At 34.5% G+C, this 144179-nt stretch overlaps 2 protein-coding genes across 8 annotated transcripts; one reads left to right on the forward strand and one right to left on the reverse strand.

Annotated features, from left to right (window-relative positions):
- Window positions 1-5249: 5249 nt before the first annotated feature.
- Window positions 5250-44305, reverse strand: FASTKD2 (FAST kinase domains 2). Of its 5 annotated transcripts, none has more exons than XM_012546411.2 (12): window positions 44217-44305; window positions 36585-37425; window positions 34091-34194; window positions 33318-33426; window positions 32572-32695; window positions 32209-32348; window positions 21193-21365; window positions 18234-18397; window positions 11386-11604; window positions 10301-10388; window positions 7075-7189; window positions 5250-5509 (listed from the first exon to the last, which is right to left on the reverse strand). In XM_012546411.2, exons 2-12 carry the CDS (start codon window positions 37338-37340, stop codon window positions 5399-5401), a joined length of 2103 nt encoding a protein of 700 aa, XP_012401865.1. In that variant the 5' UTR covers window positions 37341-37425; window positions 44217-44305; the 3' UTR covers window positions 5250-5398. The 5 variants fall into 5 exon arrangements, with proteins under 5 accessions (XP_012401865.1, XP_012401866.1, XP_003766039.1 ...); XM_012546412.2 differs by having other exon boundaries at window positions 7075-7144; window positions 44143-44231; XM_003765991.3 differs by having other exon boundaries at window positions 44143-44231.
- Window positions 44306-44762: 457 nt separating this feature from the next.
- MDH1B (malate dehydrogenase 1B) lies at window positions 44763-81035 on the forward strand. Of its 3 annotated transcripts, XM_003765980.4 has the most exons (12): window positions 44763-44991; window positions 51042-51154; window positions 56961-57095; window positions 57992-58134; window positions 59058-59557; window positions 64937-65078; window positions 66306-66469; window positions 69258-69397; window positions 74177-74228; window positions 75436-75516; window positions 79084-79146; window positions 80737-81035. In XM_003765980.4, exons 1-12 carry the CDS (start codon window positions 44970-44972, stop codon window positions 80763-80765), a joined length of 1584 nt encoding a protein of 527 aa, XP_003766028.2. In that variant the 5' UTR covers window positions 44763-44969; the 3' UTR covers window positions 80766-81035. The 3 variants fall into 3 exon arrangements, with proteins under 3 accessions (XP_003766028.2, XP_031814070.1, XP_031814068.1); XM_031958208.1 differs by lacking the exons at window positions 44763-44991; window positions 51042-51154 and having other exon boundaries at window positions 56980-57095; window positions 57992-58186; XM_031958210.1 differs by lacking the exons at window positions 44763-44991; window positions 51042-51154; window positions 57992-58134 and having other exon boundaries at window positions 56977-57095.
- The last annotated feature ends 63144 nt before the right edge of the window (window positions 81036-144179 follow it).

A 144179-nucleotide genomic window follows, 5' to 3' on the forward strand; every position in this document is an offset into this window, starting at 1 on the left:
TTCAAAACCTGGCCCTTTCCCACTTTTCAATCTTATTATTCACCTCGATGTACCCTTACCTTCCAGCCATTCTGGTCTGTGTTGCTGTTCTTTCCACACAATATCCCATCTCTTGTTTTTTGTGCCTTCATGTCTTCTTCAGCCTAAACATATCCAGTTGCTCCAAATGATATTCATATGACCCTGAACCTCAAATCCTCGAGAATCCAGCAGTACCTCTAGAGCCCTGGTCATCTTTTCAGCTTATGCCCTGCAACCATCACAGAGATGAGAATTCACCATGGAGGAGTCCACCTTTCTCGACCCCAACTGCTACCAATAGGCAGGTAATCCCAAAAGCCCTGGGACTGGCACCATTCCTCAAACTACTGGTTCCATTTTCAGCCCAGTGCTCCAGTCATCAGATGTGACCATCAATTGCTTCTGTGGCTGCCGGAGCCAATTATTGAAGTCCTAGAAGAGAGGTTTTACCACTGAGTCCTTGAGACTGTCAAATGGTTCAAAATCAGAAACTGATTTTGGCATTTGCTTTGCCACTGCGTCTAAGAATCATGAGATCTTTTCATATAAGTTGCAGCTGAAAAGTTTCATGGTTTTTCCCCTCTATTTGAATGAGAACTCTTCAAAAGTAGAGAGTGTTTCTTGGGTCACCCTGCAAGATTCTGGTGAGTTCAGGCCCCCAAGTCCCAGAGCATTTTCTTCATAGCTGACTGTTACCATAGTTTTGGGGTATTATATTGTGATGTGTGGGGAATGGGGAGTTCCCGAGTCCTCATTTTGTGATGTTTGTGAAGCCCTAGGTAAGGTGCAACACCAGAAAATTCCATAAATCAGGTGCCAACCTGCCTAGGATGTTCCCTAGGATACTAATCCACCAGCCACATGTCAAACATTTGCTTACAGTTCCTTTATTTTTTGCATGAAATGTAGTTATAAATGATCAATTTTTCTGACAGACATGCCAAAATTTACACAACTAAATGAATGTTATCCTTCAAGATACCTTGAAAGAATAAATGTTTGTTCTGAATGTTTTCATTGCTCAATCTATTTTTGATTCTCCTGTACTGAATTATCTTGTTGGCAATTTTTCAAGCCACTTAAGAAATTCAGCCCCAATTATACTTTGTTTTTGACCAAAAATAGTATTCTACAGCTTAATTATCCACCTTATTCCCTAGACTCAACTCTAAATGATTTCTGGCTCTTCTATAAATAAAAACCACCCTCAAAAAACAGACTAATCACCATTATGGATACTCAGAATGTACCATAGGCTCTGAAGGCAATTTTAAAATAAATTTAGGGGCCGTCCCTCCCAGAAGTTTGGAATCTATGTGGGTATTTTCTATGAGAAAATGAGCAGACTATAAGTGACAAGATTTTTATGCAAACATACTTGAAAAGAGATATTTTAAAATCAGAATTCTTAATCTCTTAGAGCTCCATATATAGAATCAGGTCTGTAAACCTGGATGGGAAAAAAAATTACATCTTTATTTTCATTAAGCTTTAGCTGAAATTTAGCATTTCCTTTAATTATTTAAAATTATTAAGTTTTACCAGACTGCCAAAGTGGGCCCATGATACAAAATAAGATTAACCCCTGACTCAAATGATTTTCTCTCCCCATTCAAACTGTCATCAAACTACAGCTAGTTCAGTTTTGCTTCCATTGCTTAAAAAATTTTAAGGCCCCTCCCTTTCAAAGCTTGTGACATTTTCTTTTAAATATCCTCAGGTAAAACAAATCTTTATCACTAAAGGATGGACCTGATTAACTAGATTATAAAATTATTTTTCTTTGTATCAATTACAATACCTAACATGGTATTGTACACACATCTGGCACTTAATCAATGTTTATCGAATTATGTCAGAAGAAACTTCTGTAAATGGATTATCTATCTTCCCAAGGATCAGGTGCACCATACTTTTTCTGAGAACTAAGAAACCATGAGGATGGTGAGTTATTTATAAGTATTTTGAGGTCTTCAAACAAATAATACCATTAGCTAAGTACTGAGCACTTCTTTTGACCAAAACATCACCACAGGCATAGAGAAGCAGTATGTTAAAGTGAATACAGTCCTGGGCTTAGAATCAGGAAAACCGACATTCAAATCTAAACACTTACTAGATGTATAAGCCTAGGTAAATCTCTTAATTTCTGTTAACTTTAAGTTTCTTATATCTGAAATGAAGATAAAAACCATATAGCCTTTATTTTTTACCATGTTGCAGTGAGGATAAAATAATACATGTAAAGTACTTTGGGAACCTTAAAGCATTATGTGGATGTTAGAGTAGTAATATTAATATTATTATTATTCATTTTATTGTTACACATATTCACAGGAAGAGTTATTCCAAAATATCTCTAAAGAAAGTCTCAAAGAAAAACACCTCTTGGGCAAATTTCAACTATAAAGGAAATGAAGAGAGAGCTTTTTTTTTTTTAAAGGGGGAACTTAAAAATTATTAATTTTATTTAAAAAATGAGATCATTGAAGCAAAGAATTAGGAAAAATAACTAAGCCAGAAAAACTTGGGAGTGAATTAAGTTTATCCATGAGGTACATAATTTTAATCTGGCAACAAATACCCTGTCAATTAGAATGTCCAAAATAAGTTTAGTTAGTTATTCCAGAAAAGCACAAAAAATATTTTAAAACAAAATTAAGATTGAACAATGGAAAAAAATGTAAGATTATATATAAAGAAAATAGACCAAGGAGGGATAATTTACAAATCACTCAATTATTTGAAAGCCATGACCAAAAAGAGCTTAGGCACCATATTTCAAGAAATCATTAAAGAAGACTACTCATATTTCTTAGAACTAGAAGGCAAAGTGAAAATAGATTCTATTAGACACTTCTTGAAATAAATCTCACAATGAAAAAATCCCAGGAAAATCACAGCAAAAATCCAGAGATTTCAAGTTAAAGAAAAAATACTGTTAAGCAGCTAGAAAGAAAGATTTTAAGTACTGAGGAGTCACAAGTCAGTATTTAAAAGATTATAGCAGCCACCATCATAAAAGAGTAGAGAATTTAGAACATGACACTTAAAAAAGAAAGAAAGATACTAGCTTATAGGTAAGAATCTCTTACAAAACCGTATAATCTTATAAGGGAAAGATGAATCTTCAACAAAATAAAGAACACTAAGATCCTTGCCAGAGCCGAGGTTAAGAGAAATATAAAAATAAATAAATAAATACTGAGTCAGTAATCTTACTATTACACAACGATGAAGTGCTTACATTGTAATAGAGGGATACTGTAACAGTAGATCCCCAAAATATTAATATCAGAGATCATAGAAGGAAGAAAATAAGAAAGAGGGCCTGGGAAAAGTTATGTTTGTTTCTTAAGAGTAAAAACACACAATGTGTAGGAACACATTGGGGGGGCAGGGGGGAAGAAGGTAAGGAGGATTATTTCACATAATTGCAATGTGCAAGTAGGAGAAAAAAGTGGAAGGGATATTTGAACCTCACTTTCATCTGAACTAGTTATTGAATACACACACACACACACACACACACACACACACACCCCATGGCGAAGTCCTTTTCTACAAGATGGTCAGATAATATTTGATGTAGAAATGTACACCAATAAGAACCATAGCTTTCAATCTGAAGGAAGTAAACGAAAACTTTGAAGGGGAGTTCTGAGCCTTTTCTTAGATACTGGTTTTTTATTGTCTAACAGTGATTTGAAACTTAACAGTTTTACTTTTTTATCCCCTTTCCCCACCATGTTTTACATAATGTTTTTTTTTCTTAGTGATGAAAACTCTAATAGGTAAATTCACAGCTCCAAAAGAGGCACTTCAAAGCTTTATTGATCATATAGCTATATTAAAAAAAAAAAGTTTGATATAGTCTGTAATAGATGTTTACTTGTTTATAAATATATACTATTAAATATACATCATAGTTAGGATTTGCAAGTAACTGGCATGTATTATCTCATTTGATTTTCACAAGCCCCTGTGAAATAAGTGTTAACCCCATTTTACAGAGGAGGAAACTGAGACTGAGAGGTTAGGAGGCCTTGCCTCAGATTACATAGATTAAGATTGTGCAAAACTGGATGATGAGATAATGATGAAGTAAAATTTCATCTTAAATCAGTAAGTCACTGCAATTTACTGAGGGCTAGTGACACAGTCAAACTTGTGATTTAGGAAAACCAGTTTGGTGGCTATGGGTGGAATGGAGAGGGGAGATTTAAGGAAGAACAATTAGAAAACTATCACAATAGTCCAAGCAAAAAGCAATGAGGGCTTGATCCAGGGAACAGTGTTAGGACTTGAAGTCAGAACAAGTTTGGTTTAAATGTTGCTTTAGATCCTTATAATTTCATGACCTGGCAGAGTCACTTAATCTTTTATCTCTTGTTTATCTTAGTGATCTCTTTTTTTTTTAACCCCAAAAACTGGGGCAGGAGTTGGCAACTCCTATTCCATCTACTTAGTAGTCATAAAATTCTTTAAAAAGCAGTCTAAATAAATTTTTATCATTTATTTTCTTTTAAGCTATCCTATGTATATATAAATATAGATCATACTAGACTCAAAAAAGCAGCTCTGGTGTAGACACTTCCTCTATTACAGCAGATCACAATTCTTTTGTGATTTAGTAGGGCAATGTAAGTACTTTATAGGGTTGAAACTCATGTTGGTGGCAGATGATGCAGTAGATAAGCCCCTGTTCACATTGTTGTAATGAGGTTAAGGAAAAAATATTTGTTGTAAAGTGCTTGACCTTTTGCAGGGGCACATAGTAGTTACTATAAATGTTAGCTATTATTTTGACCATCATCATTATTATTACTATTACTTAAAGCAGTTACTGGCAAGCTGAGGAGTAGCTTTCATTAGGAAGTAGACTGGGGGGAAGATCTGTTTCTAATACATTATACTTAGGAAGAATGAGAATCAACTTCTAATAGCAAGCATAGAACAAAATCTGGATTTTTATACTAAAAATGCTATATAATCTTTAGAGCAGGTCCAGTCATGACAAACAATTTAGCATAACTTAGGCAGAGAATAGCATAATTATAACTTGTTATATACATCTGAGCATTTTTATGGCACATTAAATTATCACAAAAGTGTTTTATATTTATCTGCTTTGAAATTTTTATTTAAATTAATTAAAAGAAAATTCCTTAGCTAAAATTCTTCCAGTTTGATATGGTAATTTTTAGCAGTGCATAATTCTAATTACATCATCTGTTTCAATGAGCCACCCAGAAAAACCTCCTTTGGCAGTGGATTTAGGAGCAAAAATCAGGCTTTGGTAAATACTACAATCCATCCATGTGTTCCTTCTCATAATGAATACTCAATTCCCCATGAAGTTATTTGTTTTAACAACTTATGATGCAAATTTGGTAGCAGTAGGGAAAGCTTCTGGTGAGAAGATTTTGGCCTTCAGAAATTTGACTGCAGCTTTCAGATCCAATTTCTTAATCTCTGAGGTACTGACCTTCAAGAGAAATGAAGCCAAAGTTAGTTTTTATCAAAAACAGTAACAAGACAATACAAACCAACTAGTTTAGAGAAAAAGACATACATGTAAGGGTATAACTAGAAATGCAACTATTGCTTTCTAAGAACTTATTTTTGATCATCAAAAATGATGTATTTTTAAAATGACATAAGCTCATTATTCCAAGTTTATGGAGAAAGCAAATTTTAAAAGTCTTTTAGGTAGCAAAAGGGCTCCCCTTGTTTAGTGGAAGAATGTAAGGGATAAATAATATCGAAAGCACAAATACCAAACCATGAACATTTTAATTTTTCCTGGTCATGGCCAAGTCTTAACAGACTTGGGGCTCCTTAAGGCTCTCTCCAAACCTTAACAACGTTCAAGTTTACCACAGTACATAATGTGTGTCATATTTTAAAAGTTCTTGACTATATTTTGAGGGTTAGTTTCATTTTAGTTATGTGACCAACAAAGAGATTGGAATTCAGTTGGGGATCAACATGAAACATAAACTTTCCTTACAGAATTTTTGGCTAATTCAAAGAAATCTAGAGTTACTACAAGATTACTGGGCTCAGAATAAAGCTATTTAAAAAAATACAATGAAGGACCAATTTAATTGTGAATACGCATCCCAAAATATTTTGAGGTTTATGATAGAGAAGGCAAAAACAGGAGGGAACGTGTGTCAGACAAGTGACCTCTTTCTGAGTACCATTTCCTCTCAATTTATAAGCCACTCAGCAGTGACTGGTTCATAGTAGGTGCTTAATAAATGGCTGTTCACTTCTCTTCCTCTCAGACTACCATGGAGACAACCAAGGATCTTGAACACAAAAATTTAGGAAAGGCAGAGCTTTAGCCCTGTGTCCCCAACCTTCATCCTGGATGGAAATGCCACCTGTTAAGTAACCCTGCAGGTACTACAATCATAGCTTCTAAGGATCAAATGACTCAGAGTCAGAAAATGAAATTGGAATTCTCATCTGCTTTGTCTCTGTGACAAAGATTGTGAACCTTTCTTGAAATATTCTGTATGTGATATCTTCTCCAACAGAATGAAAGCTCCTACACAGCAAGGACTGACATTTTTCTACATGTCAACCAAGCACTTTCCATAGGCCTTTGTAAAGATTAGCCACTCAATAAATGCTTCATTCATCCATAGCTATCACACTATCTCTGATTTCCCTTTTGTCTCATTAAATGAAACTTCAATATCAACACTTCCAGTAGTCACAAACTTGTTTACAATATGCATGAAACAAAGTTTAACAAACTAAAAAAGGTATCCAATTGAAGGATAACTTTACTACTATTAAAAATAGTCCAGGGAATCAATCTAATACAGGGGTCCTTAACCTTTTCTGTTTCGTTGAGCTTTCTGATAATCTTGGGTTACAAAAGAATTTAACTGTCCTGAAATAGTGTTATCAAGAAACAAAGTAATTCCAAATGCAATAGTTCCCAAAGAGCCTTCTACAATCCCAGGAACATTTTTTTCTAACTTTTTTGATTGCTGTTATTCTTAGGTGAGGAGCATTTGCATTTTATCTTCTTACCAAGATCACATGAAAACCCAGGGCTTTTAAGTGACGCATCTTCATTTGCAGCCCTCCTCTGGGATGAGTACTGCCAAAACAGAAAGCATTTCTAGGAACACAGACCAAAGCAACTCTGCAAACAAAAAACACAATACAAAAAAAAAAAAAAAAAAAATGAAGATTCCAGAGTCTTTACCTTATATTTCAAAGGGCCATCTAGTCCAAGCTACTCTTTTTAAAGATGAGCAAACTGAGGACCAGGGAAATGGTTTGTCCAGAAACATACAGCTAATAATTATCAAGGGTGGAATTTGAACTCAGGCCCTCTGACTTCCAAGTCATTGGCTATTGCATTGTACTATATTGCCTCCAAAAGACAATGTCCTTAAAAAAGGATTTGTTAACTACATGAGAGATTTGAAGAAAATAGAAATAACTGTCAATTGAAGGTAAATTAGAAATGAAAACAGAGTATCTCTGAATTTAAACTCTGTCATTAGAAAAATAGGATTGGTTAAAAAAAAAACTCCACTTACACACAATTTTGCAAAAACTGTTCAATCAGTAAGAGACAAACTCTCATGGGAAGCTAAAAAAAAAGGGGGTAAGTATGGCTGTGCCAGAGCATAAATGAAATTTGGCCTGAATATCAACTTTGACAGGTGTGGCAAATAAAGGCTAGTAATCCCTGAATAGACCACAACGATCTGTGCCATGAGTGAGAAGTATTTGCATGGATGATACTGAATAGTCCTCCATGTCACCTCCTTTCTCCCCAGAAGGATCATCTCTGTCCCAAATACAAGCGTACAAAATGGCAAAAGCTTTGAGGAAAATCCCAGGGGGATATCTAAATGATCCCCCTTTTAATTCCTTATCATGAGCTAGCAGGCAGCAATGAGGAATTTGGAAAAGACAAATCTGTTTGATTGGCCAAGGAAAAAAAAAAGGTAGGCTGACTTTGCCTTGCTTTTCATCACTAATCTCCATGCTGTAAATTCTGAAGTATGAAGCTCAGTAACAAAATAACTACTCTCAACTGCTAGAACTGAGTTACGGCTAACCTTGAAAACTGTAGGGGCTTGTTTTTTTTTACCCCCAAAGGAAGGTTCAGCTTAATGCCAAATCCTAATGTCAACTGCTGACAACTGATTCTTCCATTAACCCAGAGGTTATCACATCATTATGGCAGTCAGGTGACAAAGTATAGATAGCCCTGGATCTAGAATGAAGGAGACCTGTGTTCAAATTTGACCTCAAAGGTACTCATTTACGATTACAACAGCAACTAGTTCCAAAGGTTACTGTGAAGGTCAAATGAAATATTTATCATGTACTTTGCAAACTTCAAAGCACCATATAAAATGCTAGTTTGTTATTATTATTATCCACAATAATGCAGTAAAGAAAGCCAACAAATCTGTGTGAAAATGTAGGAAGGAAGATTTCCTTAAGAAAATAAAGTCCTTTCAAGAAAAAGAGGTAGCAGTTGGAAAAGACAGCAAAAAAATCTTGCTAAATTTTAATGTCTACATATGCTTTGAAGGGAAAAGTTGACCAACAAGAGAGGATATCTTCTCCCAACACAGTCTATGTTCTCAAAGAATGATATAAATATGAAGGGACAAAGACATAAGTTGTGGTTTCCTAACTTCTAAAATGTGACAAATACTACCTAATTTATAAAACTAAATTCCAACTATCTTTTATCATACTTAATAAAATCAAATACAGACAGCACATTTGACAAAACATTTCTTAAGATGCTTCAATTCTTTATGGTTACTAAGTAATTATGGATGCCATATATTAGGAGGGTAATGACAGATGGGGCACATCCAGGATAGCAAACAAGAGAATGAGGGATCTTGAAATAATATCATCCAAGGAGTTGAAAAAAAAATGGGATGTTTAACAATTATTAAAACAAGGAGACATATTTTAGCTCAAATAGGACAGAGCTTGCTAACCATTAAAGTTATCCAAACCCATGCAGCATAGGTTCCCTCAGAAAGCAAAAGTCTTCCTCATACTTGTCTTAATATGGAGACTTGATGACCACTTGTTAAGAAATATATACAGGAAATTCATTACTCTATTAAGTGATTGACCTCCAAAGGTACCTTTAGTCTGTGAATTAATTATGTCAAAAGTTTTCAGAGCTAGTTTAGATTATTAGTACATTATTGTGTGTATTTACTCCCAAAGCTTTATAAAAGAATATCAACTAATTTGCTGGTTTTTGAAATCCTTTGATACTTGAAATTCAAAAAGCACCTCAAATGCCACCCCCTTGATGATGTTTCCCTTACACTTGGAAGTAAAATGAAAAAGTCTTCCTCTGATGGGAAATGATATATTTGGCTTGGGAAAGAGGATGCAGAGAGGACAAGTTAAATTTCAGAGCAATTTTTAACAGCCCAAAAATTGGTCAGATTAGCTTGAAGAGCAATTTCCTGGCACTAATGCTCTTCAACTAGAGACTAGATGATTTCACCCATTCTAAATGAGATTTTTGTTATGAGCAGAGGCTGGGCTAGAGGATCTCCAAGGTTCCTCTCAATTCTTCCATGGTGATGCAGTACTTCTCTTATGGTACATTCTTATTATATTTTGTGTTATAGTGATTTGTGTATGGTTCATTTATCCCATCTTGCAAAACTGAAAATGCTTCAGAATCCACAGCTCATCAGCACACTTTGTGCCACCTTGACAGGACCTTCTGACTGGAGTATCAGGCTACACTACTTTCAGACCTCTCCACCATCCCCCTGGCCTCCTCCCTTGCTCCTTTTCTTCTATAATACCCCCCTTTTCAAATCTCTTTGTGTGCCATCTTCCACTATGAGACTGTAAGATCCTTGAGGGCAGGTTGTTTTCATTTGTATGTTAAGCACAAAATAGTTACTTAATTTGCAATTTTAGAAGTTCAAAGAGCTCAGAGTGTTTCTCACAGAAGTCAGCATAGTTCTTCTTCATAATAGTCACTTTATGTCTATGTATGGAATGAAGTGGAAAGAGCATCAGACCACTCAGGCAATCTGGGTTCTAGCCCTGGCTCTGCCACAACTATATAACCTCCTGATATTTTAGTTAAATAAGGAAGATGGACTCATTCAGTCTCCTTTCAACTCTAACATTCTACAAACTGATGAATTATCCTTATTATGGCTAGTCAAATGGAACATTCTGGAATTAGACTAAGAACACAGAGTAGAGCAAATAAAGAGCATAATCCAGTCACCTGAGAATATCTGAATCAGCGATGAACGCATCTGCTTCAGAAACTGGAAATACTTGGGTTCTCCTAGAATCCATTTTCAATTCAAAATCTGAAAGAACAGCATTCAGATATTAAATTGTCAAGTATTAACCAAAATAAAGACCTAATCTACTTCAAAAATCAATATTAGAGAAAATCCACACATCTTTTACTTATGATCCATCACAATTCTGAGAAGGAACTAATTGGGGGATGTGTGGCTGAGATGGAGAAAGGAATGTTAAATACAAAAGGAGAAAATGAAGACAGTAAAAACATGGGTAGCTTATTCTAAGAATTATATGAAAATTGAACATGTTGCTCAATGGTAAAAATTAAGCATAAATTTGTTAAATTTGTATTTAACGTTAAGCTCTGGTAAAATAAAATTAAATAAAAAAAGATTTTAAACAACAAATAGATTCCCATTTCACAGACTACTTTTCAGATGTGTTTAAAAAACCACAGGAGACTGACCAATAAATATAGCATTTGATACTTAGTTTCACCTTGCCTCTCAGCATTTTTTCAATAATTGATACTGAAACAAGTACTTTTTCATTATGGAGTACTTTATTTCATAAGAAAATTAAGACATAAACATACAGACTACCATTTCATCTATGTATGCATGTAGATGCCTTCAAGAAATCCATCCACTGCACCTGTCGGTGACAGAAAACAAGAATTCTTTTGTATCAGGAAGGTAGGAAAGCACTCCACAAACTTTAAAGTGCTAATAAGCTTATAAAGATAAGTGACTGTTAGTCTGTCATAAATTTGGCACATGATTATTTTATTTTCTTGCTTTACCAGTATCCCTATTCTTTTAAGCTCTGTTTTATACATATCACATATTAAGTCTAAAGTGAAAGGGCAGGCATAAATATCTTCTCTATTATGTTGTGCCTAGTATAGACAGGAAAAAATAAAATTCACTAAATGAAAAATTAATTAGGAAGATTATAAGATCCCTGATTAACAGAGGCTATTAGTTTTAACAGTGCAAGTTAACGAGCTCCTCTTTAATTGAGAAAATTATTAATACAAGAAAGTAATTCATTTACCAACAAAATAATTATGTGGCAGCTGTACATTTTTTAAAAACAATCCCTTATCTTCCAAAATGTTTAATAAGATGTTTTCAACCAATGTATTTGAATGAAGTGAAGCTGAAGAGCATTCCTTCAACGGTATAGCTGTGGATTTTAGGGCTGAGATATCTTCAAGTTCCAAGCAAGCATTCACCTGATGTAGCATGTATTCAATCTTCTCACTTTCATTATCTAAAAAACACAGGAAAATCATTTGAAAAATTTCAAGGGAAATGTGAGGAGAAAAAAGCAGGAACTAGGGAGAAGAACACTTATAGACATCAAATTACAGTAAATAGCAATAACTATCGAAACTACTTGATAATGGCTAAGAAACAATACAGATCAGTGAAACAAACTGAACAATAAAGAATAAGATATAACCAAACTCTTTCCAAGAACAAATTGCTTGGAAAAGAACTATTGGGAAAATCATTAAGCAGTTGCCTTCCCTTTATGCTCCTAAAAGGACCAGACCAGGCAGAGGAGCAAGCATATACCCACTCTGGCTTATCATCAGCACTTAACAACCTCTCCTCTTTTGGGGTTTACTTCATTCATCTTTATAATCCAGTCCAAATTCTTGCTGCAGTTACTACCACCCTCAAAGTATTCTGTCCTCTTTTTTCAGGATTTTGTACTTAGTTCAGCTTTCCTTTCTACTTATCATTGGGACCTTCAATAAACAGATCAATGTCTTTTCAGACACCCTGGTTTCCTAGTTTATTAATGTTCCCAACTCCCATAACCTCCATCATAATTTCACATCAGCCACAAAAAGGTTTGGTCATAGTCTTGATGTTACCACTACCTAATAACTGACTCATCCCCTTTACCCAGAACTCTGGCATTCCTCTTTTCAGTCACAGCCTCCTACTTTCAATCTTCCTCTGCCTCTGCTCTCCTAAGGTCCTGCTACATAGGTCTGCCTAACTTCTCCTCAGTCCCAACACCAGGCAAGCCGGCAAGTTTTTCCTTAAAACTTTGAACTATTAAATAACTGAAGTTTTGAATTGAATTGAGTAATTCAATTAAATAAATTGAAATATTAAATAAAAACTATGAAACTGATTTCAAGATTTTACTGGTCAAGGGGACTAATGCTTCCAAGTGGACAATATACAAAGTCAGCTCATTAAGAGTGAGGTCCTATTCCCTCAAATTTCTGACTCCAGCATAATTAACAATGAGGCAAGTAAATTGAGTCTAACTGAATCAATGCTGTGTACTTGCTGAATATCTTTTCCAAGCTTTGGTTAAATAAATGTCTCTCTTAACTGTTAGATGCTATATGAACATCACATGTTATTCAAACCAAAACAATCCACTGGATTGGCCTGGGCTATAATAATGGCAATCCTTCTAAATCTATTCTTATGATCTTCATCTTTATCTAATAATCTTTTCTTCCATTCCAACTCCCCTACCTCACAACCACTAGGTTCTGGTCTCATCTCTCTCCCTTCATAATCTTGTCCATATTCAACCCATTCAATTAAATGAATTGAATCCCTTTGCCCCCTTGTTTCTCACCCAGCCACACCCTGCTAGTCACAATTTGAGATATTTTCACTCTCCTTCTCTACTACTCACATGCTACTGAAAGAGGTTGAAAAAAATCATGCAAACATGGCAATGTTTAAAAGAATTACACATATTTAACCTATATTAGAGTACTTGTTGTCTTGGGGAAGGTGGAGAGAGAGGAGAGAGGGAGAAAATTTTGAACACAATGTCTTACCAAAATGAATGTTGAAAACTATTTTTACATGTATTTGGAAAAATAAAACACTATTTAAAAAAAAATCACGCAACTATGCCAATTAGATTCATTAGTAATCTACAATAATTTTTAATAATACTACCCAGGCTTCCAATAGTACATAATAATAATTTAGTTCCTCCCTAACTAACATGACAATCTACATACACATTATTCCAAACCCATTCTTCTTTCTCTTTTCAGCAAAGGGGATAACTTCCTATTTTACTTTTAAAAATTTCACGAAGGGGAACCATTTTAGGCTCCCTTTTCTTTTCTACTCCACATTTAAAAATTCTTGATAATCTCCGATTCTCATCCTCTTTTGCTCAAGTCTATAATGAATAGGTAGCCTTCCTTAGTGAGATTCCTCCACTTATTTTCTTGGTCTTCTATGCTCTCCCTTCTCCTCTAGAAGTCTGCTTGATCTTATCCTCAATGCTTCCTTATCCACTGGTTTCTTTCTTTCTGCCAATAAATATGCCCAGATCTCTGCCACCCTTAAAAAACCTTCACTAAAGTCAGCCACCTTAAATTATTGCTTATTTTTCTTCACTTTTATATACAAACACCTTATAAAGATTCTTAGCAATACTTTTCTATACTTCCTTATCTCGCCCACTTCTTTCAATCTCTTCCAAGCCAACTACTTAACAGAAACTACTCTCTCCAAGGTTACCTACAAATGATCTCAACTTCAAGTCTGAAGGTCTTTCTCATTCCTCATTCTACCTGATCTCAGTATAGCTATTCCTTGATACTCTTCTTCCTTGCCCTCTCGTATTGTTTCACTTCAGTTCTCTTCCTGACTGTTTCTTTTCAGTTTCATTTGATCCTACTAAAAATGGGCATCTCATAAAGCTTGTTCCTGACTATTTTCTCTCAGTATTTCCCTCTCAGTGATCTTAAAAGTTCCTATGCAATGAATTATTATCTCTGTAAATGACATTCAGATTTATATATCTAGAACTAATCTCTCTCCCAAACTCATTTACATTGCTTGATGGATAATGCCACCTGGGATGTCCTATAGATATTTCAAAATCACTATATCCAAAATAGAGTTAATTATCATCTTTTTTCAAAACTCCCTATTTCTAGAGGGAAACATAATTCTTCCAGTCATTCACATTTATCACACTGCTTTCATCTTTGACTCTTTCCTTTCCTCTAAGTCAATTGCTGACATCAATTCCTCCTTCTCTCAGGCATGTTTTTTTCCTTCATTCATACCATTTTTACACTAATTTATATCCCCATCTCCTCATACCCTAAACTACATTATGCCTAATAACCTTCCTTGGTTCCTGTCTCTCCTCCCTCCAAATCTTAGCCAAATGAAGTTCCTTAAACACAGTACTGAACAAATCACCCTCCTACTCAAAAAATGTTCAATACCCCCACTTCCTTTTGACTCTCGGATAAAATACAAAATTCTCAATTTAACCTATTTTTTATTCTGAACTTTAAAATAGCAAAAAAAGAATACTTCTATACACTCAACAAAATATAAAAAGAAGCTGTGAATCTCCAGGTAATTTAGTGGCCTTAAAAAAGTACATAATAAAATTCTACATATTATTTTCAAAATATTACAATGACCTCTTCCACCATCTACCCCTTTTGGCATCACTATTATTAAAACTTCTTCACCCAATTTCTCTCCCCATTTAGAAACTGAGGAAAAGAAAGCATTTTAAGCATAATTTCAGTGGTCATATCCAAAAGTGTATGGCTCTACATACACGCATCATCTGTGAGAAGATGACTTAAATGGTTCATCATGTTTTTATGGAAACATTGTAGATCAATGTATTAATCACTATTATTAAATCTTTCTAAGTTATTATTTGCAATATTGATGTCCTTGTATAATTTTTTTCTTAGTTCTACTCACTTCACTTTTTGTCTGTTCATAGTACCCAGGATTTATTTTTAACTGAACAATAATATCCAACAATATTCATATACTATAATTTATTCAGCCATTCTCCAATTGAAATATTCTAAGATAACCCTTTAGAGTCAAGTTCTTTGCTTCTCTTTCCCCCTTTTTAATCACTACTTCAGGATCAGCAAATCTGTTTTGCTTTTGACTGTTCCTTTTCCAATACTGTCCTCCATCTTATCCACATCTTAACCATTCATCCCTGATTGTTGCTCTGAATCTGATATACTCCTACACCACATTCTGTGTATATATATGTGCTTAACTTTCTTTCTTCCATTTAAGAGAAGAGTGAAGTTCATTTGAGCACAATCCCTCTATCCTATCGTCTTCCATGTTTTAATACTCTTCTTCTCTGTAACTCATGAGGAAAATGAAGTTCTACTTCCTTCTTCTGTTCATCCTGCCCTTTCTCCTCTTCAAATCCTCAGATCAGAATCAACCCACCCTCTTGTGGATTTTTCTTATTTAACTCTCTCAATGTCCTTTGAAGACCTGAAAGTTCTGAAGGGACATTTAATTTCCTTCTTATTAAAATGTTATCTTTCTAGGTTTCACTGGGTGGTTTGTATTTCAAATTTGCTACTTAGCTCCAGTCTTTTCATCAGAAATATTTCAAAGTTCTCTATTCTACTGAACCTCCATTTTCCCATAGCATGATATTCAACTTTGTAGGATAAATTTTCTTGAGTGCAAGTCTCTATCTTCTGCTTTTTGGAATATTACATTTTAAGATATCCTCTCTTGTACAGAACTACCAAGTCTTTTATGATCCAAATTGTAGTACCTTTTGTAATTGAACTTTTTCCTTCTGGATTCTTTTAGTACTTTTCTCTGATGCAAAAACTTTGAATTTTGGTTATGACATCTCTGGGATTTTTCTTTTTGGCAATTCCTTTCAGGATGATTCCATATTTATTTTGCCCTCTGGTTCCAACAGATCTGTATAATTACTATCATTTTTCCTCAGAAAATTCAATGATTTTTATTTATCTTTTGTTGACTTGATTTTCAAGTCAAATGAATTGATATTACTTGGTATTTTTCTACTTTTTAGTCTTTTAATTCTGTTTTAATTATCTCTTGTTTTCTCATTCAGTCACTGATTTTTTTTTTTCTGTTGCTTTTAGTTTTCTGGGATTCCATTTCTTGGGTAAGCTACTTACTTTTCTTCCCCAATTTTTTTTCTCAAGAGCTTTTATTTTATTTTTAATCTTTTGCCTTATTTCTTCTATGTATTCATAAATTTCTTGTAGAAAACCTAATTTTTCCTTTGTCTCTGCCTGAAGTTATGAAGTCACGCTTTTCTTCTTTTAGGGGAACTCTAGATTTACAATAGCTTTTGATATTGGTTGACGTTTTTGATCTTTTGATTGTACTTATCAGCTTTAACTCTTGCCGTGGGGTTTTATTTCAGGGCACTTTTAAGTAGAATGGTTTGGTTGTGTTAGGTTTCACACTGGATCCTCAGGGTTTGGAAGCAGAGCTCTATTTCCTCAGTTCACTCTTGATCTTTAAGGTTCAAATCACTTAAATCTTCAGAGCTCTCTATGAGCTTTCAAGACACAATATTAGGGATTATCAAACCTCTGGGCCTTCTGTTCTGAGGCCTAAAGCACAATGCTGGTCACTGCAAGTTGCTGCTCCCTGACTTTTTCAAGAAAGCACTCTGCTCCTACTGTCTCCAAATACAGAATCCTGTTCCGTTTCTAGATATACTTGTACTTGCTTTATTAGAAGGACTCCCTCTGTTATATCCGTGCATTCATTCCACTTTGCATTTGCTCCCTTGCTTGATTTCAACTCCATGGAACAAGATGCCCCTTTCTAAGATAAGTTCATTGCTTCTAATATCACCACCATGCTGCTAATCTTGATTAACTCCACCTCCCCCACCATTCTCTTCCCTCTGATTGGAGGGTGGAAACCAAACTTACTCAGATACCTTTTTTAAAAGAGAACAGAAACTGGACTCAGTTAACTCTATTCTGCACATACTATCTTGTCTGATTTCAACTCCATAGAACAAGATGCCCCCAGACCCAGGACCTGCTGGCGTTCTGTTCCCAATTAACCCCAGTTTCCTGCTTCCCTTCATGTGCTGTCCCTCCTTCAAATCATAAGCTTCTTGAGGGCAAGGACTTTTTTTTTTTTTTTTTTAAACTTTATCCTCATGGCTTAGTACAACACTTGACATAAAATATACACTTAATAAACGTTTACTGGATAGGACTGGATTGGTTTATGGTTGGTTTTTCATATAGACTTGGGGGAGAAGATATCATTTTCTCATTGAGTTTCTTGATTATTTGGTCTAGTGGAAACTTTCATGATTTTGCTGAGGATAGATTTGTGGGAATTGTGTCATCAGCCTCTTCTTCAGGCAGTCTTCTTGAGAAGAAATCCCTCAGCTTCACTTTTAAGGCCCTTTACACTATGGCTCTTCCTATCTTTCCAGTCTTATATCACATTAGCAAAATCTAAATTCCCAAAGTAGAATTCTAGTCAGTAAAATTCATTGATTTATAAAAGATTAAATGAAATTCCTGAGAGGTATTCAAAATTTTAGATGGATAAATGGAAGAAACAATTTTTAAAAGATTTTTCTCTTCATATATCAATAGGTTTAAAAACCATGTAATTTAACCAATGTCAATTAGTCAATACGAAATTTGTAACTACTCAGTTCATATTTAAGATTAAATTTAGTTTGGTTTATTTTTATAACTGGATATTTTTTAATAGTAGACCATGAGAAGTCATTAATAAAAGAACTTTTCTATTTGTTAAGTCTATAATATGCATTCCAAAATAAAGAGCCTAAGTCAACACTTTGATATAGGAACTTCTTGCACAAAGTATATGAAAATTCATATTTAGCTTTTCTTGTGGTTTAAATATAAATTGCTGCTGAACGGCTTTTTAGCAAATTAGTGGTGGACTTCATTGGTCAGAACTCATGAATTTTAACAGCATCTCTGAATTAAAGTAACTTAATCGTTCTGCAATAAAAAGTGAGAATACTAAGAAAATTATAATTGCTTTGAAGGCATAACCAGATTAATCTACTATCATACTTATATCTTACAGCAACAAACAGCAATTTCATACCTGACATCAGCAACTCATTGATGATGTTTTCTTGGAAAAGTTGATTTAAAAACTCCTCAGGGAAATGTTTCAACACACAAAAGCAGTACACTGCACTCAACAGGTTTAAGGATGAAAGTTTTGGAAGATAACTATTCAAAGCACTTGTCATAACCTCTAAGAACCTTTAAAGAAAGGAAAGACTATAATCAGAAATAAGAAGGAAATAAAATCATCATAAAAAGTCAAAGGAACTCTATCAAGACGCAAGCTCAAAGAAAAGGTAAAATGGAAATCATGAATACAGGTAGGTACAATAAGCGCGCGTGCACATGTATGTGTGTGTGTGTGTGTGTGTGTGTGTGTGTGTGTGTGTTCGTTCCAAAACAACATACCTACCACTTCTGGCTGGTTCCTAATGGTGGACAAGGAATTACAGATATGTTCAAGTCATCCAGAGATGAGAGTTATGTTCCTTCCTATAGGTATTTAAGGAAGCAAAGAAGTGTTGAGCTGGAGGCGGTTGAATAGGGAATGAGAGTAAAAGGGACAGAGATGAAAATTGAGGTTTAGTAAAAATCTGTGGGCAAATAAAACTTTTTTATTTATTTACTAACTTGTGAAACCACATAATTTTTTGATTTTTTTTTCCGTTTTTGGTTTTCAAAAGCAGCAAGGTAGATAGCTGAATCTTTTATGAAGTAAAACACAAAGGAAGTGAAAACCTTTTTGTGTATACACATATGTATGTACATGCATATATATATATATATATATATATATACACACACACACACATACACAGTCATATATATGTTCATAAGTTGAGTCTTACCGCTTCTTCTTCCCTAGCTGTGTCATTTATTAAACACAAATTACAATGTTTACATTCCCTAAAAATATTCTGTACCATATTACCTTAGTATTTTTGACTCAATTCAATTTAATAAACATTTATTAAGCATTTACTATATGCAAGGCCTTACGCCAAGTATGGGGCATAACAGGAAACAAAGACAAAATGAAAAGCAGCCCCAGCCCACTAAAAAAACTTATATTGGACCTAACATTTACATAGATAAATATAAGTTAAGAGAGCATCGAGCACTAACAATGAAAAAGATCAAAAAAAGGTTTTCCATAGGAATAAGTGCCAGAGTTCTGCCTTGAAGTAAGCTAAGAATTCTAAGAAATGAAGGCAAGGAGCAAATGTATACCAAGAAAACAGTACCATCTATGAGAGGCAGAAATAGAATGCAGACTTCCAGAAATTGGGCCAGTTTGTCTAGAAGAGGGATGGGGAATATCCAGCCCGTGGGCCATGAGCCCCACAAAATCATTTAAAATAACCATAGACAAGAATGAGCAGGAAGCTAGGTGTAACAACTTCTCACTGCTTGACTTCTATAAAGTGGTTACTGTGTATGTCCTGTGAATGATGCTGTAAACATACAAATGGTCCTTAGCAGAAAAAAGGTCCCAGCTCCAGTCTAGAATGTAGAATATGTGTAAAGAATATGGAAAAGTAAAGAGGCAAAGAGTTTAGATTTTTGTATGAAGAGCAATAAGGAACTCCTGAGGCTCCTTGAGCAATTACTTGGTTAAGGATAATATATTTAGAGATGGGAAGAACTTAAAAAATTGTTTAGTTCATCCCCTATTATTTTACAGATGGAGAAACTGAGGCCCCAAAAAGGTAAGTGATTTGCCCAAGAATCAAATCCAGGTATTCTGATTCCATTTCTATTAGACAATCCTGTCTTTCCTCAAGTTTAGACCTGAATTTTAAGAAGTTTAGTTTAGCAGCAGTGTAGAGGATAAATTGAAGGGACAAAATGAAACTGAGACTAAAAGGCTCCTGTAATAGTCCAAGTAAGAGGTGTTAAGAGCCTGACATGGTAGCTGAATGAGCAAAGAAAAGGGGATAAACTGTTGAAACTGTTATTCCAGCCCAGAATACTCAATTCTCCCCTTCTTCCTTCTCTAATCTATTAAAATCATTCCATTCCTCAAAGCCTAGTTCAAATCTGAACCTCTATGTGAAGTTTTTCTTATGCTATACTTACTATACATAAAAGATTTATTCCACATATATATTCTTCTAAGTTGTATGGAAGAAAAAAACCAGAATGATCCTTTCAAATCCTCACTCACTACTGCTCTTCCTCCTAGGTGCTTGATTCGGGTATATCGAACCATTATTACCAGATTTGACTACTACCTTAATTCCCTTGTGTCATTATCAAACCAGTTCAATAACTGCACACCTCCCATTTCACCTTCTGCCAAGTTTAATCACATTTGAAGTTAGGTAAGCAGGTGTGACAAATTCAGCATGCTGACTTTACACATGCTGGTAAGCCTCATGGACTCAGGGTACAAGACCAGAATGTAAAAGACAGAGAATCAAAACTATGAACAGGAATGTAGAGGGAAGTCAAGAAGTACAAGCAAAGAGAACTCTTGTAGGGAAGGTTCAATCCACTCTTGGGAGAATTTATAGAATTTGCTAATATCAGCAAATACAGTTAATATTGATCCTTTGGATGGGATGTTAAGGAAATTGGTATGAGCTGAAGAAGTATCATGTGAACAAGAACAAATCGACAGTCTATACTTTACAATTTATAAATCGTTTTACCTTCATTATCTTCTCTGAGCTTCAAAAGAATCCAATGAGGTGTATGATACAATTTGTTTGTTTGTTTGTTTGTTTTTACAGATAAGGAAGACAAAAGAAGTCCATGGTCATGCAGCTAACATCTGGCACACAATTAGAACCCTACTTGTCCTGAATTCAAGCCTAGCAACTTATTCATAATGTCATTTTACTTCTTTTAATTCTGAGGATTTCAGAAAATTAAAACCTGCCTTGAAATTCATAAATATGTTATTGAATACCACAAGTCAAAATAAAGAATCTTAGAGAAATGTGCAGAAATAGCTAAATCATATTAATTTATAAAAACATAGTACTTACTGTTGGTCCTTGCATTCGTGGAAGTGGTTGAGAGAGGAATATATATGAAGAATACATAAAATATCTTTCTGATTCAGAAACTGAGATTCATCCAACACTTTCTTAAGAAACAAGTTCATCAAATCAATATGTCTAAATCTCAAGGCCTCAAAAAGAAATAAAATACCAAGAACCTAAGGAGAGAAATGAGAAACACTGATTAAAAATCTGAAAGGACTTAATCAATAGTTTTTTTGTTGTTGTCACAGAAGGAAGAGATGTCCATCAAGTGGGAAATGGTTGAACTATGATATAACTGTGACTGAATACTATCATGGCCTAAAAAATGATGAAGGAGGTAGGTTCAGAGAAACCTTGAGAAGACCTATATGAAGTGAGCAGAATCAGGAGAACAATTTACACAGTACATAAAGACAACTTATAAAGATTTCAGAACTAATCAGTGCAATGACTATTGATAATCTTAAAGGATAAGTGGCAGAAATTTATCACTTGATTAAAAGGCTATGGACTCAAAATCTAGAATGAAACATACAATTTGGACATAGTCAATTTTGAGTTCCCAACTACCCAAAGGTTTCATTGTTTCTTATTTCAACTGAGGTAAGAAAAGAAGAAAAAAGGTGTAGTTATTAAAGTAGGCGGAAAAAATATCTGGAAAAGGACAGCCAGAAGAAATCACAAGCAAGCAGAACTGTTCTGAAAGTTAGTTTCATGCTCAATATACTAACAAATCACACACAAAAAAATGTTATTTTTCTACTTATAAACCTAAACAATGCTCTGTATTACCTTTGGTCTTGTCTTTTTTTTTTTTTCCATTCTTGTTAAATACTTAAGAGTTACACTTATAGTTTAGCTTTTTCTAATTTTCTTGATAGTTTTTAATATCTCCTTCTACATTTTATAATCTTTTATTTTCAGGACTGTAATATTTCATTATATTAAAATTATGAACATCTCATTGTCATATGATACTGCCAATAAAGCCCAATATCAAGAGACAGAAAGTGAAATTCCATTTGAAGTCGGGGGTGGGGGCAAGATGGTGAAGTAGACATGTAACTATTTGAGTTCCTCCTAATGTCCCTCAGATCAACATCAGATAAAAGTCTCTGGTTTTGGAGTGACAAAACGCACAAATATTTGTGGGTTTCCAGAAGAAGATCTTTTGGAAGAACTTCAGAAATGGTCTTTTTCAATCAGGCAGAGGCAGGGGAAGCAGTAAGATGCAGTGCAAGGGGCCTGGGCAGAGAGCCGGGGCATTGCCCCATGCACCAGCGAATCTGCTGCATGGCTCTTAGAAAACTTTGTCCTGGTTACAAGCCAGTGATTCAGCAAATTATCTGTGAGACACCCAAAGTAAATACAAAAGACAAATAGTGAGCCTTTGAACCCCAGAAAAACATGGGATTTGGCCATGCCTACCCAGTACCAGAAGGAAGTTAGCAGCATCAGGCCCAGGGCAAACTAAAGCAGCTGTCACCCCTTTGCCTTAAGAGCAGATCTCAACCTTTTTTTAAAAAATGAGCAAAAAAGCAAAAACAACTCTAATCATAGACAGCTATTATGGAGAAAGAGAAGAACAGTCTCAAATCTTGAGGATACTAAAGGCAATTCATCTCCAGATGAAGCCCCAAAGGGTGATTTCAGTTCATCCCCATTACACAAGGATCTCTTGGAAGAATTCAAAAAGGATCTTAAAAAAAAAAAGTTAGAAAAAAATGGGGAAAGGAAATGAGATATTTGCAAGAGGTTTTGGAAAAGGAAAAACAAATTATCTAAAGAAAACTCCTTAAAAATAGATTTCATGAAATGGAAAATGAATATAACTTCCTACAAAATAGATATTAAAAAAAAAAAAAATTCCCTGAAAAACAGAATCTGTGAAATGGGGGAAAAAAACATGATGAACAAAACATCTCATTTAAAAGTTCAAATGGTCAAATGCAAAAGGAGATAAAAAAACTAAATGAAGATAATAATTCACTAAAAATTAGAATTGAACAAATGAAAGTGAAGAAGAAACAATCAAACAAAATCAAAAAAAAAAAAATGAAAAAATAGAAAAAAAATGTAAAAATACCTCATTTGAAAAACAGCTGACCTGAAAAATAGATCTAAGAGAGACAATCTAAGAATTATTGTACTTCCAGAAAATCATGATGGGAAAAAAGACTCTAAACATCATCTTTCAGGAAATCATCAAGGAAAACTGCCTGATGTCCTAAAACCAGAGGGTAAAATAGCCATTGAAAGAATTCACCAATCACCTCCTGAATGGAATCCCAAAATGAAAACTCCAAAGAACAAACATAGCTAAAATTCAAAATTATCAAATCAAGGAAAAAATATTGTAAATAGCCAGAAGGAAGGAAATAATTCAAATATTGAGAAGCCACAATTAGGATTACCCAGGACCTAGCAGCTTCCACATGAAAAGACTGAAGGGCATGGAATCTGGTATTCCAAAAGGCAAAGGAATTTGGATTTGGAGTCAAGAATCAACTATCCAGCAAATCTTTCATCATCTTTCAGGAAAAAAAGATGAACATTTAATTAAACGGTGAATTTCATTTATTTCTGATGAAAAGACCAGAGCTGAATAGAAAATTTGATCTTCCAATACAGAACTCAAGAGAAGCATAAAAAGGTTAAAAGGAAAGAAAAAATAACTTTCTTTTAAAAGTTAAAAAGCTTATATCCCTTATTTGGGAAGATGATATGTTTAACTCTTAAGATCTGTATCTCTATTATGGGTATACTTAGAGAGTGCAGATATAATTTGATTTTATCATGATGATATAAAAAAGAAACTAGAGGAGGACAGGTAATTCTACTGGAAGAGGAAAATGAAGTTAAAATGGAGTAAATTACATCTCATGAAATGGCAAAAAAGACCTATTACAATTGAGGGAAAGAAGATGAGCATTGTGTAAATCTTATTCATCAAATTTGGCTCAAAGAGTGATTGATTAAATACATTTAGCTTCACAGAGCTTGTCTCGCCCTATAGGAAAGTAGGAGGGGAAAGGGGAAAGAGAAGTGGAAGGCTTAAAAGAAGGGAGAATAGAAGTAAAAGGGGAAAGGTATAAGAAAGAGAGCTAGCCTGCAAAAGGGGAAAATTGTTTTGAATGAGGTGGTGGTCAGAAGGAAAATACTGGAGAAGACAGAAAGTGGGAAAGGGAAGAGAAAAATATAGCTGGGGGGAAACAAGATGGCAGGAAATACAGAGTTAATAATTTTAACCATGAATATAAATGAGAGGACCTCTTCCATAAAACAGAAGCAGATAGCAGATTGGATTAAAAGTCAGAATCCTACAATTTATTGTTTACAAGAAACACATTTAAAGCAAAGTGATACATTCAGAGTAAAGGTAAAAAACAAGAATTATTTATTATGCTTTGTAAAAAAAAAGCAGAGCTAGAGCTCCTGATCTCAGATCAAGCAAAAACAAAAATACATCTAATTAAAAGTGATAAAGAAAAATACATTCTACTTAAAGGCCCATAGATAATAAAGTAATATCAATATTAAACATATATGCACCAAAAGGTATAGCATCCAAATTCCTTGTTAAGAGAGCTGCAAGAAGAATTAGACAGCCTTGTAAGGAGTAAATAAAATTCTAGAAAAGTTACGTATGATAGACCTTTGGAGAAAACTGAATGGAGACAGAAAGGAATATACTTTTTTTCTCAACATTACATGGAACCTATAAAAAATTGACCATATATTAGGGCATAAAAACCTCAAAATCAAATGCGAAGAACTGGAGTACATTATTAAACACAAAATAGATAATTTTGATTATATTGTTAAAAAGTTTTTGTACAAACAAAATCAGTGCAGACAAGATTAGAAGGGAGGCAATGAACTGGGAAAAAAATTTTACATTCAAGGGTTTTGATAAAGGTCTCATTTCTAAAATATATAGAGTACTGACTCAAATTTAAAAGAATTCAAACGATTCTTCAATTGATAAATGGTCAAAGGATATGAACAGCCAATTTTCGATTAAAGAAACTGAAAGCATTTCTAGTCATGGAAAAGGTGCTCTAAATCACTATTGCTCAGAGAAATGCAAATTAATACAACTCTGAGATACCAATACACATCTCTCAGATAGGTTAAGATGACAGGAAAAGATAATGATGAATGTTGGAAAGGATGTAGGAAAACTAAGACATTAATACCTTTTTGGTGGAGTTGTGAACTGATCCAACCATTCTAGAGAGCAATTTGGAACTTTGCCCAAAGGGCTATCAAAATGTGCATACTCTTTGACCCAGAAGTGTTTTGCCTTAACTTATATCCCAAGATGATCATAAAAGAAGAAAGGGTCCTACATGTACAAAAATGTTCCTTTTTGGTTGTGGCAAAAAACTGGAAACTGAGTGGATGCCCATCAACTGGAGAATGGCTGAATAAGTTCTGAAATGTGAATGTTACAGAATATTATTGTTCTATAAGAAACAATCAAGAAGATTTCAGAGAAGCCTGGAGAGGCTTACATGAACTGATTCTGAGTGAAATGAGTAGAACCAGGAGATCATTGTACACGGTAACAAGATGATTATATGACAATCAATTCTAATGGATGTAGCTCTTTTCAACAATGAGATGACTGAAGACAGTCCCAATGATCTTGTGATAGAGAGAGAGAGAGACCCATCAACACCCAAAGAGAGGACTGTGGGAACTGAGTATAGATCATAACATTGCATTTTCATTCTTTTTGTTGTTATTTGCTTGCATTTTCTTTCTCATTCTTTTCCTTTTTGATCTGATTTTTCTTGTGCAGCAAAATTGTGTAAATATGTATACATATAGTGGATTAAATTTTTAACACGTTTAACTTGGATTGGATTACTTGCCATTTAGGGGAACAGGTAAGAGGAAGGGAGGGAAAAATTTGAAACACAAGGTTTTACAAGGATTAATGTTGAAAAATTATCCATGCATACTTTTTGAAAATAAATAAAAAGCTATAATAAAAAATAAATTTAATTAAAAAAAATTAATCAATTAATTAATGAAATAAATGTAGACAATAGAAAATACTTGGGAATCTTATCTGTCAAAACTAACCTAGAAACTATATGAACACAATCGCAAAACACTTCACACAAATTAAGTCAGCTCTAAACAACTGGAAAAATATTAATTGTTAATCGGTATGCTAAGCCAACATAAAAAATATGATAGTTCCATATCAAAATATCCAAAAAAAGTTTTAGAAAGACGGAAAGGAAAGGAGAGGGAAATCATAATAAAATTTATCCAGAAGAACAAAGGCCAAGAATATCAAGGAAATTAGTAAGGAAAAAAATGTAAAGGAAGGTGACCTTGCCATCCTAGTTTCAAACTGAATTAATAAAGTATATGGTAATTATCAAACCAATCTGTACTAAGAAATCAAGTGGTGAATCACAGAACAGATAAGATACACAATAAAATGTTATTAAAGATTTAAATTCTATATAGTCATTTAAATTCTATATAATCATTTAAAGTCTATGTAGTCATTATATATGCACAATGCAATGCAGTAAATGACTATATAGAATCTAAATGTTTAATAACCGCAAAAATCTAAGATTTGGGAACAAAAACTCCTGGAAAACTAGAAAACAGCATGACAGAAACAAGGCATAGACCAATATTTCACACCAAATACCAATATAAGGTCAAAATAGATACACGATTTAGATTTAAAGGATGCTATCATAAGCAAATTAGGAGATCATAAAATAGTTTACCTATCAGATCTATGGATAAGGGAAAAATTTAGGATCAAACAAGATATATATATATATATATATATATATATATAGATAGATATAGATATATATATATCCAGCTGATAAGAATATAAGTCATTCTGCAATTGATAAATAGTCAAAGGATATGAACAGGCAGTTTTCAGATGAAACCAAAGTTATCTATGTGTAATCTTAAAGGGGGAAAAAAGTGCTCTAAGTCACTACTTGTTAGGATTCTTACAAGGTATTAAGACAGTGGAATTGATAGATAACAATAATTATCTAATTTAGTATGGTTCAGTATGATTGATCTGATCCTATAAGGAGATGTTATGGGCCAGAACTTGAAACAAGGTACTGAATGGAACTGAGACAATAGTTAAATCTAGTTTAGCACTGATTTAATCCTACAACAAATAATGATTTCTTAGTGATATAATGATTGATATATACTCAGTGTACAGCATATAAGCAAGAAGCATTCAGAGCCAGACACACAAGCCCACTCTCGGAGACGGAGACAGATTCATTCTGTTTTCCACCCCTGTGCTGGCTGAAGACATTCAGAGGGAGCTAGAGGCAGAAGCGGGAAGAGACAAATGACTAGTGGCAAGAGCTCTCAGAACCAAGGGGAGAGATAGGTCTCTAAGAAAGCTAACCAGGCTATTTTGAAGGAGACAATAAAGGATTTGGACTTTAATCCCTGGCTGCATTTGGGGTGATTATACTGAACTGAAATGAAGGGTGCTCTCAGAAGGCCCCCAAGAAACCTGCTCCTAGAGAATATTATGTTTTAGAGAAGAACATTACAACTACTGATCAAAGAAATGCAAATGAAAACAACTCTGAGGTACTACCTCAAATCTATCAGATTGGCTAATATGACAAAAAAGGAAAATGACAAATGTTGAAGGGTACATAGGAAAACTGGGACACTCATGAATTATTGGTGGAGTTGTGAACTGATCCAACCATTCTGGAGAGCAATTTGGAATTATGCTCAAAGGATCATAAAACTTTGATCCAGAAATACCACAATGAGGTCTACTACAATGATTTCATAAAAATGAGAAAAAGACCTATTTGTACAAAAAAATTTATAGCATTTCTTTCTGTGGTGGCTAAGAATTGAAAATCAAAGGGATGTCCATCAACTAGAGGATAACTAAACAAGTGGTCGTATATGATGATATACTATGGTGCTATAAGAAATGACAAGCAGGATGATTTCAGAAAAACCTGGAGAAACAAACTCATGCAGTAAAGTTCACCAGGAGAACATTATGCACAGTAACAGCAATATTGTTCAACGAAGAACTTAGTCATTCTCAGCAAGAATATCTCAAAAAACTGATGATGAAACATAATGTGAGCCTCCAGAAAAAAGAACCAATATTGTTTGAATACAGACAGAAGTATGCTATTTTTCACTTTTTTTTCTTTCATTCATTTTCTTTTTGAGTCTTTTTATACAAAATGACTTATATGGAAATGTTTTACATGACTGCACATGTATGGCATATCTGATTGCTATCTCTGAGAGGGATGAAAGGAAGGAGGTATAGAATTTGAAATTCAAAACAAAAAAATGTTTAAAATGGTTTTAACCTGTAACTGAGGAGAAAAGTAAATATATTTTAAATATATGTAGGAACAAAAAGACTCTTCCATAATTAAAATAAATGATTGTTGACTTGCCTTGTGCTGTTTCTTCTTTTAATTTTATGACTTTTTCAGCATTACCAATTTTAGCTAAATTTTGTTGGGTCATTTATTCTCTCAGAGAATATCTTACAGGTTTCTTTTTTGATTCAGATATTTTGGTTGATTCAACAGCCTACAAGATTTTTAATTTTTCAGCACTGTCCTTTCCTCATTTAAAATTGCTTTGACTTTGATTCTCATTTGATTTTCTTTTCATCTCCTAATGGAATCTTTACAAACTGTTAAGTCATTATAGTTGATAGAGACAATAATTATCTAATTTAGCATGGTTCAGTATGATTAATCTGATCCTACAAGATGTTATGGGCCAGAACTTGAAACAAGGTACTAAGTACAACTGATAGACAATAATGCTTGTGTTCACACCTCCCTTGAAGTTCTTAGGGCCAGAGAGCACTCTGGGAGATAACCCAGAATCCCATTCTCTCAGAGGAGGAGTTAACTTTTGGGAGATCATATATATAGAGGAAGCTCTTGGAGCTTCAGGAGAGTTACTTGGGAACATTGACTGGAGTCAGAGAGGAGCACTCTGGGAGGAAGCCCACAAGCCCTCTCTCTGAGACAAGAGAGATTCATTGCATCTTCCACCTTGGTGCTGGCTGGAGTCTAAAGAAAGCAGAGGCAAAGGACAAAGCTGCAAGAGCTCTTGGAACCAAGCAGAGAGATAGGCCTCTGAGCTAACCGGGCTATATTGGAGACAATAAAAGATCTGAACTTTTAGCACCTGGCTGGGTGATAATTACTTTTAACTGAAACTAAAGCTGCCTCCTGAAAACTTCCCTGAGAAACCTCTCTCCCAGAGAGAACTCTTATATTTTAAAGAAGATCACCACAATCTCCCCCACATTTAATCAGCTGCAAAGTCATGTTGACACTTTCTCTGTAGTGGTTCTCTTGTAAATCCTCTTTTCTTTATTTAAACTGTCACTGCCTTAGTAAAATGCCCTATTTCCATTAGATTACTACAAATCAGCCTCAAAATCAATCTCCCAAATTTCTGGTTCACTCTTTTCTTATGCTTTCTCCATAAAGCTGCAAACTCAGCTTAAATTCAGATTTGCTCAAGTCACTACTCTGCTGAAAAATCTTCGATATTTCCTATTGCCTCTAGGATAAAAATAGACTCTTCTACAATTTCTATTATTTTTTAAAACAAATTTTGTTGGGTATTGAGCATCTTTCCCAATATAACATATCATGTAATTGGGAAATGTTGAACAAAGTAAGTAAATATATAATACAATACCAATGATGCTAACTTGAGATTTCCTAAGTCAATAGTTACCCACAGGCTCCAGTTTCGACACAAGTGACCTACATTTCTGAATGCCCTACTTTCCTAGAAACATCTTTATAATAATAATAATAAAAAGGAAGGTGGGTGAACAGTTCTATAAAATAATTACACAGGGAAAAAGTCTGACATAGTATTCTGCACCAGTAGACTGGTCCCCTATCACTTCAAAGAACAAGAAGGTATCTTCTCATATTTCTTCTTTGGGGTTAAGTCTAATTTCATGACATTCACTTTTATTTTTTTTTAATTGTTTTTCTATCCATTTACTTTATTCACTGTGTGCTTTATTTTCTTGGCTCTACTTTACTTTGAATCTTTTCTTCCCATGTTTCCCTGCATTTATCATATTTATTTCTTATAACATGGTATAATTTTATTACATGTATATACCACAACTTCTTTAGTAATTCTCTTAAGTTATGGATATGTACTTTGTTTCATCATTTTGCAACTATTAAGAAGTATTACTATAGATATTTTGGTGTATCCAGTTTTAGACATTTATTAGCAATATGAACCTAGGTCAGTCATTTAACCTCTATATACCTCAGTTTTGTTAATAGTGACATGGAGATACTACTAGCACCTATTTCCCATGAAGTCTCAAATAAGATAATATTAGAGTATATGGCACATAACAAGCACTTAATAAATTCTTATTTTCTCCTTCCTTATTTTTTGGATTAAATAATAATATTATTTTAATAAGTTTTTTGTATTCAAAATGATTTTTAAAGCGACCCATGATAACATTTTTGTTTCCAAAATTATTGGTGTGTGTGTGTGTGTGTGTGTGTGTGTGTGTGTGTGTGTTTCTCTTTAGTGTGTTGTTGTTGCTATTTTTGTGGGATGTATAAGTATCCTGGTTCACTGGTTTGAATCTTCTCAACTCAAACATCTTAGGTTCATTCATTCTTGAAACATAATAGCCTCACAGATGTAAGAGTAGTAGACATCTTTTTTACTAATGGAAAATAAAGGCAAAGACTAGTTACAATTGTCAGTGAAAATAAAAATCATCTTAGAATACAGGTGTCTCTCCTCTCTCTCTTTTCAGAAAATAACAAAATATATGTAAAAAATAGTTTTGGAAAATGTTTCAACAATAAACAAATCAGGTCTGAATTGTGTCTAAATTCTTGCACAAGAAGCAACATCTCACCTACTTTCCTTTTCTGACAGTCCTTTTCTCTAAGAATTTAAGGGATATATGATCTAGGATTAGCATAAATTTCTTAACCTAAAAGGGTTACATTCCTATGATGAAAATACATTGCCCAGTGTAATTCACATTTCTTTCTTTGTCCTACGTCCCTATATTATTTAAAGATTCAATTTCAATGTAGAATATAATATTTCATCACTTCCTTTCTTCCCACATAGGCCACTTAAAAAAAAAAAAAAAAGAAAGAAAGGTTTTAAATAGCTGTAACATTTACCTACTGATGTATTTCAGATGGAAGTTCTTACTCCATTAATTAATCTTCACAAAATGAGACTTTAATAAAATCAGAATTTTGGAGATTAAATCAAGTTCTCAACACAGAAACTGTATTTCTCCTATAGTTAGTTGATCATAAAGTAATTAAATTACATTTTGCAAAATGAATTTATTGCAAAGCCATCTCGATTAGGCTAATTTTGATAACAGTTATAACTGAATATCTGTGCAAGCTAGAAAGACCATTTAAAAAATAAACAGAATCATAAACATCTAAGTATGATGTTATTTTGAATTCTTTTTGTAATGTCCAGGCTAACTTTCTGGAGGTCCTCCAGAATGGTTTTGCTCTCAGTGGAAGAATGCAGAAGGCAGGAGAGCCACCAGGATGGTGGGAGCTGGAATGTCTCTCTTCCAGTCCTTCTTAACTCTTATATATTCTATTACAATTACATCATTGCAGCATACTATGTATGTGTAAACTAGAGAATCATTACATCATCATACTAAGTACTAAGTATATATGTGAACTAGAAAACCATCATCTCATCAATTCCACTGAGTTAATACCTTGTTTCAAGTATACTTCTCCAGAGTTCTGGCCCTCTACATCTTTCGATTCATACATGTCAAAGACAGATAGTGCATCAAGAATCAATTGAAGTCATTCTCTCTGGCATTCCAAGATTTGTGGTACCATAACTTTAAAAATTCAAAAACACAGTACAGAGAATGAATGCATTACTGTTACCATGTTATGTAAAGTCAGGTATGAACAGACTTACTTGTTTCATTTTCCACATGTCAAATGTTGTAGTGATATAGTCAGCAATTGCTGTAAAGAAATCTAAGTTTTGGTAATGGAGATCCTTGCAGGATTGCAGCATGTTCATTAACATCCAAAAAGGACATCCAGGGATATTAGCTGTCCAAGGTAAAGAAAGATTTGATTACCAAATTCAAGTGAAGTGAAATATATGTACTAGAAATAAAAAGCTCTCCAAACCAGTGAAATATGCCCTCAAAACTACAACTATAAGAAAGAGCACCAACATTCCTCAGTTAGAAGTTCAAACAAAACCTGAACTTATAAAAGAGGCCTCATTTAAGAGATACGGACACAGTGAATAGAAAAAGTGTCCACTTACCAGCAACCATTTTACTACATTCATTCAGGAGTGTGACAGAACGGTGGTTCATGGCAGCCAGAGCACCAAACATGCGCTGGCTATTTATGTAAGAAAACTTATCTAATTCTTTCAAGGCTTTTATCTGAAAGAAAGTAAAGTTGGATTTCTATATTTACATTGAGTAAAAGTAATAACAAAAACTTCAATTCTCTTACCCTAAGAAACAGAGTGGAAAAAAAAGGAGTTTGAGAAAAATTACTACCTATATTCAATACAAATTGGCTGTTGCGTCAATGATAATTACATAAGGCAATTACATAAGGGCTAATCTCCACAAGACCTCATTATTCTAAAGAAATATTTTCTACTCAAGTTGATTTTAACTTGATATAAAAGGAATACCATTATCCTTTGAAGGACCAACAAGAAGAAAGAGCCTCCACTTCATCTATACATTCTCCTATGTTTGGAGTCCTTAGGTAACTAGCTACACAGAGCTCTAGCAAACTTTGATCTTAGTAGTTGGACAGGAAGCAGAACAAGCATCATAGAAACTCCATTTATTTAGAAGAGCACAGAAAGGGTCTTATTAGTCCTTGCTCAGTTTATCAACATTTCTTGTGGGAAATAATGTCTGATTTAATCATTTACTAAGTGAGTTAGTTACTGCTCAGAAAGGAATTGAGTCAAGTTAATCATAAGCACCTTACTTTCCAAACACCCAATAGAAACAAGTCAAATTTAGCTTCATTTTCTTCCTTTACCTCTATTTTCTTTTTAAGAGAATATGGGGCATTTTTCCCAATACATCTCATCATGGTTTGTAGAGTTAAGATGTGTTCTAGTGTCCAAATTTGCTTGTCAACTAATAGCCTATTATGAAAGAAAATAAATCTTAGAATTGCAGAATTTAAGATCTGGTAATCATCCTTAGAAATCTTTATGTCTTCTTTCATCACTCATTTTACAGATAAGAAAAATGAGATAAGTATAATCTGCTTGGTACCATAGTTAGAGACAGACATGGAACAAGAACCAATGTCTCCTGATTCATATGCTGGCCACATTCTACTCTACAACCATCACTAGACCCCACCTAGATAAAGACTTAAGAAGAGTAAAGAAATGAAGCCTTACTGTGATTGGCCTGACATGGCTCATTAAAAGAATATCATACATATCATTTTCATATGTGTATAAATATGTAGATTTTAGTAAAATATTTAGAATTTGACTCTCAACATTATCAGCCTCTTTTAACAGTGATTCTAATTTAAATAATAATTACATAATTTTTTTTTTTTTATGATCCAGGGACAAGATGTTAAACTGGATTGAAAAATTGTACATATGAATAAATGCACTACAAATGCTATATACAGCTTTTCTGATGGCACAATGAGTAGTAGAATATCTACTTATTAAGTATTATTAAATATTATTATATTACTATAAATACCTGTTAAACTAAATTAACTTGATTTGACAGAAATAAAGAAAATTCCTTGAAGAGAAAACTCCAGAGATATCTCCTTACCGCAATCCTGCACGAAGGGCATCTACATTTTTGTTTTCCTCCATGATTTCTAACGTACGTGATAAAACTGAAAGACACGTCTCATCGCATTCATTGATACGCTCCTATTGAAATATATTGAAATAAAAAGATTATGGCAAGTAAAATACTATGATTAGTATAAGATTATGGTTAAAGATTCTATTTTAGTTCATCTTGCCCCAACTCATGCACTGAATCAATACTTTCATGTAAAAAGTTAACTATGAAACATGCCACCATCTTCAGGAAATGATATTTCTCATAAAGGAATTTTCTAAGTAAGTGAAGCTTAAAACTTAACTGACAATTTTTTTTTAATTTTTATGAATTTATTTCATACTTTTGTTCCTTAAACAGATTAGAATTAACATTTTTAAAGATGAAAAACTGAAACAGACCAGAACATAGTCACACAGAAACACATAATGCATATATATATATATATATATATATATATACACAGACACATTCATACACAACACACAAATTTTTACTGCTATAACAGCAGACTTTCATCAATTCCAGCTTTCCAAAAATATATTTAAGCTGGAGTTGATGGAAGGATGCTTATCTAATACTAAGTATTAGAGCTATGAATATATTTCTAAATTCATACGTACTCCTTAAACTTTCATTTTTGGTAATAATAGTGCACCTTTGCAAAATATACCTAACAACTCATATTCAACTTTTCATCAAAATAATTAGTTCAATTAGATGGCTACTTGACATAAGTAATTTAATAACTTCTAATCATAAATTTCTTCTCTCTTTCCCTCTCCTCTCTTCCCCCCCTCCCTATTTTCTCCCTCCCTCCCTTTCTCCCTCCTCCCCTCTCCCTCCCTCTCTCTCTCTCTCTCTCTCTCTCTCTCTCTCTCTCTCTCTCTCTCTCTCTCTCTCACACACACACACACACACACACACACACACTCAGACACACACACTCAGACACACACATCAGGCAAAAAGAGATATATATGCGGAAGGAAGATGAAAAAGGCTAAGGCTCAATACGCAATTAACAGACTATTGTGGAGAAAGTGGAAATTGCATATTGCACTACATCTAAATAAGACAAACAATAAAGATACTTTTCCAAGAAGCCTAATAGACACACCTTATTATATTATGTTTGAAAGTCCTGGCAAAGTATAAGATGAAAAAGAGGTTTTTGTGCTTTTTTTCTTTTCTTTGCAATTTAACTCTTCAAGAAGAGATAAAAACAAAAGAACCAAAGAGATATAAGGGGGGGGAACTGGTTGGAAAGGGGGAATCTGCCAAGATAAGAAGGAAGTACCTTAGCAGATCCTCCCCATTCCACAAAAGAAAACAGCCCCCCCCCAAAAAAAGCAGCAGCAGAAACATAAAAAACAAAATAAAACAAAACATAAAAACCTAACGAAAATTTTTAATTCACTGGAGTATGTGTGTGTATGTGTGTACAAGAATTTCACTGGCACTCCCTTCTTTCCCACAGAGAAGGCAAAATCTCAAAGTTTAATGGGACCCTAGTGGCCAAAGTATACAATAGCTTTAAAACCAGTCAGAATTTATTATTTGTAGCTCGAAAGCACAATCTTAAAAGATTAAAAGAGGAAACTTTTTTGGTTTTAAAATGTTCATTATGCTTACATGAATAAAAAGCCTAACTGAAAGAAGTCTAAATGTAACTGTAGAGCCATCAAGAGGCAGAATTAAATGTGCTGTTCAGGTAATTTACCTATAGTTTTAAATTTATAATGTGCATATTATCACAACTCCATCCTGATGCTCCCTCGAGAACCTAGGGTACCATTTTAATATGAAAAGAGTTTTAAGGAAGGATCAAACAACCACCACCTATTCAAAAGAATTTCATTAAAGTTTTCATAGTTTCAATAATTATAGATTTTATTATCTGCATCTTTATCTTCAAAGAAAGTCTTCTGTTAAACTAAAACTTATGTGTTCAAATTCTGGGCACCATCATTTCCACCAAATAAGATTTTAAGTAACTTTCCCCAAACTATCATTTGAATTTTTGAATAATGGAGTATTCTCTCATCATAGGGATTGTTTCAGTCATTATATTTGTATAGTAAGCATTCAACATTGTGCCTGACACATATTAGGAACTTAATAATTGTTGATTCATCCTTTCCACATATTCCTCCTACCTTGTAATACCCCTAACCTGTTTTGGCTTTCTTCCCTTGCTTTCTGTACTGCTGCATAAAACTGGGTAAGAAAAATCGATCTGTTATGGGGTTTTAGCAGTAGAGATAAGGTAAGTTTAATATTAATAGTAAAAATAGAATTTCATTTTGTACCACAGGATTAGAGATCATCATTGCAGTACACATTACCTTAGTAAGTGTAAAAAATAGAAACATTACATAGTCCAGAGAGCTTTTCCCAAAAATACTGAGGGGGAACAAGATGTTCTTTTACATAACTATACATATAAAGGTTGCCCTTCTTCGGTTTGTCTTACCTGCACCACCCTCAGCAAGACATGAATCAGATAAGTGTTCTGAGGGATTCCAATCCTGATCAAAGCATACAGAGTGAACATCAACTGTTGAAGCCTTACAATCTTGGCATCTTTCATTACTTGGTAACAGAGCTGATTAAAAGCAGGATGTTCATAAAGCAGCTGTCTTTCAAAGCGTCTCTGATCTTCGGACATATTTTTAGCAATTTTCCACATACTTATGAAGTAGTTACAGCTGGAAAGTTTAGGAAACTTTGAAAACAGGTCCAAAACATCACTCATGGAATTACACTGCTGAATGAGGTCCCTTTGTCTGACAAAGTCTAACTGTTTTTCTTTCTGGGAGAGATCATGTTCAGCAGAGACCTCTATTTTCTTCAGACCATCAACATCAATTTGAGGTGTTGTATGCATCATGAGAAAGCATTGTGAGTCAAAAGACTGTCGTCTACAGTGTGAGAGTTTGCCAACTGAAGTTGAAGTTAATGTGTTCAGGCTTCTTTTTTGGATTTCATTGCCTTTTAACTGAAAAACTAACGCACCTTGACAAAAAAATCTAACAGATGATTGAGGTTTTTGAAGAGAGTCATGAAAAAGAAAAATTTTTAATGTCTTATTTTGGTAGATAAGTTTTGGTTTATGAAGCTCCAAAGGGTCTACTTTCATTGTTCTTCGAAAGCTTGTAGAACCAAATGAACAAATGTTTAGATTCAAGTGTCTGAGGTTCCATAAAAAAGAACTTGTTTTGTTATTCATTTTGCTATTGCTTTAAGACTCCTGAAAAATTATCAACAGCCCTAACTTCTACCAGGCAAACCAGAAGAGGTCCATTATTTTCTCTCTGAAAATAAAACAGGATAGATCAGCAAAATTTTCAAAGAAATACAGAAACACAAAATACACTACTAAATCAGGCTGAGATAAACCTAGAATATTTTTTTCAGTCATTCAGTCAGACTTCCATTAAAAAAAAATTCAGTCATTTCAATACTTTTAACTAGGTACCTATACATTTCTTGAATATAAATATTATTATCTGAATATTTTAGCAGTATTTTAAAAAATCTTACTAGTCCATCAGTTCAGGTACTTTACCTATATGGACAGAAACTTCTTCTCTCATGGTAAATGATCTGGGGTTGCAAAGTATTCACTAGTGGCCAGCTTTCTGATAATAAGCCTTTCTCAACATTATCCATCCCTAGGTTTGTATTTGATAAATTTCTAGCATGGTAATATAGGCTACAGTTTTGCTACCAACATAGACTTCATGAAGATAAGTTCATTTCCATGCGAACATAAGGCATGTAAACAAGACGTCATCACACTTCTATTTTTAACCTACAATGTTTGCTAAAAAGTATTAAAAAATACTATGATAGTAATCTTTGCATAACTACAAAATAGCAAAATCAATCTTTCATTTGAATATAAAAATGCTCAAAACCAATTCAGGAAAGGTTGAACTTTAAAGCAGAAATCTGTGTTCAGTGAAAATTCCTATGAGAAATAAACATTTTAACAGTATATTAAAAGTAAGTTTCACTAAATTTATTATATATTTATATAAAGACAACTAGCTAGTTCAAGCATAGCAGGATGTACATGGTAACTATTAAAAGAAATCCATCACAGACTAGGATTCAATAGAACTTAGAATCATATTGTCCAACTCCTTCAGAAATTGCCATTCAAAAGGTTAAATAATTTGCTCAAGCAAAAAGTAGTATTTGAACCTCGATCTTCTGATTCTAAATCCACTTCATTGAGAAAACAATGAGCATCTAAAACATTTAATGCATTTGCAGATATATAGAGAAATTAAACGATAAAGATAAAATCCCTGTCCACAAGAGAAGACGACCACTCAAAAAAAAAAAAAAAAAAAGAATATGGCTCAAACTTTTGAAGAGCAAGTCTAGGAGAGGTAGCATAATTCTGTAAATTAACAAATACTAAACATGACAATACATTTGAGCCTGTGGGCTTACTGGTGTGTTAATGTGGTTAATTATTAAATATTACAGTAGCAACAACCAACAGACACATTGCCTTCATTGCCAGGCTGATCTACTCCAACTAGATTATAAGGTCCTTGAAGGCAATGTTCGCAGACCAAACTTTTCTGAATTCTTCACAAATCTAGTACAGCACATAGTTTTACTCAAGTACAACCAAAAAAAAAAAAAAAAAAAAAAAAAAGACTTCTAATTCTGGTTTATTTATTTATAATGCTGTTCATATGAGCTTTGATAGAATTTCAACATTTTTTAAATACATGGATTTCTTTTTCAAATCTTTTTTTTTTTTTTTTTGGATGATCTTTGGATCTCCTTCAAGTAGGAAACATAAAATACTTTCAAATGAACCAAACACATAACCAACAAATGAACCACAGAATATTACACCTTAATGAGATTTTAGAGATCATGCCCCATCATTTTATAGATGAGAACAATAAAACATAAAAGAGTTAAGTAAGAGGATTCTGGGAAGATAGTGGAGTAGATCAGAAAATTCTAAGCTTTCCAGGTCTCCCACACACAGAGCAATATTTAGAATGGTTAAAAACAAATAAGAATTGGGGCAGAACCTAGTGATTCTCCAGGGACAATCAGAGAAGATTCAAAGAAAAATACCAGGACAGAGGTTTGGCCCTCCAGATTAATTCCGCTTAAAGAGCAAGGGGTAAGCCCTGGGACTAGCTGAGCTGGGAAATAGCTTCTGTCTTAGCCACTGAAAGAACATACTCAGATAAGAAACACCAAGCTCAGCTGGGCAGCACTGGGCAAGAAGGAACCAACACACACACATTGAGTGCAAAAGCACTGAGGCAAGGATGCTGCTAACTGTGGGCATTTACAGAAGAGTGGAGTTCTTGGTTATAGGTTCCAGGCCACAGAGGAGAATTGAAAGAGAACTTCAGACGAAAGGCACCACTAATACCATTCCGCTACTCTCACAGTCCAGGACAATCTGGGAGGGAGGGAGGAAGGAAGGGAGGGAGAAAGGGAGGGAGGAAGGGAGGGAGGAAGGGAGGGAGGAAGGAACTGAACCACAGAAAGCTATTATGTGAATAGGGAATATCAGGGTTCAGAGGAGGATACTTTAAAAAAAAAAAAAAAAAACCTTTTCTATCCCAATAAGTAATACTAAATAATAACCTGTCCAAAATAATTCAGATAACACTCATAATAGACTTTTAAAATCAAATGGAAGAAATTACGGAAAGACTAAAAACAAACAAAACCTTAACAAAAGAACAATCCAAGAAAAACAAGATTATGAAGTCAATCAACTAGAAAAAAATATATAGAATCTTAAGAAAATAAATGGGCAAAGAGAAGCCAGAGAAGTTATAAGAGAGCAAGAAATAACAAAATATAAAAGATGAAAAATTAGACAAGAATATGATGTATAAGAAAAACAACAGATCTGAAGAACAAAGAAAACACAGGAGTAACTAACTGTACTACCTGAAAGCTAAGACCAAAAGAAAAAGGATTTTGATGCAATAATTAAAAGAAAATTCAGAACAAGCAGGGAAAGTAGAAATAGGGGGGAAAAAAATCCACTGAAAGAGAACTTAAGAGGAATGTTATAGCCAAATTTCAAAATCAACAGATAAAGGAGAATATTACCAGCAACAAGAAAAAAACAATTCAATTATGGCAAAGCTACAGTTAGAATCATACAAGACCTAGCAGTGCTTAAGAGACCATAGGTCTTAGGCTACTATATATTCAAGAACAAAAAAACTAGGGTTCCTGCTACAAATATAACAACCCACAAAGTTATGCATAATTCTGAATGAAAAAAAGTGGACATTCAATGAATAGCCAGACTTTCAGGATTTTGTTTCAAGATGATGCTATCTATCTTCAGAAAAACAGTGGACAAAAAAGCATAGTATGGCCTCACATAGATGTATATGACTGTATGGGTATATAATACATGTGATTGTATGTTGTGATATGGGAACCATCTGCCAGTGGCTGCTGGAGGCCTAACTCAGACCTGTAGAATGGATCTCTTCATGTGAGAGGATGATGATACAAGGAGACTGAAAGGCCGCTACTGTTCTCTGACCTTTCCACTGAGAGGCTGTTGCATTATCTGACCTCTCTCCTCTTCCCTCTGCCTCCGAATTTATTTCATTCCCAGTCCACAAGCAACATCTGTGTCAGTAAAGCCTGCTTTGCAACTCCTTCAGATGTTATGATTCACAGCTGTGGAGGCTCTCAGAGAATTGACCTGTCCCTTCACCTAGACATGGTCCTTAACAATTGTAGAGATCTATGTATCAATATGTATGTATGTGTATATATTTATGTTTATGTGTGTATGTATGTATATACATTTTTTTTAAAAAGCTGTGCTTAATTGTAGCCTTCTTGGAGGAAGAAAGGAAGGAGGAAAAAAATAAAATAAAAAGTAACATCAGAGAACAAAAGAAAACCTACAACAAAGCAAGGATGGACAGTCTGAACAAAATTTGTAGAGTTTATTACACAGACTTTCTTGAAGTGGAAATGTAGTGTCTTATATTTTGAATCCTTTCATAGTCTGCATTAGCACCAGTAGCAACACTAGTAGTAATAGTAGTAGTAGCAGCTAAGTATTGAGATCAAATGAATAAAACTGAGAAATGCATGTTTACCAAAAATTTTAAGTAATATCATGAAAGATGCCATGTTTAAGATCTACAGATAATTTAAAGTGCATTTATTAAGTGTTTACTATGTACTATGTTCTTGACCTTTTTTGTGTTATAAGCTTCATTGACAATTTGATGAAGTTTATGGACCCTTTCTCAGAATAATGTATACAATTGCATTAAAAAAATTATATTGAAATGTAGTTATCAAAATATTTTTCCTAAAATAAATTCACAAACTCTCAATTAAGAAAAATTAGTTGCAACATAACACACATACAAAAAAAGGACAAAGCCTTTTCACTACATTTCTTAGCAACTCAAAAAAGATTGGCTTAATTATTTGCACTGGAGAAAAAAATGTGTACTAAAAATGCTTATTTCCTAGATTATGACAAGCAAGTTGGTTGATCAGCACATCCTGGACATAAAACAATTAAATCTAAACCACCCAAAAAAGCAAGAGAAAGTGGATAACAAGAATGTGTAAACTCTAAAAATCATTACTGATGTCTTGTAATAAGAAATGATATAAAAATAAGTCATCTAAGATATTGGTATGACCAAAATGGAAAGAAAGCTGGTATTTTGGAATAAACAAGTATTGAGTACCTACTGTGCCAGACAAAGTGCTAAGTACATGAAATAGCCCCTGCCCTCAAGGAACTTATGTTCTCTAAATACACAAATGTATGCATGTAAATATACATGCAAATAAAATACGTACATATATAAACATATAACTACATTCAAAATATATACAAGGTCATTTGAGGAGGACCATCAGCTTGGGCAATCACAAAGGATTTTAGGACGAAAGTGACCCTTGAACTTGGAGAATATAAAGAAATTTAAGAGTCAGAAATGATGGGATAAAAATATGAAGGCATACCTGTCAAAGGCATGGAGATGAGAAATAGAAGGTCATGTGTGTTATGACTATAAGCAGGCTAGTTTGATTTAGACCACGAAATAGATAAAAGTGAAGTAATATGTAAAAAGACAAAGGCATGGAGATGAGAAATAGAAGGTCATGTGTGTTATGACTATAAGCAGGCTAGTTTGATTTAGACCACTAAATAGATAAAAGTGAAGTAATATGTAAAAAGACTAGAAGGTGAGTTGTAACCAAGGACATTAAAAGATAAACAGGCTTTTTTTTTTTGCACTTTGTACATGATCAGACAACTTTAGAAATATCACTTTGGCAAATGTATAAAGTATGGATTAGAGAGGGAGAGGGGCATAAAACAAGTCAATTAGATGGGAGGAAACCACAGGGAAGAGACAGAAATTGTGGACACAGAATTTACAATTGATTGTAAAAGTGGGGATGACAAAGAGGGTGTGAATTAGTTGGCTGGATAGATCCTGAAGACAGAAACAGGGAAATTACCAAAAAAAGGGTAGAGTTTGGCCTGGGTTCTGTTGTGAGTATTTTAAGTTTAAGATACCTAAGACTTGAATACGATGTCTTCTATTATTAGATAAGCTTTCTTGAAATGGAAATTGATTTTTCCTGTTTTAAATGCTCTCCCATGCAGTAGTGCTGGGCACAGGACAATGTTTGTGTTTGTTTTTTTCTTTTTCTGTCTCATTTTGTTTTTTCTTATTTTGCATTTGTTTTAAATAAATACATTCATTTAAAAATAAATAAATTTCTCACGTAAAAAAAAAAAATGCCCATGGGACATTCAGAATATCCAATTAAGAAACTGGTGACACCAGATTGGAGCCTATGAAAGACTAGGACATTTAAAAATAAATAAATTTCTCACGTAAAAAAAAAAATGCCCATGGGACATTCAGAATATCCAATTAAGAAATTGGTGACACCAGATTGGAGCTTATGAAAGACTTGGACATTTAAAACTAAATAAATTTCTCACATAAAAAAAAAAAAAAAAGATGCCCATGGGACATTCAGAATATCCAATTAAGAAAATGATGGCACCAGATTGGAGCTTATGAAAAACTTGAACATTTAAAAATAAATAAATTTCTCACGTAAAAAAAAAAAAAATGCCCATGGGACATTCAGAATATTCAATTAAGAAATTGGTGACACCAGACTGGAGCTTATGAAAGACTTGGATTAAATGCAAAGATCTAGGAATCATCTATATGGAAATCATAAATGAGCATAGGAGAGTTGATGGGGTGAGCAAGAGAACAGTGTAGAGAGAAAAAAGGGCTCGAGACAGAACGTGGATGCTGTTGCAGCAGGAAAAAAAAGGAGCACAATGCTACGAAGAGAACTAAGAGCAAGGCTATGAAAGCAGAGGGGGAAACATCTAAGAGGAAAGACTGGTTAATAGTATCAAATGTTTCAAAGAGGTGGAGAAAGATGAAGCCGGAGAATGGGGCATTTGGTACCCAAGAAATGCTAAGAATATCACGCGCAGTATAATAAACTGGGGGAGGGGGAGAAGGCAGAAGAAATGCCTTCGGGAGGAAGAGCAACAGGCCAGGAAGGCGAGGAAGGCACAAGCCCTGATCCGCGTTGGGGGGGGAGCGCCCCAAAGTATGGGATTAATACGGAGCCGGCCGAATTTCCTTCCGGCCCCAAAGCCCCGCTCCTCCCGGAGAACCCGAGCCGCGCCCGCGCCTCTGCGCCCAATGAGGGCGGGACTCGGGCTCCGCAGGACCAGAAGCTTTGGCACCCGGCCGATCACCGGCAGTTCTACCCGGAAAGGCTTCAACTTGGCCGGCCCGGTCGGGGGAAGGCCCGGTCCGGGGAAGGCCCGGTCCGGCGAAGGCCCGGTCCGGGGAAGGCCCGGTCCGGGGAAGGCCCGGTCCGGGGAAGGCCCGGTCCGGGGAAGGCCCGGCTCACTCAGCCCAGCGCCCTGGAGAAAACCGCCCGGAAGTCCGAACATACTCCAGAAAGAACCGAGAACTCACATCCCGAAAGAGAGCCCGGTTACTTTCTTCCGCTGAAGGAAGCTCCGAGCTTTAACCGCTCATTCTCCGCTCACCTCAGCGTGTCCGGTAAAGAAACCCCGGAGGCAACCACGCCACTTCCTCTCCCGGCCTGGCAAGTATCGCGAGACTTACGGGCTCTTCCGAGGGTCAAAAACAGGCTGGTTACTCGAGCATCAGCTGAAGGGGAATGTCCACTAGGGACATCATCGCATGGGAGAAGATTTCATTGGCTGTGATGCAGCTCTTACGTCATTTTATTTCTCTGTAGAAATTACTCTGTACCCACTTTGTATTTATTGTCAGTGTCCCAGGCTCCTCCTGGTCAGAGACGTGCCCTTTTGCCTTTATCTCTCCTGCATCTCCAGAGATGCCTGGGAGGGATCAGGGCGCTTGTAAAGTGATTGTTGAAGGAAGTGTCATTAGCAAGACTCGAACCTAGGTGGTCTGCATCTAAATCATTTTAAGAAGGCATTTTATTGGTAGTTAAGCGACGATGTCAGCAATAACACCCGGGCAAGGAAGATTGGGGGTTCGGACCCGTGTGTGTGACAGAAATACAGAGAGGGGGAAAGGGGAAAGGACAGAGAAGGGGGGGGAGGAGTTCACTCTTACACACACACACAGGTACGAGACACAGAGGCAGAGAGAATGGATTTTAAGAGCTACTTTGTCCTCGGCTTCTAGAAGGCGTCGGATGGACGTTGCTTAGCAACGGATGTAGTCTTTGGTACGTATGGTTGCTCGGAGACCACGCCGCGTCTCCTCGACTCTAGCCTCACTTTGTCCCTATCCTGAACCGAGTGATCATGGCCAAGTTCGTCATTGCGGGTAAGTGACCCCGACACCTGCCCGAAGCCGCCTCAGGGACCCCTCAGTTTCGGCAGCATTAACTGGCCTGGGAGAGGAAGAAGAAGAAGAGGGGGAGGAAAAGGGAGAGGGAAGGAAGAGGGAGGGAAAGAAAGAGGAAGAGGGAGGGAGAGAAGGAAGGAAAGGGAGGGAGGGAAGGAAGGAGAGAGGGGCAGGGAGGCAAATGGAGGGAGGGAGAAAAATAGCGACTTGTTCCTTGGAGAAAGACCCGAGAGACCCATCTTATTCTGCCCCTTTCGAGCTATGTAACCACCGGAACAAGTCACTGGAATCTCTGAGGTTTCCCCATCGTTAAAATGAGGATCGTAATGCCCTATAGTTTCTACCGTGTTGTAAAGATCAAATGAGATAATGGTTGGAAAGCAACATGCAAATAAACATGTACAAACAAGCTATATACAGGATAAGTAGAACATAAGAGGAAAAAAGCACTAGAATTAAGAAGAATTGGCAAAGGCTTCCTTTAGAAGATAGGTTTAGTTGAGAAAGGTCAATAGGTGAGCGGATAAAAAGAGTTTTACAATCATGAAGGACATCTATCAGGGATGCCCAGAGCTTAGATATAGAGTCTTGTTTCTGGAATAGCCAGGATGCAAATGTAAATGGATCTGAGAGTATATGGAGGAAGAGTTAAGGTGTATGAAAATGGAAAGGTAGGAAGAGGAATAAGTTTTGAAAGATTCTGAATGTCCAATAGAGGATTTTGTCATTAATCCTAGAGGATTGTCATCATCATTATTATCCTTCTTCTTCCGTCTTCTTCTCCTTCTTCTCCCTTCTTCCCTTCTTCTGCCTTATTTTCCCTTCTCCCTTCTTCCTTTCTCCTCCTCCTCCTCCTTCTCTTCCTTCTTCTTCTTCTTCCTCAAATCCATTTCTCCTGCCCCCTCCTCCTCCTCCTTCTTTGTTTTTAGATTTTTAGTAACTAGAATGTCTAAAGAGATAGAAGACTGAGCCTGCAAATCAGCTTCTTCAGATATATATACATACATATATATATATATATATATATATATATATATATAACCCTTAGCAAATCTCTTCAATTTTGTCTGGCTCAGTTTCTTCATCTGTAAAGTAAAGTACCTATCTTTTAAGATTGCTGTGAAGATGAAATGTGCATTGTAAAGTAAGTTGCATTCTTATTTAAAAGTGCTATATAACTGGCATTATAATGTCTACAGAAACTCATTCATTTATATTTAAGCTATATTCTTATCTCTTTGTGCTCAGAGATCTTAGTGTAGTGAGGGGGAAAAGACAAATTAGATTCCTGAGTAAGAGAATTTTTTTGATCTAGAGGAAGGAACAGCTTCACTCTTAATCTCAGCCAGTTCCCTTATTTTATACCCAAAATTAGTTGAATAATTCCCCCCCCACGTAATCAGTAAGCGGCAAAGCCAGGAATCAGATTCACTCTTCTAGAGGACTTAGATTTAATGCCTCTCAGTTCTACTTCTTTCTTGTTCTTACTACTTACTTATTTCACCTCCTTTTGCCTCAGTTTTCTCATATGTAAATGATGGCTCTCCAAGTTATTCCTATGGCTTCAACACTGCTCCCAAATCTGTATCTCAATTTCAGACCTCTTTCCTCTGCTCTAGTTCTTTATTTATAGCTGTTAATCCATCTGATTGACAATCAGAACTATATATCCAAAATTGTGTTTTTAAACTTTGCCCCCAAACTAATTTACCTATCTATATTCCCTGGCTCCATTTTCTCTTTGTTTCTAATCTGCCTCAAATAACACCATCTGAATAAGTTTCCTTTAAATACCACTTCTACCATACCAAGCTCAAGAACCTATTATGACAATGATTCCTGTTGCCCACTTCTCAAGTACAAATTCCTTGGTCCAAAATTTGTTCCTATACTGTCAGTTCACCTCCAGGCAGTAAACTTGCTCAGCATCTTCCACATATATTGTACCCATGCTGTTGCTTATGCACTGTTATTGTTGTTTAGTCTTTTCAGGCATGTCCAACTTTTCATGACCCCTTGTGGAATTTTCTTGGCAAAAATACTGAAGTGCTTTACCATTTTCTTCTTCAGCTCATTTTGAAGATGAAGAAACTGAGAAAAACAGAGTTGAGTTGCTTGTCCAGAATCACATAGCTAGTAAGGCTGGATTTGAAATCAGGAAGATGGATCTTCCTAAGCCCATGCCTAGTGCTATATCCACTGCACCACATAACTGACCCCTACTTATGCTGTACCTCTTCCTTTTTCTGCTTTTCTGAAATTCTAGTCATTCTTCAAGGCTCCAGGATGACTTATTTTTATGTTTTCAGTACCATCTCCTCCTTCTTTGATCTGTCTCCCTCTTATCACTTCCTCCTTTTCTGATCTCCGTCTCCTTCTTTTTTACTTATTATATTCAATATCACACAGTTTTCACTCAATAAACTCTAGTTGTTTTAGACACATTTTGTATTTCCAATTACATTATAACCTCCTCAATAATGGGCTCTATGTCTTGTTTTTATTTTTATATTCTCCATTGCACCTAATTCTTACATAGTAGATATGCAATACTTGTTGATTGTTGAATACACTTGAATATAAAATATGTTTACATATATACAGATCTGTACAGTGTATGTATATAAACATACACACACACACACACATATATATATAAAGAATCTGAACAATAATAGTGTCACAATTTCCCTTCCTTCCTTCTCTTACCTTTTCCGGAGCCCCTGACAACTATAAATATTCCCTGTTCCCTTTTTATGACTCTACACTAATCAGCTGAAGTAAACCTATTGCAGTTAAGTTGAGTAGGAGGGGCAACTGGAAATAAATATAAACTTTCCCCAAAGCAGAAGCAATGTTTTCTACAATCCAATTGCAAATGCCTCCTTCAGCTTTAACTAAATATTTTTTTTTCTGTCTACTGCAAGAATTGTCTACTCATGAAGGACATTTTAAAGGTCATAGAAAGGAGTTGATCTCAAAAATGAGTACTTGATTCACAGAGAACAAAAACTATTAGGTTTTTCAATAGGCAAAAATCTTCCTTTTTGCTCTTAACTTTCACTCAATAAACTTAATCTGAGTTTTCCTATGCTCTAGCTTTCTCCTCCAGTCTTCCAAATTTTCTCTTCTAAAATCTTTTCCTTCCAAACATTATAGTTCAAAGCAACAGATGTCCACATCAAATAAAGAGAAAGAGCTTGAGACTGGAGTCCATGAACTTATTTTAAAAACAATTTGATATAAGGGTAGATAAGTAGTGCAGTGAATAGAGCGCCAGCCCTGAAGTCAGGAGGATCTGAGTTCAAATCTAGTCTCAGACATTTAACATCTCCTAGCTGTATGACCCCCAATTGCCTCAGCAAAAAAAAAATTTTTAAATTGATAACTATTTCAATGTTATTAGTTTCCTTTGTAAACCTGTTCATTTTATCTATGCAATTAAAAACATTATGGCTTCACCAGAATGCCAAAGACCTTTGTGTCTATGGCACAAAAACATGAATATCACTGTAGTCTAGGAGATAAGTCTGATGCAACATCTACTGCTCAGTGATTGAGGAAAAATGTGAATGATTTTTTGGGAGGAATCAAGAATGAGTCGCTCCTATTTTTACCTCTGGCTTGTGTCTTTGACAAATCCCTAGGTTTTAGAACATAAAACATCTTATTTGAATGCTGCCTTCTCAAGGTAGGATGAGGATAGTGTCCTCATGTACTTCAAAGATCTATGGTTTTGTCCATTTGACTATTCCTTTCACCAATCTGAAGCCTCTGCAAATTAGTAGGTGGTATTTGAAAGTGACAAAAAAAAGTCTCAACCACACAAAGTGGACTTGATCCTCAAGTAAAAGAAATGCAATCTAGCATTAGGCCTTTTCTTGAAGCTCTTGGGACTTGTACTCTGTTGGCAGATAAATTTAGTGGTAAGGATTCTGTCATAGGTGAGATATTTTTCCTATAGGTGCACAATCAATAGATAGACAATCAATCAATATTTCTTCCGTGATTACTGTAAATCAGGCATTGTGCTAAATGTTAGGGAATATAAGAAGAGGCAGAAGATAGTCCCAGCTTGCAGACAAATAAGAAATCAAAGCAATCTGTATGCAGGATAAATAGGAAATAATTAAAAGAGGGAAGGCACCAGGGTTAAGAAAAGTTTCCTGAGATGTTTTTTTTGGCTGAGATTTAAAAGAAGCCAGGAAATAGAGTGGATGATGATGAGAGAGAAACAGAGAGAAAGGAAAGAGAAAGGGAGAGACAGATTGACAGAAAGGAAGAAAGACAAAGGCAGAGACACACAGAGAAAAAGACAAAGAGACAAACAGAGACAGAGAGATGAAGGCCCAAAATGAAAGAGTCAATAATTAGCTAATTAGTGGCAGAGCAGATCTTTAAATTTTATAATGTTTCCTCTATACCGTGCTGTCTCTTATCAATAGTCTTATTATTTTAGTATTAGTACCTTTGACCGCAGCTTCTTGAACTGTGGGTTGTAACCCCATATGGGGTCATGTATCTGCATGTGGGGATCATGAAATTATGACTTATCAGTAAATGCTGGATTTTTATATATGTGGGGTTGCATAAACATTTATAGAGCAAAAAGAGATCAGGAGTGGAAAAAGTTTAAGAAGCCCTTTCTTAAGAGCAAAGAGTCAAATGTACATGGCTCATGACACTTCTGAATTTGACCAGAAACAGATTCAAATGCAATTGGAAAATATTTACAAAATAAATTTACAAAATAAGTTAAAATATAATAGAACATAATGTTTACTAATGTGGCTTTCTAAGTCAATATATTGTGAGTAAGGATCTTTATGTTCTATTTAATGGTCCCATTTCCCTTTGAGTTTGACACTGACATTTTACAGACCATATTATAATCCAACTCTTTTCCTTTACATTAAGAAAAAAAACAAGGACTAAGAAAGAAGTTGTCCGAAATGACATATATGAAAAAAAAAAAAAAAACTAGAACCTAGGCCTCCTGATATCTTGTCTAAACTTTGTAATTCACTGTACTTCCCTAAAATATTCAATGAATCTCTCCAACTCTGGAAGGTCACTACTGTCCTAGACTTCACACATTGGGAATATAGCTTCACTGCTACAATCCCTCCTTCTGATTGGCTGGTTTTCTAGAACCTCCATTTTAAAATACATGACCAGGCCACCTAGTCCTGTCTCTTCCTCTAGACTTTCTCTACAACCTTCTTTGGCCTGATACCTATAATATAAGTGGTATTCTAGATTCCTTTTTCACACATTGTCTTCCTCCATTAAAAAGTTCCTTAAGGACAGAGATTGTCTTGTATTTGTATTTCTAACTTAGCTAAATCATATGGCAAGCACTTAATAAATGCTTGTTTGGCTTGACTTGAAAGGAATTCCCTAGGTTGACAAGAAGTATTCGGTTTTTAAGGTCTGAATGTCAGTCGGGAGGAATCTAAGAGAGAAGCAATTGAAAACTAGAGAGCATGTCTCTGAAACATATTCTTTCATTTCTTCATCATTTCTCTCATTCATCTCTATTCAAAAGGTCCACTTTTTGCATACAAATTATTTCTTCTGCCCAGAATATGCACTTTCCATGTCTCAGCCTTTCAGAGACCTAGACTTTCAATGCTATATTCAGATGTTCTCCATGAAGCTTCTTTTGATTGTCCTAATTTTTAATGCTCTGACGTTACATTTTATTATCTTTATTCTTACTGTTGTACATTTTGCATTCTTCCCACTATCTCCCCCCCCAAAAAAAAAACAAAAAAGAAAAACAAAAAGCTCTTGGAACACAGGCACATCTTCTTTTTTGTTTTTAAACTCTTATAACCTATAGCATTGCCTTATAGACAGTGGATGCTTAATATATCGTTAAATTCAGGTGAATTGTACTTGATTTGCATGTACATGATGGTGCAAAAAAAAAAAAAAAGAAAAAGAATGTGCAACCTATGTGACTACCAATGTAATGCCAACATACAAGAATATGTAAATTGTCATTTTACTAATTGATCTCTTAGGTAAGGCAGACTGTCCCTATTTTGCTAAGGCAGAATTGCTGGCAGATTATCTTCAGAGAAATCTACCTGATTTCCAAGTACACAAAATTATTCAACACCCTGATGTTTGGAAGGTAAGAAATTATTACAGTCTATTAGATTAACTGAAAGTCATCATCTCCAAAATTGGTTGTTTCAGATTAATTTGCTGTAATGAAGATGTGCTTATTTATGTATTATATAGACAAGTGGTAATTTTTCTCTTCAGATCATCTTTTATACCTCAATTTAAATATTTTAATATGATGCATGAAAATTAATGTGGTTTCTAATTGATAAAGAAAGCAAATTTAGTTTCCCCTAGGAATTCAGTATCTAGCAAATTTAGTTTCCCCTAGGAATTCAGTATCTATCACTTATATTGGTGCTTCTTAATGTTTATCTTCCTTTAAAAATCTTCAGATTTTATTTTTGAATGTCGTTTGAGGAAGCCAGTTATCTGTGAAAATGCTAGTATCCAGGTTTCACAGGAATATTGAGATGGTTCTGGAGGGGAAATTGAGGCAGGTAACCTTGCACAGCCCTCCCTCACTTAAATCCAAATCATTTGTATTTCATGGCATCACCTCCTGATGTCATGATGTCTTTTGAGAATGAAGGACAGACAACAACAGCAATGAAGTCAGTACAATAGCTCTGTAGACCTTTAGTTTGGTAAACAGCATAAAACTTTTTCTCTCCCACACTTTCCTTCAGGGCCTCCAAAACATAGTTTTGGCAATGTGTGTATCAATCTCATTATCTATGTGTACATCCCTGGAGAGTATAATGTCAAGATGAATTTATCCACAACATCCAAAATTTAATCCATTTGCTATAACTGGTGATTTCACATATGGATGGTGTGCTGCTGGCTGGTGGAAAACTGATGTTTTCCTGATGTTAATAGTTAGGCCAAATTAGCATAAGCAGCAGAGAATCAATCCATACTCTATTGCATTTTGGCATCAGACATTGAATCACCTGCAAGCAAAAAATCATATACCATCTCCTCTTTATTTTGGTCTTGATCTGTATCTTTTTGAAATCCAATAGTTCACTATCAGTGAAGAAGTTGATGTCTATACCATTTTCGTCCTCATTAAAAGCATCTTGCAGCATCACCAAAAACAACATGCTGAAGGGCATGGGAGCAAGCACGTAATCATACTTCCCTTTTTGAGGGACTGGGAAAGCATGAGAGCATAATTCTTCATCCAGAACCATATGAGCATGCCATCATAAAACTGAAGTACAATGCTAATGAATTTCTTCTGCAACCCAATTTTCACTACCTTCTCCAAGCTATTCACATTTAGCAAAAGTGGTGGTCCCAAGGCAAAGCTACCATTAGGAGACTCAATGTTAACAGGCTAGAGGATTTTTTCATTGCATGAACAGGTTAGTGCTGACCTGGAGGGAAAACTGATTCAGTACATAGTTAGCAACAGTGAAATAGAAAAGTGGTTAGTTTTCAGACACTTGATATGCAGCACCACATTTGCTTATGTGATCTAGAGCACTTGTAAACATCAAGATTGGTTTGACAAAAATAAGGGGGAAATTCAGAAGATGCTAAATAAGAAACAAGAATTCCACAGGGTTCATACTGGAGTCACACTGATCAGTTACAAGACCATAATCCTGGAGAGAAAGACATTGCCATAATGTTCTCACTAAAAATCCATCAAAAATGCCAAAGCCACTGACCATGTGCCTCAAGTTGATCAATACCTCTCTGGCAGAACCTCCAAGTCAAGAAGAGATACTGAAGGGAAGGATTCTGGGAAGATGGAAAAGTAGGTCAGCAAATTTCAAGATCTTTGGATTTCTCCCCCCCAAAAAAATTTTGCATTTTGGGGGAACATAGACAAGTGAAAAATCAAGAAGACTGGCCAGAACAGGGGTCCTCCTGGTACAATCCAAGAAGACCTAAAGATAGATCCCAGGTTGGGAATTAATCTGTGTGAACTGCAAACATTTCCATGCTAGCCCCACAGAATCACCAAGTGGGGGCCTCTGGGTCTAGCGGGATTTGGCTGGAGCCTCAGCAGGAACCATAGAAACTTTTACTCTTGGAAAGCATAAGGAGTTGAGGATCTGAGAAATCAGGAAGATTATCTCAATTTAAATATTTTAATATGATGCATGAAAATAAATGTGGTTTCTATATGATAAAGAAAGCAAATTAATTTCCCCTGAGAATTCAGTATCTATCACTTATATTGGTGTTTCTTAATGTTTATCTTCCTTTAAAAGTCTTCAGATTTTATTTTTGAACGTTGTTTGAGGACATTTGGTAGCTGATTAGTAACTCCAGGCACAGTTATGCCTGTCCCTGAGTAAGAAGGAACTAACATACCTAATGTGTGCAGAAACAGTGGGACCAGGATTTGCAGAAGGAAGGAGCTTTTGGTTTGGGGTTCCAGGTCAGGAGGGAAAACTGAAGTGAAGCTAGAGGTATTGTACCTACATGTCACAATTAAAGATGCTTACACTAATACCAGCAAAGAAAAAAGAATCTAACCATAGAAACTTATTATGGGAACAGGAAAGACCAGCATTCATCTTCAGAACAGGACAGTAAAGTAAAAAAAGACTTCTTCTACCCCAAAAAGTAATGTGAAATGGTTTCCCTATACAGAGAGAATTTATAGAAGAACTCAAAAAATAATTCAAAAATCAAATGAGAGACATTAAAGAAAAACTAAAAAATAAAAATAAAAACCATCCAAGAAAAACAAGATCATGAAAAAAAGTTAACTAAAAAGAGATTCAAAGTCTTAATGATGAAAATAACTCTTTGAAAATTAAAATTGGCAAGGGGAAGACAGTGAAGCTATGAGACCAAAAAACAATAAAGCAGTATATAAAGAATGAAAAAAATAGAAGAGAATGTGAAACAATAGATCTGGAGAACAGATCAAGAAGACAAAGTTGTGACCAAAAGAAGACAATAATTATTGACCCAATAATGCAAGAAAATTGTCATGGAATAATAGAACATGAGGGGAAAGTAGAAACAGAAAAAATCCACCAATCACCACCTCAAAGAGATCCTTTGTAGAAAACATATAGGAATATTAAATCCAAATTTCTAAAATCTGGTCAAAGAGAAAATTTTTCAAGAAATTAAAAAAACAATTCAAATATGCTGAAGCTACAATTACAATTGTATAGAACTTATCAGCAGCCATAATAAAAGACCACAGGTCCTGGAATCAATATATGCCGGCAATCAAAAGAATTAGCCAAAATATCATATCCAGCAAAATTATAATATTAAATGAAAAAAAATGACTATTCAATGGACTTGTGGATTTTCAGGACTTTCTTTCAACCAAACCTGAACTCAATAGAAAACTTAATATTTAAGAGCCAATATCAAAGATCAATGTTATGAAACTTAACATAGATAAATTGTTTTGTTTTTTTTACATGGAAATGTATATCAGATGTTTAAGATTGACATCAGCAATTGGGTAGCTCAAAAGAAAAATTCAGGCAAAATTGAGTATGATCTGACTCTAAAAAATTAAAATTGCCTAAAAAACGGTAAAAATAGTAATTATGTTATACAAGTGTGGTGCAGAGGAAGTATAGACATTGAGGCATTAGAGGGGGGAGAAAGGCTTATAGTTATGAAAACCTATTCATATTGGGAATGAGTTAAATAGGTAACACTACATATATGCCATTAAAGTATAACATCCTCCAAAAATCTATAAAGACATAAGAGACGAAGGGATAGATGGAGGAGAAAGGAAAGGGTGGGGGAAGAAGATAGAAGGGATCTATGAGTGGGGGAAGGTTAAGTAATAATAAGGCAAGTTAAGCAGTAGAATTAAAGCAGAAGAGTTAGCAACGATGAGAAAGAAGAGAGATATACAAATGTTACAATAAGGATCAGGAGTAGAATTTATTAGAAAAAAATTACTACTAGTAATCATTGATCTTAGACAAAGTCAAACAAATATATTCAATCAAGAGAGAAATCAACCTTATATGTCAGCCATGTAATATTGTTGTAGATGTATGTTTACATATGGGTAAATGCATGTATGTGTATATATGTACTTGAATATATATAAATATGTATCCATGATGCTCTATATATGTGTGTTTATAAATATATGTATATGTGAGCGGATCTGTGTGTGTGTGAATGTGTGTGTATATATATATATATATCTATATAGATATAAATACTGTAGGAAAGTGGGATTGTGGGAGTGTATATATGTACATGAATATATCTATCTCTATATAAATGTATCTGTGCTTCCCCCTGCTTGGAGGAAATGGTGATGGGAGCTAGAAAGGGGAAAAAAAGAATAAAGTAAAAAACTGTGAGCAGACAGCAAAAGAACCATCTACAAGGAAGCAAAGAATATATCCTTTCTTGAACTGGTAATTTATTGTTATAAATTTCAAATTCTCCTTGATGTTCTCTTGGACACATGACAATGTTCTATTCTGTTCTGTTTTGTTTTGTTTTCCTTTTCTGTTTTTCATTTTTCTATTCTATTTTTTAATAAAATAAAATTTAAAAATAAATTTTAAAAAAAGAAGAGATACCTAATGCTATCAAACTGTTCTTGAGGAAATGGCAAAGCACCTGATTCTGACTCCATTCCAGCAGATATCCACAAGGGAGGGGGTCCATTGCTCATACAGAACCTGAGTGAAATCTTCCATGTTACGTGGCAAGAAGAAATCACCCCTCAGAAGCTTAAAGATGCTTCAATATAAAGGAAAAGAAACTAGGCTGTTTCTGCGACACCCACAGGGAGATCTCTCTCCTAGTCATTGCTGGCAAGATACTTGCCAGTGTCTTCTTTAATCAGCCAATTAATCATGGGGGAGGTCATCTGCCTGAGAGTCAGTGTAGCTTTAGAAAAGGACCATGGAACAGTTGGCATGGTGTTCATGGCCATAAAACTCCAGGAGAAATGCCAAGAGCAGAACAGCGGTCTGTATACAATGTTTGTCTAACTGATCAAGGCCTTTTCTTTGATACTGCCAAGTGTGAGGGATTGTGGAAGATTATGGCAATCTTGGGTAGGAATTTAATCACTCAAATATCAAAGGGACTGAATCATTAAGGTTCACTTCTTTAAAGTAGTCTTACTACATGTACTTTAAAGGCACTAAGTGTATTTCCAAGTGTACAATGAACATCAAACTGTTCCCTAACAATTTGGCTTTTAGAGACAAAGTCCACACAAATCGGATTGTTTTATTTTTAAATAAACATAAATTGGATTCACCAAATAACTACCACCTAATCTTCAGGTTACTCTTGACTTTTTGAACCTGACAAAATGTAGCAACCCTACAGAGCTGAGATAAGCAGCTTTTCTTCACTCAGTAAGAGCTAGGAGTAAAGAAGCTCATGAAATTAGTGCATAGTTTTTTAAAGTAGAAAAGGGAGTTCTATTGTCTCATTTTTTAAAAAATTGTTTAAAGTATCCCTTGATATTTTAATTCTTCTGATCAGTCTGAGTAAGGTCTACTGACCAATCTGAACAAATATTTAATAACTAATGAATAAAAGTTAATTTCACTTTTTCATGCTTTTTTTGGTGGCTAAAGTTGAACTATACTTGGCATAACTTCATATGCATAATGAGTATTATATTTTTTGCCTTCTCAATAGGTGAGGGAGAAGGTGAAACAAAAGAGAGAATTTGGAAGTGAAAAGAATTTTTAAATTAAAAGTATATTTTATTTTTTATCTAATTTGCTATTTTATAATTTAGTGCCATTTTAAAATTTAAGGTATACTTTTAAAGAACACTAAGACATTTCAGTTGGAAAGGATAGCACTTAAACTTATAAAACCTAAATTTTAAGTATATTTTATCACATTAGACTTTCCTTGGCATGTTTTTTCAATAGCGATGGCTACGCGATCTATGTAAGAAAAATCAATGGAATCACAAACGTTCTCCTATAGTTTGGAGAGAATTGTTGGACCGTGGGGGAAAGGGACTTCTTCTGGGAGGATTTAATGAGTTCTTGGAGCATATCCAGGTAATAAAGTTGTTAGTTAACATCTGTTTGAAATTTTATCTGCTCTGCCTCAACCTCATACTATTACATTTATTTTGAAAATGCAGTCAATTTTTAAAAGTTTTCTTGTCTCTTCTTTCCTTTTCATGTAGTCAACATATATAGCTCTAGAGCTCACTCTCTCAAACCCTACTACGCTAACAAGTTAGATCCCCAAAGCAAAGCTACTGTTCTCTTTCACCTCAGAAGTTTAAGGGGATTTCTCATTTCTAGGTGGGGTCATAGCCTTTGAAGGAGTGGGCTTCAGGGCATAGCATTTGGCTGGGTCAGTATAATAATGATGTTTTCTTCTCATGGCTGACTCCTCATAGGGTTTTGGTGCCAGAAAACTGTTATGTATTCTTAAACTCTTGGACCTCTAGTGGCATTTTTTATTTTTTTGAAGCTCATAAAAGCCTAGTCAATTTGGTCTCCTATCTGAGACCAGAAATGAGAAATACAGATAGTCAAAAAGCAGGCACCTTGAATTTATGGACATATGTCAGTTTTTACAGGGAGAGTAGACTGCTGGTATGAACTCTCTCCCCACCTGGAAAGCTTACAGCATTTCTTCCTCCATTATAGCCAGGGGAAATATATCTTTTGTATACATACTCAGTTTCAGCTCAGTATCAGATTAAGACTCTTCTTCACCATGAGGAAAACAGAAGGAAGACAGTCATAAAATACCTGCACATACTCTTAACAGGGGGTAGGTCCCCAATTATTACTCACAATCCAAAAGCAGGCTTGCCATCTTCCCAGATGTGATGGCAGCAGAGTACATAAAGGGTCCCCATTTCATTCATAGGAAACAGAATGAGTCTTTCTTCCCATCTGTATCTTCTTGTGCTAACTTAGATCTTCTTTCTATCTAGCTTTACTATGGCATCACCTCAAAGATGATGACCAACGAGATGCTGATTATTGCTAGCGAGAACTTGGAGACACATATAGAAATTGAACAGGAGAAAGAAGAGATTAAAAGTGTGATCAATCCCATAAATGTCTGGATCACCGGGTAGGACAGCAGAGCCAGGCTACTATTTGCTACATCACAATTCTTTAACAGGGTATATAATTAATTTTACAATAGATTAGGCAAAAAGCACTTTTGAGATTCATTTCAGTGCATTAATTTAAAATATACATATTCAGTGCATTTATTTAAAATGCACATAAATGAAAATCTACTGCCAATATAGGACAACTTAAGAGTGTTTACATTTTCCATATTTCTCACAAAGCATTTTATTTGTTGAATAGTCTTTTTAAGAAAATAACTCCCTGTTATCCATGTCTATATTTTTGTAAAATTTAAAGTGTTTGACCTATTTCTATGACTTAAAAATCCCAATTCTTTAATATGTTAATGAATTTAAATCCTGACTGAATTTTGGAGGAAAAAAACATTTCTTAGTAAATGTTCACCAAAATTTTCCACAACTTTTCATAAGCAAGAATTGAGAGACTTGAATATTTTAATTTTCACATGAGAAAATTTTAAAGGATAAACAAAGGAAAATAGTAATTTATTATAAATAATTACATTATAAAATAAATAATTATAAATAAAAATTACAGGAATTTTTATTTCAGTCAATTGAAAGAGGCAGTATCTGTTATTTTGAGATTACTTTCTCATGACCAGGGCAAGGTAGGAGTTGGAATGTCTATCTTTCTTTTTTTAAAACCCCAATCTAAAACAAATTACCCAATATCAAGGTATAAGTTTGCCCATTTAAAAATATATGCGATCTTGCTGTATTTAAAGAATTGCATGAATATTAAAAATAAACATAAATTTAAATGTAAAAAATAGAAATGTAAGGAATATAAAACAAAACATGCTACAAATATGTAGTCTTACTACATTATAAAGAATTGCATGCTAAGAGTAAGGTTATAAAGGGAAACATCATTTTTATCATTTATTTTCATCAGTGCATCTTGTCCTACATCATACAATCTGATTCCAATACTGGTAAATGGAGAAGTGTTTGGAGAGGACAAAGAAATTAGCATCCATATCTTAAACAACAACTTTAATGAAGACAGTCTCCATGGCATTGTGATGGAAGCCCAAGACTTGGCAGCCCCTCTCTTGCGGAATATCTCCATGTGTACAGCAATAGAAGAGGCCTTTGTTGGGGCTGAGGTTATCATCATCCTTAATGATGATATTGAAAATGAGTTTGAATCTCTAGAAAACAGAATCAGAGCTAGACTTCCTCTGTGTGAGTTATTTGGATCCCTAATTGAGAAAAATGCTCATCAATCTGTGAAAGTTATTGTGGCAGGAAAGACCTTTCTAAATCTCACCACCAATTTGATCATTAGATATACACCATCTCTTAACCCACGGAATGTCATTGCTGTGGCCATGGTGTTGGAAAATGAAGCAAAAGCCATGTTGGCCAGAAAAATGAAAACTACAGCATCTGGTGAGTTATATTTTTTAATAGATGATGTTTTTATTTTCAGAGAAGCTAAAACTTCCTTCTGAAGTATGAATATGGGACTGGCAATCAGAGAAAATACAGCAAACAGGGATTGGGAAACCTGGGGCACAGTATTGGTTGTGGCCCAGACAAGGGGAACTTTGGGCCACATGTCTAATTTTGCTGGGGCTCAGTTGTCACATGAAAGGATTGGCCTAGGCTATCACAGGATCATGGGTTGAGAGTTTAAAGTGACCAATCCATTCCTTTTACAGATGAGAAAAGAAAAATGGGGTATAGTTCATTAACACAAAAATTGCTGCCATCTCTAGTATTTCCAATACTGTGATCCAAATCTGATTAGTTTGCAAATTCCTGTTAGTGTATGTTTAATTAGTTTTTATTACTAATTTATTTTAATCAGCATAAAAAAAGAAAATAGGATATAAGCTATATGCTTAACATATGAAATAATTAGGTAGGGACAAATCACTAGAAATGATATAAATCAGTAGAATGTTAGCTCCCTGAGGGCAGGGCATTCCTTTCATTTTTTCCCATCTTCCCAGAATCAACATAGCTCTCCTGCCTTGTAGAACGAGATGCTAATAGACTTATGACTAGAATGAGCCCTAGGCACCATCAAGTCTATACCTTCTCTTTATAGCTGAAGAAACTGACAAGCAGAGAGGTTAAGTAACTTATGGAGTCTATACAAGTCATGGGGCATTATGGAATCCCCAAATGTCATACTACCTCCACTGTGCCATAGTACTAAAAAAAATTTTCATTGAGTAATAATAATATAGTAATAATAATAACTGGCCATTTGTACAGTTGACCATTATATCACATTACATTTGAATCTCAAAAACAACCTTATAAAATTGATGTCCCCCTTTTATAAAAGTAATCATCTGAGGTCTCAATATATATAAAGTAACTTGGTCATAGTCACATAGCTACTAAGTGTAAAAGATGGAGTTCGAACTTAGTTCTTCCTAATTCAAGTCCAATACATTATTATACAACACTAAATTGAATTGAATTAAATTTTCTTAAGTCATATATCATAATTTTAAAAATTCTAATGCATTATATTTGAATTGATACTTGGATTTTAAAAATAACCTAATATTTTATTTTCACACACACACTTACTTATAAAGGTTGTGTACCATATTACAAGATCTCCACAGACCCAGTGTGTGTGATTTACATGCCCCTTCTTCATTTTTTATAGACTTTGAACCTAATCCCTCAAGTCTCCTGAGTTCCAGTTTGTGTATATCTAATTTCATTCAATTCAACAAATATTTACTGGGCATCTCCCATGAGCAAAACACTGTTCTGGATGCTGAAGCTAATACAAAAATAAAGGCCATTTTTCTCATGGAGTTCATAGTCCATTAGATGCAAAATGATTAAGTACAATATTCACCAATGGTATAGGGAATATATGATGGAATATAGAAATTATGTTGAATAAGAGTAGCTAACATGGACCATTTCACATAATAAGTACTTGATAGTTTAAAAGGATAGTTTATGATATTTGATGGGTATTGAAATGGCTTTTTGTTATTATTAGTTTACTAGTTATTGAAATAGTAAGTGTAGAAAAGTTAAATAGATGCACATGTGAATTGGGAAAATAGGAGTATTGCAAATGGCAACAAAATGCAATATAGAAAATACTGACTTTAAATTCAGAGGCTATGAGAAAGGTTCAAATCCTGCCTATTACAACATGCAATGAGAGATCACAATAGACAAAATCTGAGCAAGCCAAGTTTTTAGGAAAGAGAAACCATCAGTAGCCAATGGACATTCAAAGATATAATAAGAATAATTTCAGGCAAAATTAGAAAACCTATAGAATATGAACTTGTCTTAAACTACTGGAATTGATATATTCTGAACCCCTTAACAAATGACAATAAAAGTCACATCTTTTTCTTTATCAACAAGGAAGTTTTAGAAAGCAATATTTCTATTCAGTCTGATCTATTTATATCCTTATTGGAGGTTTTCTTGGCAAAGATACTGGAGGACTTTTCAATTTCCTTTGCTAAGTCAGTTTACAGGTGTGAAACTGAAGCAAACAGAATTAAGTGACTTGCCCAGAATCAGGTAACCATTAGGCATCTAAGGTTGAATTAGAAATTACAATCAGTCTTAATGATTCCAGTACCAGCACTCTATTCCTTTGTGCCACTTAGTTACTGCTATCAATGGAATAACCAGAACCCATGCCAAAGTGAACCAGAATATTTCAGAGTAACCTAATATCCATCATCAAAAGTGTTCACTTTTAACTATGAGATTCTCTCTGCTTTAGAAACCTAAAGAGTAATCCATTGCATTCCCACATGTAAATATTATGTTAATTTTGGATAAATAAAGCAACTTGCTTTCATTATATGTAAAACTTAAGCACCTATAAAAACTACATGTTTAATTTTCAAAATGCAAACTATAAAATAAATTAAATTTTATTTTCTATTATGTCTTTGAAGGTGTTTTTGGCTTTTATAAATTCATATTGAAATGTACAGTGGCCTTTTGTATTTGTTTACTATATAACATTCAGTTGTTGATAAGTATTTTTAAACATATTTCCATATTTGTTATGTTGTGAAAGAAAAATCAGAACAAAAGGAAAAAAACCATGAGAAAGAAAAAGCAAAACAATAATAAAAAGGTAAAAATAGTATGCTTTGATCTGCATCCAGTCTCCATAGTTCTCCCTCTGAATACAGATAGTATTTTCCATCTCAAATCTATTAGAATTGTCTTGAAAAACCACATTGCTAAGAAGAGTCAAGTCTATCCATGGTTGATCATCACATACTCTTGTTATTACTGCATAAAATGTCCTCTTGGTTCTGGTCTCTTCATTCAGCATCAGTTCATATAAGTCTTTCCAGGCTTTTCTGAAATCAGCCTGCTTATCACTTCTTATAGAACAATAATATTCCATTACTTCATATACCATAACTTATTTAATCATTCACCAGTTGATGAGCCTCCACTCAATTTCCAATTCCTTGCCATCACAAAAAAAGAGCAACTACAAACATTTTTGCACACATGAATCCTTTTCCCTTTTTTATGATGTCTTTGGGTAGTAATAAGACTTCTGGATCAAAAGCTATACACAGTTGTCCTATGGGCATAGTTCCATATTACTCTCCAGAATGACTAGATCAGTTCATAATATTTCTCTTCGGTCCAGTCTATACTTTATATCCTTATTTGGGGTTTTCTTAGAAAAAATACTGGAGTACTTTGCCATTTCCTTTGCCAAGTCATTTTGCAGGTGTAGAACTGATACCAACCACACATTAGTGTCCCAGCTTTCTCACATCCCTCCAATATTTATCATTATCTTTTTTGTCATCTTAGCCAATTTGATAGGTGTGAGGTGGTACCTCAGATTTGTTTTAATTTGCATTTCTCAGATTAATAGTAATTTAGAGCATTTTATATGATTATAAATGACATTAATTTTTTCATCTGAAAATTGTCTGTTCATATTCTTTGACCATCAGGGAATGGATTGTATTCTTATAAATTTGCTTCAATTCTCTATATATTTTAGAAATGAGACCTTTGGGGCAGGTAGGTAGCGCAGTGGATAGAGTACCAACCCTGAAGTCAGGAGGACCTGAGTTTGAATCTAGTCTCAGACACTTAACACTTCCCAGCTGTGTGATCCTGGGCAAGTCACTTAACCCCAGTTGCCCCCACAAAAAGGAAGGGAAGGGAGGGGAAGGGAAGAGGGAAAGGAAAAGGAAAGAAAAGAAGGAAAAAGGACCTTTGTCAGAAACACTGGCTATAAAAATTGTTTCCCAGCTTTCTGCTTCCTTTCTAATCTTTATTTCACTGGTTTCATCTGACCAAAAACAATTTATTTAATGTAATCAGAAATATCTATTTTGCATTTCATAATGCCCTCTAGTTCTTCTTTGGTCATAAATTCCTCCTTTCTCCAAAGATCTGACAGGTAAACTATCCCTTGCTCTCCTAATTTGTTTACATCATCACTCTTTATGTCTAAATCCTGAACCCAGTGATAAGTATTTATTAAGAATCTATTATGTACTTAGGTGCTAAGGGTACAAAGTCAAAACAAACAATTCTAGTCCTCAAGGCACTCAAAAATCTATTGCAGGAGACAAAATAGAAATAATAGTAATAGTAATAATAGCTGACATTTATATAATATCATGTGCTAGGCACTCTGCTAAGTAAGCATTTTCCTCACAAAAACTCTGTAGATACTATTATCCCCCTTTAATAGATGAGGAAACTGAGGTAAACAGGATTAAATGATTTGCCCAGGGTCACACAACTAGTGTCAGGGACCAGTTTTGAATTCAAGCCTCCCCAATTCTAGTCCCAGTGCTCCATTGTTGTTGAAACCATGAATTGGTGTCATTTTTAATAGCAACTTGAAATTATACAAAAAGCTACTAAATTGCTCACATGCCATTTGATCCAGCAATCCTGTTCCTGAGTATTTATTCCAAAAAGCCAAAGATTTAAAAAAAGTTTCAATATGTACCAAAATATTAATGAAAATGCTTTTTGTGGCAGCAAAGAACCGAGGGAGGGAGAATGAGTTTCTCATAATTAGGGGAATGCCTTAAGATTTTTTTATTATAAAAAAGGTTAAGCTTTATGGCTTCTGGAGTGTCTTTTTTTTTTGAAGTGTCTTAACATATCTTCCATGCATCTATGTTCCTATGAAATGCCTGTGCAAACTTTGGAATATGAATACAACAACAATACTGTGAGAAATAAATGAGAAATTCACAGGAATATGAGAAGACTTATGTTAACTGATGTAGGGGGTAAAATAAACAGAACCAAAAGAACAGTATACACATTGATTAAAACAATCTAAATAAAATTATCAATAAAAATGAAGTCACAGACTTGGTAAATTAAAAAACTAATGATGAAAAACACAAATAATGAAATATATCTTCATCTTCTCAACAAAAAGGGAGGAGACTTATAGAATAGAGAGCTATAGGGTATATAGCTATATATATACAGATGAAATAACTAGTTTTGCTTTACATTTAATTTTAACTTAATTATAGCTATGTTAAAAAAAGAGGACTTTTCAGAGTAAGGGTTGGGCTTATAAAGGAAGAAATATGTTTTTAGAAATAATTGGGATATAAAAACAAATTCATTAATGATTGTTTTTAAAAGAGCTGCACATGGAAATAAAAGATTGACAGGATTCTCTCATGTATTTTAAAGAACCATTTCCCTAGGTTAATATCCCAATTAAGACTCTCAGGTAATGTATTTTCTTTTTGTATACACATTATTATATTTGTTAATTGAATCCTTTTGTTCTAGACATCAAAGATGTGATAATTTGGGGTAATATTACCGGTTCTCACCACATTGACCTGAGGAAAGCAAAAGTTTTCAGATATGACAGTGCTATTTGGGGACCTCCAAGCTTTTCACGTTACCTGTTAAACTTGATATTTGACAGGTATGGTACCTTTTAAATATTATATACTAATTATTATATAGTGATAGATCATAACATTATCAGAGCCGTTTAAGATAATTTTCAACTATCTTTAGATCTGCAAAAGTATTGTTTAACTATCCAACTTCCCCATATTTACCATGTTATCAATTCATGTGAATAGATTAGATATATCCATATGAAACAACAACTTGGCCACTAGAGTTTTTATATTTAATTGTGAGCTATCTTGACATGTTAATTTTGTGTAAGTGTATGTGTGTGATTTTAAAAAAACTTCTCAATGAAAATATTTTCAACATATGTAATTGTTTTAGGATTAAGGGGAACCATAAAAAGATCATAAAGATATTTGGATTTTTCATCCAATTCATTTTACACTTTTGACCTGGGAGAAGTTCTTCCTGGGTTATACTTTTCAAAGTATATTCTATTCTATTCTAGTGTGCCTATTCTAGTCTTAGGACAACTGGAATCCAATCCCATTCAACAGAGCTTTGGGCAATAATATATGACATCCTTCACATATGACATCCTGAACATACATGACTTCACAGAATCATACAGAATCGAGCTACTTTCTGAAGGACTATAGAATTATCCAGAGTGCACTGCTTGTTTTAACGTTCTTTAACAGTGATGGAAAATTGTGACCTGGAACGTGTACTTTTTTTAATGTTTGACTAGGAGAATGACAGTCATAAATTTCTTGGTCATAGCAATTTTTGAAGAACATCTACTTATTTGTATCAATGGAGGGAATACCCCATAGTAACAAAATGATACATTCTTGAATTATTGAACTAGGCAACAATAGACAAAATGTATTTTATAGTATGTATCTTTTCATAATGAGGTGGAAAATACACAGTTTAAATAGGAACATATCCTTCCTAGAGACTTATTTAACACTTTCATATCCATCATTTAACAACTATTTATTTGTTCACTTTGTGAAAAACAATGTGCAATGTACCAGAAGAAATATAAAAGTAATTAAGGCTTATTTCCTGTTTCACATAATTTATAATCTACATACACAGTCATATTGAATATAAAGCTACTATGTGACAGAGTTCTTAAGGTAGAATTAGTGTGTGCTTGTATTTACATTTATGTTTCAGTTTTCCAGACTTGAATTACCATTTATTTCTCATGGTTTTTATTTATTTTTTATTTTAGAGGAGTATTTTGCTCTAGTAAAATTATTGCTTTCTCTTTTTTCAGTGAGTGGATTAGGAAAGAATTTGAGGCCTCCGTCAATTCGTGGAGTTTGACGAGGTATTTCCAGAGGGGTGTTTCATCGGCACACTGCATAGCTACTGTACTGAAGTTCTGGTACCACAATTCCCCTCCAGGAGAGATTTTGTCTATGGGAATAATAAGTGAAGGTGAATCTTTGTTTCCCACATCATGAAAAGAATTTTCTTTCTTTTTCCTGTGCAGAAGATAGCCAGCATAATCATACATACTCCCATCTCTTATATCTGAACAAATCTCCATCAAGTGTCTGATTCTCTTCTTTCGTTTAACTTTATCATTCTAGAACTTGTTAAAAGAAGGAATAATCAGGCCTCCTGTTCCCTGGGTTTCCCTTGTCTGGAAAGATCTGAGAAATGAAGAGTCAGAGAACTTTCATATTTGGTCTTTTGACTGTCTCCATCTTCCTTTCTCTCAGGAAACCTCTAAAACATACATGAGAAGATAATCATTCAGCTTTGCCTTGATGACATTGAGTGAAGAGGAACCCAATACTTCCTAAGGGAAATCATTCTACTTTTTTAAAGCAGTTCTAATTATTAATAAAGGACAGTTAGGTGGCACAATGGATAGAGTACCAGGGCCTGGACTGTAGTAGACTCATCTTCATAAGTTCAAATCCAGCCTTAGACAATTAGTTCTGTGACTCTCTGTAAGTCATTTAACTCTGTTTGCCTCAGTTTCCTCATCTGTAAAATGAGTTGGAGAGAGAAATGACAGCCCACTTCAATATCCTTGCCAAAAAACAATCCCAAATGAGGTCAAGTCAAATATGATTGAAAATGAAAATGACTGAGTAACAACAACAGTTAATAGTTCAAACATAAATCTGCCTCTGCAACTTCCAATCATCTCTTCAGGGTCTGATTTCTAGTGCCAATGAATCCACATAACTGCTTTTGAAATAATCCCAATTTCCTATCACTGCTCTATTTCCAATGCAGAACTATAGCTTGGTCAGGGATAAAGGATTTTTTCCCCAAACCACCCAACTTCTAGGCTACTCTTGCTCTATCTTGCTCCATCCTCTGGCTGTGGTTTTCTCAGCATCAGCCAATGTGTCAAGAGGTTTCTCCCCAAGATAGGATGATAACCTGAGATCTTTCCCCACAATAGGGCACTGTTTCTCAAGGAGGCATCTCCCTAAGGTCTTTCCCCAAGATTTCCCTGAGTCTGTCACTTGCCCCTGAAAAACAGTTAGTTACAGCTCTTCCATGAAGCCGTCTTTCAGCAAAATAGGCATCCCTAGTTCTCTCTATAGAGCCTCTTCTGGCACAGTCTTGAAGCCCTTACCCATTCTGATTGTCCTCTTTAGATCATCTGGCCGAGTATGCTTATTTTATAGATGAGGTTCCTGGGTTCTACAGAATTAGTTGACCTATCTGAAGTCACATAGAAAGCAAGAAGAAACCTTGTTCCAAATTTGGTGCCTTTTCTGGTATATCACATTGCTGATGCTGTCTGATTTTTGTCCTTATTTTCATTCATTCATCACAATAGTATTAGTGCAGATATTAAGGAAGAGTGGCAAACACTCCCTAGATTTTCCTCCCTGAAAAAGTTCCATATGATTGTGGAGCACAAAATCAGCTACCGCTCCCAGTAGGCAGCATATTGGATTAGGCCCAAATTCAGTACTCTCCACTTTCCTTTTCATGGCTTGGATGTCCTCTTATCTCTTTCAGATCCCCAGGGACTTTGTTCTGTAATTCTCCTATCAAAGCCTACTCTTATGAAAGGATCTGATATCAGTAATTTACAAACGAGTGTGAATATATATATATATATATATAATATATATATATATATATATATCATTGTGTTCCATTTTGTGCTTTATGTCTAATTGTAAAACAAATGGCTTTGTATCCTCTTAAAGGGGTCCCAAGTATCAACAAGCAGGTGAGGCTGATATTTGAGGCAGTTTGACACTTTGTCAGAGAAATCAAAGTGAGTAAAGCATAGAGATGGGAGGCTCTCTTAAGAAACCATTTGGAATTGTGGGAATTTCATGATTTTCCATTTCTTTAGATGCATATCATCTTAATGAAGTCCTCCTGTTTATCCTAGTAGACAAGAGTAAGATTGATTCATAGAATGTTAGAAGTAAAAGTCACCTTGAAAAGCATCTAGACCAACTCCACTTCCCTCCCCGAATATTAAAAAATTAGAGGCAGAACCATCTGTCTACATTTTGTCTTGCAAGTAGTGCCATCAGCAGAAGAGCAGTGTTTAAAATCCAGGTGTGCTCATTCACTGAACAAGCCTATTTCGATCGCACAACACTGCTGGGAAGCCAGCCACAATTTTTTTTGTTTGACAAACAAAAAATAATCTACATAAAAGAAACCAATTTAGTTGGATGTTGGATACTCACCAGTAGTTAGCACTAACTTTTCTGTCACCTGCCACAGCCAGGTTTTAAGGACTGTTTTTATGAACATTTAGTACTTAGCTGGAAAATCGCCATGCCTATAGGCCCTATTTTTTACCTTCCAAATCATACAATTTAACTCAGAGATCATATAAAACTGCCTTATGGATTAGAATATGGGTAGAGAATACAAACAGATAGGACTTCGTGAGGGATGACATGGGAAACAGATTGCCAGCTCAGGAAATGTGGGCAGAAGAAAATGGTCATGGGACCAGTTAAGTTGTAGTTAAGTAAGCCAGAACCCACAATTTCTACAGTCACTAACTTTATACATTCAGAATCCAGGCATAAACAATCAAGACTGACTGGGCTCCAGTAGAACCAAATGATAAATATAAAGCTGATAGAGATTATCTTCTAATAATTCAGCATAGTCATCATCAAAAACATTTATTGTGGGTCATTTTATAATTTTGTATATTCATGGGACTGTGAAGAAATTAATTGCATTTGTTATTCACTGTCTTATGGATATACTCCAGGTGAATTTGACACACCTGCAGGAATGGTATTTTCCATGCCAGTACAATGCAAGAATGGAGTATGGTTTCCTCGTACGGATTTGACTGAGACTGAATTAACTGAAGAAATTAAGGGTGCAATAATCCATGATCTCCAACAGGTAATTTCAGAAAAGATTCAAGGAAATTAATTTTGCTAATATAAGTGTGGAGTGTGGTGAAGAATTTGATTCCACACAGATCCCAGCTCAAATGATATAGTCATAGATTGTTGATATGGTAATAAAAGCAGTACCCTCATATTCCCTTTACAAAATCTGAATACCTCTCCTTCTTTGGATTCAGAAGGGGCAATGAAGTTGGCTGGGATGTAAATTGACAATGCCATTGCATGGTCTTAATTAACTGAATCTTGGTGGCAGGTGATATAATTCCAGGAGCCACCAGTCAGGGAAGAACCCAGTTCATTAATATTGGGAATGATTTGTTGGAAAACACCTTCCTTCCTACTTCCCTCCCTTCCTTCCTCACTTTCCCCTCATATTCCTCCCTCATATTTTTCCCTTCTTACCTTCCTCTCTTCCTCCCTCCTTCCCTCTCTTCTTTCTTCCCTCCCTCACTTCCTACTTTCCTTTTTTCCTTTCCTCCTTCCCTTCCTTTCCTCCCTCTGCCAACATAGGGTGGCTTACCTTAAAAATGCTCTTAAAAACATTTTTTTCTCTTTTGTACCTCCGAGCCCTTCCAAGATATCTTGGGATTTACTGGCTAGATTTCTTTCTTAAGGACCATGCCTTAAACCAAAACCTATCTGATTGTCACTGGCTACCAATATGTCCTAGGCCAAGCCCAATTTGGTCATTGTTTGGGTCCTGACTGACTCAGATTGAAAGTAAATAAGTCATTTCTGCTCTGGCCAGAAACCCTGAGGGTCCCAGATTCATTCAAACATTTATTTCTTTAGATTTGTTTTTTGAATAGGTGAAACCTCTTTCTTTGCCTCAATTGCTACCTAGCCATTATCACTGAATAGGTGCCACCTCAATCAAACTGAGATCTGTTGAAGATCTTAGCTTAAAAAGGCCAAGGTCTCCTGTTGTATCTAGAGCCATCTCCAGTTGTCCTGATCTATATCTGACCACTGGACCCAGATGGTTCTGGAAGGAAAAGTGAGGCAGGTGATTTTGCACAGCATCTCTCACTCAAATCCAATTCACTTGCACTTTATGACATCACCCTTCCCTCTCCTCCTCCCCCCACCTCCCACCTCCACCATGTCATGGTGCTCTTTGAGAAATGTCTAATTGGCCCAAATAGCTTCATTCTCAAAGTTGGCTCTCCTCCCTATGGCAACGGCCTCTACGTATGTGTTCATTCTCAAGTTCCACACAACTTCTGTCAGCCTTCCCTTCTTTATGTTATGTGTTATGAGAGAAATTATTATTATACTATTAATAATAAATTACTAATTTGTGATACATCCTTTTCCCCATTTTTATTTGTAAAAACCCAACTCCTGAAAAGGTCATTCAGCTTCTAAAGAGCTTTGGCTGACTGACAAGGTAGTTTTTAGCCCTTGAAGTACATGATCATTAGAGCCCCACCCTACTAGGAGACAAAATTTGTTTAGAGTACAAACAGAATCCTGATTGCCTAGAAGAAGAACCCCTCTCCTTAATCCCCTCTATTTGAATTTAGTGAAACCCAGTTCATGAAGGACAAAACAAGTCAAAAAATCCAGATGAAAATGGCTTCTCCTGCCCAAATACCTGGAGGTAGCTGACCTTCATGATGAGCCATATTCTTAATAAGAGGAACTAAAGACTTAGCTCCCTACCTCCCCCAATCAGGATCATGTTTCACTTGTTAAGGAAATTCCTTTTTCAAAAGAGATTTAAGGCATTTCAGGGTCTCCTTGGGATCTTTAATTAGCCAGAGAAACCACCAATCAGTTAATTGATTAAAACTAGTTGAATTAATACATTGATTGTTAATTCCCCAGTAATTCTCTGTCAAGGTTTTCATGTGTCACAGGTTTCTGTGTGTCATTTAGAGCTGGTTTCTTCAAGTTTGACCACCTGGCCTCACCTAACTAATCTTCATTTAGGTCACCCAGTATATGGCCTAGTCCTTCCCACTTATTCACTCAAGATGTTGAAGTTGGGAAGGGAACCCCCAAAGGTTGGGGTCAGAGACTGGTGTTATGAAGTTCCTCCAAAGAATTTGCAGGCTTGAACTCATATCCAAGTCAAGAGGCAAAGTTTATTGTAATTGAAACCAATTGAAGCAGCCTAAATTCCAAGAGAATTTAGCAAAGAAACAGAAACAAAAAGATATATTAATCTAGTTTTTCATGTTATAGATATGTTAATTTATGGCCTCGGGGTAGAACCAAAGAGTGGTCTCAAGAATTTGGTCATCACAAGAATTTGGTTATAACTGACCAACAGATAGTAATGTTTGTAGGACTGTTCTAAAGCCAGAAGACTTGAAATCATTGATAGATGGTTAGAATGAGTCTCAGGATCACTAATATATCTTCAATAAAGTCTAAGGGAAGTAATATTATTATATTCCTAGGCCAGAGGACTTTTATAATCATTGACAGAACAATAGCATTCTTGGATCAGAGGGCCTCAGGATCATAGATTCCAAAGATTTAGAATCACTGACTTATTGTTAGAACAGAAGCCTCCTAAGGTCAGGGGACCTTAAAATTATTGCTGTCTCATTTAGATGCTGTATTATATCAAAGAGATCAGTGTATACTCAAAAAGGGATCACCTAGTATCGAAGCCATTTTACAGTTCGTTTAACACCTAGTTATCTGCTCTTTTTGTGTGATGAGCTCCTGGGTTTTCAAAAGCAATTTCCTTGTACTTTATTCCCAGCTAAACAGAGAAATTTATTTTTGATTCTAAATGTAACAAAATTTGTTTCCACTCCTGTTTGTTGAATATAATCAGATCTGTACGTTAGGACAACCATTTAGCTTTGTGGAGCATGTTGGTTAAGAAGGATAAAGATTTGGACAAGGAGATCAAATTATGAGATATGATTAAATTAAGAAATCTCAAATGATGAGGTAAATTATTAACAGTCTGTAAGTGAGAAGTGATAAAAGCTTTAATTTAATTGACATTGCACTAGTGTAAAATAGGTTCAATGCCCAGTTTATTTCTGCCTAGCAAAGATTTTTGTTGTTTTGATCTAGACCATTTGGGAACCATATTTTATCCATTCCTAGTGTGGAAACTCCCTATACCGATGGGGATTAGCAATTTATCTGCAACTTAAGAGTTTTAGAGAGTCATCTAAGAGACACTGAGGGTTAGGTGACTGTATGTGTTAGAAGTAGAACTATATCCTGACTCAGAGCACTATCTTTTGGGAGAGAGATAGTATAAAGAAAATACTGACTTTGGAATTGAATCACTTAGGTTCAAATCCCACTTCCAAGACTTTAATATCTATGTAATTGTGGAATAAAACCCCCATGACACAGTTTCTTTTTCTTCAAAGAAGAGTTGTCTTCTAATTCTAGAGCTATGATTCCCAATGTACAACATCATGATGCCTCTACACCAAGATGCCTCTTGAAATGGCTTCTTCATAAACACATCATTGTTCCCCTTAAGTATCTTCAATGTAATAGAGGCTATAAGATATACACAAATAGAAAATGTAAAATATATGAAACTTATACAAACAGCATACAATAATAAATACAAAACCAGGGAAATCACTTCCAACTGAGAACTTGGAGAAAAAAAAACTCCATGGAAATCTCTCTGAAAACAATATCAAAGGACATTTCAATACTCTCTGAGCAACAGTTTCTAGAATAGTTCTGTCTGCCTCCAAGGATTTAGTAGCAGCTTCCCAAGGATGATTTTGAATAACTCTACTTATACCCTTTCTAGATGGTAAAGAAATATTTGATTACTTTATAATCACACTTCAAATTATCTCAGTACCATTTGTTTGCTCTTTATTTAATCATTTAAAATAATAAATAAAATATATTATTTTAAAAGGTGATTACATTAATAATAGTAGTCATTAAGAGTTAACATGGCATACTGTAGAAAAAGTCAGGTTTTCAAAAGAATGAAAAAATTAAAAACCATGTGAAATATCTCATTGAGATATCGACCTGGAAAATTGATCCAAGAGAGATAATTTAAAAATTATTGGTCTGAAAGCTGTGATCAGAAAAGAGCCTAGACATCATCTTTCATATCAAATAAAACTGTCCTATTCTAGAATCAGAGAGTAAAACAGAAATTGAAAAAACCCACTGATCATCTGAAAGAAATTCCAAGATGAAAGTTCCCAGGAGAATTATAGCCAAATTCTGAAACTCCCAGTTCAAAGAGAAACTATTGAAAGATACAAAAAGAAACAATTCAAGTACAGTAGAACCACAGTCAGGATAACACAAGATTTAGCAGCTTTTACATAAAAGGATCAGAAGAGTTGGAATATGATATTCCAAAGAGCAATGGAGTTAGGGTTACAACCAAGAATCACAAAGTCCAGAAAATCTTGAGTATAAGCCTTCAGAGGGAAAAGTAGATGAAGTAGAGGATTTTCAAACATTCATGATGAAAAGACCAGAACTGAATAGAAAATCTGACTTTCAAATACAGGTCTCAGGAGAAGAAGAATAGAGAGCTAGTTTTTTTTTTCTTTTTTTTAATCAGGAGGACTGGATTCAAGTTTCTCCTGTTGTTTATAGTCATGTATGATGACATCATATTATCTTATCTCTGCAGCCCCCAGATACAATGTGTTGCTGAACCATTGTTGATCTTCATTAGCAAAAGGGTTTTCCACATCAGTAGTTTATGCTAGGGAAATCTCTAGTTGGAACAAAAAAATTGGTGATCCATTCATTATACTATTTGTTCTGTATCATGTCTCTATTTTTTTTTAAACAGGAAAAACTAATTGCGCTCGGAGAAGTATCAACATATCAGCCATACCTTCCAGGTAAAATTTTAGGTGAAATTTAAAAAAATGTTGTCACAAAGGAAATGCTAAACTGTATGTCATAAGAGAAGTTTAAAATATATATTCCCTAGTTAAATTTTATTGTTTTTAAACTTAGTTCACTATTCTTATATCTCAACAATAATAATGATAATAACAACAACAACAATAAAAATAATTGCTTAGCACTCTAAGGTGTGGTAGTAACCCTGTACTCTCAGAGTCTATGTATAATCTCGGATAAACTAGAAGTTTTTCAAACGAGCCCCGTGAATGATTCTAAATCTTTGGTTTGGAAAAACATCATCAAGGTGGCTGCAGCGTAATGAACTGAATGAATAATTCAATTTAACCACTCTATGTTTTGGAGTTTGCTGCCTTAGATTTTTTTCTGGACGTGATCTGTGAATTTTTTCAGTTGCAATTTCATTTTCTATACATAGAAGTTCTGGGCCACTTTTTTTCTTCATTATAGTGTTAAGGATATTTTTTGTCTTGTCATGTTTTCTGGGTGATCTATGGTTCCTTAAATTATCTCTATACATTCTAACTTCAATGTTTTGCATAACAACCATATTTTGTTCTAATTTTATTGTGTTTTTTTATCTTCCCTTCTTCTAGACTGTTTTTTATGTATATTTGTATTCCCAATTTTTAGTTTTCTCTTTGATTCTTTGGTGAGACTTGCCATTAAAGATTACAGGTTTTTCAATTCTGCCCATTATTTTTTGCTGTACAGGCCATAAATTCTGCTCTCATAATTCTCATTTCTCTTTTAAACTACTCAAAAACAGTATATTGTAGTTCCATGTTCTTCTCAAATTTCAGAGGATTCTCTGTCTTATCAAATGCTAGATCACTGTCCTTTGTTTTGTGGTATTTATTTGTAGGTTCCTGTACTCATTTAATAGATCTAAAAGCCAGGTTGACTTATCTATTTATCTTCATGGTCTTTGTTTTTTCTTCCTGAAATCTTTGGTAATTTTAGTCTCCCTCCCTTCTCCTCACTTATTTTACTTATATTTTCTAGTTTTTTCCCCTCTAATTGTTTTCCTAGTGAAGTTGAATTTCAAAATATCTCAGCCTCCTCCCCTTCTCAGCAATTCATGGCAAATCCAAGAAATGAAACAACTGCTTTTGTAAAGTGTAAAGAATATGATTTATTCATCTATTTATAAAATTTTCATTTTTAATTTACGTATTTTAGTAGCTGGAATCACACCACGTGAAAACAGAGTCAGAATCCAAATTGAGGAAAACCTGGAAGAAGAGCAAAAGGATCAAACTGGTAGTAGATATTTTAATTAACAACTACCCATTTTTATCCCCAAATGCTAAAATTCAATCTTGTGAGAATAAATACAAAAAACATGATGCTTGTTCATAAAATGGGATCAAGGAATATCCCTCTTTGATCCTTCTTAGAAAAAATGAGAAAATATATTTAAAATATTCTAAATTCTTAAGAAGAAAAGCACCTTTGAAGAAAACAATTATCATTAATTTAGTGTCAACTATGTGCATAGCAGTGAAGGGAATACAAACAAGGGATATCCCAAAGTCTTAGCTAAGTTTCAAGCTTTAATTGTTTTAGTTTAAAACTGCACTAATATGTTTGGGACAATCCTGTATTTAATACAGTTTTAAGCTTTAATACCTATAACTATAATAAGACTTTTAGGACACCCTGTATAGCTTAGATTTGGTTTCTCCCTTTGAGAAATTTACCCTAATCTAGCTTGGAAAATATGAACTAAATATGTGAAAGCTTGAATAATAGTATAACATTACTATTATTATTATTATTATTATTCAAATAACTATATTACACAGTAATACCAAAAACATATATTAGGTACTAAGTGAATGATATATAGACTGTAGGTGTTCAGAGAAAGGAGAAATCAGTGTTTTCTAGAGCAGTCTGTGAAAAGTTCCTTTTTCAAATGATTGAACTGATTCACAAAAGCAGAGAAAAGAAAAGAGAAGTGGGGTGGCATTTTAGATTGAGAGGTACATGTACAAAGTCCATGGAGGTGGCAAAATATAAGTCATCTTTTGAGGAGCAATAAATGGGCTATTTTTGACAGAAAGCTGGAGAAAAAATTGTTGAAGGTAAACGTGGAAAAGTAAACTGAGATTGTGGAAGTCCAGTCTGTCCTTAGTTACAGTAGGTATTTAGGAGCCATGGAAAATTTTAAAGTGGGTCCCATTGAAGTGGTTTAAATAGATTTATCATGTCACACTGTGGAAGATGAATTGGAGTAGAGAGCATTGGATTGGATTGGAGCAGGAAGAACATGTAGGGGAGACTGCTGCAGTCGTTCAGGAATGGCTGAACTAGGGCCTGAGCAAGGGGTGAAAAGAAGTGAAAGATTCAAGAGATTCTTTGAAGGAAAAAAAAATCCACTGACTTAAATGGCATTAGATACAATGGCAAATGCCAGAAAAAACAAAATGAGTCCTAAGTCTTGAATCTGGATGACTAAACCAATGCATATATTATGAACAGAGCAGAAACAAAGGAAGTAGAGTGGTTTGAGGAAGAAGGTAAAGGGATGGAATAATCATTTGTGCTAGACTCTGTGCTAAGCACACAAATATTTACAAATATTTCATATTGGGGGGAACAGAACAAACCAACCCCCAACATACTGAGGTGGAGATAATATCGATCCTTACAACTCTGAAGATAGGAGATATTATTATCCCCATTTAATATTTGGAAAAACAGGCAAATAGAAGTTCAGTGACTTGCCTGGAGTCATAGAGCTAGTAAGTGAGAAGCCTTTGAAGTCAAGTCTTCCTGCATCCAGACTCAGTGCCCCAACTTCAGTGCCTTGGGTAAAAAAAGATTAGTTTAAGATCTAGTGTTTGAAATGATGCTGGGAAATGCTAGCCAACTGGAAATTCAGAACTGAAGTTCAGGATTGAAAATTCAGATTTTTGAGTCTTTCACATAGAATGGATCATCGAAACTATATGTGATGGATGAGTTCTCCAAGTGAGAGAAAATTTGAAGATATAGGGGAGTATGAACGTTTATAGAATTGAAGAGCAGAGAGAAGATTGAAAATGTGATGTCAGAGAAATCAGAGGAGGAACAAATAAAGGTGAAATGATGGAATTCAAGGGAGAAGAGAGTTTTTCGAAAAGAGTGGGGTGATAAACAAAGTAGCATTCTACCAAGAATTCAAGGATAAGAAAAACCGGGGAAAAAATATTATCATTGCTAAGTGAAATGAGCAGAACCAAGAGATCATTATATACGTCAACAACGATACTGTATGAAGATGTAATCTGATGGAAGTGGATTTCTTTGACAAAGAGACCTAATTCAGTTTCAATTGATCAATGATGGACAGAAGCAGCTACACCCAAAGAAAAAACACTGGGAAATGAATGTAAACTGTTTGCATATTTGTTTTTCTTCCTGGGTTATTTTTACCTTCTGAATCCAATTCTCCCTGTGCAACAAGAAAACTGTTTGGATCTGCACACATACATTGCATCTAGGATATACTATGACATATTCAACATATATAGGACTGCCTGCCATCTGGGGGAGGGGTGGAGGGTGGGGGAAAAATCGGAACAGAAGTGAGTGCAAGGAATAATGTTGTAAAAAAAATTACCCTGGCATGGATTCTGTCAATAAAAAGTTACTACTTTTTAACTACTTTTTAATTTTATGAAAAAATATAATCATTTATTAAGCATCTACTATGATCCAGGCACTGTGTTAAGTACTATATTTGGGAATAAGGGAGAGAGACAGAGAGACAGAGAGAGAGACAGAGAGACAGAGAGACAGACAGAGACAGAGGGGAGGGGAAGGGAGGAAAGGAGAGGGGAGGGGAAGAGAGAGGAGAGGAAAGAAAAGAGGAGAAAGGACAAGAGAAAGAGGAGAGGAAAGAACAGGATAGGACAGGACAGGACAGAAGGGAAGAAAAGAGAAGAGGAGAAGAGAAGAGAAGAAGAAGAGAAGAGAGAAGAAGAGAAGAGAGAAGAAAAGAAGAAGAAGAGAAAAGAGGAGAGGAGAGAAGAGAAGAGGAGAGGAGAAGAGAGAAGAGAAGAGAAAAGAGAAGAGAAAAGAAGAGAAGAAAGAAGAGAAGAGAAGAGAAGAGAAGAGAAGAGAAGAGAAGAGAAGAGAAGAGAAGAGAAGAGAAGAGAAGAGAAGAGAAGAAAAGAGAAGAGAAGAGAAAAAGAAGAGGAAGGAAGGGAAGAAGAGAAGAGGGAAGTAGGACGGGAAGAAGGAAGAGGGAGGAAGGGAGGAAGAGTTTAGTTTTTCAGTTCTCTTAACAAAAGTAACCTTTGTTCATCTAAGGAAAAAGAAATACTGAATTTGAGCTAATCAATTTTAAAATTGATTTCATGTAAATATAAAAATAACTGTGTTGTAATACATGCATGTTTATATATTTTGTTTCTTACTCTTTAAAATTATGTAGCAAAAAAGTGAATGGCTCTATTTTCTCATTTATAAAGTAAAGTAGTTGTGTTAGGCCCTATGAGCCTTTCACCTCTGATCTAGGATCCTTCCTTCCTCTCCTACTACTTTCTTTTCTGGGACTTCCTAGTAAGTCCTAATGATGACTGCTCAGGATATTTTTCCAGCTCCTCAGAATCTTGTCATTGCTGAGGGCAGGAAAAAATGCTAAATCCACTTGTTTAGAAGGTGTGACACTCAGACCAATGCTTTCTCGGAATGATCTAGAACATCTGATTCCTAAAAGACCATAAAACACAAAAAAGAGGAAAATCATAGAGAATGAGGGTGTGTTCAAACAATGATGAATTGTAAATGTAAACTGTTGTGGTTTTTTTCCATCTCATTTTTTTTCTTTTGCCTTAGAATTTTTCAGCATAGGTTCTCTAGACTTCTCAGAAGGTAGGAGTAGCCAAGAACCCTTAGAAGGTAGGTGATAGACATAACTAAAACTGATGTTATATTTTTATAGTAAGAGAGATATTATTAATACACATATAATAATATTATACAAAATTATACTACATTGTTTATATATTTATGTATTACATTATGAATATATTAATAATATACGTGTAATTATAGCATACAAAATTATTAATATTAACATAATGATATATTAATATAGAAGACATTTCGCTGTATACAAGATTGGTGATTATTTTGTGGTCATAGGAGTTTTCATTTCTGTTTCCATCCAAACTCCAAACAGTGCTAAACAGGAAGTCAAGAAGACTTTATCTGTTATAGATTATTAACTCATAGGAAAAAACAACAATAAAACAAAACAAACCATACAATAAAAGCACCAAAAAGACTTAAAAGCCACAAATAAATTAAAAAATGAGTAGCATAAAACAATGCTAGTGTAAAAATTATCCAAAAACCCAATATATCAGAATATGACTCAATCAAGAAGTATTTATTAAGCACCATACAATATATTAGACAATGCCTTAGGAATTGCAGATACAAAGACAAAAATGAGAAAGTCCCTGCCCTTGAAGTGTTAACATTGTAAAGACACAGCAAACTTATAAGTATGCACAAAATAAATTCAAGGCAGTAATACTGTGGGAAAATCAAAGTGGCACATTAGATCCAGTGCCAGTGTCATGAAGAGCCAGATATAACTGAAAATGACTAAACAATAACATGATGGTAAATATATGCAATAACATTTCTTTTTTAAAAAATAGATTAAAGTGCTCCCATATCAAGTCATTTTGGGACATATGAAATTAATCAGTAGGCTAAGGCAAAGCCCTGAACTTTAAATCCTTAATCTAGTTCTAGACTAGCCAAACAACACTCTACATGCCAGGAGGCATTTGAATAGCTGACTTTCCAGGAAATTCATCATCCCAACCCTTCAGTTTTCCCTTCTTCCATTTGTACTTGCAGTTTAACTTCTGCATCAAACTTTAGGTCCAGGAGTGGGACTGATCACTTTGGAATTATGATTGGTACTGGGGTCTGAAACAAGTAGTAGGGTAGATCCAGAACACAGAACCAAGTTAGTTACAAAATTAAGAGTGGGACCCATTTTGGACTGGGATCTACATCATAGCTTGAAATTGTTGGTGTTCTGGAAGATTTTGATGTGTTTTTTGCTATATGTCTTATAATCTAAGAACTAATCATATTAATGTAATAAATTTGGAAAATGCTGGATTTCGAGACAGGAGGCACGAGTTTGAACCCTATCCTTGACATTTAATAGCTCCAACTCATTCATTGGGCAAGTCCTTTGACCTCTCCAAGTCTCAGTTTTCCTATTTGTAAAATATGGAGGATATGCTATTTGCCATGCCTACCTCACTGACTTGTTATGAATATAAAATGAGATAATGTATGTATGTAAGATTCTTTGCAAATCTTAAAGTGCACATTAAATGTCAACATTATTATTGATAAGAGTATGAGATAACAAATAGTAGTCTATGAAACAGACAGTTCAGCCCAAGAATAGTCAAATACTTTAATGACTTACAAATTGCTTCATTCTTTTTCCCTCAGGAAATGATTTTGAATTCTATGAAAACTAAAAGAAAAATGCAGGCGAAGAATTACCTTGTTTGGAAACGATATGATGTGGCAGGGGTTACACATGTCTACATTTGGGAAAAATACTGGGATGAGAGATTTAGATGAGTTTTAGTATATTTCAATTGGTAACTACAAGAGTGACAACATTAATGAATTGTCAAAAGGAATTTATTCCCATCTGTACTGACCTTTGCTTTTGTTATTACATTTGTAAATAGGAGTTTAATATTTATTTTCAAATGAATTACATGTATATTTTGAAAGAAAGATATAATAAATTGTATAATATAGTTAAAACTGTTGCCTAGACTTTAATTAACTAAGATATGCAAAAGTCAAATCAAGATCTACATAAAATTTGAAGGAAACAATAATTCTTGTTAAAGTGTCAATTAAGAACTTCCCCATACCCGCTTACTGATCATTTTAAATCTTCTAATGTCTATCCCTTCTGCATATTTTGTAAATGGCTGTTAGGGTATACGTATCCTTCTGAAAATCTTAATTAAAGGATCTCAGAGATTTATGTTACTTCATGTAGTAAAACATAGCATTTCTAAAACTCAACAGAATTAAGTTGCTTTTTTTTAAAGAAAGCATTCTTAAAATTTTTGCAAACAAATAATTATGTCAATTTCCTGGAATTATTGCTGACAATGAATTTCTCACAACACTGTAAGATAACAGTAATTCTGCTGGAAAAACTGATGAACAAGCCCATTTCCAGCTGCAAGCCTACTTTATTTATTTATCCTCAGTGACTGAAAGATAATTGAACAATATTAGAAGAGAAATTTTAATTTTGGAGTGTATAGATAAAAATCATTACTTAAAAATATTGTCACTCAAAAACATCTAAAAAATTAGGAAATTAACTCCTCTCCCCACCCAGCTGTGTTGACTCTTATTTTAATTAATCAGTGTCATCTCAGGGGAACAGTTAGAAAACCTGAATTGCTAATGTGGTATTAACACTATCTGGAATAGGAACCTAGGTTTGAATCTAAAACTTCCTGGGTCATTTGAAGCAAGTCACACCTCTCAGAGCATCAGTTTCCCCATCTGGGAAATTAAGAGATTTGGACTAAATTGGTGAAGAGTTGGTGAGGAGGAGAAAAGTTGGTGAGGAGAGGGGAAAGATGCCCCAAACTGTGAGTTTATTGACATAATGAGGAAACTTTCTTTACCAATGCATAGTGGCAGCTGCTTTGTTACTTATAGTCTTAGAAAGCTCCTTGAAGACACTTAAAAGTTAAGTGACTTGTCCAGATGCACATAGCAAATATGTGACCAGAGTTTAGATTTGAATGCAGTTCTTCTTGAGTCAGAGACAGTTCTCTATCCCTGTGCAACACTACTTCTGGGTAATATTCAGCTCAACAATCTTATTCTAACAAGTAACTGGAAATATAAACTTTTAAACTATTATCATCTTTCTGTCAATAAGTTTTATAGCATGGTAATGATATTAAGAATACATGTTCATATTATTTATATACTTGTAATGCTGGAGGAAGTGAGGCAAAATAGAGATTAGAGAGTTTTTAATATTTTATTTGAGAGGGAGAGATTGTGCTGGGGGCAAGTTGCCCCCAGGGTTGATGTCTCAAAGCATCCAGCAGGGAATGTGAGTCTCCCATGAAATTTCTATACACATGTGGCTCCAAGTGATCACAACCTGGGTAAACCGAGGCAGAGGCAGAGTCCCAGTGGTTCTGACAGGGTGAGGAGTGAGGACCATAAATTCTTACAAATTGGGAATAAAAGAGATAGTCAAACTAGAGCCAGGATATCTGAAGAGATAGAGGAAGACAATGCCAATTAGGTATCTGAGATAGGACATCTGGAGTTTTATCTTTGGGAATGCCAGAGTGACCACAGCCCTAATTATCTCAGTCCTAATAAGCAGGAGGGGGAGGTGTTGCAATCAGAGGGATTTAGGCAGAACAATAAAAGGAATTGAGGCAGAACAATTTAGGGAAACTGAGGCAGGACAATTAGGGCAACAGAGACAGGACAATTAGAGGGAACTGTGGCACAATACTCTACACTCTTATCTTCTGAATATTCAAATCATTGAATTACCTTCCCCAAATACCTGGAAGGTCTTAGCACCATAATTTGACCAACTCTATGTGAAGCAAATAAACCAAAATAAAACTAGAAAAATGCAAGGACTTATAGCATGGACAAGTCTCTCCCTAACAACCCCAGAGTTAATAGCAATACAAAGGCTCCCCGGTGCAAACATGCCAGGTCCTCAGCACCATCTCAGCCAGGGAATCCAGTTTGATATGGACAATTCATTGTGAGTTAGATCTGTGGTCATTTGTGTGCTTAACTCAGCCTCTGATTATAGAGGGAGAAGCAAGGCTCAAGACAGTCATGCTGCCCATTCAAATGGGCTGTCAGAAGCTTCAAGAGAGAAGAATGAAGCTTGGAATAGCTCCACCTGTCCCTGCCCAGAGAAAGACAGGGTTGCTACCAGGATACAAAAAGGATCCAGATCTCTGAGCAGTTATCAGAGTATGCACAGTTAGACCATCAATGTAGTCAAACACTGAATTTTTAGAGGCCTTATATCCAACTGCAATGTCCTTTGAGAATGCTGAAATATTAAGAAACTGGGGTTCTAGGGCTGAAAAACTGCCAATTCCCAAGGTGCCTAATTTCTGGTTGTTTCTTAAAAACAGGCAATCAGAAAATAGTCTGCCAGGGCAATTCCAACAGAATAAGGGGTTCCAAAGCTAAAGCATAACCAGCAATCACACAGTCCAGTAAATTTAAAAATGAAAAAGGACTATTAGACTTTCAATTCAATCTGAACTAGTGAGATAGGGGGTGGGGCAGAAGTGCCTAAGGCAAAGTGAATAGGAACTAGGGGTTCCCATTCTTTCAGGTATTTTGAGAAAAATCCACCAGGTTCCCTAATTCCCTATCTCCTCCTCCCTTTTTTTCCCTTTAGGCAAAAGGAATCATCCAAAAAAAAATTACACTGTCAAATAATCATCCCACATATAAATCCCGAGAGTGAATTAAAATTCCTATAGATATCAGACTAGGAGTTCTTTAAAAATCCCTCAAACATAATAGCAATAGTTAAACAATTTTAACAATTTCCATCCCAAAACCTAAATACACAGTAATACAGTTTCATCCCTAATCTTAAATACACAGTAATAAATGACCCAGTTAGGGTTTAACAGTCATTCATCAACCATTCCCAAATTCCCCATATCAGTCCAAGGGCAGGGGCGAAGCCTCTCATTCAAAAACTGCTTCCTGTTGAGGACGGGCAGAGATTCTCAGTCCAGGGAAGGAGATGGGTGTGGTGTGGCAGGCTGACAATGATCAAAGCTTTCAATGGGCTGATCCCAGTCCCAGAAGCAATTCCCAGCTGTAATTTGACCAAAATCTAGAACAAAAAAATCTTAACAAATGTTAGAACAGACTGCCTCAAAATGTGAAGAGGCCAGTATGAATTGGCCAGCAGCTTAACAGGTTTGCTTCACAGGACAGGCTAACAGTTGTCAGCTATAGTCCCAGTAAATAACAGATCTCATAGACAACTGTGCTCATTGTCTTCTCATTATTTAGAAACCATTAAAAACCTGAATATCCACAGACACAATACATAGTAACAGATAGATGACTGGGGTAAATATTCATTTACCTAAGTATTGAGGATATAATGAATACAATCATATGACATAATTGAATTGCATTAACAGTTCTTATTGCCCATTGTTCTGATCAGTCACAGGAGGAAAAAAATGCATATAAACCTGACTATAACATAAGCAGTTAAAACTGATCCGTCAGCACATAGAGTAAAATAGCTTTAACTTAGTTTTATTCCAGGTGATTGTTTCATTATCTTTCAAAAGGTGGAACTTTAAACTCCCAAATAATATCAGCTGCAAGCCCAAGAAATTTTACCTCCAGTAACAAATCCCATTAACCAAAGCTTCAGATAAATCCCAAACAAATATTTACCATGACCCCATATTGATAACAGAAATTTGTCCCAGTAAGTTAACACAATTATCTTACATACCCAGATAGATAGTTGTAGAAGTTGAACATTATACAAATCATCTTGCTTTAAAATACCCAACACATAGAAAAATTCCAAATTTCATAATTGTCCATAACAGAAATATCTTCAAAAGGACAAAGGAAAGAAAATTATTATTTTCAGAAGCCCTTTAAAAATGGGCATAACCTCAGAATACAATCATTTAAAACTTAAACAGAATATCCTAATTCCACATAAAAAAAAAATCCAAGAAGTTCTTTAAAATATTACACTTTTAGAAATAACCTTACCAAATTATAGATCACATATATAACCACAAAGAAACCATCATGTATCTAAATAAACAAATATTCAATTAACTTATTACATAAAACTAGGCTGTCTCTTTTAAATGACAGTTTGTGTTCTACAACTGAGAGCCAAGCCTCTGCAGAAAGCAGCTGGAACACACTTAGGTAGAGAAGGGGATTCCACGTGGCCACCCCTCCCCCACTCCATCTCTAAAGAGGCAGCCACAGCCAGCAAAGGGGGTAAGGGAAGACAGTTAAATCTTCAACCCTGAAGACAAAAGATTCTTTTCCACTCAAGATTCCCCACTCAATTTTCTCCATCCCTCCATTAAAAACTTTCCTCTTTCCTTCTTGCTACTTTAAACAATTTCCAACAACCTTTCTAACTACATGCTCCATTGCTAAAGTAGAAGAAAGCAGGGGGAGAGGGGGAGGTTGAATCTTTACTTTTGAAGACAAAAGATCCTCTCCCTTCTCCCCCACCTCTTCTTCCTTCTCCCAAATACCTTCCCAATACTTTGTCTCCCCTTCTCTCTTAAATCACCTTCATTCTCCTGTTCTGTCACCTCAAAACTTTTAAGATTCACAATACAATTAATAGCTAAATAACTCCACAAAACATAACTTATAATGCTTGCATAATTACCCAAAGTGTTTCAGAAGGTAACATACTTTACCTAATTAGAGGCATGTGACCACCCCAAGTAAGTTAAACTGAACCAAATCAAATACAGCTTTAAAAAAGTTTTTCTTTCTTCTGCCTGAGTTTTCTTCTCATAGCAATTAGCATCTCTCTTATCTATCCAAGCAGAGCTTGAATTTTATTGCTCTGTCCCTTTAATCCTACTAGTAAACTTTTCAGAAAAACTTTTCTGCCAGAGTTTTAACCAATTCTTATCATTGTTCTTAAAACTTTAACAGAGTTCTTTAACCAATGAAACAGACAAGTCACACAGAACACAAATCACACAGATATAGACTGTACAATTACAACATTAAACATAACATTTAACATATACAGAGTAGGGGTTTTCTGGAAACCTGAGGAATAGCCCCTGAGGGAAATTCTGTCAGCTTGAGACTCTTCCCTCCCAGAATCCAAATAGAACCTTTTTAGGCTTCCAAGTTCTAGTATGGTGTGTTTCTCTGCCTTCACAGAGAATGACCAGAGACAAATATATATATATATATCCAGAACCAGGATTGTGCCAACATTGTGGCACCCAGAACCAGACCCAGAACACAGAATTATTCTAGAACACCCAGAGTTGTTCTAGAACACCAGAGTTATGCCACTGGCACACAGAATAAGATATTGTCTTAAAAGACAAATTTGTTGTCCAAAGACATTCAGACCAGGTGTGTCTTAGAAGACACCTAAAATAGATGGTATCATCCAGCGTTCTGTTGATAACCATTCTCAGAATTTAATGCCCATCGTCATTTTATTATTCTGAGACCCCGAAAAGCTAGCACAGACAGACAGAACAGGTAAACAGATCAGATTATGTCCTAAGACATCCAGACTTACTCTCCTGTGGTCAAAATGAAAGTGTCCACCATCGGGCTATGCTGTGACTGAAAAACTGCTCTCTTCCCAGAGACTCTGGAGTAATCCAGAGGACCAGCCTTCTCCAAGCAAAGAACCCAGATTCTCAACCACCCCAAGGCCCAAGGCGGAGACCCGAAGGTCTCTAATCTCTAATCTTACTCTCATTTCTGATATCTCAATGGGACCTCCAAATGTAATGCTAGAGAAACTGAGGCAAGATAGCAAATAGAAAGTTTTTAATATTTTGTTTGATAAGGAGAGATTGTCCTGGGGGGATGTTGCCCCCAGGGTTAATGTTCCCATCCATCAGGGAATGTGGGTTTCCCATGAAATATATATACATGTGGCTCCAAGCAACCAGGGGTAAAGTGAAATAGGGGTGGAGTCCAAGCACTGAGAGCTGGAACAGACCATCAATCCAGTTCTGACAGGATTGAGGAATAAATTCTTACAAATTGGGAGTAAAGGAGATAGTCAAACTAGAGCCAGGAAGTCTGAAGAGATAGAGGAAGACAATGCCAATTAGGTATTTGAGATAGGACATCTGGAGTCTTATTTTGGGAATGCCAGAGTGGCCACAGCCCTAATTATCTCAGTCCTAATGAGTAGGAGGGCAAGGCGTTGCAACCAGGGGGATTTAGGCAGAACAATAAAAGGAACTGAGGCAGAACAGTTCAGAGAAAGTGAGGCAGAATAATTTAGGGAAACTGAGGCAAGAAAATTAGGGAAATGGATACAGGACAATTGGGGAAACCGAGGTAGGACAATTAGAGGGAACTATGGCACAACACACTACACATAAATAGAGATTTTAGAAAGGTTAGAATGTTTCTCAGAGTAAGGCACTATGTGAATAAAGAGATGATATTTTTCAATGTGTATAAATCTTATCCTGAAAGGTAATATGAAATGGTGAGTAGGGAACCTAAGACTTTTATTCAAGTTCCTGGCCAAATTACTCAACCTATCAGTGACCTCAGGAAACTCTGTTGCTGAACAGTTGATGTTGCTGCTAATGTTAACAACAGCATTTACATATTCTTATTTAATTCTCACAACAACCTTGTGTGCTGAATGCCATTATCCCCATTTTACCTTTGAGAAAACTAAGGCAAAGAGTGTAAATCATTTATCCCAAGGCACATAATATCTGAAACTAGATTTGAATTCAGGACTTCCTGACTCCAGGCCCAGTGCTCTAGCCATCATACCATATTAGTTGCCTCTGATCAATCTTTGTATAGGGAGCATCTTTACTGGTCAGAGTCAATCAATCAATCAATAAACAAACAAATGAACCAATAATTAAATATGAATAAATAAATGAATACCTAAATGAATATAGATAGAAAATAAATTTAAAGATGCTTATGTATAGAGGAGCTATTGGCATAAGTCAAATTCTCTCACTAAATTATAGTAATAAAAATAAAGTTCATCTGGAAGAACAAAAAAGTCAAGAATATCAAGGGAATCAATGAAAAAAAAAATGTGAAGGAAGGTGGCCTAGTAGTACCAGATCTCAAACTGCATTACAAGGCAATAGTCATCAAAACAGTTTGTTAATACCTAATAGATAGTGGAATAGATTATATATTCAAGAGAGAAGTAAATGATCATAGTAATCTAGTGTTTGATAAAGGCAAAAATACAAGATTTTGAAACAAACTCATTATTTGACAAAAACTGTTGGGAAAATTGAAAAGCAATTTGGCATATCTCACATCACATACCAAGATAAGGTCAAAATTGGTACATAATTTATACATAAAAGGTGATACTCTGGGCAAATTAGGCGTGTATAGAATAATTTTCTCATCAGATCTATGAAGTAGGGAGAATTTATGACCAAAAGAGAGAGAGAGACAGACAGACAGACAGGGAGAGAGAGACAGACAAACAGACAGAGAGAAGATACAGGATGTGAAATGAATCATTCTTATTATAGTAAAACCAGTGCAATCAAGATTAGAAGGAAAGCAGAAAACTGGGAGGGGATGAATTTTTATAGCAAGTCTTTCAGATATGTGGAAAACTAAGTCAACTTTATAAAAATATAATTAATTCCCCAATTAATAAATGGGGATATGAACAGACAGTTTTCAAGAGAAAAAAAGTTACAGCTATCTATAGTCATATAAAAATGTTCTAAATAACTATTCATTAGAGTAATACAAATTAAAACAACTGAGATATCATCTCATACTTATCAGATTGGCTAATATGACAGAAAAAACCTAACAAATGTTGGAGGGGAAGTAGGGAAAATAAATGTTAGGGATAATGAAAGGTATGCTGGATTATTCTACTTCTGACGCTACTGCTGATGTAATAAGGATTCTGTCCCCTGATCTTTATGGAGGGTGGGCCACCTGGCCTGGGGAAAATTCCTAAAAAATGATCCTATTGTGCCACAGTTTCCTTTTATTATTCTGCCTCAGTTTCCCTAAATTGTTCTGCCTCAATTCCCCTGGTTGCAACCCCCCTTTCCTGTTTATTAGGGCTAAGATAATTAGGGCTGTAGAGCTCTGGCCACTCTGGCATTCCAAAAGAGTCATAGAGTTCCAAAAGAGTTCTAGATTTTCTGTCTCTGACTACTCTTTTTGCTCCCAGTTTATTAGAATTTATGGTCCTACCCCGAGCCTGTCAGAATTGGATTGATGGTTCCTTACTGGAAATTTCTACTCAGTGTTCTGAGACTCCCTTGCCTTTGTCTATCCTGATTGCTCAGAGCCATATTTATTTCATTGGAATCTCATATTCCTTACTGATGCTGAGGCTGATGCTGAATGCTTTGGGACATCAGCTTTGGGACCAAAATGGATCTTTTGGTCCCAGAAAATCTCTCCCTCTCAGAAATCCAAATAAAATATTAAAAGCTTTCTAATCTCTATATTGCCTCAATTTCTCCGGCATTACAATCCCCACCCTCCTACCTGGTTCCCAAGGGAATCTCCCACCTTCAATTAATCTGGGAATCACTTTGGCCTGGGAAATAATCACCACCCTTTATTGATTTGAAAATTAGTCCCTATTCATTCCCTGTCCCCAAAGCATAGAAGGCTACTAAAAGACAAGATTCTGTACCCAAACCTTTGCTAATTCCTATCAGGAATTGGCCCACTGGGTAGGTTCTCACTGTGAAAATAAACCCTTTTTTTTTGCCAAAAACCTCACTTGGAGCAAAGGACTGCAAATTCTTTCATAAAATCTTGCGACACCAGCCTGGGGACCCCATTGCTTTTAGGATATTTCTCACCCCTCAACATTTCTCAGCCTTCAACACTGCTAACTAGTAAGATCTTTTGGGTTTCAGTTCCCTCATCTGTCAATTTAGGGGGTTGGACAAGGTCCCAGCTTTTTAAACTATGATTAGAGCCCATATGGGGTCTCATAACTGGATGTAGGGCAATGAAATTATGATTTACTATCAGTAAGTATTTGATTTCTACCCCTATTTTATATATCAATATGTCTGCAATCACATGAAAATTTCTTGGGCAGAAAGAGGACTCAAGGGGGAAAAGTCTTAAGAAGTCCTGCCCTAGATGATCTCTGAGGTCCTGCCTTACCCTAACATTTATTGACTCTAAAAGGAAAAAAAAATCATGTAATTGTCAAGTGTTCAATGCTACATTAGAATTTTGAAGGAAATATAAATTTGCCTGGCTTAATATGAAAGATGAATAAGCTATCTAATCAGGGGCAATAAAATCATGAAAACACACTTTCACTTTTTCCTTTAAGCCTTTCCAGACTTTCTTTCCAAGGCCAGCATTAATATTTCTCTGATTCGGGTTCTAATCACATACCCAAAGAGTACCCAATGAGCATTTTTTTTACCATGGATACCCAAATTGCTAGGGCTGGAACTAATCATTGACTAGAAGGCAGGCAACAATAGCATGATGCCCAATTATGTCTCCTTTTGGATACCATAATGTGTAATTCTATGGTTTGAAATCTTAGAGTCATCTTTGACTCCTGTTTTTTTACTCACACATCCCCATATTGTATCAGACATTATTTGGCACTTTGCCACTACTAGTCTTATCTTTTTATTCCTTCTGCTATCACTCTCATTTATGTTCAATTCTTTCATTGACAATTTCAGGGTGTTAATTTGGCAGAAATTATAACTCCTCCCCCCCACACTTTTTTCTTGTCTAAGTTTTTTAAGAGACTGAATTCACTAGCAGTATAAATTTAAAGCTAGAAAGGACTTCAAAGGATATCTAGGCTAGCTCTTACTTTATAGATGAGGAAACAGAAGCTTTAGAGAGGTTAAATGACTTGTTCAGAGGCTTCCCAGAATCCTACTTCCACAGTACTCATAAAGATATATAAAATTCATTTTTTCACAAGTCTTCAATGCTTATTAGTTCAAACATGCTGAACATAAAATTCTGAATACACTTTTCCTTTGACCCAACTCAAACTGACAGCTTTTGTGAGGAAAAAGTAACACACACACACACACACACACACTCACACACACATATTGTTCTTTACATTTTTGTTTATAATGCAAAATATAATTTACAGAGAAACAAGGAAGAGGGAAAGTGTTTCAAGTTTTAGTTCCAAAAACAATATTAAGCTGTTTCTATATATTCTATCCATATATCTGTATTTGTATATTTATTGATACACACACATAAATAATATACATCATATGACCTCTGTGGTAAGAGCAATATACTATTGCCTCCTCTTATGCAAATTAGACTTAATACTGCCTTAAAAGGTTTGAGATCTTCTTTGAGACTTGATTGTCTCAGAAGACTAAAGGCTCAGATTGTTAATGTTATTTCCTCATCACCTGAATACAAAGCAGATTCTCTGAGAGTTGTCTCTGATCCTTAGCAAAACAGAGTCAGTTGAATCAAATCAAGATATCTTCAATGTCTAACTTTGAGGAATATGCCTTTGTTGTTGTTGTTAACCATTGAATTGCTTACAAGTGTCTTATTTTGTTCCATTTTCATATCTAAATTACTACAAAACTAGCCTGAATCAGACCCAGTACAGACAGTACAGGTCCTAATGTCCTTTACAATTCTGAATCTCTGATACTGTAGGTATGTTTTATTTTTTAAAGAGGGGAAATACTAATTGTGATCACTTTCAAAAAATACATCTTTCATCATAAGGAATCTCCATGTGGGAAATCTTAAGCATAGAGATATGTTGAATTATGAAAATAATTTCAAGAGCATATTATGTATTATATGAGTAATTAGTTGTCCTGTATTTTCTATTCTCACTCCCTATGCTATAACATGTTTGTGCTTTGTCTTCTCAGTTTTAATACAGAACAATAATGCTGACTTCTAGTTATCAGGGATCTGAGGAGGATGTGAATTAATAAAGCACTTTCAAACACTTTGATTAACAGAATCTGAAGTTAAAAATACTTTAAAATAAGGGAGAAATCTGGTCACCCTTGTATATTGTCAAAACATTGCAGTAATTTTTTAAAATTTTAAATATATTTTTAAAAAATAATTTTAATTATTCTAAATTTAATGGAAAATGGAAAATGTTCAAATTATATTCCAAACTGGTCCACAGAAATATTCTATATGTTCTTTACAAATAAATATTGCCATTTTGGAGACTTGTGTTACTTTTGTTGTATTCGACCAAATATATAATTATATTATTATGAAAACAGTAATATATAGTTATCTTATGTCAAATGAAATACAATTGTTAGGCCAAATTCTTTTGGTAGGTCATTGGTCTGAAAAAAACACCTTTTCCCCCAGTCTCAATGGTTACCCAAGAGTCCCAACAATGTCTACACACTCTTAAGACAGTACTGAAGGTGCTTTATTTACCTCCTTTACTCATACAAACATAGCGAAAATGATCCTTTGAAAGAGAATCAAGAAGTGGTCTTTAATCATTCAAGATCTTTATTACTAATGGATGGAACTTTTCTGAGTCCTTTAACAGTGACATCTTTTGCAAGCAGTTGCTGAGTAGTCAGAATAACTAGCTAACCTCATAGGAAAGTGTCACAATGAAATTCCATTACAATTATCTTCAGTTCAGCCTTTTCCTACTATAAATTCCTGGATTATTTCCAACCATATATGTGACCAGAAGACTGTTCCTGGGAAACCTACAAAGGTAATAATTTTTAAGATGACTGGTGATAGAGAATATTTGGTAAGAATAATTGGTAAGAACAGCAAATTTAGTTTCCTTTAGGAACTCAGTATATATCACTTATATTAGTGTTTCTTAATATTTATCTTCAAATATCTCCAGATTTTATATTTTAATGTATTTTGAAGAAGCCAGTTGTCTGTGAAACTACTACCTTCTTTGGACATATTAGAGACCTCTTTAAGCTGTTACTTGCAAGAGACTGGAATTCAGTTTAAGGTGGACATACCTTAAACTACAATCTAAAGGAGTTTATTGTTCATCCTTTGCTGTCTTTTCTTTTATTTTTTCCTGAGGCAATTGGGGTTAAGTGAGTTGCCTAGGATCACACAGCTAGGAAATGTTAAGTGTCTAAGGTTGGATTTGAACTCAGGTCCTTCTGACTTCAAGGCTGGTGCTCTACCCACTGAGTCACCTAGTTGCCCATATCCTTTGTTTTCATAAAAGATCAGTGACAAAAACAATGCTGAAATCAGGGAACAGTATGTTCTACTATGACTCATTAGACCACTACTACAAGTTAGGCATAAGTGGTTTATTAAAACATTTAGAGTGGAAGTGACTGGATGCACACAGTTCATATTTCCTTTTTATTTCTATGATTCTACTTTGCTCATGGACAACAGCATCTTCTCTGATACAAGCAGAATGCAGAATGGTGCTGTGTGGGAATTTCCCATGTCTCACAGTCAATCATTGTTCTTTTTTTAAATAGCTTTTTATTTACAAGTTATATGCATGAGTAATTTTCCAGCATTGACAATTGCCAAACCTTTTGTTCCAATTTTTCCCTTCCTTCCCCCCATGCCCTCCCCCAGATGGCAGGTTGACCAATACATGTTAAATATGTTAAAGTATAAATTAAATACAATATAAGTATACATGTCCTAACAGTTATTTTGCTGTACAAAAAGAATCAGACTTTGAAATAGTGTACAATTAGCCTGTGAAGGAAATCAAAATTGCAGGCAGACAAAAATATAGGGATTGGAAATTCTATGTAAAATCATTAAGTTCTTCAAAGATATCTTGTGAAAGTCCTTATACCATATCTCCCACTGACTCAAGATTTGGGAGAAAGCATATTATAGGTCCCTATAGTTAAGTGAAAAATATGCTCAATAGCATTTATTAAAGAGACACAAAAATTGTGCTAAGTCACATAAAAATTACTTGGAAATTCATTTACAAATCTTTTGTGGTGGTTTTGTTGTTCAATCATTCAGTTGTGTCTGACTCTTTGTGACCTTAGGGACCATACTCTCCATGGGGTTTTCTTGAGAAAAGATATTTGAGAGATTTGCCATTTCCTTCTCTAGGTATAGGCAAACCCTGTAATTAAAATCTACATCTGGCTTCCCAGTCACCTTTGGGCAACTTACTTGAAAATGATTATCGTTTAGATATTTCCTTTGTAAAATGATGCTTGTATGTCCTTATATATTGGAAAGTTAAATGAAACAATATGCTTAGAAAAGCACTGCTTGAAGATTTACTCTCATTTTATTCTGTGATATACCTAAATTAGGGGCCTTAGAAGTTATTGTGCTTGCAAATGAATAAACATCTTTTTTAATACAGTACAGCATGAACAAGTGAAAAGAGTACTAGACTTGGAATCAAAAAATCATGCCTTTTTTTAATATGTTAGAGAGGACACTTCAGTTCACTGACTCTTGGTTTCTTCAACTTTTAAATGAGAGGGTTGGACTAAATGATCTATAAGGTTCTTTCTATTTCAAAATCCTTTGATCTTACACCCTGGGTGTTTCATGTCTTAAAATAAAACTATTGAAATAAGAAAAAATGTAACTATTAACATGGTAGTCAATAGGAGACTGCTTATTTTTTAAAATAAATTTTAATTGCTGTCTTTTCCATCACCATAATTTCCCCAAGTTTTTGTCTCTTTTTCTCTCTCATACAACAAATACTTTTTTTGCTGAGGCAATTGGAGTTAAATGACTTGCTCAGGGTAACAGCTAGGAATGTTAATATTTTTAAAGACAAAAAGAAAACAAAAATAAGAGGAAAAATGAGTATAACTGATCAAGTATAATAATCTGGCTCCAGCTTACTTTCTCTATTTGCTGCCTATTAGAAAATGATTTCATATTTAGAATGCCACATAGTTAAATTAATATACAGTTGATTTAAAAGCTGAAAATGTCTAAAAGTATAAAACATTTGTGGAGTCTGCCTCTTCAAAAGTCAGAGTTGGGTTATCTTCTCATCTTCTTTTAAGCTTTGCTTTTGTTCTTTATAATTTTGCACTATTCATTTTTTAAAATTTTATGTGCATATATGTTTGTGATTGGTTTTTTTTTCCATTTACATCAAATGTACATGCACCTCTGCATTCATCATGTTTATTATTTCTTATAGTTCAGTAGTATCTTATAACATTTGTGTACCACAATTTGGTTATTCATTCTCTCAGTTGATGAGTATCACTTTATTTTCAAGTTTTTGTTACCACAAAAATTTCTTAGATAAATATATATGGGGACTTCTTATCAAATGGCTTTCTTGAGAGTATGATCCCAGTAATGGAATCTCTGGGTCAAAAGTTATGAACATTTTAGATGACTATTTTAAAAACATATTAACATAAATTTGGGAATGTATATCTAAATTACACTGTTGTTCATATTATTGGACAGAGGTGAAGTATGGGGAAGTTTTGCATAAAAGCAACTTGGCTTTTTATGGTTTTCAACTATATTTTGTTGAAAATTTAAGTATTTTTGTGATTTAAATTTTGTCCTTCAAGTTTTTGGTAAGTAGATTGTTTTCTTACATAAAGAACCGGTATGCTTTTAGATTATGGTTTAAAACTTTGGGAGTGTTCCTAATATCCAGGTTCCACGGGCTACCTTTAGCTTGAGGGTATTTGATTTCTACTCTGTAGACATAAGAAAAGATGAAAGAAAAAAGGATGGCATCCCTTATTGTCTCCTCTCACTCTCCCTTTATATGTTATATTCACAGACAGGTCTTTAATTCTTTGCATTGTATTATAGGTAAATTGAATTGCCTTTCAGTTATCTCTTTGGGCCAAAGTTGTTTATTCCCTTAAAAAGTCTTCCATTATAAATACTGTTTGATTTGTAAGTACAAAGTGCATAGTGCCATTGGTGATTTCAGAAAGTTCCTAAAATGGACCTTTGACAAACAAGGTGAGTGTTATTATCAGATTTTAGACTGAACACATTGAAGCACACTATTTTTGTTTTTGTTTTTTTCTCATGGTTTCCCTTTTTGTTATGATTTTTCTTTCACAATATGACTGACATGGAAATATGTTTAAAATGATTGCACATATATAACAAATCAGAATTACTTGTTATCTTGGGGAGGAGAGGGAAGAGAGGGAAGGAGAAAAAACTTGTTAGTCTAATCTTAAAAAAATGAATGCTGAAAACTAATGTTACATGTAATTGGAAAAAATCAAATATTAAAGTGAAAAGAAGGATATCAATTTGTCAGTTATGTGGAATATGGACTGAGGAAGGGGATTCAATTAGCACTACTTGGGTTATAGGGAAGATGGTAGTGCCCTTCATAAAAACAGAGAAGTTAGGAAAGAATGGGGTGTTTTGGGGGAGAGGGATAGGATGAATTATGTTTGAGACATATTGAATTTGAGATGCCTACAGCACATCACTTAAAATTGCTCAATGGCCTGTTAGTGTTCATAGGACCAGACTTTAGGAGAAAGGTTGTAGCTGAATACATCCAACTAGGACTCACCTATTTGTAGATGTTAGTTAACTCTATGGGAGCAGATAAAATTAGTGATAGCAAAAATATAGAAAAGAGGACTCATGGTAGAGCTCTGGGATATAATAACACATAGGGACAGGAGAAGCACCACATCCAGAAAGGGGGATTGAGGAGAGTCAGACAGGAGAAACAGGAGAGGATAGCATAGTCAGGAAGGCGATAGACTCCTGAAAGGGGGAGTGATCTCTGCCATCTGCTATAAAGAGATCAAGAAGGATGGCCACTAAAAAAGACCTTCAGACTTCACAAAGAATCACTGGTGACCTTAAAAGAATACTGTTGAGTGAATGATAAAATTGAAAGTGAGATTATAAGGAATGGGAAAGATAAGTGAAAAGTGGAAAGCAATGAGTGAAAGCAGCTTTTTCTAGAATTTTGTGAAATTTTTTCTAGAAAAATGGGGGTAGCTTAAGGAAATTGTAAAATCAATAGGTTTGGTTCTGTTATTTTAAGGATGATAGGACATATTTGCCTAGAGGCATTTTTGTCTTTTTTATGGTAAATTCATTCATTCCCAGATAGTCATTTCTTTTTTTTTCTTTTTTTTTTCTTTTTAATAACTTTTTATTGACAGAACCCATGCCAGGGTAATTTTTTACAACATTATCCCTTGCACTCACTTCTGTTCCGATTTTTCCCCTCCCTCCCTCCATCCTCTCCCCCAGATGGCAAGCAGTCCTATACATGTTAAATAGGTTACAGTAGATCTTGGATACAATATATGTGTGCAGAACCAAACAGTTCTCTTGTTGCTCAGGGAGAATAGCATTTAGAAGGTATAAATAATCTGGGAAGAAGAACAAAAATGCAAGCAGTTTACATTCATTTCCTAGTGTTCTTTCTTTGGGTGTAGCTGCTTCTGTCCATCCTTGATCAATTGAAACTGAGTTAGATCTTCTCTTTGTCGAAGAAATCCACTTCCATCAGAATACATCCTCATACAGTATTGTTGTTGAGGTATATAATGATCTCCTGGTTCTCCTCATTTCGGTCAGCATCAATTCATGTAAGTCTCTCCAGGCCTTTCTGAAATCATCCTGCTGGTCATTTCTTACAGAACAATAATATTCCATAACATTCATATAACACAATTTACTCAACCATTCTCCAATTGATGGCCATCCATTCATTTTCCAGCTCCAGATAGTCATTTCTTGTATGATATATTTCATGCTTCTTGTGCATAATACAGAATACAATCTTAACAAAAGTGAATTTTGAAAACTACCTTTAGTATTATTAAATTAATATTGAAAATAAAGGTCTTTGTTTTAAGGAAAAACTTGTGGTCCTGAAAAACCCAGCATAATTTCTCAGACAAAGTCTAATCTTCTCAGTTTCCTCTTTTCAATTCTGGTTCCACCTGTGTAGTGTGCTTTCTAGAGTCCCCAAGTTGGGGTGCCAAAATATACCATCCAGACTAGCTCTCTAGAGGACCTTGGAACCAGCCCAAGTCCTTGGTCTTAGTGGAACTGTGAAGGAGACTGGAGACTCACAAGGATGTTCAAAGATGGAATCCACTTATTTCAAGTCCTCTCAGCCCTTAAATACCTTAGTAGGATTATATCACTACAGCACACTGAGCATGTGCTAACTATAGAACCATTACATCCCCACAGCACACTGTGCAAGTGCTAACTATAAGCACCCTGCTATTGATATGTAAATTCCTCTTACTGTAAGTATCCCTTACTTAGGGATAAGTAGAACTAAGTAGAACACCAGTGGTCAAGCCCTCCCATACTTCTTAGGAAGGGTGAGAGCCCTTAGGGGAGCCAAACCAGACATTGTCAGCAGGTTCCCTCTGGGCTGAAGGGTCTTATACCTTACCCAGAGTTCCCCCACTATCTGCGGCCCTCTACACACCTGTAAGACCTTACTTGGAAAAGTAAAATACTATTGAATATTAGAAAAACATAATCACTGAATTTTTAAAATTCATTTTTGTCTTTGAATCCCTAGTACCTAGTATAGATGTACATAATGCATAACATCCTTGTTGGTCAATTTATTTAAATAATATTCTGAAATACCTTGCGGCACAACTAGCCACCCAGGCAGAACCTTATTCAAGCGACTATTTTTCAGAGTAACATTGTCATGAATATTCAAAAGAGGAATTTCCTCTGCAAAATTATTGAGTATTATTTACACACATATATAAAGCATCCTTGATGAAAATACAAGAAGGGAACAAGCAATTCTATGATTGATAATATCTTTAGTTATATAATAAATTGAAATGTGCCAATTACACAAGATTATACTGCATTTTAGTTGATTACAATGAAATTTTGATTCAATGGTGCAATATTTGGCCTGAAAATCTCTCCTCCAACAAAGTACCCTCTTATGTTAACATCCAGGTAAGTAAATATGCTTGAATTTGTATTGAGATATGAAAGTGAAAAGACATATTAGATAGACATTTATCCTCCTGTATGTGGATGACATTGTGCTGATTGTATTAAGTGCCTCCTAAATAACCACTATGCAAAAATTTAGTACAACCATCCATACAGGAAAAAAACAAGTGCATAAAAGTCATTTGAACTGGTTCATCAGAACATTTACTTTGGATTGACCTTACAGATGGAACCCGAATTGAAAAGGGGGAATTGAGCAGACTAGACTATGTCTGAGAAATGTTGGTGGACTTTTCAGGACTACAAGTTTTTCCTTAAAACAAAGAATTATCTTTTTAGTATTAATTTAATTATACTAACTAGATGGCTTTGAACTATGGATTGCTAGTGTCTGAAGCATCACAATTGTGAGTAATCCAAAAATCAGAGACATGGTGGCTCTAAGAAAGTTGCAGCATATTGTCAGTGACATTTTATGCACAGGAAGCAGTATAAAAGGTATCATCCAAGAAATGTTTATCTGGACAAAGAGATGAGTCAGCTAGAAACCCATGTAATTTTTTTTTAAGGACTAAGGACAACAGTGGCTTAGATCTTTGATCCAGCCTTAGTTAGTTTAGTTAGCTAGGTGACCCTCTTAATCAAATATTACTTCACCTCTGTCAGCTTCAGTTTCCACAGATGTAAGATGGTAATAATAGCATCTGTTACCCAGAGTTATTGTGAGGATAAAATAAATGGGACAAATTTTTTTAAAAGGCTCAAAAAACATTTGTAGGACACATAGAGGACCAGGAAAGACATGGCTATGAGATGCTCACAGAAGACATGGAGAGGTTGCAATCTATAAATTCATTGAAGTATATTATTAAAGTAGGATTGATGTTTTTGTGCCCAGGTTAAGTTTCCCAAAGTGTAACTTTACTATGGCTTAGAGTCAGGAAAAAGATTATATAGGAATTACTTTATAAAAACATAGTGTGAATGTGAAGAAACTCATCTTTCTTTCCCAACATTGGAAAACAAGGAAGTGCTCGGTTATAGCCTTATTGCCCTTATAGTTTTAATAAAGACAAAAATTATTAATTACTTAATAAGTTCTATTAAGTTTGTACATTAAGAAATTTAAGAACTAAATGAGATCCAAGGCTGTACGTTTTGGTGAATATAAAATAGCCTAAAATAGGTGGACTCTTAAAATTTCCTGGTCCTCAAAATTTTAGGTCTTCACTTTTGGCAGACTGCAAATAGACAATTCAGGAAGGGATATACCCAGTAACCATTTCATTCAATACGCCTTTCAATTCTGACTATACAAGTCCAGCTTCCATGATTGCACACACTGTGTGTCATGCCTAGAATTCTTTCCCTCTTCACCTTTGCTCAGTAAAATCCCTATAGACTTCCTCTTGGATGCCATCATCTATTTTTTCCTGTTTTTTCACCTCAGTGAGTACGAGTTCATAAATAAGTTAATTTTCATTTTTGTATTTATATAATTCATAAGAACCACAGATTCCTTGAGGACAGGGATGGTTTTATTTTAACCTTTGTATCCTTGAAACATATTGCCTTCTATACAGGTACATAATAAATTCTTGTTTAATTGGATTCCTTCCTCTAAAATACAGACTACAATTATTTTCTAACAAGATTACAGGAAAGTTATTTTAAGAGTTTTATTTTAAATTGTGTAATTTAAGTGAACATGTATGTGTATATACATAAATACATATATATAATACATGTATATATATCCTTCAATTATTTCATACTTAAAGGAAGGGATTAAATATACAACTATATAAATATTAATAAATTGCTGTTTAATTAATCTAACATTTAATGAAATTAAAATAATATGAAATTATATATTATATATTTACACACATATATATACATATACACACACACATGAACATATATAGAGAATTAAGTTGTGTCTGACTCTTTGTGATGTCATTTAAGGTTTTCTAAGCAAAGATAATAGAATGGTTTGCTATTTCCTTTTCCCATTCATTTTACAGATGAGGAAACATGCCCAGAGTCACATAATATCAGAAGGTGGATTTGAACTTAGATAGTCCTGACTCCAGGCCTGACATCTATTCACTGTACCACCTAGTTGCTCTACATCTATATATTAAATCTATATCTCTATATATGGTTTTTGTGTATGCATTATATGAACACACACATAGATGTAGATAGATAGAACACATATAAAAACACGTATATATACATATGCACAAATTGGAATATATTTATGTATTTTGTGTTCTAATTTGTAAGACTGATCCCAAAGCTAAAAAATTCAACATGAAGAGAATGTCCGTTGAATAGATCAGTTCATTGAAGATGGAATAAAACCTGTGATGTTTGCGTTACAGATCCTTCAGAGAGAATAGGACTCACTCCATAGCTACTAGGGGACTGCAAAAGCCTAGACATTTCTTCCTTTTGTAGATAATCTCCTAATGACAGAAAAATCGATAGAAGGGAAACTGGGTGAGTGAGTCATGATTTACCTAAGAAACCCATTCCGTTTCTGTGACATTCTATCACAGCTGCTTGTGTAATGCTGCATAACTTTATCAAATGACACTATAAAATAGAATTTGACAAGAGTGAGAGATGACAGATGGCAGAGCAGATACAGGTTCACTCCTATACCATGAGAAGCATCTGGGAACCAGCAGAGTCCATGGTTTGCTGACGATCAGCATTAGTTTGGTGCATCTGAGAGGAACTAGTGCATGAAAGCTGGCCTTGTTCCATAGGGAAATGGAAGGTACAATTTGGTGATGCTTTCACTCAATTATGTTTGGTTTTAATTTATTTCCTCTTCTCACAGCTTTTTCCCCCCACTATACTTTTTCCCTCTACTATACTTTTCAGCATAGTAAGTTATCACTTTTTGCCTCAGTCAATAAAGATCTCATAATTGCTAATCTGAGAATACAAAAAACAAATCACAATTACAAAAACAATGCAGTAGTGTATTGGGAATTTTCTTGGCAAAGAGGCTGGAGTAGGTTTGTATTTCCTTCTCATTTTACAGATGAGGAAAGTGAGGTCAGTAAGTAAGATGACCCAAGTTACACAGCTACTAAGTGTCTGAGGCTGGATTTAAACTCAGGTCTTCCTGATTTCAAATCCAGTGCCCTATCCACTGTGCCTTGCTGCCCACCTGGCTGCCCAGTTCTGAAAGTAAATCTTCACAAAAATCAATAATAAAAAAATTGGCATTAAATCTCAGTCATAAGTAGGGACAATTAGGATATCTTCTATTATTATATCTTCTATTATTATATCTTTTATATCTTCATATTATACATTTGTCTATATGAGGTCTATTACCTACTAATAATACCAGCTGTCATTTAAATGATATTTTAAATTTGTACTACAGATACCATTGATCCTATTTTACAGATGAGGATTATAGATTTATACTTTTGTGATCTTGGACATGTCTTTTAACCTCTCATACTCTCAGTTTCCATATCTGTAAAGGTCAGATGGGTTAACTGACAACCTATGATCACATAACATTGACGAGAAAAGTAGAATTTAAACCAAGATGTTTCCCCGACATCACTCTTTTCAGAATTGTTTTTGTGAACATATATAGAAAGAAAATCTATGGCATGTCAATATAAAAGATGTACACATAAAAGTAGCTCTCAAGAGCTTACTGTTAAATTTTCATTTTCACCTTTGAATTAGGGAATAAAATCAGAGCTTGATTTATTTTGTTGATTTCCAGAATTAAGAAAGTCATTAAAAATGCAGATTCAACTTCAAAATGTGTCCTTCATATATTTTATGGGGGTGGGGAGAGAGCTGTTAGCATTTATCAATAATGCATTCCTACACTTAGTTCAAATACACCAGAATTTTTTTGTCATGGTTCCATATTTATAAAAAGAAAGCAAAATTTTGTTCTTTATAAATTCACAATAATTAAATTACATGTTATATTCAGGATGAGCATATCCATGGTTTTCTTTAAAAGCTGGTTTCTTATGTGTTGTTTGACACGTTAATGGGAAAATATTTCACAGGAAAATCTAACATCTTTTTGTTTAGAATCTAAGAGAAATTATGTGTCTATATGTGCTATTTCAATTAAAGATTGAAGTACTTAATAATATTTGCTTCTGCATCATTACTAACTTAAATAGTAAATGATATAAGATGTAAGCATTATTTGTTAACAGTTCCCATATTCGGAAAATGAAATTGTCTAATAATCCATAATATAACATGTTCTAGTTTTGAAGAAGCTTTTCTTATAAAATGAAAGTCAAATGTTGTCAAGGTTACATCAATAATACCTCAATTTCCACATGTAGGCTGATAGAATTTGAAGGTACACATCAGTGAGTTTTGTATCAATAGCTGAAGGATAAGTAAAGAATATATAACAATGCAAATGGAAAATGTTAAATCATATAAATCTATTTTATAGATTTATAAAATCATATAAATCATAAAAATCATATAAATCATATAAAATTATTTTTTAAAAGTCCACATGGTTAAAAAAGATACATAACCAAACATTAAATATGTGTGTGTATATATATATATACAATAAAATAAATCAAAACATATAGAAATATAATTGTCCAATTTTGAGATATTAACATGTAAGTTCCTAACAGTGGGGCTGTATGGTTATTCTTAAATAAATCTTCTAGTACAAAGCTGCTTAAGCTGTGAGTCACTATGCCATATGTAAATAAATGTGATATCAATCAAGTATGAAAAAAAATGTTGAAGATGCCCTACATCCTGGAGTATCAAATATTCTGCCAAGATTCCATTTTTTTAATGTAAAAATAACCAGCACCTTCATCTTATTAATATGCTAATTTGTTTTTGTTTTTCATAAATGGTAAAATTATCTATACATATATAATCAAAGAATTGTTTTAAAATAAATTTCTGTATGATTTATTACCAGTAAATGCTTGATTTGTATGTCTATTTTATATACCTATATACCCTGGTTCATAAAAGCATAAAAATTTCTCAGGTCAAACTGGGTCCCAACTGGAAAAATGTTTAAGAAGTCCTGCTTTAGTGAGAGAAAGAAGCAGTATTAAAAAAAAAAAAAAAAAACATAATGTAGAACATACCTTTTAATTAAATTAAAAATTTCAAAGGAAGAGCTTTAGGTTTTTTTGCATAGCATTGCAGTCTGGATTAAGAGTTTACCTTGAAGACAATATAAACCCAGTTTCAAATCCCAGTTTTGACAGGAAGGTTCTTTTAGTAGAGCCCTAAGAAATTCACTTAAATTCTCAGTGCCTGAAATAATTTGTTGATGGATAACAAACTCATTTTTTTTCCTTTGAGTTCATTTGGACCTGCTATAACTTCTATATGTTATAGACAAAATAAACTAGAAGTTCTTTAAAAAATATTATTAAATGACTATGGTCTCTTTCTGCTCTAATAACTATTCTTTTCTCTCTTTTTCTTAATAAGAAGGCTAAAGAAAATAAGCATAATGACAAATATTGAAATAATCTCTGCAAAACCTTCTGAGCAATTTGGAAAAGAAGCATTGTACTCATATATGAAGATATGGAAATTATTGGTATTGAGAAGAGTTTTTCCCTGAGCCTGACTTTCCTCATCTCTAAAATGAAGGGAAAATGGATGATCACTCAAATCACTTTAACTTTAAGCATTTTATGTGATCATTAAATAGAAATTAAAATATGACCAAATATGTAAAGTAAATAGTTTAATCTTCTTAATAAAAAACTCCTTTGTAGATTATCTTTGCCTTTCATTTTTATCTAAATTCCAGTTATTGAATTATTCAGATATCTCCTATTTTCTCCCCACATGATGTCCTAAATATAAAACTTCCTTTTTTAATATTTTAATTTATGGATACCTAATAAGTACATTGGAGAAATAGAACTGTTATGATCTGGACTATCATCTATAATTTTGAATAGATATCAAGGGGCAAGAAAGCCTAAGTTATAGATGAGTAATCTATGCCTACTGCAATTCCCCAATGGATATGTGATGTCATTGGTGAGGTCATTACTTACTCAGATCTTCACACCCCATGATACCCATCAAGGGATGGGAGTTAGGCAGCAAAATGGAGAGAGCACTGGACCTAGGGTCAGACAGAGGGAACAAGACCAAGGCTTTGTGCATTGAGAAGAGGGGGACTATATTCAGGGAACTGAAAAGAGTACAACAGGTAGGGACATGAGAAGTAGAAAATAAGGCTATAGGCAGGTTGGAGGCCAGAAAACAGAGGGCCTTGAATGACATGCTAAAGAATTTGAGTATTGAAGACTTTTGAACAGGGGAGTGATGTTAAAAAAAAAAAATGAAAATTTGGTGACATGATGGTTGTTTGTCCTTCATTCTCAAAGATGACCATGACATCTGGGAGGTGATGCAATGATATGAAAGTAAATTGGATTTGAGGGAGAGCTGTGTAAGGTTACCTAGCTCACTTTCCTCTCCAGAGCCATCCAGTTCCAGTGGCCTGATATAGATCAGGATGACTGGAGATGGCCCTGGATGCAATGGAAGATCTTGGCATTTTTAAGATAAAATTTTTATCAGGTCTCAGTCTCACATTGATAAAGGCAACTGTCTTTTCAGTGATTAAGATTAGGTAAGAAAGGAAGGTAGAAAGAATGTCTTTTTTTACTTAGACAAAAAAATTAAAAAGGAACCTAGGAAAAAAGGATCCTCTGGTTTCTGGCCACAATAGCAACTATTGCTATTTATATCCGCAATAAAGATCAAAACAAAGACTAAGTGGTCTTGGTCTGGGCCTTTTGTTGGCCAGTCAATGAGAGCTAGAGTAATTTGGGTTTATGGTATGAGTCTTCAGAAAATTAGAGTGCTGGTCCTGGAGTCAAGAAGATGTGAGTTCAAATTCTACCTCAGCCATTTAGTAGTTCTATCACCTTGAGCAAGTTATTTATCTCTCCCAGTTTGTTTCCTTATCTGTAAAATGGGGTAATAATAGCATCTATGTCATAGGGTTATTATAAAGATCAAATGAGATTATATATATATATACACATACGTGTATGCATATATGTATATAATATATATAATTTTATGTAAAGCACTTTGCAAGAACCCAGAGAAAACTGTACACAGTAACAAGATTATGTGATCAACTGTGATACACTTGGTAATGAGATAATTCAAGATAATTCCAATGGACCTGGGATGGAAAGTGCCTTTTGCATCCAGAAAGAGAACTATGGAAGCTGAATATGAATCAAAACAGTATTTTCATCTTTTTCTTGATGGTGATTTTGCTTGCTTTTTGTTCTTTCTGTTTTTTTTTCACTTTTGATCTGATTTTTCTTGCACAGCATGACAAATATGGAAATATGTTTAGAAGATTGTACAATTTTAACCTATATAAGATTACTTGCTATCTTGGGAATGGGGGAGGGAGAAAGAGAGGGAGACAAATTTGGAACACAAAGTTTTGCAAAGGTGAATGTTGAAAATGATCTTTGCATGCATTTGAAAAAAATAAAATACTATAAAAACTTAAAAAGATAAAGTACTTTGCAAACCTGAAAAATACTATATAAATGCTAACTATAATTACTATATTGTCCATTAAATTCTTAGCAGATCTACCCAATACAGTGGAGGCCTCCTTCTAATCTTATAGTATTTTGTGGGTACCAGTTCAGCCCTAAGACTGGCCACATGTTAATATTATTTTTGCTAATATTTGTTCACATTTGCACCTTTTTTGGCCACCCATTTCCTTGATGATGTCATTAATACAACCTGTTGTTCAAAAATCAGTCTCAGCCTACTTGCACCTACTTTATGTCTTTCCATTGTCCTTTGGATCATTTATGAATTTGAGTTTAATGAGACTGCAGTGTCTCATGATTCATAGACACGTAAAACCACTAGGAAAATACAATTATTAAAAAGCTGTTTGTATACATTTAATTTGCTTTAAAAATAAGGATTGTTTTTAAATATTCACTCCTATAATTTAGGTGTTGTGTATTTTAATTTGAAAATTTTCCACTCTCAAAGAGACAAATTATTTTTTCATTTCATCCTACAATGGATTTGATAGACATCTCCCTGAGTCAGCGTGTCTTACTGAATAGGAACTGTAGGGAAGCAAAAGAGAGTTCCCTTTCAGAGCAACAGCTTACTCATATCCTAAAGGAGTTGCTTCAAAAAACTAGACTAAATAAATCAGACCAGGTGGTTCTGAAAGCCTCACATGAATGTATGATAAATGAGAAAGAACAGGCTCCCCTTTGTTTTTATCCACCTGACTAGTATAGTAATATTCATTTGCTGTAAGCTTTTTTCTTTTTTTAAGATACATATTTATGGTCATCAGATTGATGCATGTGGTTATACAGAACCGGTTTTTAAAAAGCATTTATCAAGAAGAAAAGGGGGAAAATATGTACAAAGTTTTGTTTCTTATGTTTTGAATGTGGGGCAATTCAAATCATGCCTTAGATGTGTCAAATATGCAACTTAATATTCCCAAGTACAGGATTATATATTAGAAATGTAATTGATCAATATTTACTAAAATAAATAAAAATACAATAGAACATAAAGTTAATGTGTGTTTTTTAAATAACTGGCTCACAAAGGATATGGGAGAGAGTCAGAAGTGTACCACCCAGAAGTATCAGTGAAGGATTTTAACTATCTCTTATTCTTTGCCTTTAACACCTAACCAACATATCTGTCTTCTTAGCATTCAATGACATATGAATTACATGAGGTAAAGTAAAATAAATGTATCGATTATATACCAAATCTTAAAATTTTCTTCATAACTTTAAAAAATTTTCAGTATGTTCTCCTTTGGAAACAATCACTTGTTTTAAAAGGTTTGATATTGAAATTAACAAGATTTTGATGAAAAAGTCTTTGATCCTTAAAACTGCATTTTTAAATGTACCTTTGAAGAAATGCCTATTTTTTTAAGTCTTGCCTTGATTATAACAACATGGATTTTTCAAAGAGATTTGAATCAGGTGAGTCCATAGGTTTCTAAAAGAACTCTTGAAAAAATTGCTTAAATTTTTTTATAGCATGGTTCAAGGTCACATTTTATTATTCCAGTACCTTTTGGGAATATCTGGAATAATTCTGGTTCCCAGTATTTTTCCCTAGAGTTCCTCATTGCATCCAGAGGGCCCTAAATTTAGGGCTGATGGACATAAAAACACACACACACACACACACCAAAATGTTTTTAGGGCTGAAAGCTTTGCCATAGGAAAGAGATCCCAGTTATATCTCCACTACTTCTGATGATTGTTTTAGTATAACCTTGAATTAAAAAAATGTTTCATTAGCAAAAGTTACCTTTGTGCAATCTCCAGTATGCCTTTTTTAAAAATTGTCTCCCCATAATAAACATTTTTTCCTAGTATTTTTGTCAGCTGATTTCTCCCTACTGTTCTTCCCTTGTGTTTTCCAATTAGAGTACTGGTAGCCACATTTTTTTTTGACTGAGCCAATTGGGGTTAAGTGATTTGCCCAGGTTCACACAGATAGGAAGTATTAAGTATCTGAAGCAGATATGCACTCAGGTCCTCCTGACTTAAGGGCTAGTGCTCTATCTATTATGCCATCTAGCTGTCCCACATTTTTAAAATAAGAAAATCATTTTTAAAAAAACATTAAATACTTAAAAATTCTATAACTTATTTAGTTTATAAGTGGATTGTAGAATTTAAAGACAGATTTAAAGATCTTACAGATCATTCAGCCAATCCCTTGATTTTACATATGAGAAAACAGTCAAAACAGTAACATATCTTGTCCAAGGTAAGACAGCTTGCAAATATCAGTTGTAATTTAACTTCTACCACTAACTCCAATTTTTACCCCACTACATCTTGCTCTTTTTATGTGTTAATTGCTATCAAATTACTTTTTATAACTGGATTCTTATTAAAGATATGGTTGAGGATTAGTTGTGTCTCTTTAGATTTTTTTTAGTAACTTTTTAACACGTTTGTGTTCCTATCCTATAGAATATGTTATTCATACTGTAGATCATTTTCCCCTTTCTTAAGGCTGATATGGCCTCTGCCCAGCTCCCCTCTCTCATGTACTAAATTAGATTTTCATTCACATCTATTGTATATGGCCATGTAAGGTATTTGACCCAAAGGTTTCTCTGATTGGCTCAGCGTACTTACAGATTTGTGAGTTTTAGTATAGTATTATCATCTGATGAAGTGCCTTCCATCCCTTTGGAGCCTCCTGAAATATGTGTTTCACCAGTGAGGGCTATATGTGAGATGAATTGTTTAGGGTCCACCTTTGAAGGACAAACAATTTATTTTTTTGTTCATTCACTTTTTCAGTTGTATCCAACTTTTCATGACACCATTTGGGTTTTCTTAGTGAATATACCAAAGTGGTTCACCATTTCCTTCTCCAATGCATTTACATATGAGGAAACTGAGGCACAAGAGACTTGCCCAAGGTCACATAGCTAATAAGTATCTAAGGCCAGATTTGAACTCACAAAGATGACTGACCCCAGGCCTGGCACTCTATCCACTGTGCTAGCTAGGATTATTTAACAAGAAGCTATTCCTTTGCACTAATATATAAAAGGAAACCCATAGACCTTTTTCATCAACTACCTTTCTAAGGTCAATAGATTTTTGTCAATTTCCCATCATCAACAACCTTAATTCAAAAAGTCTTTTTTCAACTCATATTAAAGATTGCCCTTTTACTTGAAAATCAATACTTCATATATTCAATAAACAGTAAAATAATAGGGGATAAATGATCAAAGGAGATATGAACAATTAGTTTTCTGAGGAAGAAATCCAAGCCATCAATATATGAAAAACAAAATGCTCTAAATCATTAACAATTAAGGAAATAAAATTACAACGGCTCCAAGCATCCAATTCACACTCAACTTTGACAAAGTTTTTGAGTGACAAAAAAGTAAAATGATAAATGCTGGAGGGGCTGTTAAAAAAAAACATACAATTATATACTTTAGTGAAGCTATGAATTGGTTCAGCCATTTTGAAAAGTAATTTGGAACTATGCTGCAAAAGTTATTAAACTGTGTATATCATTTGACCAAGCTCCATCATTCTGGGGTTTATATCCCAAAGACATCAAAAAAAGAGGAAAAGGACATACATGTCTACATACATGTACAAAGATATTTACATCAGTTCTTTCCATGGTGTAAAGATTTGGAAACTGATAAGTATCCAACATTTGGGGAATGGATGAACAAGTTATGGCATATGAATATGCTTAAATACTATTGTCATATTAGAAACAATAAAGGGGATGATTTCAGAAAAAGACATATAAATTTATACATAGTAAAGTAAACAGAACCAGGATGAAAATTTATACAAGACCAAAAGTGTTATAAAGGCAAATAACTTAGATTTAAACCGTGGTCAATGCAAAATGATCAGCTACTGTTCCAGAAGACTAATGATGAAACTTTCCATAAAGAAAAGTGACAGAATTTTTTTTAAAAAAAGCAGATTAAGACTTTTTTTTGGGTCATGGACAAAAGAAGGAATTTGTTTTTTTCCTAACTATAAATATTTGCTACAAGTGTTTTTAAATAAATATAAAATTACAGGGCAGCTAGATGGCACAGTGGATAGAACACAGATCATGAGTTCAAATCCAGCCTCAGATACTTAAAGCTTCCTACCTGTGTGACCCTGAGCAAGTCACTTAACCTCAATTGCCTCAGCAAAAAAGTTAAATAAATAAATATAAAATTATATATAAATAAAATTGTTTTCAATAAATGAACTGTTTTATTATATGATAATTATTTTTCTTCTATTTTTAAAAGGTGGGGTTGACTCAGTGTCAAATTCAAGGGTTTCTCTTTGTGAGGAACTCTAAACCTTAAGTAATGTCATGTGCATTGAGGAGTTAAGCCTGGGAAATTAGGCTTCATCAGAAGCTCAGAGAGACAAAAGTTGTTTTCCATATTTGGGGGGGTTTTGTTTTTTATGTTTTTGTTTTCTGTTAGGTGACATGCATCTTGTCTATTCAATGTATTAGCCTCAGTGCTTACATGTAAGGCAACAAACCTTTTTCCTTTTCTATAGAGACATAAACATAAAACACAAAGAATTATTTGTGATACAATTCCAAGACTGAATTTAATGCTTGTAAACCCAGAATGGGGTTAATGGACCACAAGTTATATCTTAGTTATGGTATGTTCCACATAATTAAGCAGAGATCGTTAAAGGCTATAATTTATATTCTGTGTTTGGTCCCTCTGTGTGTAGTACAACCATACATGAATACCAACTTCACAAATAAATGGGTTTCTACATCTGATTTTATGTGTATATATATATATATAGGCTGAGGCATTTGGGGTTATATAACTTGCCCAGGGTCACACAGCTAGGAAATGTTAAGTGTCTGACACCATAATTCATGTCCTCCCAACTTCAGGGTCTGTGTTTAATCCACTGTGCCATCTAGCTGTCCTTATCTTTTAAATTTTTAGGATTCCTATCCTAAAATTTTCTTAAATTTTGGTCTACTGCTACTGCCCTTAATGTTCTTCATAAGACATCTTCTAATCAAGTACAAAACATAAAATGAGTGCCTAGAAAAAAAAAGATCTTTTCTTGTCCTTTTGTAAAAGATAGTGGTGTCACGTTTGTGGTTATTTAGATCACCCTTCATGTCCACAAAAAAACAGTGACCTGAGCAAAATTGTGCTTCATGGTGACCCTCTTCTTCAACCCAATGCACAGTAGTATCACATGGCTGCAGAGGCATGACAAGTGAAATAAAGAACTTGGGGAAAAAGCACAAACTCATCGTTTCCAAAACTAACTCATTATCTTTCCACAAAAAACTTTCTCTTCTTCCTGACTTTCCTATTACCGTCAAGAAAATCACCATCTTCTCAGTCACCTAGGCTTGTAATACAAAGTTCCTTGACTCTTCACTCTCTCACCCCTACACACACATTCAATCTGTTGCCAATAATTAAACTTTGGAAGATAAATAGATTTTGGGTGAGTAAAAAGAGTAGGAAAGTATATTCAAAATATAGGAAATGTTGTAGTTTTGCATGGGAGACTAAGTTACCTCTAGAAAACTTAGGATAGATTTTGTCAGTTTGAGGAAAAACAAAATTTAGAGAATTTAAGAATTGGAATGGACCTCAGTAGCCACCTAGTCCAATTCACCCCCAAAAGTTGTCTCCACTATATCATACCTAAAGAGTAGTCATTGAGCCTTTGCCTGAAGTCTGTCAGGCACTGAAACAGCCTATTTAGCTAGCTCTGATGGCTAAGAAGATTTTCCTGGCATCTAGACTCAATTTACCTCTTTGTAACGTTCATCCAGTAATCCTGCTTTTGGCTTCTGGAGACAAACAGAACAGATTAATTTCCTCTTCTATATAACAGCCCTCAATTTAGCCCCTCCAATACAGCCACCCCTTAGTTTTCTCAACCAATCATTAAGAATATTGTTGTGCTTAGAACCAAGCATAGCGCTTCCCCCATATCTGACTAGAGCAGACTATAATGGGACTATATTCTCTTTTGTCTAATTCAAGATATCTAGTAATGTCTTCATTCTTGTACTTGAACTCAATATTTATTCATGGAGGCATTGTTCATGTATCTATTACCCAAATAGAATCACCAAGCTTATGATCTTCTTTTAAGTATATAGAATAGAGATTGTTAAAATCAGTTATTAAGCTGCCAAATCAAGAATGGAAACTATAACCATGAATTTAACACCCTCTCTTCTTTCTTATTATTTCATGAAAACAACTATTTACAATTTAAAGCATAAATTCTTTATAAAAAACATCCTCTTGACATTTTCCCTTGGGCATTTCTAGCTCAGGCTAAGTTCTTTTCCATCCATGGGTTCTGTATTTTTTGTTTCATTAGAAAATTCTATATATTAGCAATGTCTTTCCTGGAAATCACTTTTAAACCTGGGTTTTACAATGTAATATCATAAAGTATGGCTTAAAAGGTTATATCAGATCATGAGGTAAAGATCAATTTAAATATTATATAATATATGCTGTAAATTCTGAAAAGGAAATAGAGTGCAAACTCCTTAAACTAGCAATTTTAAAACATAAACTGGAATGCAACCTGGTAATTGGTAGAGGTAATTAGATATTTGGCTAAACTCTTTTAGTCCCGATTTGTGATTTTTTTTTTTTGATATGAGAATTCCCAATGAAGAAACTTTCTCCACCAAGGCAGACGAGCAACTACCCTACAACTTCCAGGCTCAGAAAGTTGGTGGGGAGAGAACCCAAATAACTAAGTGAGTTGGTCCAAGTCATGTAATCAAAATTTGCCAGAATTGGGTCTTGTTCTCAGGTCATCTCAACTCTTAGGTCAGATTTCCTTGAGATTGTAGTTCTGGAATTTTGCAAATTCCTTGGGGTTTTCCTTGTGGGATCTCTTTCCAAAGATGATCAATGGATTCCATCAATGAGTATTTGCCCCTCTGTATCTAGAATATTGGGGCAGTTTTCCTTAATAATCTCTTTAAAACTGCTATACAGGCTCTTTTTTTGGTTATGGCCTTCACACAGGCCAATAAGTTTAAAATTATCTTTCATTTCTTATCCATCCTTACTCACTAGTTGGGAACTGCCTCAGTCAAACTGAGATGTGTTAAAGAGTTTAGCTTAAAATGGTCAAGATCTCCCATTGCATCCAGGGCCATCTCCAGTCATCCTGATCTATATCTTGCCACTGAACCCAGATGGCTCTGGAGGAGAAAGTGAGACTTGTGACTTTGCACAGCTCTGCCTCACTTAAATCCAATTCACTTTCATGTTATGGTATCACCTCCCTGTTGTCGTTGCCCTCTTCAAATATAAAGAACAAAAAACAATGCTACATTGTACACAAATAAATAAATATAAAATTCAGAACCTCTACACTTTTTTAAGCTATTAAAACTTACAACTATACTAAAACTTATGATACAGAGTAAATACATGGTAAGTACAAAGTAATTATTGAGGGAGAGAACACGAATGAAGAAACAGGGAATCAGAAAAGGCTAACATGAGTGATGTTTTGAACTGGACCTTAAAAGAAGTTATCCGTCTGGAGGCAGCACATTGCAGGCAACCCAGTGAATTTCCAGGAGAAATTTTGCAAAGGCATGTAGGGAGGAGATAAAATATCATTTATTAGGCAAGGGAAGAGAAGAGGGAACAAGTATTTGTTAAGTGCCGACTAAGTATCCCCAAATTTAATCCTCACTATAACCGAGATAACTGAGGCAAAGGTTAAATGACTTGCCTATGAATCTTATAGCTAGCAATTGTCTGAGGCCACATATGTCTTCCTGACTCTCAGCTTAAAGCTCTATCCGAGATACCATGAAAATGCCGAATGGGAACATTTTTGGCTATGATGTAGATTGTAAGGGGTTGAAGAGAGTAATGAGAAATCAATCTGGAAAGATAGGTTGGGGCCAAGTATGAAAGGTCTGTTCTTTATCTTGCCTTAAACACAGCACAGAAATCACCCATTGCTTTTTCTTGTTTGAGTTGAAACTGATTTTATCCAAATCCAAGGGGAAAATGCTTTTTGACTATGCATATAAGTACTGTCTCTAGACATGGTGCTTTCAGCCGCTCTTTATTTCTCCATTTTCTAACAGCTGTGAGAAAGGGGAAAGTTTTTCCTTGTATCTTCTAGCTCCCAACTGTTGTGGGAAAGTCATGCTCTGTGTTGTGAAGAAACTGCTACCCACAGCTCTTTCTATGGGGCAAATAGAATGCAAATGTCTCTGAGACTTCACTGGGGGTATGCTTGAATAATTTGCTGACTGATTGAAATTGCAGACGTATTACTGCTCACCACCCAGACACCTAATTTAGGAGGTGGAATTGCTTCTTACTTTTCATGTGATAAAGCTGGGCAGCAGAAATGACAAATAGAGCCAAGGAGAGGGATAAGAATACATTTTCTACTACACTGCAAGCGAGATTTATGCTTCAAATCTGATTTGAGTCTAATAATTTTCAGGTGTTGAACCCAGCAATTAAAAAAGAGAAATTTCTATCCTGCTGTATTCTGAACCTCTCATTCTTCCATAATGCCCAATTTGCTCCAGATTAATGTCACCAAAAAGGCCACTCACCAGATTGGATGTGGTGTCTAAAAAAATTTCTCTAGAGCGGGACTTAGGTAATTTTAATTTATTATAAATTGCTTACATTGTTCTTTAATCTGTATCTTCGAATTTGGAGAACTCCTTTTTCAGTTATTTTTTCCCTTTTTAGAAGTATGCAAAATGGTTTAATGGATAAAATACCTACCGACCCTGAGACAACATTTTAGGTTCAAATTCTCCTTTTGATGTGTGACCATGAATAAATTCCTAAACCTCCCTGAATTTTAATTTCTTACTCTGCTATTGGATAATAACACCTACCCAATAACAGGAATCTTAAACGAGATAAGATATATCAAAGATATTGCAAAAATGTTATATACACACTGGCTATTTTCATTAACACTCCTTATATCTTCTTTTGTTGTTCAGTCATTTTGTTATATTTGACTCTTTGCGATGCCATTTGGGTTTTTCTTGCCAAAGATAATGGAATGGTGTGCCATTTCCTTCTCCAGCTCATTTTTCAGATGAAGAAACTGAGGCAGAGTTAAGTGATTTTTCCCTAACTCATATGGGTCTGAGGCTGGATTTGAACTCAGGATGATGAGTCTTCTGATTCTAGGCTTAGTACTCTATCTACTGCATCAACTAGTTACCCTCATATCTTCTAAAAGTTAGTTAACTTTTTGCTTATATTTATACCAAATATTTTCCAGCAGAAAAGATTAATTAGTAAGTAATTAGTGGAATATTTAATTTTTACATAATCCTAAATTCCTTCTAATAAATTCCTTTCCTCCAAAAACAAGAACAAAAGCAAACCTCATCCTTTGTTCCATACCCTCTGTTGGATTACAACAAGGTCACCTACTAATAGCCAAGAAGAGTTTTTGGTCCCAAAAGAATAATGGCAGAAATGATTTGGGGTTTTATTTTATTTTTATTTATTTATATTATTTATATTTATTATTATATTGTATTTTATTTTATTTTTCTACCCAGAAACAGATTCATGATTAAACCATCTGAAGTAAGCGCCCAGTACTACTGAAGCAATGTTTGAAAGCTGAATCCATGGGGAAAAGGTGTTGCAGTTTTTTGGCATTTTTGAGAAGTCCAGGCCAAATCCTAGTCTCAGTAAAAGAGGCTTCCAATGATTAGTAGGAGTAGGAAGAAGAAGATGAGGAGAAAGAAGAGAAAGAAAAAAACTGGTGGCAAAAATTGGCTTTGCAGAATTGTGTGGTAGCAAAATTCTACTTCGGTGCTTTTTTAATAATAGCTTTTTATTTTCATATTTCAGAGTTTTTAACTTAGTTTTTAACATGCAATGGTAGAGAGATCCCAAGGGTCTACCAATAGATTTCAAGGGATTTATGAACTTGGGTGGGAAAACAATTACATCTTTGTTTTCACTAACTTCTGATTACCTTTATAATTTTATGTATTTTATTTAATGCAATTTAAACCATTATTCTTGGAAGGTTCTGTAAGCTTCACCAGACTGTCTTAAGGATCCATGACACAAAGAAGATGAAAAGCTTCTGTTCTATCCAGTTACCAAAGAGAAGCTGTCCTGGCAACTGGAAATCCTATTTTAATTTCTTCATCTTTGATCAGTAATTAGCTTTGTTGGGGGGAAATGAGTTAGTCATATAGAAAATTCTAAGAACACATGAGAAACTTTACTTGCTCTTATTAAGGCGGCCTTACAAAACCCATTGGAGATTCTAGGATTATTAGAATAAGGACTATAAAACTAAACAGATCTGCTAAAAACCACATTAAAGACATTTATACTAAGGCATGGAAAATGTTTGGCTTTGATATTAGACAGCAGAATTATATACATACTATGCTATTAAGAGAATTTGCCAAATTGGGAATTTCATATAGACATCCAATAATTAATTCATCCTTGATCAAGGTTTGAGTATTTTTGCAGAGAAATCTGTGACTGCACTATGTCAAATGTGCCACTATTTTGCTGTAGAATATAATGCACTGGTTGAGTTTAAATATTTTAGGATGAGAATAAAAGCAAGATTCACTTTTAAAAGAGTATTTATCTAATGATAATGATTGGAGTAGATTTTATTTTTAGATTATCTTCTGTAACATTTGGTGTATTATATGTTGCCAAATGAGAGGATTTAGAAAATTTTAGTTCGCTTTTCTCACCTCTAAGGTCATTATCTATATTCAAGGTTGGGCAATGTAATTTCTATAATGCCTTCCAGTTCAATCCTACATTTTGTATATAAGACTAGAACTGTGGCCAAATATAAAATGAATATGATATGAGAGAGAACACTAAGTTTGAAGCTGGGAGAGCTAGACTCCCACTAACTAGTAAAATGACATCAGGTACATCACTTTTCATCTCTCAGCCTTATCCTACTCTGTAAAACTGGAAGGTCAGATTAGATAGCTTCTAGAATTGACTCTAACTCTAGAGCCATGAATCTATGACAGAGCTGGCCTAAATGATTTCTCATGTCCCTTCAAACTCTATCAAAGAAAAACAGTAGTGTAGTATAGTGGGTAAATTAATGGATTTCTTGAGTCAGATTAACCTGTTTGAATCTTAGTTTGAGCGCTTACTTAACTGTGAGACTCAGTAAATAATTTTATCCTTTTGTGCCTCAGTTTCCTTATGTATCCAATGGCAATAATAATAGCATGTCCCTCACAAAACTATACTTGTTAGGAACACAGGAGATTATACCTAGAAGGTACCATGAAAACTTTAATGTATTCTATAAATATCAACTTCCATTGTTATGAAAAGCTCCATATCTTTGTTACATTGGTAATTTTGCAATGCATTTCTGATTTTTTGTTTGTTGGTTTCCACTTGTTGTTAAACTGGTAGAGCTATCCTGCTGCTGCACCCAACATGTGATTCTGAGATAAAGAGTCTCATATTCTACCAACTAAGCTATTAGTCAACTAGAACTACCCTAGAACTGAGTGAAGGAGTCAGATAGAAATTTTGGCAATAGCAGTATAAAAAGACAACAGTTAGAGGAAGAGAAGGAACCCAAATCTTATCATCTCCTCCCTCCACTATAGAATTCTAACTAGAAGAAACTATTCTATTAATATGCTAGGTTTAGGATATGATAGGGCCAAAATAAGTATAGAACTTATACATTTCCTTAATGCACATTTCCAGAACTTAACACTCATGTAAGCCAACTTCACAAACAGTAGATTGAATTTTCATTTACTCAGTTTTTAGCAATTAACTCATGTAGCCCATTTATTATCCTAAGCAATCAGAAAGCAGCTATATTGCAGTGCTAAAGTACATTACATTTGCTGAGATTAATCTTACTTTACAGGATCATGCTATCCTCAGCAGCAGTCAGTGGCTTCCCATTGTCTGCATGAAGGGCAAATATCTTAGTATAATATTCCCAATCCAACCACAACCAACTTTCGAATTTTTATCTCCCACTACTCCCCAATATGGATCCTCTGCTTCATCCAGGTTATGCTATTCATTGTCTTCCAAGCATATCTTGCTTTTCTTGCTTTTATAACTCTGTTCACAATTTATTTTGCTCATTTAAAATTCTATTCTTGTCCACCTCTCCAAATCCAATCCATTTTTCAATCCCTTTCTCAACCCCCATGTCTTTCATGAAGTCTTCCCTTTTCAAACCAATCCACAACACTCTCCTCCACTCTATTTGTTATTTATATCTGGAGTTTATAAACTACAGTTTATAAGCCTCTTTTTTTATTAAAAATATCATTTTCCATAACTATTTCAATAAAATTGATTTCCTTTGCAATCCCATACACTTTATGTTTCAGATTTAAAAACATCATTCTTAGGAGTCCATAGGCTTCATAAGATTGCCAAAGAGGCAAATCAAAATGGTTAAGAACTCTATAGCAGTCATTTAGAATGTAGTCACATTTTTAGTATTGTTTTAGTTTTTCATTTGTATACATAATTCTTGTCTGCACAACTAAATTATAAATCCTTTGAAGCCAAAGATTATACCATATATTTCTAGTATTTCTAGTATCCTCTACAAGTTGGAGGAGGCATATCAGGGAAATTCTCATTGAGGAAGTAGTCTCTAATTCAGGCCTTGAAGGAAGAGAATTTCAACAGGTAACGTGTAGAAGAAGATGAATGTATCCTACTTCTTTGCAATAACTTCTCAGCAAATGACCAAGATCACCTTAATCATAACTATGTGAAAGGGCAAAGTAGTTGTGAAAAAAAAACAACAAATATAATATGACCAAATCAGCATCTTTCTTTTTAATAATCAATGACTCAATTTCCCTACAAAATTGACTACTGCTACAAATTGTTACTCACTTGGCACTTCCATGATCCCCTATTAGCTCTTAGACATTCGTTTTTATCTTTATGAATACTCTCCATATTTGCCCAGTTGTAAGTAATAAATGTTCACTTTCCTGAGAGATATTTCTATTTGAATTGCCTCAACTTTGACATCTGCCAAGGATGTTCTTAATCAGTCTTCAAAACAAGTTCACGAGAATTTTCATCCTATCATTGAGCATTGTGTTCAGGTAATATCTGACCTAAATTATTGGCAACACTGTTCAGTGGGTAGAAATATTTCATCAGTAATTAACAAGCTTTAGTACTTTTGTCACAATATTCTTTGTCATGAGGAATCATGGTACACTGAATGTTTTAGTTAGCATTCTACAATTTCCCTTCAAAAAGACTGGATGGCTTTGTTGAGTCCTTTGTGAGTTAAAAACTCTCTGATGTGTTTTATGTAGAATACATGTAATGGACAAATGTTTATTTTGAAAACATATTTATCATTCTACATATGCTAGCTAAGTAAGTAAAATTTAATTAAAATTATTTGACTTCTTTTGTCTTTTAAGTCCCTTTTCCATTCATCTATGCAAAGATACAGAATCATTAGCTCGAAGTCTCTCAGCCAGTCCGGTATCATATTCCGTTCTATGTGCTAACACTGTTAAGCTATCCTTCAAGGAATCATCCAATTTGAATGGGCAGAAGTATTATGTTTCAATTTTCTTCTGTCTATAATAACATACATCCAAAATTTGAACTTCATTCATGGCACATTAGACTATCATGGCACATTCTTTGAAAATTACTGCATTAGTCATTGTTATAGATGAGCTATCCCTCTGGTAAAACTTGAATTTTCTCTACTTTCTTAAATAAGAATTATATTGAGTTCTATCCAATTTGTAGTTCAACGAGTTTAGAGTTTCCTTTAAGTATAGTTTTAAACATAAGCTTAGGAACAATTTAATTCTGCTCTGAAGTATCAAAACCTGAATTATTCAACAGAAGTGAATGACAGGGATTATAAAGTTGGTACAGACAAACAGAAGAAAGGATCCAAGATCAGCAATATTTACTATTTGGGCATCAAAAATATTCTCATAAATTTCTAGACACATTTTCTAAAAAATCAAATGCCTAGTGCATTAGTTCAAACATTTCTCCTTACAGAAAGGCAAGGAAAGAATGGTCTTTCTATTTGGGGGACTTAGCAGTCCCATTAGCTTTGCAAGTAAACTTAAAGAAATCATATATGTAATTCAATTCAAAAAATCTTTATTGAGGGTCAAGTCAGAGAAATTGTTATGACTACAGAGGTTTAACAATACACAAACTCTGCCTTCAAGGAGTTTACAATTTACTGAAGATGGAGGCAAGATAAATATAAATGCAACAAATAACAAAATTAGTGATAGGAAGATACAAGCAGAATGGTATGAGAGATTGAAAGACAGAATATGTAAAGCTAGGAGATGAGGAAAAGCTTCAAAAATGAAGTGGTAGACACATGGATCTTGAAATAAAGGAGACATTTGAGAAAGCACAGGTGTGGGATGGAGGAGACTGGATACCAATGAGTGTCTGTTTTTGTCAGAGCTTAAAAACCAGAAATGGGAGTGGTATGTCATGTGTATAGTTTTAAAGGCCAGTTGGAATCAGTTGTGGCAGTTCTTTTATCTTCAACTAAAAGGTTAAGACTTTATTACGTAAGCAATTTATAGTCACAATAGATTTTTGTACAGGAGAGTGATGAGGGTAAATTTGTACATTAGGAAGAGTATTATGACAATGGTGTAAAGGATGGATCAGAGAGGGGGAAAGTCTATTAAATTACTCCAGTTGAAAAGTAACTAGAGGTTGAACTGGTTCGTTGCAGTGAGATTAGAAATAAGGATCTTGGTGTGAGATACTTGTGAAGATAGAATTGGCTTGACTTTGGCTACTGATTATATGCAGTTGCAAGACTCAGGAAAGAGGAAAGACTAGAAAGAAATGACTTGAGGACTTTGAAGATTTAGTGACTAAGAGAATTATAATACCACCAATTAAAATAGGATAGTTTACAGGAGGCACAGGTGATAATATTAATAATAACATTAAGCATTTATGTAATGGTTTAAGGTTTGAAAATTTCTTTTCAATTATTTTCTTTATAAAATATCAGTTTGATTGAGGCTACACCTATCCAGTGATTAAGGCTAGGTAGCAATGGAGGCAAAGAATCTCCTCTTTTAAAGCAGTTGGAGATGGAATACTAGTCTTAAAGGATGTGTGTATAGATTTCAGAACCATTTACATTATCTGGCATCTAAAAGTCTCCATAATCTGACTCTAAGCCTTAGTCATATTCTCCTTCACTTCATGGCCTCTGTGTTCTAGTCAAGCTATAGTCATTGTTCTCCAATATCTTTCTGTCCTTTTCCACCTCTATGATTTCCATATGAGATTCGTGGGACTAGAGGAAATTTCCAAAGCTTTAATTGTAAATAAGAAAAAGCTAATGGTTCAAGCCTTTGAGGGCACCCACTGCAGGGTAGTGTGAAAGAACAGAGAATCAGAGTAACCAGAGAAATAAACCAGAAGAATGCAGTACCATTAAATTTAAGGAAAAAGAGAGTATCCAAAAAGGAAGAATGATCAATAGTGATAGATATTGTGGATAGATGAAAAATAATAAAGAGTGAAAAGGACTGTTGGGTTTGTTCGTTCCAATGTCGGGCACAGTATTTGGCACATAACTGTTTTGCTTGACTTTGTTGATTGGTTGGTTTTTTGACAATACAGACGTCATTAAGGATTTAGAAGGGAGTAATTGGCCTCCTATGCTTAGTCCTGCCCACAGATAAAATTAGGAGACACAATTGTTGAGAGAGGAATCTGACTTGCCTCAGTGTATGTTGTATAATACATGGAACAAAATTTTGAGAACAGTACCAGAGAGGTGAAGGTACAAGTGCTAGAAATGACCTTTAAATTCCTTGGGAATGGAAGAGAACCTTGTCCTTCAATTATATCTGAGAAAACATATAAAATAAATTTGGGTCCAGGTTCACAGTAGCAGGTAAACAATTTGAATACTCAGACCAATACCAATGGTAGAGTGGTATAATGATTAAAATAGTGGATTTACAGTTAGGAAGCTCTGGGCTCAAATTTATCTTTGATAGTTCTTAGCCTATATGATCATGAATTGATTTTACCTTTCTGAGAGTTTACTTAACTACAAATGATATTTTAACTGAGAATTAAAGGAAACTAGTGAAGCGTGAAGATGAGGGGAGGAGCATTTGGTCCAGAGCCCAAAGATAGTATCTTGTGTGAAGAAGAGCAAGGAAGTCATTGTCATGGGAATGAAAAATACATGAGTGAAGAAGAGAGTGCAAGGTATAAAAAAGACTGTAAAAGTAAGAAGAGGCTTGATTATGAAGGATTTTGAATGCCAAATGTAGAATTTTACATATTTGATCCTGATGATAATAGGGAACCACTGGAGTTTATTGAGTGAGGGTAGGTACTTTAGGAAAATCACTTTAGTGAATCAATGGAGGATGACTTGGACTGGGGAGAGACTTGTGGCAGGGAGATCAATGAAAAGAAAAATTACATTGAGTTCTACAGCTTAAGACATTGAAGTTTAGTCTATTCCCCTGGCAAACTGACATGGGATTATCAGCTTAACTGGGGAAGACTGTTGTTTTAGGAGTCAATGAGGAGCACTTCTGATAGTTTCAAGGACAAAAGTTGGATTGTAGTAATTTAGAGGATGGTGAGGAAGTGCAGACAAATGAATATATGGATGGAAATTTTCTAAAGCTCTTTGGTTTAGTCCTGAAATAGAAGTCCATTTCTAAACTAGAAAGCCTCTGGTTAGAAAGTTTCTATCTCTATAAACTGCAGTATATAAATTCACAATAAACACACACACATATGCATAGATACATATATACATATACACAGACAGATGTGGGGGGGGGGGTTTCACAGTATATAAACTTTCTGAAGGTTTAGTCATGAAGAAGATAAGAAAAATCAGACAAAAGCTGGGGGAAGGATTTCGTTTGCAGGTTTCTTAGAAGAGTGGGAAAGATTTCACCATGTTTGTAGGTAAATGACAGAAAGAAAGTAGCAACAAAGAGAACCAGGACAATTTTTAAATGAAAATTTATATCCCATCTCACCTTGGAAAAACAAATTTATTTTCCCCAGAATCATCCTCTTAGTCATGGCATCATTTGTAAAGCTCCTAATATCCAAAGAAATGGATTAAACCCTCTCAAGGAAAGCAATTTTACCTCTTCCTAAGCTCAGGAAGCTAACCTTCAAAAAGCAACTGACTAGCATCTTAATTTGGGGACTGACTAACAATCCCTATAGAAATTCTCCCCATGAATCTTAACTATGTCCATGTTTATAGAGTTGATTTGCCTCATCATCCCTTTTTTAAAATGCAACAATGGAAATAGGACTTCTTTATGTCATAGTGACATCTTGTGGTTATTTCAGTATTTTTACATTAAGTCCAAATAGTAAAAATCAAGAGATTACAGCATTTAGGGTTTCAGAAGATCTTAGAGATCATGTAGCCCTTTCTTTTATAAAAGAAAAAAGTAAAATCCAGAGAGATGACTTAAATGAATGAGGGGATACAACAAGCAAACAGCAGAATGAGAATTTAAATCCTTGTTTTCTGAGTCCAAATCCCAGGCACTTTCTACTACATCATTCTAATACCCAACATTTATATAGCACTTTTAGGCAGGCAATGAATTTTACATATTGTCTCATTTGATCTTCACAACTTATTATTTCCATTTTAGAAAATAGAAAACTGAGGCTGAGAAAGTCTAAGTGACATGCCCATGGTTACATAACAAAAATCACCTGAAATAGGATTTGAACTCCAGTCTTCCTGACTCCAAGTTTTGAATTTAGTCTCCTTATTAATGCATCACTACTTTTTTGAATATTCTGATTTCCTGGCTTCTGCTGCTAAATCTTTTTTCTAAATTCTCGTCCTTTTAGATTGATTCTCTCTCTAAAAAACACAGCTCTTATAACTCTCCAAATTATTAGGCTCAAAACAGTATGTCCTCTACCTGCTGAATTCATTAATGGAAGTAGTGAATGAGTAATGAAGTTAATGGAGCTACTGTTCTTTTACTCACCCAAGATCAAGCCTATGGAATTATCCCAGAAGTCTTCTCTTGTGCTTTTCTGATGCTTTCCCAAACAAATCTGATTAATTATACTTAAATATAATGGATTAATCTTTTTTTTAATCTGCCCTCCTTTTCACTCATTTTCCTATTAACATCCCAAATCAAGCCCACATTATGTCTCATGTGGATTTTTTTCTTTCTTGTTCTTTTATTTATACTTACTAGTATTTTTATATTTTTATAATTATATGTAAAGACAGTTTTCAACATTCATTTTTATAAGATTTTGAGTTCTAAATTTTTTTCTTCCTCTCTTCTCTTCTTCTTCCCTAAGCCAGCAAGCAACCTGATGTAGGCTATACATGTATAATCATGTTAAACACATTTCTACATAAGTTGTGAAAGAAGAATCAGGGGAAAGCCACGAGAAAGAAAAAAGAAAAAATTTAAATTGGAAATAATATATTTTGAATTGCATACCCCATAGTTTTTTCTTTGGATGTGGATGAAATTTTCTATCACAAGTCTTTTGGAAATATCTTAGTTGATCATCACACAATGTTGTTGATACTGTGTACAATGTTCTCCTCGTTCTGCTCATTTCAGTCAGCATCAATTCATGTAAATCTTTCCAGGTTTTTCTGAAATGTGCCTGCTCACACAATTTCTTATAAAACAGTAGTAATCCATTACATTCATACATCACAACTTGTTCATCCATTCCTCAATTGATGGACATTCTCATGTAGATTTTCTAATTGGCCTCCAACCTTCTGTTTTTCCTATCTCTGATCCATCCATGGTTCCAAATGGCTTAGACTCAGAGTGGAAGAGAATAGAGGAAGTCATTATCTATTGCAGCCTTCCCTTCTCCACTCCCTGCCTGCTTGCCCAAAGCATACTTCCTCATTATATGCTTTCATTTCCATTTTCACTCAAGTCTCCCCACAGCTTGGAGAGCTTGTCAGCTTCTAGAAGTTCTCACCTCCATCATTGCTTTCCTTCTACTAGGATTCCTGTGGTGGGAAAGATCCAAGAATTTCTTTATGTCCCTTTCCCCAGTTCCTTCCGCTTTGATACAACATACCCATCTCCTAGTCATATTAGAATAAACTTTACTACAAAGCAATAATTGCCACTCACACAGCTGGCAAATAAAGGTGAGTTGAATCAGTGGGGTACCTTAAGGGTGAGATGAAAGTCAATATGTAGCAAGCAGCTTTAACTGCTACTAATGCCTTGACCCCTATTTCACGTCATTCACTATGTACACAGACCAAGATTCTGAGCCAAAGAGTGTTTCGAAGAGCAATGTCCCCAGAATCACCAGACCTGAGTCCAGCCCCCAATAGCAATTATTGAGGAAAGAAATCAGGAAGGAGGCTCACCTTTTTTATAAGCATTAGCCACACTCGTGGATCTACTATCGCCAACAGACAGATGAACAGAGAGATCTTGAAAGTAGCAGAAAACCCCTGACTGATTTGAGCCAACTTTCACAGATCTCACCAAGAGAATCAATTCCAATGGACAAGGAACTGGGCATTCCAACCAAATGCCACCTACAGGGCAGGTGGACCAGCCTCGTTGAAATGGGACATCCTGAGGGAAAGATAGGAAACAGCATTGCTAGCCAAGTTGAATAATCATCATCACCTTGACTACCATCGGCCCTCCAATGAAGAGAGCCCACGACCCTCATCCCAAAAGCCTGAGGAATAGCAATGCTTCCAGCCCAGTATACCTTAACCTTCATCCTGGGAAGGAGATGGATGCAGCCTGGCAATTGATCCTGCAGCTGCTACAGCTACACATATGGAGGTCCCAAAAAGCAAGTTCTTATTCCCTAAAGCTTAAAGTTTTAAAGTCAGACACTGATGAGCTTTTATCAGTGGAAGTGATATTAAACAAGTAATATCTGCTTTACTGCTACATCTTAAGAAGCATGGGACTCTTCCATCTGACTAGCAGTTTAAATCTTCCATATGTGATCTCTTCCACTGAAATGTGAGCCCTTGAGAACAGAGATTGTCTTGCTTTTCTATTTGTATCCCCAGGGCTTAGCATAGTGATTTGCACTTAATATATGTTTCTTTCATTCATTCATTCATTCTAGGAGAAACAATATTTTTACTATTTTGCTTTTATTATAGAGAAATAGACTGGAGAGTATTATTGTTGCAATAGTAAAACAGTATAATAGTTTCCTTAATTGCATAGACTTTTATAGTTTGATGATGATTCTAAGCACATATTTGAGACCCAAAAGCTTACTTAAACTCTCTCTTAACTAGTATGTGACCGACCTGGTTTTGCACTTGCTATTAGCTCAGTTCTAGTTATCTTAATGTAATTTTGGTTGGGCTGTATGCTTTGTATCAGCCCACCTAGAATCTGGTTTGTCTGGTCTTTAATTATGGATGTGGATTGCTATAACCACTCCTAGACTTTCTGTACCAGCCAACCACCAAGTTGATATTCTGGGAATATCTTCCCATGAGATATCATTCCCATGAATATCTCCCCTTATTATTAGAAAATCCTTTCTAATGTATTCAATTTCTCAAATGAAATACTTCCTCCAAGCTGAATGAATCAATTAATAAATATTTAAGTACTTATTATGTGCCAAATTTTCTTTTCCCTTTGGGCTTTGGCCTACTACCCTAAGATATTTCCTTTGGAATTTTCCCTACCATTGTCTGGGAACAATACTCTTTTAACATCTTAACTAAATCCCCCAATTCTGACTAGTCTGCCTAAATTCTACTTATTCTATAACTTCTACTTACAAAGCACAATCCTTGATGATAATTCAAAAACAAGAACTGTTTCGTTTAGATGGGATCTACCTCCGAAGTTATGTAATTGAAGTTCTATGTATATGATGAATTCTAATAGTAATGCTAACAAGGGATCTTCATTCACTTCAAGACTTATTTAAGCATCTCTGTTAATGGAGAACTCATCATAACTCTATTTCTTAGGAACTTTCCCTCATGTTGAGATCAAATCTGGCTCTTTTGAACCTTTATTCAAATTAGTCCTCTTTTTACTTTCTGGGCGGAACAGAATAAGTTTCAGTTCACCAAGCTGAACAATTCTCTCCAAAGACACCAAGTATTAGAAAATATTTAATTCTATTGGCTTTTCCCCCTTCTTATTCTTCTTGACTTTTCTATTGTATCTTCCACTGTTGACTATCCACTTTTCTGGATATTCTTATCTCCCTGGGGTTCTTGTGTCCTTGCTGTTTTATAGTTCTCTTCCAATGTGTATGACCACTCCTTAGTCTCCTTTGCTGGATCAATATTCGAGACGTACCCACTATGTATGAGTATATGTCAGGACTCATCTTGAACCTGTTCTGCTCTGTGCATTCTCCCTCTTTATGTTCCTATCAATTCCCTGAGATTCAGCTATAATTTCTATGGAAATTACTCCCAAATCTATATATCTAATTCTCATTTCTTTCCTGAGTTCCAGTTCATTATCTCCAAATGCTGACTAGGTATCTATCCACCTGGATGTTCTACAAGTATCTCAAACTCAAAATATCCAGAAATGAAACCATTATCTTTCCCTTGACACATAGTCCTCTACTTAACTTTCCTATTCTTTTAAGTTATCAGCATTCTTCTAGCTAATACCCACTACCCCACTTTCACATAATACACAACTAACTCTTCATTTTCTTTTATCTCACATAACACATGTTTCACATAACAAGACTTGTTGATTTGGGCAACATATCACCCAGATCTGTACCCTTTTTTTCTATTCACAAAATAACCCGAGGTTTTATTCACTTCTCACTTGCTCTTAATTGGTCGCCCTGAATTATACTTTTATCCTTTACTATCTGACTTCTACACATGGATATTTCAAAAGCATGAGTCTGATCAAATCACCACCACCCTCCTTCCACCAAAAAAAATTGCAAATGTTTCCCTATCATTCCATGAATGACATCCAATTCCTTTATTGCCATTTAAAGCCAGTAATCACTCATCATCAATCTCTTTCCAGATAAACTGATTATGTTTTACTTCCCTGCCTTCATTCTATATGTCAACTGAAACTAACATTCTTGCCATTTCTTACAGCTTCTCATTGCCTCCCTCTTCTGTTCTTTTAAGCAGGGTGTTTCCCATTCCTGTAATGAACTTCCTATATACCTCCACCTTTTGGAATCACTAACTTCTTTCAATGCTCAATTTAAATGCTTCCTTTAATATGGAGCCTTGCCAGTGTCCTTTCCCCCACCACCACCATTGTTTTGTATATATTTGGCATTTATTTACCTAAATCCATGTTATTTTATATAAATCACCATTTTATTAGGTGAAATGCATTCCAAGTATTCATTTTTATTATTTAACTATTTAACAAATATTTATTGATTATTTAAAGTCTTATTTCTTCTACACAACATACATTTGGTGATTGCTTTCATACTACATAATTTCCCACACACACTTTCTTCAAATGATACTCATAAGGTATAATTTCAAATCATTTCACCTATTTTCCCAGCTGGTTTTCAAAACTTTCTGAAATGTAGAACTGAGAGATATTTTGACCAAATCAGAGTGCTGAGATACCATCATCCCCCTCATTTTTGTCATATGCTTCTTGCAAAATCTTTTAAAGTCACAGTAATTTTTTTTGACTACCACATTCTATTCCTGATTCATGTTAAGTTTGAGGTCAATAGGATCCAAGTGTTTTTTTTTTTCAAAAAAAGACTTATTTTCAAGACATGTTCACTGTTTTTCAGCCATTCTATCCTAATTTTTTTGCAGTTGATTTTATAACCTAAATGTAAAACTTTTAGTTTTTTTTCCTATTTAGTTTCATCTTAATCTCAACCCATCATTCTATCCTGTCAAAGCATTTTTGAATCCTGATTCTGTCACCTAACATGTTAGTTTATCCCTCTGAACTTCATGTCATATACATATCTGATGAGCAATTCATCTTCCATCCAAATAATGATTTAAAATTTTGAATGGTATAAAACACAAGAATTACAGCCTGAGGATTTCTATTGGAGACCTCCCTTGAAATTGATATGATCTGGGTTCAGTTAATTAAACAGTTCTGAATCTTTTATTTTCACCTACAATCTGTTACAAATGTTTCTGAAACTCGTACTCCATATTCCCCATTGCATAACTTCTTCTAGGCTAACTTGTTCTCTGGTTCAGCATTTCCAAGTCTCAAGACCTCTTAATACTCTTAAAAAACAATTAATAATTCCTTTTCACATAAAAAAAATTTAGAACTCAGAAGAACTTTTGTTTACGTGGGTTATATCTAATGATATTTAAGGTTTTAGAAATTAAAACTGATAATTTCTTTAAGAAATTATAATTAATTTTAAAATAATAAACTCACTATATGTTAACATAAAGAACATGTTTTATGGAAAATGACCATTGTCCCCAGACCAAAAAAATGTGAGAAGAATTGGCTTCACATTTTTTTTTTCAAATCTCTTTAGTATCTGCTACAGGAAGACATTAAAGACAACTTGATTCTCCTATCTGTTTCTGCAGACTGTCTACTGTGATATGTTGTTTTAATTTAAGTTTATGAAGGAAATCCATCCTTACACTAATATACAGATGCTAAAGGGAATATTTTAATAGGCATATAACATCTTAATATTGTATTAGTAAATGTGGTGTATAAAACAAAAAAGGAATCAATAAACTTATTTTAAAAACAAGTGAGTAAAAGAATTAGTCCTTTTAAAAATGATTGACAGGAAGAAATCCATAACCAGATGGTCGGTGCTATCTATGCCAATTTATCACAGAATCATGGGTTGTTAGAATTAAAAGGAATATTAAAAATAATCTACTACCATTTCTTCATTTGGCAGGCTTAAGGGAAGGAGGAGAGGCAGAGGCACGCAACATGGATCCCATGCTGCTCCCTTTAGATCCTAGTTAATGAGTCAGCTTTCTTCTATCCTGTCCATCATTCCAGCAGATGTCAGCAAAGGAGAACACAAAGATGTTTATTCAAGTTCTTTGGAACAATTTGATGCAGGGAAGCTATAAAAATAAGGAAACCAAGAAAAGCAATGACTGCTGAACAGGACAATAATAAAGATCCCCATCCTTGCTCAGAAACAAGAAGGTTGAATGATCATTCCCAGGGAGTATCCCCTTTAACACTAACACTCTCCTATGCCTGGGTAAACAGAAACAGAATTCAGAGCAGCCATTTCAATGAATACATTGCAATGTACTCAATACTGAATTATCTTTAAGGGAGGGAATAACTTTTCTGAAAGGGTAGGGTTCATTCTGATATTTCTCCCTTACTGATCTACTGATTTTAAAATATATTTGTCAAGTTGCAAGATCCCATATTTAAATAAGCAGCTAATTTGTTTCATAAATATTTTGATTAAAAAGAGAACAATTCAGATATATTTTATAAAACAAGAACAGCTGAAAGCTGAGATTGAAAAAATGTTTCTCTCCACCCTTGAAGACTTTCATGTCATTATTTTGGCCATAAGAGTGGCTACTTCCTCATATTTTACTGCAGCAGAGTGTACTACTACAAAGAACAAAATTCTGGTCAGAAAGGCTGAATTATTCAAGTAAAAAAAAAATTTTGGAAGAGGAGGACTGGCCAGAGAAACCCACAGCACAGGGAAAAATACAAAATGGCCTCCTTCTTTTGTGGCCTTCTTTCATCTCTACAGTGATAGTGATAGAGTTCCCCACCTCTTCCTCGAAGAGTGGTAAATATTCTAGTTTTTAGGCCACTGACAAATTTTAGCTATTGAGAACCATGAATGTTAGACATCTATCCAATGATCAGGTAGATCCAGTTGTAGGATAAGCATCATATCAATCTTAACATTCTTGCTATTTATGAAACTAGAAGAAAGAAGACTTTTCACCTAACTGGAAGTATGATTCATTTGTGTTCTTTGAAGAAGCAAATAAAAGAATTGATAGTTTTATTATTATCCCAAAAGCTATAGAAAACATTATTTCATGGAGCATTTAGTCCATTATATATTTCAGGATTAATGATAAATATTTGCAAAAATATGCTATAAAAATAATTGTAAAAAATTGAAATTTAGTGGGGCAGAGCCAAGATGGTGGAGAGGATATAAATTTCTTTCTGAGGTCTCCTACTACCTTCACACTAAGTATGAAATTCAGCCTCTGAAATAGTGTCAGAATCCACAAATATTGGGAATACAGCAAATTAGCAATAGAAGATAATTTTGAAGATTTCCAGAAAAGATCTGTTTTGGTTAGGTGTGGGAGGAGGCCAGGCATAGACTGGGAGGCAGAGCACAGAGGCCAGCACACACTAAGCAGACCCAGGGTGGGGTGTGGTCTTTGCAAGAGAGTTTGGAAAAGGCATATAACTCATTAAAAGATAGATTGGAAAAAGAAAACAACTCCCTGAAAAATAGAATTTGTGAATTGGAAAAGGTAAAGAACTTCCAGGAAAACAGAATTTGTGATTTGGAAAAATTAAAGAACTTTGAGGAACAGAAAATCTGTGATTTGGAAAAGGTAAAGAACTCCTAGGAAAACAGAATTTGTTGGAAAAAGAAAATAACTCCTTAAAAAAAATTGTGAAATGGAAAAAAATTCCATAGAACAAAACAACTCACTTAAAAACTCAATTGGCCAAATGCAAAAGGATATATAAAAGTTAAACGAAGAAAATAATTCACTAAAAATTAGAATTGAACAAATGGAAGTGAATGACTCAATGAAACTTCAAGAATCAGTCAAACAAAACCAAAAAGAAAAAAGAAAAAAATAGAAGAAAATGTAAAATACCTCATTGGAAAAACAATTGACCTGGAAAATAGATTAAGGAGAGAGAATCTAAGAATTATTGGACTTCCTGAAAACCAGGATGACAAAAAGAATTTAGACATCATCTTTCAGAAAATCATCAAGGAAAACTGCCTAGATGTCCTAGATCCAGAGGGTTAAATAGCCATTGAAAGAATTCACCACTCACCTCCTGAAAGAGATCCCAAAATGTAAACTCCAAGGAACAACATAGCTAAATTGTCAAATCAAGGAAAAAAATTTTGCAAGCAGCCAGAAGGAAACAATTATCAAGGAGCCCAAGGATTACCTAGGACCTAGCAGCTTCCACTTTAAAGGATCAAAGGACATGGAATCTGATATTCTGAAAGACAAAGGAACTTGGATTGCAGCCAAGAATCAACTATCCAGCAAAATTGAGCTTTCAGGGGAAAAGATGAACATTCATTGAAACAGGTGAATTTCACTTATTTCTGATGAAAAGACCAGAGCTGAATAGAAAATTTGATCTTCAGTAAGATGATTTTAGAAAGTCCTAGAGAGTCTTACATGAACTGATGCTAAGTGAAATGAGCAGAACCAGGAGATCATTATACACAGCAACAACAAGATTAAATGATGATCAACTCTGATGCACGTGGCTCTTTCCAACAATGAGATGATTGAGGCCAGTTCCAATGATCTTATGATGAAGAGAAAGAAAAGTACAACTTGAGAAAAACTGGATGGCAGGAAATACAGAGTTAATCATTTTAACTGTGAATGAACTCTCCCATAAAACAGAAGCAGATATCAGGGGCAAGTAAAAAATTTAATTTAATTTAATTTAAAAATTAAAATTCTATAATATGTTGTTTACAAGAAACAAATTTAAAGCAGAGTGATACATTCACAGTAAAGATAAAAGCCTGGAACAGAATCCATTATGCTTCAGCTAAAGTTAAAAAAAAAAAAAAAGCAGGGATAGCAATCTTTATCGCAAATCAAACAAAAGCAAAAACAAATCTAATTAAAAGAGATAAGGAAGGTAACTACATCTTGATAAAGAGGACCATAGATAATGAAGTAATATCAGCACTAAACATATACCAAGTGGTATAGCATCCAAATCTGGTATAGCATCTAGAAGTTAAGAGAGCAGCAATTCCTAACCCAGGTAGAGTCAAAATGGGAAAAAAAAATTATATACCAATTTTCCTGAATATTAATGCAAAAAACTTAAATAAAATATTAGCCAAGAGATTACAGCAAGTTATCTTCAGGATAATACACCATGATCAAGTAGGATTTATACCAGGAATTCAGGATTGGTTCAATATTAGGAAAACTATTAGCATAAATGACTGCATCAATAACCAGTCTATATTGTATTAATGACCAAAACAAAAACAAAAATCAATAACAAAAATCATATGATTATCTCCATAGAGGCTGAAAAAACATTTGACAAAATCTAACTCCCTTGCCTATTAAAAACACTACAGAGTATAGGAATAAATTGAATTTTCCTTAAAATGATCAGTAGTATCTATTTAAAACTATCAGCAAGCAACATATGTAATGGGGATAAACTAGAACCATTCCCAATAAGATCAGGGGTGAAACAAGTTTGCCCACTATCACCATTACTATTCAATATTGTATTTGAAATGTTTTGATGATGAGAAGAAAAAGAGATTAAATGAATTAAGGTAATGAAGAAATCAAATTATCACTCTTTGCAGAGGATATGATGGTTTACATAGAGAATCCTAGAGAATCAAGTAAAAAATTACTAGAAACACTTCACAACTTTAGCAAAGTTGCAGGATATAAAATAAATTCACATCGATCATCAGCATTTTTATAAATTATCAACAAAATCCAGCATCAAGAGTTGATACCAAGAAAAATTCCATTTAAAATAGATGTAGATAATATAAAATATTTGGGAGTGTACCTGCAAAGGCAAAATCAGGAACTATGTGAACACAATTACAAAACACTTTCCACACAAATAAAGTCAGATCTAATCTCTTGGAAAAATATCAAGTGCTCATGGGGAGGCCGGGCGAATATAATAAAAATGACAATACTACCTAAATTAATCTACTTATTAAGTGTCACACCGATCAAAAACTCCCAAGAAATTACAAAGCTAGAAAAATAATAACAAAGTTCATCTAGAAGAACAAAAGATCAAAGAATTTCAAGGGAATTAATGAAAAAAATGCAAATGAAGGTGGCCTAGCTATAGCATAATAGCGGTCATCAAAACCATTTGGTACTAGATAAGAAATAGAGTAGTTGATCAGTGGAATAGATTAGTTTCACAAGACAAAATAGTTAATGACTATAATAAACTAATGTTTGACAAACCCTAAGACCCCAGCTTTTGGGATAAGAACTCACTATTTGACAAAAACTGCTGGGAACATTGGAAATTAATATGGCAGAAAATGGGCATTGACTCACATCTAACACCACCTTTACTAAGATAAGGTCAAAATGGGTTCATGATTTAGACATAATGAGTGATATTATAAGACATAATAAGTGATATTATATAGTTTATCTCTCAAATCTGTGGAGAAGGAAGGAATTTGTGCCAAAGAAGAATTGTAGTACATTATTCAATACAAAATAGATAATTTTGACTATACTAAATTAAAAAGGTTTTGTACAAACAAAATCAATGCAGACAAGATTAGAAGGAAAAGTAATAAGCTGGGGAAAAGTTTTATATTCAAGGATTCTGATAAAGGTCTCATTTCTAAAATATATAGAGAACTGACTCAAATTTATAAGAATTCAATCCATTCTCCAATTGATAAATGGTCAAAGGATATGAACAGATAATTTTCAGATGAAGAAATTTAAACCATTTCTAGTCAAATAAAGCAGTGCTCTAAATCACTATTGATAGAGAAATGCAAATTAAGACAATTTTGAGGTATCACTACATACATCCCATATTGACTAAGATGACAGAAAAAGATAATAATGAATGTTGGAGGGGATGTGGGAAAACTGGGACGTTAATACATTGTTAGTGGAGCTGTGAACTGATTCAACCATTCTGGAGAACAATTTGGGACTATGTCCAAAGGGCTATCAAACTGTGAATAATCCTTTCTTCCAGGAGTGTTCCTATCAGGCTTGTGTCCCAAAGAGATCATAAAGGAGGGAAAGGGACCCATATATGCAAAAAAAAAAAATGTTTATGGCAGCCCCTTTATAGTGGCAACAAATTGGAAACTCAGTGGATGCCCATCAGTTAGAGAATGGCTGAACAAGTTATACTATATGAATGTTGTGGCATATTACTGTTCTATAAGAAATGATCACAAGATGATTTTAGAGAGGCCTGGAGAGACTTACATGAACTGATGCTAAGTGAAATGAGTAAAAAACCAAGAGATCATTATGCATGGCAACAGCAAGATTATATGATGATCAATTCTGATGGACGTGGCTCTCTTCAACAATGAGATGATTCAGGCCAGTTCCAGTGATCTTGTGATGAAAAGAGCCATCTTCACTCAGAGAGAGGACTGTGGGAACTGAGTATGGATCACAACATAGTATTTTCATTCTTTTTGTTGTTTGTTCATATTTTGTTTTCTTTCTTGTTTTTTTTTTCTTTTGATCTGATTTTTCTTGTGCAGCATGATATTTGTGGAAACATGTTTAGAAGAATTGCATTTGTTTAACATATATTATATTACTTGCTATCTAGAGAAGGGAGTGGGGAAAAGGGAAGGAAAAATTTAGAACACATGGTTTATAAGGATGAATGTTGAAAATTATCCATATATATATTTTGAAAATAAAAAGCTTTTATAAAAAAAGAAAAAAGTTGTAGCCCTCCAAGATATTCTCCAAGAAAGTATCACCTATTTATATAGCAAAATCATTCAGGATTCTTTTTTAAAATATAACAAGAAAAATAGCCCTTTTAAATGATAATAAATCTCAAGAGATGTAAAAAGCAGAGGTATATCCTCTCATTGTGGAAGAAGAGATCCAGTATAAAGTCCAGGTCAAGGAAGAATTCTTTCTAAATGGTGATACCTTCCAAATGAAACTATTTGCAGATGACAAATCAATCTGGAAGCAAACTGGGATAAACTCAAAGGGCTTTCGTCTGTCCATCACACAGTAATGACCAAATGGATAAAACATTTGTATTTGAGCATACCTATGAATGGACATTCTAGCCAGCCTGTCCAAAATATGTATATAATATTAACTCATATGCATAGTGCAAATTTATAAAATATGGTCCACATTAATAGTAAGCCTTCACTTGGAAGTTAAATTTTGAAATGGACCTGGGTTGAAATCATACCTTTGATGCTTACTACCCATCTGATCTTGGAAAACTCATTTAAACTCCCTCAGCTGTAATGAAAAGATGTTGAACTTGATGGCCTATGAGACCTCTTTCAATTCTATATTTAGGGGCCTTTTTGTTTTTTTTATTTAGTCATGTCTGACTCTTTGTGACTTCATTTGCAGTCTTCTTGGCAAAGATCTTAGAGCAGTCTGCCATTTTCTTCTCCAGCTCATTTATTTTATTGATGAGGAAACTAAGACAAATGGGGTAGAGTGACTTGCTCAGGGTCACAAATAATAAGCATCTGAGGTCAAATTTGAAGAGAAGAAATGGAGTCTTTCTGATCCTATGTCTGGAACTCTATTCAGTATACCATGTACCTGTCTTTTCTATGAGGCAATCACCCCATAAATACCTAAATTGGGTGAATTGCTTGAGGGCATTTTTCTCTTTACAAATTTCTTTGCATAGATCATGTTGTCCAAGAAATGCATAGAAATATCACTTACTTTTTTAAAAAATTAATAGCACTTTATTTTCACTAAATTTTAAAGACTTAATAGCACTATTATTTAATAGCACATGTAAAGAAAAATTTTGATAGTTGTTTTTAAAGATTCTTCCTTCCTCCCCTCTCCTCAAGGCAGCAAGAAATCTGATATAACTTATACATCTGTGATTTATATTTCCACATTAGTCATCTTGTGAAAGAAGGAACAGAACAAAATGAAAAAAATCATAACAAAAATGATGAAAATAGTGTGCTTCTATTTGCAATCAGTCTCCATAGTTATTTCTCTGGATTGAATTTCTCATCATAAGTCTTTTGGAATACTCCTGAATTATTGCATTGCTGAGAAGAGCTAAGTTAATCATAGCTGATCATCACACAGTGTTTCTGTTACTGCGTACAGTGTTCTCTTGGTTCTGCACACTTTACTCAACATCAGTTTATGTAATCTTTTCAGAAATCCACCTGTTCATCATTTCTTATAGGACAATAGTATTCCATTATATTCATATACCACAACTTTTTTAGCCATTCACCAGCTGATGAGCATTCTCTCAATGTCTGACTCTTTGCCACCACAAAAAGAGCTGCTATAAATATTTTTGTACAAGTCCTTTCCCCTTTTTAATGATGTCTGGAATACAGACCTAGTATTTGTGTTCCTGGATCAAAGGATATGCACAATTTGATTGCTCTTTGAGCATAGTTCCAAATTGCTCTAAAGAATGGTTTGTTTATTTCACAATTCCACCAAAAATGCATTAGTGCCTCAATAGAAATAGCATTTTCATCTTCATTATTGGCTATCTCCAGCCATCTTTAATCTCTTATTTAGAGAGAAGTAGGAGAAAGTAATGTCTAGTGGTTTGTTCCCTTCTTAGCTTTGTAACTGAGCTTTACTAATATTTTCAGAATGCAATAGTAGATTAGCTATGAACAATTTTAATGGATGGTTATATCTTTTGATGTTTGCTTTCTTTCATGGAAGATGGTTTATACAGATACAAATGCTAGAAGGATTCCCTGGAGAGAAGTCATCTAGATATTTTGTTTGATTTTTGTTGTTCGGATTAAACCCCCGATGATTATAAGGTCTCTGTGATGGCTAATAATCATATAGGAAAATCTTAATGGATAAAACATGCCTATCAGCCAGATTGCTATATGGTGTACATTTAACTTACATAAATTGAATTTTGTGTTTAAGAGACAGCTACAGACACAGAAAAACATAGTCTATAAATATGTAAATATATTGTAAACAATGCTGGTGATTCTGTGTGCTATTCTATTCAGCTAAAATGAGGCAGCTAGATAGAAAGCTTCGCTTTAAGAACAAGGGAAGGGGAGCATCATAGAGGACAGAAGTAGAAGCAATTTATCTCATTTAGTGAGGCAGCTAGATGGTGTGTGGATGGAACATTGGATCAGGTGTCAGGAAAATTGGAGTTCAAATCCAGCTTCAGACACTTAATAGTTGTATGACCTTAGGTACTTAAGTCACTTAACCTGTTTGCCTCAGTTTCCTCAACTGTTCAATTGGGATCATAATAGCAATACATAAAAGGATTGTGGTACAGACCAAATGAGACAATATTTAGAAAATGTTTAATATAGTATCTGGCAGGTAGTAGGTACAATAGAAATGTTTATTCCCTTCCCCAACTAGTACTCTCACCTCCATGCCTCAATATGGAGTCTTTAATACAGTCTTTGAGGCCTATACCTATGAATTCTTTACCTGAATTGATCCAACATGCCAGAAAATATCATCTTGGAAACTTGCTATTACAACTGGTAATTTCAATTACAAAAGGTCATTTCAATTATATACATTCTTTTCCTTCCATGGTCCCTTTAAAACCTAACCCCAGTATAAATTGATATTTCACTATATATTTGAGACATGTAGATTCAGACAGAAGAAGACTCTAAACTAAGATACATTTTAAAAAGCTGTGCAGAACTTTGAACAAGCTCAAGATTTCCTTGATATCGTAACCCTTCTTTCCAACATAAAAATTCTCTTGATAGTGAGCCTTGGAATGCCACAATATCCCAATCTCCAGAATTGTAGGTGACCCAAACAGCAAAATAAAGAGCACAGAGATCATATTCTCAGTTATGATCTTATGTCAACTAGCAACAGAATGGGATATCCCTGAGAAAATGTATAACTGAAAAGGCAATCATATGGCATGAGTAAAGTATGACAGATGGACAAAACAATTTCTTCATTTGTTGTTGTTCAATCATTTTTCAGTCATGTCTAAGTCATCATGCCCCTTTTTGGAATTCTTGGCAAAGACCTAGGAGTAGTTTGCCATTTCCTTCTCAAGTTCATTTTACAGATGAGGAAACTGAAACAAACAGGGTAGAGTTACTTGCCCAGAGTCATACTAAGTGTCTGAAACCAAATTTGAATTCAGGTTGACTCCAAGCCTGGCACTCTGTGCCACCCAGATGCCCACAAACTTTCATTAATTTCCATAAAATGTAAAACTACCTGAAGGCCTCTAGCATATTAGTAGATTCTCTGTGGTGCAATTATTGAAGAATAGGGTTGGTAATTATTCCCTATGAGAAGCTATGGAAGGGTTGCAGTCTGAAGTAATAGATTTAATGCCCATATAAATAAGATCACAGATTTATTGATACACTAAATTTATATCTTTATTGGTAGTTCCAAAGCTCAGGCGGCTAATGGGAGGGCACATAGCAATGCTGAAGGATTCCAGACACAATTTCCTCCTCTATCCTTCCATATCCATTGAGTCAATATGAGGAAAAGATCCTGGACAGGAGTCTGTGGATGACATTGATGATGATAGCATTTACATAGTACTTTAGGCTTTACAAATTGCTTTTCAAATATTATCTTATTTGAGTCTCAAGAGAAAACCCTGAAAGATAGGCATTATAATATTCATTTTACAAATGAGGTAAGTGAATTGCTCAGGGTCACACAGTTAATAAGTGTCTGAGACTAGATTTGCACTCAATTTTTCCTGACTTCAGGTCTCCCACTCTATCTTTAGTGACCCCTAGCTGACTCAAATGATAATGCCAGTAATAATTTATATTTACACACACTGTAAAATTTACAAAGCCCTTTCTTCCTGACAACTCGGTGAGGCAATTAATTTTTATTATTTCCATTTTGCAGAAATATAGTTTACTGGCCTATAAATCTAAATCTAATGCAAACACCATTATATCCTCTGATTGGTATTCAGTATTGCCTATCCACTTCCATATTTAAGGCAGAAGGGATTTTCAGCTAGAAACTGGATATACCCTGATGGCTGAGGCCCTGAATATCCTCAAAGTATGATTAAGTCCTGTTTTATTACAATAAATTATACATAATTTACCAGGGATTCTTCACCTTTTTCTGTGTGGTGCATCTCTCTGGCAGTCTGGCAAAAATTATGGACCCCTTCTCAAAATGATCCTTTTAAATGTATACAATAAAATACATAGATTTATGAAGAATTATATTTAAATATAATAATAATAAACTTTTAAGTTCACCTAGGCAAAGAACTCTTGACTTAAAGGAGCCAAGATTGTCCATCAGGTGGTACAATTAGTGGCAAAGTTATGTAATATTGCAAAAGGTCTCAGTTGGTCAGTTTCATCAGTATCATCTTCCAAAGATTCTTCCAAATGCTTCCAAAGGAAGCATTCATTCTGAGAAGCATGATAGTTTTCAATTGTCAGAAAAGCAATTAAAGTCTCTGTGCAGTTGTCACGACTGTCAATATAAGGAGAAAGTATAGGCTTGTGATAGACATATTTAATAGCTTCTGTGTGCTGTTCTTTGGACCTGGGTGTACTTTGATCCCCATTTCATGTGTACTGGAGCTGCTCCAAAATGCTTATCTTTATACTTTTCAATGATGCATCTTGTTAGAGAGCTCAATAATGAGTTGGGCCATATGTGGGAGGACAAACAAAATAGCTGATTGCTTTCTTTATTGGGGAAAAAAGTAAACAAACCAACATTTTATAGGACTATAACAGACTATCAATGCTTTTATAAATCCAGCACATATGCTCTAATTGAAAAGATTCAAAACCATTTTCCTATTCTTTTTCATTTTTCCTTTTATTTCTTTTCCTCTTATAAATTCTTAACTTCTTCCCTTTTCTCAAGTCTTTCTTATCTTGACTTTTTCTGTTTTTATTACCACAGTGTTTTTTGCTTTGAAAGCACTGTCAAGCACTCCATAAATATACAATACCTCAATGAACACTCTTTAAGTTCCTACTATATGTAAAAAATTACATCAGACTCTGAGGATGTGAACATCTATATGGCATAAGCCTAACGTCAAGTACTTTGTAATCCAATGGGGGTAAGAAGTCTATAGAAATAACTATTGGACAAAGGAAAATAAAAGATGTACCAAGAAAGGTGTAGGGAAAATACTATGAGGAATTTGAGCTAGAAGGGATTACTTTCACCCATAGAAGGAGAAAGGGGAAAGACAGTACAAATACATATTTAAATATAAATATTTAAATGAAGTGTTTCATTCAAGTCCCTTAGAGAAGGGGTCACAAGGAACATTTGCTCATGGCCAGAATCTAGCACCTCTCATTCTATGAAACAAAGGGATATAATATCTTATCTTGAACCCAAATCTTTCTGACTGCTCCCAGGTCAACTCAGGGGAACATCTCCTTCAAAATGTCAGACATCATTAAGAATGATGCTTCTAGAATGGTTTGGCAAGTCTTCCAAAGCACTTCTTTTTTTTCTGAGGCAATTGGGGTTAAGTGACTTGCCCAGGGTCACATAGCTAGGAAGTGTTAAGTGTCTGAGGTTGGATTTGAACTCAAGTCCTTCTGACTTCAGGGCTAGTGCTCTATTTGCTGCACCCCCTAGTTGCCTCCTAAAGCATTTCTTTAGCTATTATTCCAAAGTATGCAGTTTCTGAGTGACTTATCTGCAACTGCAAAAAAGCTCCTGGAAGACAGTGTGATGCTGAAATGCAAGTCAGAAGACCCAAGTCTGAATGTCAGTGCTAAAACTTATTAGTGATGTGATCGTGGGCAAGCCATAGGATCACTGCTCCAGAAATAGAAGTTCCCTCTGACTCAACCCTCTTGCTTTTATTTATGAGGAAACCAAGACCTTATAAGGACAAATAATTTGCCCAGGATTACAAAGGGAATATCAGAAATACACTTTGAACCCAGAAAACCCACTTTGACTTCAAAACTTTTTCCATTCACTCTGCCTCCCTAGGTTAGTTCATTTCTCAAAGCTTAGGTTTCCTTGTCTTAAAATGGAGTTAATAATTCTTCTACTGTTAACTTCCTCTCAGAGTACTGTGAGTGCTATGTAAATATCATTTATAGTGATTAAAAGTGATTGATTGTTTTTGAAATATATAAGCTCTTTTAAAATAGATATTCCATTATTTTAAAGATAACCATTCTTCCCCAGATCTCCTGGATTTATTTTGATCACACTTTCCCCATATATATATATATATATATATATATATATATATATTCCTAAATGCTACCTAGTCTTTTTACTAATATCCTACTAGAACATGTGCTCATACAAAAAAATTTTAAATGCATCCATTCAAACCAGAATAGTTTCTTGCTTTTCTATTTGTCTTTTTCAGGCAATATTAAGTATTGAAAAAAGAGTTGCTAGAAACTCATGAATCCATTAAAGCCTTCCATGATGAAAGAAGGTAGGTATAAGCTTTGTTTATATAAATGTGGATGTCAATAGAAATTAAGAACCTTGCCCTTCTTATTTTAAAGTATTCTGGGGTGCCATTATGTTTTCTGAGATTTGCTAAGTAAGAGGAAACTAGTGCATCCAATACTAATTTAACTTTTATTCTACATAAGTGAGTAATTATAATGTACTTTGAAACTTAAAACTAAATCTTGATATGATTAGCCAAAGATGTTGAGTGCCTCAGTTTACTTCTTGAAAGGCATTCTCAGAAATGTATTGATTCTCTTATAAATATTTCCTAAGGGACTTAAAAAACTGAATATATTTCCTTTGCTGGTATTCTATTTGCTATTAGGAAGCGTTTTTGTGATTGGTGTAAGACAAACTAACAAAGGAAAAGTCACACAAATTTTGTGGGTTTCAATTTTCCCATCTGTGATACAAGGGAATGAATTAGATAGAAATTACTATCTATTCTAACAGTCAATGATTCTACTCATATGGTTATAAGATCCTTTAAGACTTAGGACATTCCTTCCAGCAATGGTCTAGAGAAAGTAATTTTCATTTGAGTTTCATTTTCTACTCTTGCAGATAAAATTTCCATTCTCCTCAAAAGACATTAATCTGAGTGAATACTATAGGACTCTGATATTTGTATTTTAAATGTTGACTTCTTTAAAAACACACTGCCTTGTATATACAGATGTCTGTACTTAATTATGGTGCTCTTGAGAGAAGTAAAAGAATAAAATTAAAAGTGCTCAAGAGAAAACAAGAGAAAATCTATGAGGAAGCAAAGGAAAAATGGGCAGCTCTGAACACAAAGTGTAATATTTATTATATAGGCTTTCTTGAAATAGAAATTTATTTTTTCCTAGTTTGAATCTTCTTCTAGATTCTACTGTACACATGGCAAGTTTTTTCTTCTTTTTCTTTCTCTTTTTTTTCTCTTTTTCTTTTTTCTTTCCTCTGTATTTCATTTTTTCCTTTTTCTATTTTTCATTTAAGTTTTAAATAAATTAATTATTTTTTATTTTTTTAAATAAAAACCTAGTGCCTAAGGCAAGCTCCTTTCACATATGACATTCCCAGAAACATGGCCCAGGTTCATCTATATTTTCATTTTCATATTCAGTTATATAGTTCTCTAAATAGTTCCTG

Source organism: Sarcophilus harrisii, chromosome 3 (genome assembly GCF_902635505.1).
Source record: "Sarcophilus harrisii chromosome 3, mSarHar1.11, whole genome shotgun sequence".
NCBI classification, from domain to species: Eukaryota; Metazoa; Chordata; class Mammalia; order Dasyuromorphia; family Dasyuridae; genus Sarcophilus; species Sarcophilus harrisii.

Excerpts from the sequence above, each read along its gene's own strand:
- FASTKD2 (XM_012546411.2), bottom strand. The coding sequence starts at position 37,340 with ATGAATAACAAAACAAGTTCTTTTTTATGGAACCTCAGACACTTGAAT. Across the intron at positions 32,349-32,571 it reads ATGTAGTAAAATGGTTGCTG|CTAATATCCCTGGATGTCCT; the intron begins GTAAGTGGACAC and ends TACCTTGGACAG. Across the intron at positions 5,510-7,074 it reads TGGGTTTTCATGTGATCTTG|GTCAGTACCTCAGAGATTAA; the intron begins GTAAGAAGATAA and ends TTTCTCTTGAAG.
- MDH1B (XM_003765980.4), top strand. The coding sequence starts at position 44,970 with ATGGCCAAGTTCGTCATTGCGG. Across the intron at positions 44,992-51,041 it reads GGCCAAGTTCGTCATTGCGG|GTAAGGCAGACTGTCCCTAT; the intron begins GTAAGTGACCCC and ends TTGATCTCTTAG. Across the intron at positions 51,155-56,960 it reads AACACCCTGATGTTTGGAAG|CGATGGCTACGCGATCTATG; the intron begins GTAAGAAATTAT and ends TTTTTTCAATAG.